The sequence below is a fragment of the Natrix helvetica genome (genome assembly GCF_964273705.1).
Source record: "Natrix helvetica genome assembly, chromosome: 1".
Classification (NCBI taxonomy): Eukaryota; Metazoa; Chordata; class Lepidosauria; order Squamata; family Natricidae; genus Natrix; species Natrix helvetica.
The window spans coordinates 38,616,363-38,760,541 of NC_138548.1; the positions used below are offsets into that span (position 1 = coordinate 38,616,363).

At 43.1% G+C, this 144,179-nt stretch overlaps 1 protein-coding gene across 3 annotated transcripts; it reads right to left on the minus strand.

Annotated features, from left to right (window-relative positions):
* Positions 1 to 33,583: 33,583 nt before the first annotated feature.
* LBHD2 (LBH domain containing 2) lies at positions 33,584 to 109,328 on the minus strand. 3 transcript variants are annotated; one of them, XM_081956775.1, is made up of 5 exons: positions 108,950 to 109,328; positions 51,847 to 51,952; positions 48,677 to 48,764; positions 39,776 to 39,971; positions 33,584 to 39,183 (listed from the first exon to the last, which is right to left on the minus strand). In XM_081956775.1, the coding sequence occupies exons 3-5, from the start codon at positions 48,761 to 48,763 to the stop codon at positions 39,116 to 39,118; spliced, it is 351 nt and encodes a 116-aa protein (XP_081812901.1). In that variant the 5' UTR covers position 48,764; positions 51,847 to 51,952; positions 108,950 to 109,328; the 3' UTR covers positions 33,584 to 39,115. The 3 variants fall into 3 exon arrangements, with proteins under 3 accessions (XP_081812901.1, XP_081812903.1, XP_081812902.1); XM_081956777.1 differs by lacking the exon at positions 108,950 to 109,328 and adding an exon at positions 103,737 to 103,761; XM_081956776.1 differs by lacking the exon at positions 108,950 to 109,328 and adding an exon at positions 103,216 to 103,240.
* Positions 109,329 to 144,179: the final 34,851 nt, after the last annotated feature.

Genomic DNA, 144,179 nt, shown 5'->3' on the forward strand with positions numbered 1-144,179 from the left:
GCGCTTTGCCTCCAAGCCACTTCGTCTTGATGACGTCGCCAACGTCGCTGCTGGGCGCGGCTGGACGGAGGTAACCAGAGTGGCGCCGAGGTGTCCGTGCGGAAGAGAGTGAGCGAGCGAGCGATGGAGGATCGGCGCCACTCGCTACCTCCGTCCGTCCGCGCATGGCAGCTACGGCGACGTCATCAAGCCCCTGCCACTTCTGGACGTCTATTGCAGTCACGAGGAGCGCGTAAAGTACAGCAGAGGCAGGAAGGTTATTGGCGCTTCCGAGAACCCTCCTGCCTCCGCCGGTTGCCCAGCTGGCACCGCCCTGCGCGCGCTCCTCCTCCTCCCTCCTCTTCCTCTTATATATATGAAACTCCCTTGTGGATATTATTATTATTATATTATTATTTCATGATGAGAGGTGAGGCTCTGCCTCCCTTGCCTCCAATGACCGCCCGTCACTGGTCCTAAGGTAGGTTCGTACCTGTGCTCGGTCAAATTCGGAGCGGGAGGATCTCCAACGACTCTCTAGGCGTCTCTTGTGGCGTTTCATCACCCTTAGCTCCTCGGTAAACCAAGGGGCCAGGGTGGTTCGTTGCCACAGGAGAGGCCGCAAAGGCGCCACTCGGTCTAGGGCCCCGGCAGTCGCACTATACCATGCGGCTACCAGGTCCTCTACCCGGGGGCGGGTCAGGTCTACAGGAGGTGGCCCAAGCTCCATCTGGAACTTATCTGGTTCCATCAGGCGCTTGGGGCGGAACCATCTAATGCCTTCCGGTTCCGCCTCCCCGCAGCGGGGGGTAGCACCAGGGAAGTCAAGTCGGAGAAGTGAGTGATCTGACCATGACAGGGTAAATAGACAAGGTCCTAGCATCTAGGTTGAATATAGGCAGGGACGTGCGGTCAGGGGAGGCAGGGGAGGCAGAGCCTCACCACTCTCATCATGAAAATAAAAAAAAGGGGGAAAGGGAAAAGGCGCTGAGGAGCCTTCTGCACACGTGGTCCGGGAATGTGTGCAGGAGGCTCCTCTAGCCTCAGCCTCCCTCCTGCACATGTGGTCCCATTCCCCACCTTCCTGAGTCAACATGAAGGGGACCGCGGAGCGTGAGCCGTGGTCCCGTGGAGCGCGCTCCATGGTCCCCTTCATGTTGACTCAGGAGTCAGGAAGGAGGGGAATGGGACCACGTGTGCAGGAGGCTGAGGCAGCTTAAGCCTCCTGCACACGTGGTCCCATTCCCTGCCTTCCTGAGTCAACATGAAGGGGACTGTGGCTCGCGCTGATGACGTCACCAGCCTCACCAGCCATAAACCTCATCCCACGTCACTGAATATAGGTAGTGTCCACTGTAGACTCTACCTAAAGTCAACTAAAACCTCAAATACCTAATAGAATGGAGTGACAGAAGGACTAAAAAAAATGTCAAGTTGATGACATAGAAACCCTTTCTACATTTGTCTACATGGAAAAATCTTTTTTTAAAAAACAAAGCAGGTCAGGGATTTGATTGCATGGTTGCAATTGCTAACTTGATATTTTCCATACATACAGACACAGCACTCAGCACGCATGCACACACAAATACAGAGGTATTCTTCATTTAACAACATAATTGGGACCAAGAATTGAGGTGTTAAGCAAAGTGGTCACTACGACAAATTACAGCTGTGCTTATGGTCGTACTTCAGCTATCCTTTGCTTTACAGACTTGCAAAGGTCACAAATGTGAGGATTTGTTGCAAAGTTACTTTTTCACTGCTGTTGTAATTGTCACTAAATGAGGCAGTTGCTAAATGAGGACTACCTGTACACACACGGAAACATGCACAGTGTGAACATTCCTAAAAGACAAAAAAACAGTTGCATCAGGTAGTAAATTTAGAAGAAGCATTAAGATGCTATTAGTTGTTTGTCTCAAATACCACAAAACCCATACACAACAATGTAGGGCACTGCTGTGAGGCCCTTTTTACTCTGTATCGCGGCACAATCAGATCCTTCTGATAAGTCATTCTATTCTATTCACATAAATACTGTGGCCAAAGTATTATTTTCATTTTCCCTCTGTCTGTTCATACACACCTAGTACAAAACAATTATGCTCAGCTTCGCAAAAATTATTTCATTTGTTTGCATCAGTTATGTCACAATAAAAACAGTGGTGAGATTCAATTTTTTTTACTACCGGTTCTGTGGGCGTGGGGTGGCTTGGTGGGCATGGCTTGGTGGACGTGGCAGGGGAAGGACAGTGCAAAATCCCCGTTCCCTCCCCAATCTTGGGTGAAGGATACTGCAAAATCTCCATTCCCTCCCCACTCCACTAACCTGCTTTCCAGCTCCGTTCTCCTGTGCAGGGTAACAGAAGAACACCAGCTGATCAGCTGGGACTCCAATCAGCTGGGACTCGGGAGGCTGCGAATAGAGGGCGGCAGAGACAGCCAGAAACGGTATTTTCCAGTTCTCCAAACTCCTCAAAATTTCCACTACCAGTTCGCCAGAACTGGTCAGAACTGGATGAATACCACCCCTGAATGTAAATAATGTACAGTATTTTTTGTGGGTTTTAAAAATACTATCTCCAAAATACCAGAGGCTTCTCCCTGGACACTCCAAAAATCCACTCTTTGCACTTTTCATGAGAAGTGACCACAGGGGCTAGCGAAAAAAAGTTAAAATGGTGGCTATGATGCACATAAAAACAGGAGGAATTTCAATCACACCATTGCAAACATCAACCTGACTTTTTTGATTATACCCTGAGGACAACTCTATTTTAATTTAATAACCTATATATAGGATTATTACAAGTATAAAAAACAGCCTAGGTAGAGGGAAAATAAGTAAGGCGAACAAGGTACTATGTCTTGTTTAACCTTATGAGAAGATGATGGGAAATATGACAGACTTTTGAAGTAACTAAGGGACCTACTCCAAAGGAAGTAGTGAGTTCCCCTTCTTTATGTTCAAATAGCCATCAGTCTGAGTTGCTATAATATGAATTTCTGCACTGAACAAGAGATTGGACTGGAGCTTTGAGATGATTTGGTGATTCTATGATCCTTAAGAAAACCAGCCCTTGCTACCATGACAGAAAAAGCTGTCAACTGAACCATTATCCTGACCCTCTTTGCTATCATTCTTGATTGTCTGCATTTTGCAGTGCAGGAAAGACTACATAAACCATAGTTTGGGATGAAGCATGGTCACCATCATGGAAAAATCAGATCAAATTGCCACGAAGGAAAAAGAAGTATTTCTGCAGAAAAAAAGTTAAAAACATCTTCAAGTATTATATAAAATTGTCCCATTCTTCATTTGTTTTCTATGTGTTAATGAAATTGGCATCTTGTTCATCTCTGGGGGAAAACAAACACAGGCCCTTAAGAATCAGCAGACCATGTTGCTGAAGGCTAGTCTTTTGATGCCTGAAGAAAACCATCAAATGGGGCTCCCCTCCAAAAGTTGGTGCCAACATTTCTAAAGAGGAGTCAGCAACATGGTGCATGCAGGGATCAATCCACCCGTTGCTCCCACAAAACATGGCCAAGATTTTCCCTATAAACGAAATGAAAATTAATCTATTTAAAATAGAAAATGGTTGATGCCATGGTCAAATCTCACAAACTGAATGATGAACCTTGATTGGAACATACAGATTAACTGAATTGGAAGTGACCTTTTAAGGTCTTCTAATTCAATCCCCTGTTCAGGCAGAAACCCCTATACCAGTGATGGCTAACCTTTTCTGGTCCGAGTGTCCGAATCCCCAAAATGCAATGCATGCATTCGCCCCCCTGTGCATGTGCATGTGCCCCACCCCCGTGCATGTGCGTGTGATCTCTCTTTCACACGCCGTGCCCCCCAGGCATGTGTGCACAACTTCCCTGCACACACCCCACTCTGTGCATGTGCCACAGAGACCCAAAGACCACTTGGCCAGCGAGAGGCATGTGTGAATGTGCAGCGGAGCTGAACTGGGGCAACGGCTTGCGTGCTATCAGAGAGGGTGCTTAGTGCCACCTCTGGAATGCATGCCATAGGTTCACCATCATGGCTCTATACCATTTCAGACAAATGATTGTCCAATCTCTTCTTTAAAGTCTTAAGTGTTGAAGTACCCACAACCTCTGGAGGCAAGCCATTCCACTGATTAATTGTTATAGCTGTCAGGAAATTTCTCCTTAGATCTAAGTTGCTTCTCTCCTTGATTAGTTTCTACCCGTTGCTTCTTGTCCTGTCCTCAGGTGCTTTCGAGAATAGTTTGACTCTCTTCTTTATGGAAGCTCCTTAGGTATTGGATATTGCTATCATGTCACCCCTAGTCCTTCTTTTCATCAAATGTGCATTATCATTTATATAGAAGGAGGTCTGTGTAAACTGCAGCTTCCCATCAGACACAACCACACTTTCTAGTGAGCCTTAAGGGTATCAGCTGTAATCACTGTAAGGCTAAAAATAGTTGCAAGCTAAGCTACCTACCACAGAGCAAATGTTTGTTGAATGGCCGCTGTGAAAAGAGTTGTTTCTGGGAGAAGACGGAAGGAAAATGAAAATAATATCCTTTGGTCACAGTATTCATGTGAATAGAATAGAATGACTTATCAGAAAGACCTATTGAATTTAATGAAAGGTCCCTGGCATGGGTACGTTGTGCCAGGATCAGGACCAGGGTAATTGGATGCATTAAAAAATAATGGCGTGCTCTGCTGAGCTAGTTTAATAGGGCACTGATGAGGGTGACATTTAGGGAAGTGATGAAAATGGATATTTAGCCTAAGATCATACAGAATATATCTCTGCAGGAGCCTACAGATAAACCTTTTACCTTTTTAGTGCCTAAAGGCAGTTATATGTGAAAGCTTTTGTGCCTTTTCTATTGTTGGATCCGTAAGATATCTTAAACCGCATAGGAAGCAGTATTTAACTTGCTTGATGAGAAACACTGTGGCTTAGTTCAGTTATACTCTATGATCCTGAGGGATTTCCCATAATCCAAGCTTTCTTGGTGAGTTGCTGAACTAGTCACTGGAAATACACTCTGCACAGAAGGAAAGAAGATGCCTCTTAGCCTTCAGGGCTAAATACTAGGTTTAGTTGTTAGAATCATAGACTCATAGGACTGGAAAGAATCTTGGAGGTCTTCTATTCAACCCCCTGCCCAAGGCAGGAGACCTTATTCATCCCAGTCAAATGGCTCTCCAAGCTTTTCATGAAGAGCTCCCACAACTCTAGGAGGTAAGCTGTTCTAATGATTGATTGTTCTTATTGTCCGGAAATTTCTCCTTTGTTCTCTCTTTATATCTCTTTTTCACCCACTACTTCTTATCCTGCCATCAGGTACTTTGGAGAATGTCAACTCCTTCTTCCCTATGTAAAGGTAAAAGTAAAGGTAAAGGTTCCCCTCACACATGTGCTAGTTGTTCCCAACTCTAGGGGGCAAAGCCAAAGAGCCAGCACTATCCAAAGACGTCTCCGTGGTCATGTGGCAGGCATGACTAAACACCAAAGGTGCACCGAACGCTGTTACCTTCCCACCAAATGTAGTCTCTATTTTTCTACTTGCATTTTTACATGCTTTCAAACTGCTAGGTTGGCAGAAGCTGGGACAAGTAACGGGAGCTAACTCCGTTATGTGGTGCTAGGGATTGAACCACTGAATTGCCTACCTTTCTGATTGGCAAGCTCAGAGTCTTAGCCACTGAGCCACTTCATCCCTGTTCCCTATGATAGCCCTTCAAATATTGGAAAGTGGCTATCATGTTACCCCTAATCCTTCTCTTCATTAGGCTAGACATATCTAGTTACCTTAACCGTTCCTCATACAGTTTAGCCACCACACCCTTTATCATCTTTGTTGCTCTACTTGCACATTTTCTAGAGCCTCAGCATCTTTACTGTATTGAACTGACCACAACTGGATGTAGCGTTCCATGTGTGACTTAATTAAGGCAGTATAAAGCCATTCTATCACTTCTTGTGATCATAATGCTATCCTCTGTTGATAAGTCATTTTGGCAGTTGCAGCACACTTCTGACTTGTACTTAAGTGACGGTCCACAAGGATACCAAGATCCCTCTCACAGGTACGATTGTTGAGCCAGGTGTCACCTATTCTATAGCTATTCATTTGGTTTTTCTTGCCTAAGTGTAGGACCTTGCTTTTCTTTCCATTAAATTGCATCTACAGTATTGATTGCATCTATCAAGATCCTTCTGAATCAAGGGTCTATCTTCCAAGAGACACACCTCTAGCATGGATAAGTAAAGTATTATATAAATAAATATTTCTTAGGTTTTTTTTTTTAAAAAAACCAACATTCCTATAGAGACATATAGTACAACAAACTGACATGTAATGAATCATTGAAATGTTGAGTACTTGCGATGAGTTTCCAACCAGTTAGATGTGTCAATATATAAAATGGAACTTTGAAGAACTGCTGACCTTGGAGTCTTCCTTGGTTGGGGGTATCAGTTGGATACTATACACACTTGATCTTAACCAAAAGGCCGAGAAGTGATTGGAACCCTGACAGATGGTCATATGCACATGATTGCAAGGGACAACTCTTGGGAGTGGTTTTATTCATGTAAGTATGTGAATACTTATTCAGAATTCATTCATTTCATTCATTCATTCATTCATTCATTCATTCATTCATTCATTCATTCATTCAATCATTTTGGAGGCAGCCTGACTCTATATTTTAAACAGATCATAGATTTCCAGAGCAGCACAAAAACCAAATCAATAATCAAAATCAACGTACACGGACTCAGTAGTCATTGTATTTCAAGGCCAGGCAGAACTACCAGTTTAAAAAAAGTGTTTGGGAGAACATGAGGGTGAGAACCATGCAGAACCTGGCGAGGGGGGTGTCAGGTGATAGTTCAGGAATTCTGGAATTAAAGTCCATACATCTTAAACTTGCTGAGCTTGCGAAACACAGTCCTACAGTAACAACCATTGTAAATGACAACAGTGAGTGGCTCTATTTCAGTGGTGTTGCTGTGATTTGTCAGCATGATATTCGTATAAATTGCAAACACATTCAGACTCAGCAATTAAAAGGTGGGGATCCCAAAATGGATCAGCTTTTATCTAGCATGCTCAGAAGGGAAAATGTTTAAAACAGCTTGTTTCGGTGGCAATTCACAACAGCTTTTGATGACAAGAATAAAGGAGAAGGAGACCTGGTGAAACAGAAGGGCTATTATTAGGTTTGGGGGGGGGGGGGAGAGAAGAAAGCTCTCCTTCCCATCCTCCCAAGTTTGTCCTTCTCCTGTTTTTAATTAAGACGAAACTGGCATGTTTCCAAGGGATGCCTTTAGTGTTTGATGGCTGTTACTACACATAGACCCACAGACACACAAACTCTCCTTGCAGCTCCAGTAGGCTCTTATGAAAGTAGTATGTGCCTTCCCCAACCCCCCCCCCCCTCCACACTCTTGCCTCTCACATGACGTGTTACAACCACCTCGGTGATCCATGGCTAACACATGCCATATGATAAATAAATAAATAAATGTTACAATATTAACCATGGAGGTTTTTTTTTAACCATCATATTTGCCCTTTACAAATAATTAATAATAATCCAGTATGATCCTTTTTCTGCTGCTAGACTGCTGGCTCTACCCAGGAACACTTTTTAAATTCAGGACTTGTGTGCTTCTGAATAGTAATGAAAATCAAATGAAAAGTGTACAGTCCAGGGGGAAGTTTATCTTTCTCTCCCAAGGCAGAGTTTCAGAAAACCTCTCTGTTGCTCTGATGTGGCCGGATCGTTCTATCCAGTTGCTAAGATTTTATTCTCAATGCTTTTCTTGTTTGTGCTGAGCTATTTATATGCAATCATCATCAAGCTCTTTACTCTGCTTCTTAACAGAAGAGGTTGGAAGAGAGCCTAGAACACGAAAAGCTGTTTTCAGTTTACTTCAGATAGTGTCAAAGATTTATGTGAGCTTGAATGAATCAACTCAATTCTGTTATTTTTCTGATGCTTCGGGGATTGGGAATCGGGAACATGGAGCTCCAAAGCATTTGAAAGAAACTGCTATGATGAAAAACGACAAGATCTGGATCAAGAGGGTCACATCATTGTATTGTATTGTATTGTATCATAATCCCCAATGTTGTACTTTGTCCCACAGAAGTCATGTAGTTCTTTTTATATCATATGTTTTGTCATTCCGTCCCCCAATAAAAGTTCATTTAATGACCGTCCAAAGTTACAATAGCATGGAAAAAGTGACTTATGACCATTTTCACACTTATGACCTTTATAGCAACCCCATGATCATGTGATCAAAATTCAGGTGTTTGGCAACTGACTCATTTATGATGGTTGTCCCAAGGCCATGTGATCACTTTTTACAACCTTTTGACAAGCAAAGTCAATGGGGAAGCCAGATTCAGTAACAATTGTGTTACTAACTAATGCAGTGATTCACTTAACAACTGTGAAAAGTTGTAAAATAGGGCAAAATTCACTTAACATATGTCCCACTTAACAGCAGAAATTTTGGCTCAGTTGTGGTCGACTACCTATATATGCCCATTCAGCCTGCTTCAATTTGTTAGTTTACTTTAATCAACAGAAAGCAAATCTTCAGCTTCCAGCATGGATTTTCTTTCATGGAATACTTGCAGTTGAGAGATTCATTTGAAAATTTAGAAACTGTCCAGAAAAAAAAGGGTGGGGGGGGGGCAAAGATAAATGGGGATCATAGAGAGTATAGGGTTTGAGGAGAAAAAAATGGCAGGGAGAAAACTATTAGTTTTTTTACATTGGTGTTTTGTCATTGATCAGATCAGTTAAAGGCTTAGAGGCTGCATTTATATCATAAAAAAGCTTAGTTGTAATCATCATTCAGTTTTAGGGATTAGTATATTTGTTGTTCACAAGGGATGCGGTGGCTCAGTGGCTAAGACACTGAGCTTGTCAATCAGAAAGGTCAGCAGTTTGGTGGTTCGAATCCCTAGCACTGCGTAATGGAGTGCGCTCTGGTTACTTGTCCCAGCTTCTGCTAACCTAGCAGTTCGAAAGCATGTAAAAATGCAAGTAGAAAAATGGGAACTACCTTGGTGGGAAGGTAACAGCTTTCCATGTGCCTTCGGCATTTAGTAATGCTGGCCACATGACCATGGAGACACCTTTGGACAGCGTTGGATCTTCAGATTTGAAACGGAGATGAGCACCGTCCCCTAGAGTCGGGAACGACTAGCACATATGTGCAAGGGGAATCTTTACTTCTACCTTATATTTGTTCAACACAAGTCTCAGTTATTGAATGAGTCCAAAAAATGGGTTAATTTAGTAATCAGGTTAAGTATGTTGTGAGAACAGAACTAGGGTAACATGATAACAATATTTCAATATCTGAGGGTTTGCCTTAAAGAATAGGGAGTCAATCTATTCTTCAAAGCACCAGAAGGCAGAACAAGAAGCAATGAGTGGAAACTAACCAAAGAGAGAAGCAACTTAAAACTAAGGTGAAAGTTCTTGACAGAACAAATTAATCGGTGGAATGACTTCCTTCCAGAAGTTGTGGGTGCTCCAATACTGGAAGTTTTGAAGAAGAGATTGGACAACCATTTGTCTGAACCATTTGTCCCCTGCTGGAGAAGGGGGCTGGACTAGAAGAGCTCCAAAGTCCCTTCCAACTCTGTTATTCAGTCTTCAAGTGTTTACCTTCTATAGCTGCTATGATAATGCCAAATACTTTTTTCTTTATATCAGGATAATTTTCTTGAATGATCTTTTAAATTCAGTTCCAAAAGGATGCTCTGGAACAGTGATGGCGAACCTTTTTTGGCTCGCGTGCCACAAGGGGGGGAGCGCAGGGGGGTCGTATGCAGGCATGCTGCACCCATAATGCAATGTGCGACCCCCCCAGTGCGCATGCGTGTACAATGCGCAACCCCCCCATTTTTACATACTTTTTTCGCCCTCCCCAGGCTCCAGAGGCTTTATAGGAGCCTGGGGAGGGTGAAAAGAGCCTCCCCCGCCCCCCCCGGAGGCCCTCCGGAGGCTTCAGGGACCGTCCGGAGGCTTCCCTGAAGCCTTCGGAACGCTTAAAACGACCCTCCGAGCAAATCAGAAGTGACTTCTGGTTTGCTCGGAGGGTCGTTTTAAGCGCTCCGAAGGCATCAGGGAAGCCTCCGGATGGTCCCTGAAGCCTCCGGAGGGCCTTCGGGGGGGGCGGGGAGGCTCTTTTTGCCCTCCCCAGGCTCCTATAAAGCCTCTGGAGCCTGAGGAGGGTGAAAAATGGCTTTTAAAAAGGTGAACATGAGCGCTGGCCAGCTGACAGGGCAGTGCCTTGCGTGCCCTGACAAATGGCTCCGCGTGCCACCTGTCGCACCTGTGCCATAGGTTCGCCATCACTGCTCTGGAATATGTAGGGTGCAAATATGATATCCTTCATCTTTTCCCATCATTATACATGAGTTGTGGAGAGGTGGTATGTTTACCATATTTTTTGGAGTATAAGACGCACCGGAGCATAAGACGCACCAAGATTTTGAAGAGGAAATTAAAAAAAAAAGTTTTTGCACTCTGCAGACCTCCCAAAAAGGGCCTGTTTTTCAAAACATTTTTTTTCCAAAAAAGGGCATGAATAGCCTTTAGGAGGCTTGTAGAGTGCTCCTGGGGACTGGGGGACAAAACTGAGCAAAAAACGGCCTGTTTTCCGTTCATTTCTGCTCTCTCCAGCCCTCAGGAGTTCTCTGAAAACCTCCTAAAAGCTATGCATGGCCATTTTGGGGGCAGGGTTTCTGGAGGCCAAAAATGCTGTACTCAGTGAATAAGATGCACCCAGATTTTCACCCTCTTTTTGAAGGAAAAAGGTGCGTCTTATACTCCAAAAAATACAGTACATTTGGTAAGGTGACCAACTTTTTTACAATGAAAAGGAGGACAAAATACGTTCTATTGTCCAAAATGCTAAGGTGACCAACTTTTTTACAATGAAAAGGAGGACAAATAAATTGGAAAAAAAATATCGTAAATAAAAGAAATATTTTATTCATTGCAACAATAATACACTAAAATATGATATATGCATAATAAAAACATTTGCAACATTTTATATTGTAATTATGCTTACATGCCTGTTAATTATTATTTAAATGAGTACTTTTCCATTGAATTAATATTTTTTGTCAATGTATCATCTTCTAACAATATATTGGAAATATCTGAAAAAGAAATATCCTTCATATTGAATTTTACGGCAAGTGCTGCAGCTAGAGTATCAACATTCAATCTTGATTTCTCACTTGTCGAAAAATCATTGGCAATTGAAAAAAACTCTTTCAACTGCTGCATTAGTTCCAGGGCAGCACAACGTAAATTGAACAAGTATAAATAAATGTTCACATGGAATATGTTCATTTTTGAAATGGCTGAAAATATCCACCCATCTTTTATCAATTTCAACATGTTGATTTTCCCATTGTATTAATTTTTCAGAATTTAAATATACATTCAGTCTTCTAATTTCTTCAAAGAGACAATTGTCGTCTATTTTAATGTCTAGCATTTCTTTAGATAAAAATTCAACACAAGATTCAATATCTGTTCAATATACGTGCGATGAAGTAAAAAAAATACCATTAAAAACTGTTTAATAAAATACATCACATAACGCGCAACAGATTAGCCTTCAAATATCAAAAAGGAGGACATGTAGGAGGACACTTTTCGAGGGAGGACAGAACTTACAAAAGAAGGACTGTCCTCCCTAAAGGAGGACAGTTGGTCACCTTACATTTGGGCAAGTTCCAAAGCACATTTTTGGAATAAAAATGTGATAGAATATATTTACCAGTCATAGTAAATATATTCTATTGAAAGCAAGAGATCATTTATTAGTTTTGACTACTTTGGGGTATGGTCAGATTGTTGAGCATATATAATAGTCTGTTTTGAAATTTAAAGGAAAACTTTGCAAAAAGTCTTTCTCCTTCTTTATAGGTTCATCTCACAGACCTCGATTTATGCCTGTTCTAGCTGAGTTTGACAGGCCCGCAGGTGCGGTTTCTCATTTATGTCATATTACAAAAACATCCAGCATTGGGGGTATTATTTTGATGCTCTGCCTTAAGTTCAGTATATCTTTCTTTTGCTAGCACTACAGAAAATCAATCCACATGGACAGGAAACTTTAGATGTTCCATTGCTAACACAGAAGAACAGAAACAAGTGGGGAGATCCAAAGAAGGGAATTTGCAGTGCAAATTACAAAGAAAAAAGTCTGTGGGAGGTTTTAAAATTTGACATGCATAGATCTATCAAATGGCTTTGCACGAGAGATCTAGCACTCCATTAATTAAAACAGAAGCGTGGGAGGGCAGGGGCACAATTTTTTTTGACAGTGCTACCAAACCATTGAATTGGATCTTAAATTTTATTTAGTTTCTAAAGATAGAGCATTTAGATTAAAGTGGTTGCACATTTGTTGGACTAGAAACAATCTATATACTAGTAAAACTCTCTTGTCTGTTTGTAACCTTCAGTTAGCCGAAACAGTGCACAAAATACTTTGAATCAAGGTACTCAAATTGTAAACTTAAAGAATGCATACAAAATCTGGGACCCATTAACACTGTGTAATTGAATTTTGTGATTTGTGATTGTGATTTTTGACACTCCTTGCCAGGGTCCCACCAGGAAAGTCAACGGGGAAGCCAACAGGAAATCGGAAATTGCTTCCATTCCCTCTGCCTTTTTGCCCACTCATGGTCATTTTGTTTAGGTAAAAACATATCTTTGAAAGGATAACTCATTGAGTCATGGGTTAATGTTCTTTTTCACTTAAATCTATTTAGGAATCCTAATACATACATGTTAGTATTGACCCGTGCCCTCACCCATTGAAATTTGCTGCTGAACTACCCATGGAGAAAAAATGCAATCAGGCAATGCCATTAAAGTAATACTTTCCAAACTGAATATGATGAATAAATAAATAAAAATAAATCCTGAGTATGAGTCAGTATATGTACCTTCTGTTTTGAGGATATCTGTTATGGGATAAAACAAGGATTTGATTGTACTTATGACATATTGATGAAAATGTGCCAAAATTGTGCAGCACTTTCTTTACCATTGGCAGGGAATGCTACATGTGGCATGTGTAAGTCTAAGGCATGTGTATGTGTAACTTAGTTTATATCAGGTTTTTACTATTTTATTAAAAATTATTGACGTATATTCCTTTTTCTTATCTTGTCCCCTTAATTTATTTGGCTTACTATTTCTAATTTCTTTATTGCATTCTGCGTAACTTTGATTACCCCAAAAGAGAATAATGTGATGGGTATGTATGTGCACATGTAATAGGATTCCTTTTCTGTGTTCAAATTTTCATTGTTTTTCTCAGCCATATTGGTTTCTTTGCTTTTTTCCCCCCCACCATGGAATTCTACTTATCATTGATTAAAAATACATGTTCAACTACACTCATGATTAGTTCCTCTTAAAATCAAGAAGCCCAGCATTAAATAGTGTTTCGTAATATTCTGTGCTATTTTCACTTACCCAGCTAAACTTATTTTATTGGTTAATATCTGAAAAGCCAAAGAAATCTGTATCGAGGCAATGATCAAGAATCCTCTTGTAGCTTCCTCCATATTCTGAGTGAGAAAATTATCAGCAAGATGAGTCTCAAATTATGTGGCAGGCAGATTTTGTCTCCAACAAGTGTCTGGATAATTAAAGTCTTTGGTACAAAGCACATCTTGCTTTTTTGAAAGGTCTTTAATTTTGGATTACTGTCTCACTGGAGACTGGCTACCCCTTGGATAGGGAATTAGACTAGATAACTAATAACTCATAGATTATATACCATATTTTTCAGAGTATAAGACACACCAAGATTTTGAAGAGGCAAATTAAAAAAAAAGTTTTTGCACTCTGCAGACCTCCCAGAAATGGCCCGTTTTTCATGAAAACAGGCCCACTTTTTGTTTAACAAAGGGCATGAATAGGCTTTAGGAGGCTTGTAGAATGTTCCTGGGGCATAAGGCCCCCCCCCCAAATGAGCAAAAAACGACTTGTGTTTCGCAAAAATGGGCCATTTTTTGTCAAAAATAGTGCATGCATAGCCCTTAAGAGGCTTATAGAGTGCTCCTGGTGGCTGGGGGGGGGGGATGTGAGCAAAAAACGGCCTGTTTTTCACCCATTTCTGCCTTCCCAGCTCCCAGGAGCACTCTGAAAGCCTTCTAAAGGCTATGCACGGCCATTTTGGTGAAGGGGGTGAGGTTTCTGGAGGCCAAAAATGCTGTATTCAATGTATCAGATTTTCACCCTCTTTTTTGAGAGAAAAGGTGTGTCTTATATTCCGAAAAATATGGTAACTATATCAAACATTTTCTTGTGGGCTGAGAAATTATTAATGTAAATACTAATGTTATTTACAATATTTATATCTTATTTATATCTTATTTATAATACAATATCTTCCTTCTAAAGAAGTCATCTTGTCCAACTGAGTGACAACACAAGCCATGTCTTGCCAATCCATCTGTGATTCCGCCTCTGGCTCTTGGAATTTGTTAGATTTGCTTTTTGGTTCTTGTTTGCTTGCTGTTTGATGTCAAAAATAAACTCTGTGAAAGCCTTTGGACTTTCGAGTCCAACATGGCTACCATTGAGATATCAAAATCTTCAGTTTAGAACAGGTTGACAAATAAGAAGCATGAGTCATTCACATTTTCTGTTTCCCATCCTCACTCCATGCAACAAAGAAAGCTACTTGCAGCTGTTACATGCTAATCCATGCGTCTATTTGAAAATAAATTATGGCAGAAGATGTTTTTCCCTCTGCTGATCAAATATGCTTATCCTGTAATTTTCTTTCAAATCTTTGTGGTTCACAGACATTCAAACCCTTCCTCAATTCTGAGAAGTACAGATATAATTGGTGGAAGTAAGATAGTGAAGAGATGTGTCTTGATTAGGTACACATTTTCATATTGCACCCTTAGCATTTGATCGGGTTAATCATAAGAAGTGGTTGCCACAGTGACATAACCTTGTCGGTTTTCCTTTGTGCTTTCAACTTAACTATCAGCATATTTCAGTGGCAGTTTGCCTGTGTTCCAAAAGGCTTAATTTTGAACTTCCACAATCTCTATCCAAAATTATCTAGTCTCACAGAAAAGGTAAGACTGGCAAAAAAAGAAAGGCTAAAGTGAGGATGGGACACAGTCAACAGAGAAGCTGAATTGACCACCATCTTTTCCTAAATCTGACTTTCTTAAAATTCCCATTGATGCTATAGTCCTATATTATCCTTGAAATTATTTCAGAGAATACATGGCAATATCAATAGCACTTAGACTTACATACCGCTTCACAGTGCTTCGCAGCCCTCTCTAAGCAGTTTACAGAGTCAGCATATTGGCCCCCAACAATCTGGGTCTTCATTTTACCCAATTCGGAAGGATGGAAGGCTGAGTCAACCTTGGGAAGGCTCAAACATAATGAAACTGCTAATTATATTTCATTAAAAGAATGTATGCTTATGACAAATAATACGCTCTCATTTGCTTTTCCCCTGCTCACTCACATTGTCAGAGACTGATATTGTCCAAACACTGAATGTGGATGATCTGAACCATAATTCACTGCACAGCACATGGAATTATAAACTAGACACATTGCCTGAATTTGCCTAGGGGGATTGATCCACATTTTAGCCTATGTTGAATCATATTACTGTATATGAATCCAATTATTGCAGTAAACTATGATTTATGCCTGTGCTATATGTAAATCAAAATATTGGTTAAAACAAACCATGATTTATTCAATTGTGTGAATGTCTCCTAGTAATGACTGGCTTTATACATCCTACAAACTCATTTTTTTCAGTTTGACTTACACAATATATGAATTCGATCAATTATCAGAAGCGTCCATGCTTAATCGAAGTGACAAATGATACCTGTAAAAATATCTGGTATATTCTGCCTTAATAAAATCCTGTTCAGAGCATCAACCAGCCACCAATGCAATCTTTGAAAATTGTATTGATTGGGAGTTATGGGAATTGAAATCCAACTCTGCTGGAAGGTACCAGATTGGAGAAGACTAGTATACATTAGTAAAATTTCAATCCAGGCAACTTACTCTCTCTATTGCTCTCCTTACTTTTGATCACTTTTATTTAGCCTAGTAGAATCCTTGAAACTTACTGTTCCCAGACTCCACTGGGTATGAAAGCAATAAAAAGTCTATTTCTATAATAATGGAAAGCCAGTTCAGGTTTCTCTCAGTCCTATTTTATCTTAAACAAAACCAATGTGGGTTATTTCTCATATTTGTTCAACCTCTACATTGTAATCTTTTCACCAAACCACTCTTTAACAGTTCTTTCATACCTTCTCAGCAGGTATCCTTTCAATTTCTTTACACAACTTGGTATTGAGTGAGTGAAGGGAGAGATAAGGATAAGGATTTGAAGATGGCTGCATATGAAAGCTGAATAAAACAGCAAAATGTACACACACAAAATCCCTCAAATATGATGGTGGCCAAACTAGTAAGTAGTAACTCCCCAGTGTTTGTGTACCAATCAACTAACAAGTTTAAGCCACAAAGGAGTTAAACATTCAAACTGGAGAAGCAAATACAGTATGACCTGAGAGGTATTGTGAAAATCTGGTGAGAAACCTGTGTATGTATGAACACAGTCATGTATCACTAGGGGAGACATGATAGCAGTGTTCCAATATCTCAGGGGTTGCCACAAAGAAGAGGGAGTCAAACTATTCTCCAAGGCACCTGAGGGTAGAACAAGAAGCAATGGGTGGAAACTAATCAAGGAGAGAAGCAACTTAGAACTGAGGAGAAATTTCCTGACAGTGAGAACAATTAAACAGTGGAACAGCTTGCCTCCAGAAGTTGTGAATGCCCCAACACTGGAAGTCTTTAAGAAGATGTTGGATAGCTATTTGTCTGAAATGGTATAGGGTTTCCTGCCTAGGCAGGGGGTTGGACTAGAAGATCTCCAAGGTCCCTTCCAACTCTACTATTGTATTGTATTGTATTGTATTGTATTGTATTGTATTATCAATTATTCTTTTGCTGCTTTAGAATGTTATCTGTTTGTTAGAAGAAAATACTTTTGACCTGTTTTTCAAGCCAGATCATGAAAATAAACACACTAGGCAACTTGCTTGAGGAGAAGGATGGTTTATTTGATGGTGTGGTGGATAGTATACCTCTCAAAGGGGACCATGAATTGAAAGGGGGAAAGTAAATCAGACTCCAAAGCAAAGTATTGCTCAAAGTTCCAATTTATTAAGAGAGACAGGTTGGCACATCCATCCACATCCATTCATCCACTTCTGGTCATGTGCGGAGGTGCAAAGACAAAGGATGACCTTGGCTTTTGAGAAGGAATTTTGTTATGGCTACATAGCATCTAACTCCTACAACCTCCCCCCCTCCCATTTTCCCACAATAGAAAATGCATAGCAGAATAATAAAAAGTATGGCAGGCCAAAGATCTAAAAGACAGATGGCTGCAGGCCTGACAAATATTTAATATTTGTGTCACTTGTTAATTTTTAATCCTTTGTGTGTTGAGGTGTTACAATTTTGGATAAGGGCTCTGGGCTCTGGCAGTTGTCTTTGTGTAGTCAGAAAATTTTCATGTCTTGAGGTGATTTTCTTTAGTTATGATTAAATTAGTCAGAGTTTACTGATTCCTTAATGGCAGACCCATTTTGTAAATTTCAGCCTATGTTTTAATACAGCATTAAAGACTTAAGTAGTCTTTTGTTTGATTGTCTGGGAGTTCCTTGAGGGGGTTGGGGAGCCTTATTTGTGGTACCTCAAGCTGACTGCCATGGAGTGGAATGAAAGATAGGAGTGGCATTTTTTGGGGGGGAGGGTTATCCCACACTATAGTTCCGAAAATAAAGATAGATCTGATATCTGATTATTTTAATGTGATTTCTCCTAATCTGCCCTTCCAGTTGTACAGAATATATTTATCAGAATTTTTAGACCATTCGGAATTTAAAAAAAAACAAACCCTGGCCAAACAAGAATTATTAGGTCTCGCAGGAAGCTTTGTCAAGATTTGGAAAAGACACTGCACTCTGAGTGCAAAAGATATGAGCCAAAATATTATGGGTAGATGACGTGCTATATAGACATTACTGTACCAGAAACTGTAGCATGTGTCACTTATACAGAAGTATATTTATGTTAATGATTGCCACTAAATCTGACTGAAAGGTCAGCGCCACTTGAGGTCCAGCCAGCCTACAACTATTACTGGCATTCATTTTCTTTTTTCTCCTCCCCCCCCTCCCCACGCCTTCTCTATGTAAATTTCCCATTAGAAACAAGCAGCTATTTCTGTACCATCAACACATCTCAGATGACTTTGCTCAATGCAGGGTATAATTATCCAAACTGTGAAAAAGGAGGAAAAACTGATACCAAAACTCCTGTGAAAATGCCCACAACAAAATGTGAAATGATATTTATAAGCACCACATGAAAAAGCAGGGTATTTGTTTTTAATGGTTTAGATATAGCCAGAAGATGTATAGAAAGAAGTCAGATTCATGAAGCAGCTATTTCTAGCATCTAGAATAGGGGTGTCAAACTTGCATCGTCACATCCTCATCACATGATGTATTGCAACTTTTTTCCCCATTCACTAAACCGGGCATGGCCAGTACATGACACATCTGGTCCGTGGGCCGCAGGTTTGACACCCCTGATCTACAACAATAATGTCCATAATGTCCATCAGTTTCCTCACTCCTGTATAATACAGATAATCTTCAACTTACAACCACAATTGAGCCTAAAATTTATGTTGTTAAGTGAGAAATTTGTTAAGAGACTTTTGACTTTCATTTTACAACTATTCTTGCCACATTTGTTAAGTGAATCACTGCAGTTGTTAAGTTAGTAACATGGTGGTTAAGTGAATCCTACTTCTGACTTTGCTTGTCAGGAGATCACAAAAGAGGATCACATGATCCCGGGACACTGCAACCGCCGTAAACATGAGTCAGTTGTCAAGCATTCAAATGTAAACCATGTGACCATGGGGATGCTACAATGGTCACAAGTGTGGAAAGCGGTCATAAGTCACTTTTTTCAGTGCCTTCGGACAATCACTAAGCAAACTATTGTAAGTCGAGGACTATCTGTACTCAATAGTGTCCTTCATGAAACATATATCAGAATAACCTTCCCCAATTCGGCACCTCCAAATCTGTAGACTACAGTCCACATGACTGTTAAAGCCTGCAGTCTACACCAGGGGTGCCCAACTGGCGGCCCGCGGGCAGGATGTGTCACGTGGAGGCCAAGCCCACCCCAGCTCGGTGAAGGGGAAAAAGGTTGCGTAATATCACATGATGGCAATGTGTCGCTGCAAGTTTGAAACCCATGGTCTCCATGAAGGGGCAATCTGCAGAGGAGTGGATAATCTGCATCTCCCCTAGAGCTTCAGATGGCTTTGGTTCAGTTATGGTGGCTTTCAGAGCCTTCAAGGGCATATATAAAAATTCGATAGCAATGTTAAACAACAGTGATGCAATTTCCCATTGATTTTTCATGAGAAAAAACTGATACGCTACACCTTGATAGTTTTTGAAAACTACAGGGAGGGAGCTATAAAAAAAAAGAGGAGAAAACAGGTTAGGGAGTTATAAAAATGATACTGTTAGTTCTAAAAAAATAGTATGACAAGCTCACTTATGACAACTCTCAGAATTAGTTCGACATCTCCTCTATATCTGAGGGCGAAATGGGCCCCAGAGTTATAATTGTAGCTCTATAGGATAAACCTGAATTCCTGGCGTATGTGTGTGTGTGTGTGTGTGTGTGTGTGTGTGTGTGTGTGTGAGTGGTATGTATTGTGTCACAACCCCTGGTATGCATACTGCTTCCCTTTTCTCTCTATCGGCTCACCCTAGGAGCCATCCAGGCAGAAAGCCATTTTTTAAATGTTGCCTTGTTACATTTGTGTTGCATTTGGGCTGATATATGCTGGTCTTGTTGTATTCGGGTCTTTTCCCATGTAAGATTGAGATTGTCTTGGCAATGTCTAGGCGAGGTCTCACTCGCCATCTTCAGGCTGGAGTTTTCAGCTTAAAGCCTGATTGGAGCTGCCAGCTTTCGATAAATCTTGGTGTGTGTGTGTGGAGTGCTGGCGTTGTTTCAGTAAGTGGATTGATTGGCTGTGTGGCTGTATCATGATTGGTAGATTGGTGCTGATTGGTGCTGGCTGTGTATCCGTTGTTGTTTTGTGTTGTAACGGCTGGGTGGTGGGTGGGGCTCATTTGTTGACTAGGGCTGGTTTCCAGATGTCTGGTAGGTGGGAGCAAGCACCAATCAGCACCAATCTACCAATCATGATACTACCAGACAGCCAATCAACCCACTTACTGAAACAAAGCCAGCACTCCACCCCCCCACACCAAGATTTATAGAAAGACGGCAGCTCCAACCAAGCTTTAAGCCGAAAACACCAGCCTGAAGATGGCGAGTGAGACCCAATCTCAATCTTACATGGGAAAAGACCCAAATACAACTAGACCAGCATACCTACATCCGTGAAAATCTACGAAAACATATATATGTATACACATATACATACACACACACATACATACATTCACATTTGCCATAGCTTCTTCCTGGGTCGTTTTTGACTTTCTAATTGAGTACTAACCAGATCAGGCATTGCTTATCTTTTCAAGATTAACTGGGGTCAGCTAGGTTTTCCTGACAGCAACTTAATATAAAAGGGAAATTATCTCTATATCAGTTTTAATTTTATTAGGCCAACTACTAAACCAGTATTTTTCATTCTTGGCAACTCTAAGATGTGTGGAAATCAAATCCCAGAATTCCAGAGCCAGTATGGAAATTTTGAGAGCCAAAGTCCCCACATTTTAAAATTGCCAAGTTTAGAAAATACCGTATCGAACTCTCTTGCCTTTGCCCTTCATGGTATTCACCACTTTGTCATCCCGCATTTTCTCTCTTCCGTCATCCTCATATTTGCCTTCCGTCATATTCATAGCTTTCCCTCTGTTGCTTGGGCTCACAGCTGGGCCGGAGGGCATCCTGCCATTTCATAAAGCTGCAGTTTCCTTCAGATGATATCGTAGTGATTAGAGCCTCACTTTCGCATAAATAGTAATTTACAATGGTGACTGTAGGCTGATCAAAAAGTGTTATTCAGGCATTTATTTCATTGCTCTCCTAATAATTAATAGTCAGGGGAAAGCAATATGTATGTATGTATGTATGTATGTATGTATGTATGTATGTATTTGTGTTACATATATATATGTTGTATTTGTACTGATAAATAAATAAAGGGAGACTAGTATAGATCTATTTCGAGCTAATTAGCTCTCATCAGCTAGCCATACCCTTACTGGGATTTGAACCTGGGCTGTATATATCTTAGGCAGGAGTCTTAGCCACTAAGCCACGGGCTCTCCTCCTTATCAGTTGAGCCAGGGAAATAGGTATGTATTTGTGTTACAACCCCCGGTATGCCTAAATATGGGAGGAAGGTCACTACTCCCTCTTTTGTTCACTGAATATATATATATTCAGTGAACAAAACACTTTTTGTTTGGCTTGTAAGGCCATTTACCACTTCCTAAGTGCTGATACGATATCATCTCTTTTTTTCCATTTCCTGCCCATTGCAAATGCATTTTACATTTATTTTTGACAGCTTTGATTCAAAACTGCTTCTATGTGACCTGAGCTACCTTAAGCTCTTCAGAGCAGAATGTCCCCATCATTGGGTTCTTTATTAGCAGCCTCACCTTCAGTTGACAGCAGTGTCTGCACATCCCTTCCTTTCAACAGCTGGTCATTGCCCTATGAAGCAATTTCATACTTGTCTGTCAGTCTATTCTGTTCTCTGCTGAGTGGCCACATAAAACTGTGGTTGATCCAACGACAATCTCTTAAGTCAGAGAGCCATCTTCAACCTAGACGTTCAGGCCCTATTCAATTTTCTACCTGCCAATGGCATCCTTTCTGTTTTGTACCAGTTTGGATGAAGTCTGCTCCCCATTCTTTCTTTCAACAATAATATGTGATGTGGATATATATCCAGAGGAACTTTTACAGTCTGGAAGCAATGTGAGAAAAAGCCTATGTAGCCACTTGGAACACTGGTGGGTTGCCAATTTTGTAACTACTGGTTTGGGGGAGGGGTGTGTGACGCTTCTGCGCATGTGCAGAAGCATCTAGGCAGGTGGGCGGAGCCTCCTACTGCCGCTACTACTGGTTCGCCCCAGGGATGTGCGGTCAGGGGAGGCAGGGGAGGCAGAGCCTTACCGCTCTCATCATGAAAATAAAAAAAAGGGAAAAGGGAAAAGGCGCTGAGGAGCCTTCTGCACACGTGGTCCGGGAATGGGACCACGTGTGCAGGAGGCTCCTCTAGCCTCAGCCTCCCTCCTGCACACATGGTTCCATTCCCCGCCTTCCTGAGTCAACATGAAGGGGACCGCGGAGCGTGCTCCTTGTCCCCTTCATGTTGACTCAGGAGTCAGGAAGGAGGGGAATGGGACCACGGGTACAGGAGGCTGAGGCAGCTTCAGCCTCCTGCACACGTGGTCCCATTCCCTGCCTTCCTGAGTCAATATGAAGGGGACCGCGACTCGCGCTGATGACATCACCAGCCTCACAAGCCATAAACCTCACTGCACGTCACTGGTTCGCCCAATCCGGGATGAACTGGGAGCAACCCACCTCTGACTTGCGGTAAAGAATAAGGGACATGTGAGATTTGTCCATTCCTTTTGAGCAAATGGAGTAGACTGAGATGAAGAAAGGAATGGAAGGAATAATGAATGATGCTGGGAGGGAATTTGAGTCACGTCATCTTATCAAGAGTCCTGAAAAGTTGTAGTCAGCACTACTGTGGAAGGTCTTGTTTGTATTGGATTCCTCCCCAGATAACTGGTTCAGCACATATATCAGAGTCTTTTAAAGTAAATTTGTCTGGTTTAAATTCACTTCCATCATTATGGTGGGAGTTGTATTGTATTTAGCTGTTGGCATTTCATCCTGTTTTTCGTATGAAGTTGTTTGTGTTTATTATTTTCTGTTTTAAAAATAGTGCTCAGTTAATGACAGTAATTGGGACTAGAATCATCACTAAACAACACAATTATAAAGTGCAATTGCACATGACTGCTCCACTTAGTGACAGCCGTTCCATGGGTCTCTAGCCATTGTGGCAAGGGTTGTAAAGCAAGGACTTCATGCGAACTTCCAACTTCCTGATGGCTTCCCCTTTTACTTTGTTTTGTGGGAAGCCAACAGGGAAGGTTGCAAATTGTGTTCATGTGATTGTGGGACACTGAGACAGTCAGGAATCTGGGTCATTTGCTGAACACCCAATGGGACAGCTTTGCCAGTCTGAACTTCAAGAGTGGTCAGAGTGACCACTCATTCAGCCCTGGTGGAAGTTTGAATGGTCAGTACATAAGTGTTGATTAAACAAGGACTACCAGTATTTTGTGCAGAAAATGCAGGAAATTTGCTTGTATTAAACAGTAGTATATACAATGACAATTAAAAAAACGTTTTGGTGTATGTTAATGATGAGCTGTTATCTTGTGGAATAGTAAAAAAAAGGATGCTAAATATTAATATCCTTTTTTAAAAAATACAGTAGAGATGTACTTATCAAGAAATCACCCAGTCATCATTCTCTAATGAGGTTTTGCCACCCTGTGACATTTTCATTCTTCAAGGAGTGATAATTCCAGAAGTGTGAACATTGCATTTGGATTCATTGGTATTATGTCATTGAAAACTGAGATTATTATTAGAGCTGTGCAGAAATTCAGGTTTGATGGGACAAAATGCAGACTGGAGTACACATGTGTGCAGGAAATGTGTCTTTTCAATAGAATAGAATAGAATAGAATAGAATAGAATAGAATAGAATAGAATAGGTTTATTGTCCAAGTGTGATTAGAATTTGTGTGATATACATGATGTATGCCAGCTGTAGAGGATGGTTGCATGAACCCAGGAAAAATGCAGCTGTTTTAAGTACTATATTGATGCCACACACACTCTGAATTTGCTCTTTAAATCTGGATATCTGCACAACACTAGTTTGAATTGCATGCACAAAATGGAGTCTCCCAGCATTAGGGCCCTCCCCCAAATGACATTTTGGAGGGGAGGGGTCTAATCAGAACTCACAATATTGTGCCCAACTGTAGTGGGCATGCTGGCTGGGGAATTCTGGGAACTAAAATGCAAACATCCTAAAGTTGCCAAGGTTGAAAAAGATTGGCTTAGCACATCATGGGAAGCCAAACCATTGTGATTTATTGGCTATGGCATAGAGTTTAGGGATTTCTGTGAATCTAGTCAACTCCAATTTGTTTCAGAGAATCATAATGTTGAAAGGGGCCAAGAAAAGTATGAACCCACTGTTTTTATTAGTCAGACTGGAGTCGCAGGTAATAAGTCTGCTTTTATGAACTTATTCTTACACAGCCTTTAATGACTCTCCCTAATTTGCAAATGATAAGGTTCCTTGTTACGTTATCTTGTCATTACAAGGATTACTCTGCAGTCTATTAATTTCACACCTTTCAAATGCCAAGCACAGAAACTTCTGCTCTGTCATTTTACTTCTGAGACAGATGTAGGGTGGGGAGAAGTATGTCACTTAAACAAATTAAGATATCTTCTTAAATTCCATGGAGATAAGGGCTTTTCCTGACCTTTTTGGCCTTCAAAGTAAGATATCAACTGCTAGAATCTTTGTAGGAATGAGAAGATGAGCCACAGAGCTCCTATAACTGGTTAGTGTCTGGTTGCCATTTGGAATGAGAGTAATAGTTGGATTTGATTTTGCCTATGCACCCTTTTGATATCATTCACCGTGGTCTTTAAAAACCAGCTTCAGGGCTTGAGATCTGTTTTGTGCTTCTTCTCCTTGGTTCCAGTTAGTGGACTGGTTCTCAGTCATCCAGGTCATGGTTGTCTAACTGGAACCCAAAGGTGCTTTTTCAAAAGGCAACTGGAGTTATGAAGATGCTTGGATGAGAAGCGAAACATCTTCAAGGAAAAACAAAGTCCAGTTCTGGTCGCCATGATGTAAAAAAGCTGTGGAGACTCTAGAAAGAGTGCAGAGAAGAGCAACAAAGATGATTAGGGGACTGGAGACTAAAACATATGAAGAACGGTTGCAGGAACTGAGTATGTCTAGCTTAAGAGAAAGAAGGACTAGGGGAGACATGATAGCAGTATTCCAATATCTCAGGGGTTGCCACAAAGAAGAGGGAGTCAAGCTATTCTCCAAGGCACCAGAGGGTAGAACAAGAAGCAATGGGTGGAAACTAATCAAGGAGAGAAGCAACTTAGAATTGAGGAGCAATTTCCTGACAGTTAGAACAATTAATCAGTGGGACAGCTTGCCTCCAGAAGTTGTGAATGCCTCAACACTGGAAGTCTTTAAGAAGATGTTGGATAGCCATTTGTCTGAAACGGTATAGGGTTTCCTGCCTAGGCAGGGGGCTGGACTAGAAGACCTCCAAGGTCCCTTCCAACTCTACTATTGTATTGTATTGTATTGTATTGTATTGTATTGTATTGTATTGTATTGATCTTTTGAAAAGCGCCTTTGGATTCCAGTTAGTGTTGATATTTATTTTATTTTATTTTATTTATTTATTATTTATTTTATTTCATCAAGCATGGGTTTTTTAACAGATATAAGTACAGGCATGTTTATGAATACATGAAATGAATACGAATACAAGGGAATATTAAGACAGGAATGGTAGACCCGCTGGTGCGCTTATGCATGCCCCTTAAAGACCTCTTAGGAATGGGGTGAGGTATTTGGTTGAGCCTATACCAGACTGTGACTGAGTGGCATATAATAAAAACAAACCATAAAATAATAACATTAAAAAAGAACTCTACTATTAGAAGCATCTATTGGTATCACTATTATTGGCTGGACAGACCAGCGATTTGTTGAGCCTGGTGGGTCTTCGCCCAAATAGACTCTTAGCTGGAAAGGTGAAGTAAAAAAAAAAAGGAGCCTTTATTTGTGTGCACAAGTAAAGTGAGGCCTCTTGCGATCAGCCTCAGTCAAGAAGAGGAGCAATTTCCTGCTCTCAAGTGCCACTTGCATGTGCTTTTACTTGAAAAAACAATAAGCAGACTTCATTCACTGATTTCAAGGGTTCGACACATCATTGACATTTTTATATCTTAATGCAGACTTGTATGCCCGTTAATGCTCATCTAAATATTCAGGAAATGTGTTTTTACAATTCTAATGAAATTTTGAATGCAAAAGTTCAAGTAAGACCCTCTCGTTCAATTCTTATTGGTGTGACTACTTACTTATTTTTCCTAATTTAAGGGATCAAGCAACTGGAAACAGGAAATCTCTGATCTGCTGATATCATTATTGACGCACGATGAGAGGGTTAGAGGCTACGGAGCATGGGCGACAAACTCACAATGTCATGTTGTCATTATGTGATGTATCACAACTTTTTTCCCCTTTGCTAAACTGGTGTGGGTGTGGCCAGTGTGTGATGCATCTGGCCCATGGGCCACAAGTTTGACACCTCTGTTATAGACAATGCAGTCACCTCAATAAGTTGCCAGTTCATGGAGATCCCCAACCCCATAGTTGATACTATGTTGTGAGAAACTTCCAAAAGGATATTAAGGATGAGGCCAGTCTCACCACAGGGGAAATGATGTTCCGTAGGCAGGTGCCACAGCAGAAATTTTCCATAGGCCAGGTTGCCATAGCAGATTCCAATAGATGTAACACATTCATGGACAACTTACCTCCTCTGCTGAAACTGATGGGCTGGGCGGATCTCATCAGGGATTGGATTAGGGTTAATGTTAACCCTCAAATAAACTGGATCCATGCTATGAAGGGCTTTAAAAATCAAAACAGCACCCTGAACCGAACCCAAATTGAATTGCATGGTAAACAATGCAGCTTGTGAAGCAAAGCTGTAATTAGGGGAACTCGTGACTGCTTGTGCCACCGCATTTTGCACCAACATCTCTCTTTTTGCTGCCATTAGTAGTTTCCCCAGACTTTTGCACTCCAGACCAGGTAGCCCTGCTATGCAATGGTGCCTTCTAAAAGGGCCCTTCTAGACAGGGGTGGATTCCGGCCGCCATTACTATACAATACAATACAATAGTAGAGTTGGAAGGGACCTTGGAGGTCTTCTAGTCCAACCCCCTGCCTAGGCAGGAAACCCTATACCGTTTCAGACAAATAGCTATCCAACATCTTCTTAAAGACTTCCAGTGTTGGGGCATTCACAACTCCTGGAGGCAAGCTGTTCCACTGATTAATTGTTCTAACTGTCAGGAAGTTTCTCCTCAGTTCTAAGTTGCTTCTCTCCTTGATTAGTTTCCACCCATTGCTTCTAGTTCTACACTCAGGTGCCCTGGAGAATAGTTTGACTCCCTCTTCTTTGTGGCAACCCCTGAGATATTGGAACACTGCTATCATGTCTCCCCTAGTCCTTCTTTCTCTTAAGCTAGACATACCTAGTTCCTGCAACCGTTCTTCATATGTTTTAGTCTCCAGTCCCCTAATCATCTTTTTGCATTACTACTGGTTTGGTGGTAAAAAAAATTGCTCCTCGCATGTGCGCATTTTCGTTTAAATGATCTACAAATGCGCACATTTAAAAACGAATAAAAATTACATTTTTTAAATGAAGATTGTTTTGCGCATGTGCAGAGCAGAAAATCAAGATGGCGCCGCCGATCATAGAACCGGTAGGGTCACGTGTCTGCCAGAGTTATTACCTATTCAGCAGAACCGGACCGAATAGGTAGGAACCCACCTCTGCTTCTAGAGTATGAAGCAGTTGGTTTCATAATCACTTGCAATTAGGTTCTGAAAAGCCTTGGCGAAGGTTACAGAACTTTATTGTTAGGCTGATTCCCTGCGAATTTTGCGAACTATAGGAAAATGGTCATCGATATTTCAAAAAAGCTTCATTATCCAGTGGCGTGAGAAATAGGGTCTCATGTTCAAAGTAGAAGTAGGGATTTTATAGCATCTTATATTATACTTACTTTTGCCAAACTACTTTAGCTTTGAATTAGGGTTACCAGCTCTCACCTGCAAAAATCCAGATAACAAAAGCTGGGGAGGGAGGTACAGTAAGAACTCCCGGTCCACCTCAGAACTACAACAATTTAAAAACAAAACAGTTTTGCTTCAATAAAGGAGAATATTTGTAGCTCAGGGTTGACATGAGGAATGCTTAGTGTTCTCTGAGCTTGTTTGTTTTCTTGCAGATGCTTCATTACCCAAACTAGGTAATATCATCAGTGCTAGTAAGGAGTGCCGTTTGCTATCAGATTGTATTCTGGTAGCTTGCCCTGTCAGTGGTGGTGGGAGGTGGCTTTAGAGATTCTTTGGTTGGGCCGTTTATTGTTGGCTCTTTTGGCAGTTTCTTGATTGTGGTATTGTTTGCTTGATTGTTGATCTGATGTTAACCTTAGGGTTAATTTATGCTAATCTGGGTGCTGATTGCTGGTGGAGAAGTGCTTCATCCTTTTTGTTCTTTTTGGAGCTGGGTGATAGTCTCTTTTGCTCCAGTTCCCAATGCACTCCTGCAAAACCAGAATATGTCAACTATCTCTTAGAACAACCATATTTTTTGGAGTATAATATGTACTTCCCCGCTTAAAAGTGGGTGAAAATTGTAGTGCATATTATACACCGAATGTTGCTGAAGCCCCCCATCCCGACCCCCTTTGGATGTTTTCGGCCTCTGTGTGTCACATTTTTGGCCTCTTCACACTCCATTTTTAGACCCGTTCCAGGCTGTGGGGATTGCCAGAGCACATTCCCACTGATCACCGCCTCCACACGTCAAGTTTTCAGCCTCCGCACACCCTGTTTTTGGCCTCCGTGCATAGCATTTTCGGCTGGTTCCAGGTGGCAGGGATCGGTAATGGCAATCCCCACTGCCTGGAACTGGCCAAAAGTGCAACACACGGAGGCTAAAAACAGGGTGTGCGGAGGCCGAAAACGCAACACACAGAGGTCAAAAATATGACGTGCGGAGGCGGCGATGGGCTATGGCAATCCCAGCAGCCTGGAACAGCTGATTGGCAGTATTCCAGGATGCCAATCCAACCACCAATCAGATGCTCATGCTGAATCAAGCTGCGATAACGTGCTGAAGCTGACCAGTCTGTTTGCTGTTTGCTGCAAGGATGCTAGCCAGATGAATACCAATGGATGCTGGGAGGCAGAGGCAGATTTTTTTTTTGTTGCGTCTTATACTCCGGGGCATCTTATATCTCCAAAAAGATGGTAGTTACTAATCTCCGATATAAGGCACAATTCGGGCTGATTCTGAATGGATGCCCTGATTTCATGTAGCAGTGCCCCAGATGGGTGCTGCTACTAAAAAGAAAATAAGATTGGGTTGCCCTCCATATTTGGAAAAGAGATGAAGTGCAAAATTTACCTCATTCACCTTGCTCCATAATCAATCATTTCTTTCATGTTGGTTAATCTATCCGATAAAAGTACTGGATAGTAAACCAAATGCTCTTTCAAAAGGCTTCTTTCTCAATAGGTTGCCTGCTTTGAACAGGAATAAAGCACAACAGGACCGGGCACCCACCCCGACATTTATTTAGGCATCACATTGATCTTAGACAGTAGGAAAACCTCTCTGGTCACATTTATTTCCATGATGTCCCAGAGATTGGCCAGTCAGCAACCCACAAGGTGTGCAACTGCTGAAAACTGGAGATAATAAAAAGAGTTTTTGGCTAGAGTGAAACATATATATTTGTCAGTAGCACAGTGAGTATATTTTTCCAGACTGCTCAATGTTGAAATCATATACAGAGTGTTAAATGTCATCATTAGATTGTTAGTATGAAATTAGCATGTAGATTTAGGTAATCCCCTTGAGAAATAGTTCATCCAATTCAAATGATAAGTGTAACACCAAGCCAACCACACTCAATGATGAAAAAAGCTAAACAGTGTCTGCCCTGGTTTGTTTTCAGATGGTAGAAAATCCTAGAGCTATAGGCTTGATCAGAAAGTTAGAAAAAGGCAGAGGGAACCAGCTCTGTACTATTGCTACATGATTTATCCATATAATCCTCTGGAATTGAGTTCAATTTGAGGATCTCTGTATTTTTTTTTTTTTGGCTTTAAAAAGTCTCTGGTTGAAAATAGGTCAGTAGCAGAAGAGATGATTTACACACAAAAGATCCCAGTTTCAACCCATAGAACCTACAGGAAGGACTGAGAAAGATTTCTGCCTGAAATTCCAGAGGAATAACTAGTCACTATACTGAAGCCATTTGTATACAGCCAAAATGGTGAACCTATGGCACGCATGCCCGAAGTGGCACATGGAGCCACGTTGCCTGGCATGTGTGGCATCACCCATTCCTCTTCCGGGTTTCTCGTGTGCATGTGCATGCGATGGTCAGCTGGCCTTTGTGCATGCAGCAGTGCTGGAAACCAGAAGAGCTGGTCTTCTGTTTTCCCATGTGAGCGTGCATGCCGACCAGCTGATCGGCGTGTGCAAATGTGTGGCAGAAAACGGAAGACTTACTGGTCAGCGCACATGCACGTGCTGGAAATGTTCATTTTACGGTGCGTGTGTGCCCCCTGGGCAGCTCCTCTTCCTGGTCGCAGCCCAGACGAGTGTGCGTGAAGTGCTCCCTTTTCAGCACTTGGTAATGAAAAAGTTCGCCATCACTGGTATACAGCAATCTTGTTTTTATTTTCTTTCCTTCCTTTAATTCCACTTTAGAAAAGTTTAAATGAGAACAGCAAGCACAATCAACTGGAACTCCACTATGTTTCCAAGTTGGCTGGAAAATAATCCTTGGATTTACAAAAAGTACAGTATTTCTTTAACTTGAGTTCAATTTTTTCCCTTCCATGTCAGCAGTTGATATTAAAAGTTTAACATATTCATGAATAACATCCCAATGTACTACATATGTCAAACAATACAGAAATAGCTGGTTGGTATTTTACATGATTCATAAATTAAATTATCAGTTCATTCATTCAAGGAAAAAAAAATGAAGCTGTTGCAATTCATTTGTTTTAAAAAAGAAAAGGTTAAAATGTGGCTTCCTTTCATAGGCTGTCAAAATTAATAGATTTCATGATACATTGGTACAAACTCAGAAATTACTGTGCTAATTCTGAAAGCTTTAAAAATAGATACATGTCCTTTATAATGGAAAGGGACGGAATCTTTCAATATATCTGAGATAATTCAAAAGATTAAGCTTTTGCCTTTCGATTTTTTTTTTTTAAATAGCCATTTGTACCTTTTAACTTTCAAATGTGGGTCTAGAGCAAAAGTTCTTAAAAGCCTCAGGGGCCAGCGCTAAGCAAATTGAGAAGATGGCTGAAATCTTTTTTGTGGCCTGACATTTCCTTCCAGGTTGGTTGTACTTTAGGGTCATCTGCATGGGGAGGATGGCAAAAGGATTAAAATAGTGCCCGTTTTCATGTCTCTGTTTCCTTTTTTCATGTGTGTTGAGAGGGTACTTGACATGATATTTGAAAAAAGGGCCAGGCTTTGTGCCATCACAATGGCTGTCCTTTTTTGACAACCCTATGATCCACCTGCTGCATTTTAAAATCAATGTGTGGGCCTTTTTCACAGGATGGGCCTTTTAACCTAACCCTAAAAGATAAAGGAGTCCCTGTGAAGTTTACTCCGCTATTTGTAGCCGACTTTAGGGGCTGGTCCTCATCTGTTTCTTTAAGCCATTGACCCAGAGCTGTCCGAAGATGTTTCAGCAGTCATGTAGTTAGCATGACATCATCACAAAGGGTGTAGCGAAACATGGAATGCTATTATCTTTCCACCAAAGTGGTATCTATTTATCTACTTGCATTTTACATGCTTTCCAACTGCTAGGTTGGCAGAAGCTGAGGCAAGTGACAGGAGCTCACTCTGTCACAAACCACCAGGGCACAGTTCTTCTCCAACATCTTTTAAGCCACTGAGCCGCACTTCTTTTGTTGTAACCCTAATGCTTTTTGTTTATTGTTTCTCCTTGGTTTTTTTGTGCGTGTGTGGGACTGCCAATGGTGTAAATATTTTTCGATTGTCAGTATTACTTTAATCACTGGCATTTATTATTTCTTAAATTAATTTTACAGTAGCTTTTGCAATCGCTTGAACCATTTTGAGAAGATTTATACCCTAACATAAGAATAAAGATCCTGAGCCTAGTTGCTGCTGAATCGCAATTCCCAGAATTCCTCATCAGTGGCTGTACAAGTTAATGCTCCTCCCATTCCTCCAACTCTGAAATAAATTCTATCAACTGCAGTGTTTCATTCCTTTTTCACTTCACTTTATGACCACCTGTGGTCATAAAACATATTAGGATGTTTTGGAATGTGCTATCTTTTAAAACTTCCTTCCTTCCTGAGATTCCCCCAAACTGCCTTCTTGTGCCTAGATAGTGTCATTTTTTTATGGCAGGGGTGCCAAACTTGGGAACTTTAAGACTTGTGGACTTCAACTCCCAGAATTCCCCAGCCAGCCGGCTGGGGAATTCTGGGAGTTGAAGTCCACAAGTCTTAAAGTTCCCAAGTTTGGACACCCCTGTTTTATGGCTACACTGCAGCATACATTACCTGAACCCTGGAAATAGAAAGTTAAGTGACACTCATTCTATATTAATCATATTATGTATGTGTGCCTTCTGTATTTGTGATGGAGTCCAGATCAGATTTTTGTTTTCAAATTGCTCTGCCTCATTCAGGAAGAATAATGCGGGGGAAGGGCAAACAATATAATTTCCACTTGCAATCTTCCTCTCATTTTCTAAAACTTCTGCTGTGTTCTTTCATTTAGAAACCCTACAGCAGGGGTGTCCAAACTTGGGAACTTTAAGACTTGTGGACTTCAACTCCCAGAATTCCCCAGCCAGCTGGCTGGGGAATCTGGGAGTTGAAGTCCACAAGTCTTAAAGTTCCCAAGTTTGGACACCCCTGCCCTACAGGAATACAATAAAGCATATAGAATTTAACATTTTATCTAGTCTGCTATTTTATCTAGTCTAACCAAAGTTGCTTTGGATATTGGAATGGATAGTATATAAATTTTAAAACAAACGAACAAACAAATACATTTTGTATGTAACAAGAGTCATTCCATGTTGAATAGAAAAGTAATGGCCTTCTCTTACCTCCCCATGATCTAATCTGAAAGGACATTTGTTTTTCGCTATTACAGCTAGGATCAAAGCCTGATTATTTTATAAAAAAAATAATCTATGTTGCCTGTAAATATTTTCCTCATCAGTCAAAAATGTTTTAGGAGAGGATCTGGTAGGCAGAATTTAATGAAAATAGCATATGCCTGATATTTAAGCTATCTACTTTCCATCACTGACCTTTACTACAGGAATGTTATAGGTTTCTTATATTTTCACCAATGAAGTTTTTGAGGATAGAGGAGGCTTTGCTTGTCAAATTGGAAACATATTTTAAAATAAATATTTGATATACTAGCTTACCAAATTAGGTCCATGTAGGTTTTAATTCATATAATTACATCTGCAAGACATAGCATTATAGGAGTTTATACATAGATGGCAATTTACAAAAAAATCAAAGTTTCAAAGGTGCAGAATCCAACAATATATATATTCCACAAAACCTTTATCGACATCTTGCTTTTAATAGTCTACAAAAATATGACCAACTATTCTGAGTGTTTCCCCCCCTTCCTACAAAGCATTTCATCCCAAACAAAGGAAATACAGAAACAATCAATTAAGTTTAGTAGGCAGGACAATACTGTTGTACACAGATAAAATAAGGTGATATATGTGGCTATGCACTATTGAATACATTTGTATTCCTGAAACAGTTTTCTCACTTTTCTTTCTCATTAATTTATAAAATTTACCTCTCTTAAAATTAAATGCTACTTAACAAAATGTAATTAAAACAGTTACATTTAGCATACGATCAGAAAAGTGAAGCTGGAGCAAACAAGCAGTCTATCTTGATCAGCAGCATGTTCCTACAGTAACCATGGAGGTGCTTATGATTAGTCCACAACCAAGACTTGAACACAATATTATCTTCTCATTTATGCTCTTAAGTAACTGGTACTGAAAATATGCCCTGCTTCAGATTCTGATGATTATATAGCCATCATGATTAATGACATTCATTGCCCTATTCTCCACAAATTTGTCTAATTCCATTTTTTAAAAAATCTGTCCAAGTTAAACATTGTTTCCAGATCTATGAGTCATGTAGTCTGTAGCTTAACTACGCACTGTACAAAGAAATGCTTCCTTCTGCTAAATGTCCCGCCATTCAGTTTCATTGCATCAGCCTATATCCTAGCATTCTGTATAAATTGTGTCACCTTGAAGACATTTAGAGCTGCACAATGCAATCTGAGCTTATAAACAATAGCATGAACGTGGGTTGGCTGGTGGCTTTGGAGATAAAAGGAGGCAGATGAAAAATGCTGGAGGATTGTCATCTAGCTCTTCATTTTAAGTTTAAAAAAAAAGTATCCTGAAATATATATTCAGCTCTTTATCAAGACTACATTAAATCCTGTTGAGAACCACCAGAATTAAGTTATACTCCTACATATGTTCACTTTTGAATAAAGCTTTGCTGGATTTTCTTGAAAATACAATGCTCACCAGATAATTTGAGCTGGCTAAGGATCAGATGGGAGCAGGTGGCACAGTGGTTAGAATGCAGTACTGCAGGCTAATTCTGCCGACTACCAGCAGTTTGATCTTGTCAGGCTCAAGGTTGACTCAGCCTTCCATCCTTCTGAAGTTGGTAAAATGAGGACCCAGATTGTTGGGGGGAATATGCTGACACTGTAAACCGCTTAGAGAGGGCTGTAAAGCACTACGTTAGTTATCATATTCTGCGCAATTTGTATTCAAAGCACCTAGCTGACTCTAAGAGAGAATTGCTAGATACCTGGATGGGGTTTATGACTTCTCAGTTTGGTTTTCTTTTTCACCAGAGCTGAGGTGGGCTAAATTTAAGTCGGTCAACAAAAAGATCATTTGGTGACAAGATTATGACTTCAAATTAAAATAATAAATAAAATCTATCACAACAGGACACATTCTATCCATTTTAATTATTTTATTTTATTTTTGTGCCTTCCAGTCAATGTTGCTCTTGGCAACTTCCTGGATAAGTCCCTGCAGTTTTCTTGGCAAGGTTGTTTTGGAAGTGGTAAGGCTGAGAGAAAGTGTCTGGCCTAAGGTCACTCAGATGCCTTTGTGCCTAAGGTGGAACCCTTGGTGTCTACTTTAACATGTTAACCATTAAACCAGGTTGACTCCTATATTGGAGATATAACCTCCCTAATGTAGCAACCCTACATGATGGAACCAGTACCAGCCACTATTATCCAAAATAATGAATTACCTTTTATACACAAACTGCATTATGTTCACTTTGTCTAAGAAAAAGTTGTATACTTCCACCTTATTGGTACTGTTGCACAACAGTTTTTAAATAATATTTGGTTACACATTAAATCCTGTTGAGATTTTGATATATATAGTGAAATTCAATTTTTTTTACTACTGGTTCTATGGGCGTGGCTTGGTGGGCATGGTAGAGGAAGGATGCTGCCAAATCTCCATTCCCACCCCACTTTGGGGCCAGCCAGAGGTGGTATTTGCTGGTTCTCCAAATTACTCAAAATATCCACTACCGGTTCTCCCATTTTGGGACCAAACCCAACCAATTTCATTCATTATGACAGAATTTGGAATTGTTCATCATTTTAGAAGTGAGACTGGTACATGATTTGAAGAGCAATCATAACAGCGGAAGTTTACAATCAAATTAAAATTCTCTTTTTCTTAAAAACAATAGATGTACATTTGTAGGACAGTTTTGTGGAATGGGGGAGAATATGTATCTGTTTTATTTTTTATTTTTCAAGCACTGTAAGTGGGGACAGATAGAAGAAGTAGGCTGAGTGAGTAAGTGGAGGAGAGTAACTGAAGATAAAGCTTCAGTTTTACTCCATAAACATAGAGCTCCCCTTATAAAATTTCACAAGTTTTAACTTAGCAGGAGGCAACTTTATCCCTCTAAAGAACAGACTACTATAAAATCTTTCCTGTTACACTGGAGAGAGCTGCAGAGAAGGAACATCTCAATTAGTTAACACGAATAAAGCCCAGAAAAGGAAGACACTTTTAATATCTGGCTACCATAGTCTATGCCAATCAAGTAGTATTCTAGTATTTCTTGTGGTATCTGTTTCCTGACCTGACCTATCAATCCTGAAAGCCCAAAGTTGTTTTTCCCTTCCTTTCTTATACTAAAGAGAGTTAAGGCAGAATTAGTTTAAGTTTCTTTCTAATATTTTATTCCTTTCAGGGACTAAATTCATGTTTTGCTAAATACCACATTCCTTCTCTGAGATCATCTCTGTAATTTCCTACACACACATATTTCTAGACCAATCCTTAATTTTGTATAAAAAGCTCCCTCTTTTAATAATGTGATTCACACCCACACAAATACACCACACAAGCATACATGCTCTACTCCTTCAATCACTACCTAGTATTTATGAGTGAAGCTTTTTGGAATCATATAGTACTGATTGCAGCAACATAGAGGAGAGGGGAGGATTTCTGTGAGGGGATCACCAACAAAGATTCCATATCTACAGAAAAAAATGTATGGCATCTGCTTTGCATGTCTTCCATCATGTTGATATTCCAGAAGTTGTGTCACCAAGGTGTGGGGTCCCAGGAAACTAGTGACATTCTAAGATTGCTCCCCTATTGTGGTTTATATTTGGACTCTCTCTGTACTTTGTGGCTTGCGTATTTTAATTTTTAATCATATTTTAATTTAATAATGGTTGTTGATAGTTTTATTATTATACTTTTATATCATTATTTTATTTGACTGTTGTGTGTCAGAGTCACTTCTGAGATAGGCAGTCATATGCATTTGGCCAATAAATGATTAAAATAAATAAAAATGTCACAATCTTGCAATGAAAGCCTGCTTCTTTTTGTGTGTGCCACAGGTGACACTTCAATTCCATGTTTGTGGATGCCATCTTGAATTTTTGGGCTTCCTTCCTATAGGTATCCATGTAATTTTTGTATGGAGAACGTTTTTCTCCACCTCAGGATTTTAGCTTTTTCCTAATGTTAAGCATGGCATATGGATAGCTGCTGTTTAGCTAGTTCCAATAAATAACAAATCTTGTTTGAAAGTAAAGTACAAATAGAATTTGGGAAATTATTAGAACTTTTTATGCCCGCACAGATTTCAATCTGTTAATCTAAGATTGGTAGACACTTTTAAAATAAAGCATGGACCCCCATCTAAAGAAAATGATTTTTTTTTAAAAAAACGAATACTTCTACAAATTTCCTTAGCTGGTGTACAAACACATTAAGGCAGATGCTCATATTATTATTATTATTTATATACTTCACGAGTGAAAATTTATTATTCCCACCCATCCCAATATTGTTTTAATAGGTTGATTTTTGATTACTACCATATGCACAAAAAATGTACTTCAGTGTATCATCTCCCTGGAGAGCTTTATTTCAACGTAATTACTTAACAGAAAGAAAACTTTCTTTGTGTTAAAATAGTGAAAACTCGTCCTAAGACATCAAAATGCAAGAATCAAGTCAAGTTGAGCTAATCTTGAAATTAACACCATACAAATATCACTTCGTTTTATCATATCTCTTTGTCATGACTTCGATCCAATTCTGGAGACTGTATTTTGGTGATCACATCAAAGTTAAAGCATTGAAAAATGCTCTTGGGAATAACTGCTATATCAGTTTTATCCTAGCCACTGCTACTGTGCGGTTCCACTTAAGACTCTCCCTGTGCAAAAGTCTACAATAGATTAAATAATCCAAATAAATCAGATAGTCTGAGTGGCATCATTAATTACATAGAAAATGCATCTTATGTCTGTCCTGGCCATTTCTCTCTAGTCTTTGATCCCAAATGACAGATAAAAATCTCAATACAATACAATAGTAGAGTTGGAAGGGACCTTGGAGGTCTTCTAGTCCAACCCCCTGCCTAGGCAGGAAACCCTATACCATTTCAGACAAAGTCTATAGCCTCTTCAGCAGAGTCTATATACAAATGGATTGGAAATGTCCTAAAATAGCGATGAAATAAGCAGTGTTCTCTTTTTCCCTTTCAAAACAGGTTCAGTTAAACCAGGCTAGCATTTGGGTCACAAATTGTTTGTGCAAACAATAGAAAAGGCTGCTGAAGTTACACAAAACTAACTCGGTTCACAAACAATAATGAACAGCTATTTCCATTCAAAATGTACACTGGTAAAGCCTTAAATGTTAACTCATTTTCTTTCAAATGCAGTGTTAATAAAAGTCTGGTTCACTTGAATTTGCACAGAAAAAGAGATAAGGGATAAGTAAAGATCCCTGCTGTGCATCACAAAAAGGCAGTCCTAAATTCTCCATTTAATCCAGATTTAAAAGTGAAACTTGCATTTCTATACAAAAAAAGGTACAAAGTTAGAAGGTGACATTATATTACATCTATTATCCATAATATCACAGTGCTAGTTTTAAATGGCTAAAACAAAAGAGGTTTAATTGATTTAATATATTCTATGGCAAACAAACCCTGTGTCTTGGTATCAATATCAGATAACTCTTTTATCTTTAAGAGACAATTTTACTTATAAGTGCTCATTGCAATTGATTTAATTTTTTTTGGTGTTTGATATGAATAGTTTTGCTTCTATTTTTCCTTTTGTGGCATTAATAAAAGGAACCAGGAAGAACTACCTAATGTGCTTCGCTTTTCCTCAAAGGAAATTGAAATGATATGAATCCCAGCCTGAAAAGAAGCAGTTCTAAAGCCCCTAAATTTCTTGCCATGTACTAACCTAATAATAGAACTAAAATTAAAACCTTCTATGGTTTTAAAATAGAGCATGTTGACAAGCCTTCGGAATGTGCCAGCTTTCCAATTAGGGTCCCACCACAGCTTCAATTTGTTGAATGAAGTTCCTTAGTCATCCTCAGTTCTGCTTTCACTGGATTTTGTACTATCTCCTATGTCTTGGTGTGGTGAAGCACCTGGAGAGAAACAATGGTTCCTGTGTTAGAGAAATTATGATTAACCTAGCTACAGTTTGTTAATGACGCATAATCTATGAAGTTATTTTATCTCAAAAATTATACTGAGTGATACAATATGTTTGAATAATTGTAAATGGAAGCTGAAATTTCTGATTAAGCTGGAGGAGGAAAGGGTGCACGATCTTAGAAGAGACCAGGATTGTCCCTATCATGGTGCTCTGGTCAAATGCTTGGCTTAAATTTATGTAATCCCTTGCCATTTAACGTTAACCGACTGATCTAATGGGATTTGAAGACCACAACTGCCTATGCTTGATATATTAGAACAGGGGTGTCAAACTTGTGGTGTCATGTGACTTTCCCCCCTTTCGCTAAACTGGGCATGGGTGTGGCAAGTGTATGGTGCATCTAGCCCATAGGCCACAAGTTTGACACCCCTGTATTAGCACACCCCAACAGAGGAATTAAAATACACCAGTTTAACATTTTTTTAAAAAATGATGGGTGGAACACATGGTGTGCTAGTACAGGCAATGTCACACGCTTTTTAACATGTTCCCCCAGTAAAAGTTAATTAAAATGTTCATACTTTCAAGATCCATCTGGTGTTGCTGAGCACAGGATCTCTGAGCAGTGAGAGCCTTCTTGTCTTCCATCGATTTCAGATCCTCTGGAGGCCAACGAAGCTCTCCACTTTCAACATCCCCCGTCTCAGATGGCTCTACCACAATGGATGGTAATCTCTTTGACAGTTTTGGATACTTTTCATGGGCATCCGGAAAAGCCTATGAAGTACAATGAAGAATTTAATTGGTTTCATCATGATGATCAGGTTGTAATGACATGTATAAAAAATAACTATAGGGACAAATGGATATTCTCTGTTTCAATGTTTTAAAATTCCATTAAAGATTATAAAAAGGAGAAACTATCCAATCCCATAGCAATAATTAGTACAATCTTGCAACACAAACTTTCATAAATCAGGAAAGCTAAGCTAAAGTTCTAGAGGAAATGGATGTATCCATATTACAAACTAGTAATTTTATTTTTCGTGGCATCCTGTTGACTATCAATTCTCCACTGGTAATAATGGTGGTGATAGCTGCTATGTCCTTCATAATCTGCTTTGGGCTTCTTGCAAACTTGCATTTTCCATTTTATGCACTAGAAGACAGAAAGGAATGCTACCGGAAGAATTCTTACTATGCAATTTATCTCAATTTATCTTCAAATTTCACCCTAAACTGGTTATCTTAACTACTCTGAACATTAAAACCAATTAAAGATAAGCAATATTTTGAAGGTGAATTCATGTAAAAGGTTGTTTTTTGTCAAACCAAGGAACTCTCCTTCCCTTTAGCCCAGGGAAGAACATGTTGGAATATTTGAAACTGACAGAATGGGAAGGTCAACAGACAGATGGATTTCTTGGTATCATCCCCAAAAGGCCTTCAATACCCATTGCCTCCTGCTGTGGCCTCTTAACTCAAATATTTGCCAGTCTGATACAATTCCATTGGGCAATAGAAATAAGAAATAGTGTAGCAATTTTTCCTGGCAATCTTAACCTCCCACCTTTTGTACTTTATTGACATTTCTATAAACAATGGCTAATGGTAATTTACTGTGACATATTGCTATTTAAGTTCTATCATTTTGATGGTTAATATTTGTGTAATACAAATATCCAATATTGAATCATCTGTCATGAGTGTAGCCGACAGCCTCAACTCAAACCAATGACAATTGTTGTGAAAGCTGCAAATAGGGCAAATAGTAAAGAGCATGGTTACTTTAGAACAGGATGGTTTTTTTAGAACAAGCTTTATCAGATCAATCTTCATATAAATGATTTGGTTTCAGTCTCCTTACAAGGAGGATTTCAAAGGCTAGATGCCAGGTAGAGAAAGAAACGGAACCAACTGCCAGTCAGAACAGATTCCATCAATTCTTGCAATAGAAGAGCACAGTTTCTAGGTATGTATGGATTTTCAATTAATTTCAAAAACCCCAAGGAAATGATTAGCTAACATTCCTAATGATGGGAAGTTGTCCATTCCTTAGCATGGATGGATTTAAAAAAAACACATTATTTTAAATTTACCAACTAATGTAGAAAATAATTCAGGATGGAGAAAATGAGAAATTGAGAGAACTATTCAGATTAGCCTGTTGTTATTTTTAAGGGTTGCATGATACCTCTATGTCCTCATATACTTAATGAGAAAAGTTGTAAAGACAATATATCTGTCGATATATATGTCCCATTGTTGGAAGTATTAGAAGATATTTCATAGATATTTAGATTTACTGGTAATTACTGAGTTTTTTTTAAAGAAAGCCTTAAGGAAATGTCAGAAAACTGTAATATCATTTGCAAAGCCTTCTGATTGTTTTCATCAAATGCATCTTCATTACTATCTCTTACTACTATAAGATATTTAGCATGCAATGGAAGAATATGTTTCCTGTAAGCCTCCTGAGATCTCCTAGTACTGTGATGGTGACCCTATGGCATGCACGCCACAGGTGGCACGTGAAGCCATATTTGCTGGCATAGCAGCCCTTAGCTCCAGCGTGTATGCACATGCTGGCCAGCTGATTTTTGGCCTTCTGGAGGACCGGAGAAGGCTGTTTTCACCCTCCCCAGGTTCTGGAGGTTTTCCTGACCTGGGGGGGGGGGGGTTGCACGCGCATAAGCAGGAGGGGAAGTGGTTGTGCACACATGCACAGGTGGGTGGACACACGAGCGTGCATGATAGCATGTGCACACACAATTTTTGCACATCTTTAGACAAAGGTTGGCCATCACTGTCCTAGTAGGTGTTGATGGAATTACCAGTAAATGTTCTGACATTTCCTTTAACAAAAATGAATATAGAAAAAAAGAATTCATGTAACATGTACGGAAACGTGGAATTGTTATCAATGCTATGATATACATTAATTAATATGATATTAATATAATTAATTAATATAATATGATATTGAGACAAACGGAGGAGGAGCTTCCGGAGGGAATGGCGGCCGATCTGTGAGCTCCGTATGATTGCGGAGGGGCCTCCCTGCTCGGAGGGGTGCTGCCGATCCTCGGTTTTATTCTGAGGATCGGGATTTGTCAGCGACCACCCCCGGCTCTGTCCTGGCTTGGACTGGTTGGGCAGGGTGATCGGGTGGTCGGCTGGTTGGGCAAGAGGCGCCGAGCGGAGAAGCGCGTGGAGACATGGAGGCTTGGAGACGCGCTGGCCGAGGAGCTGGTGAACAGCCGCGTTCTGTGGAATGGAGTCGGGTAGAACAAAAGGAAGCGGCTGGTGGAGGGTGGAGCTGAGCAAAGCAGACCGGAGGGAAGCAGGCCAGAGTGGCAAGCTTTGAAGATCAATGTCGGAGGTGAGGATTGCCCTGGCGGTGCGCACAGCTCAGGCGGCGAGGTTTTGGCAATGGCGGCAGCGGGGGAGGCAGTCGGAGACGCCGAGCGCCACACCCTCTGGTCGCCATGACCCCTGGTTCTCCAGGGGAGTTGCAAGAAGAAGAACGAGGCCCGGGGGGGCTAGAGAGAGTGCTGCCAACTCCAGGAGGCTTGGGAAAGCCTCAGGGAGCTATGGCGGTCTCGGATTTGAGAACAACAGCCCCCGGGAAGATGAGCTCCAGGACCCCCGAGGAGGCAGATGGCCATCTTTCCCTGGGCCTGGACATGGAGGAGAGACACCGGGGGGATTGGTGGTCATCTGCTGAAGGCTTGACTTTTTCCCTTCTACCCCTGTTGACAACTGCCTCCCTTGCCAAAACTTCGATTTCCATCAATTTTCTTTATTTTCTTTATTATCATGACTATGGCTCTCTCATTAACATCCTGCTTTAATCGGCTCCAATACTATCTTGAGCGCCTCCTTAGATAAATCTAGCCAGTCGGCTAGCCCACCAACTTACCCTTTCCATCTAGGGTAAGGACAATTTCACGACAAACTATGATTCCATCTTCAGCACTTGAAATAATCTTGCCCCGTGATATAACTGTATGATTTTTGTATGATTCTCACGTACACAAGGTCTGACCTACTGCTACTGCGAGAGTCCCCCCTCTCGCAGGTATGGCCTCCTGCCCTCTCGAGGGCCCACCTTGAGGACGGGTTCATTAACCCAGAGAGGTGGAGGAAGCGCACATTGAGGGGTTTTTTAATTAATAGCTTTTTAAAAATTATAAGGGGTTCCAGGGATGGGGGGGGGGGAACAGGTCAGGAGGGATGGGAGAGCCAGGCATCTAGGTGTGGTCGAAGGAGGAGGGAACGGAGTGGGGGAGGTGAGGGGAGATAGCATTCCTGTGCAGGGCTCTTTGATACCAACGGTCGTGGGGAGGGGCAGGTGCGAGGACAGATCAAGAGCGCGTAGTCGGTTGGGAGACCGGGGTTTTTGGTCATTCCCGGTCGTTTGTACCAACCCCTGCATACTAGGTGGTCAGGATCTACAGACCCAAGGCCTGAGACTGCTGTTATGCAACGCGAGGTCCGTTGTCAATAAGGCCCCCCTCATCCACGATCTAATTTTGGAGGGGGAGCCGGACCTCGCAGGAATAACCGAGACCTGGTTGGGCCACGAGGGAGGTCTACCCCTCGTGGAAATGTGCCCGCCAGGTTATCGAGCATTTCACCAGCCTCGGGCCCAGGGAAGGGGCGGTGGGGTAGCAGTGATTATCCGGGAAGACTTAGAGCCGAGAGAGTTCACCGTGCCACAGACATCCGGGTGTGAGTCCCTTGTCGTGAGATGGGGCCCAGGGAGGCAGTTGGGCCTGCTGATAGTATACCTGGCTCCTCGCTATACGTCAGCGGCCCTGCCTGAACTCCTTGAGCTGATCTCATCGGTGGCGGTTGAGACCCCCAAACTTTTAGTGATGGGGGATTTTAATCTGCTGTCGATGGGAGAAGCATCTGAGGGGGTTCGGGAGTTCATGGCTTCCATGACAGCCATGGACCTGACCCAGTTAATTCAGGGCCCTACTCACGAGGGAGGCCACACGCTGGACCTTGTCTTTGTCTCTGGCCAGTGGATGAGTGATCTGGGAATAGGGGATCCAGCCATTATTCCCCTGTCATGGTCGGATCACTCACTTCTCCGGCTGGACTTCCCGGGTGCTACCCCCCGCCGCGAGGAGGCGGAACTGGAAGGTATTAGATGGTTCCGCCCCAAGCGCCTGATGGAACCAGATAGGTTCCAGACGGAGCTTGGGCCACCTCCTGTGGACCTGACCCGCCCCCGAGTGGAGGACCTGGTAGACGCATGGAATAGTGCGACTACCGGGGCCCTAGACCGGGTGGCACCTTTGCGGCCTCTCCTGCGGCGATGAACCACCCTGGCCCCTTGGTTTACCGAGGAGCTAAGGGTGATGAAACGCCACAAGAGACGCCTAGAGAGTCGTTGGAGATCCTCCCGTTCCGAATCTGACCGAGCACAGGCACGAGCCTATTTGAGGACGTACCTCGTGGCATTAAGAGCGGCCAAACGTCAACATTGCGCCGCTCTTATTGCGTCCGCAGATAACCGCCCTGCCGCCCTGTTTCGGGTGACTCGCTCCCTCTTGTTTGAGAGACCGCGGGAAGCCCCTTTACAGGGCAGAGCAGAGGAGTTTGGGAAATATCTACAGGACAAAGTCGCTCAAATCCGGATGGGATGGGCCCCTTTCAGTGGTTCAGTAGAGACGCCCGTGGCGAGTCTTGAGGGACCGCTTTGGGAGGAGTTTGACTCGGTTGCCATCAAGGATTTGGACAGGTTGCGTGGACGTCTGCGACCCACCACATGTTTATTGGACCCGTGTCCCTCCTGGCTTGTACTGGCATCCTGGGAGGTTACGTGCGACTGGCTCCTGGGCCTAGTGAACGCCTCGTTGGGTGAGGGGTCTCTACCGGCCGCCTTGAAAGAGGCGGTGGTGAGGCCCCTGCTCAAGAAGCCTTCCCTAGACCCAACGGACCTAGTCAATTATCGTCCAGTCTCCAACCTTCCTTTCTTAGCGAAGGTTGTAGAGAGTGTGGTGGTACAGCAGTTCCCACGTCACCTGGAGGAAAATGATTATCTAGACCCGCGCCAGTCCGGCTTCCGACCCGGGCACAGCACGGAGACGGCCTTGGTCGCATTGGTTGATGATCTCTGGAGGGCCAGAGATAGGGGTTGTTCCTCTATCCTGGTCCTATTAGATCTCTCGGCGGCGTTCGATACCATCGACCATGGTATCCTGTTGCACCGGCTAGAGGGGTTGGGAGTCAGGGGCACCGTTTTACGGTGGTTTGGCTCCTACCTCTCTGACCGGACGCAACGTGTGTTGGCAGGGGAGCAGAGATTGACCCGGAGGCCACTCACATGTGGAGTGCCACAGGGATCGGTGCTCTCGCCTCTCCTGTTCAACACATACATGAAACCGCTGGGCGAGATCATCCGTGGTTTTGGGGTGGGATATCATCTGTATGCTGATGATACTCAGCTATACATTTCCACCCCGAACCACCCCAATGAGGCCGTCGAAATGATGTCCCGGTGTTTGGAGGCCGTACAGGTCTGGATGGATGGCAACCGACTAAAACTCAACCCTTCCAAGACGGAGTGGCTGTGGCTTCCGGCCTCCCGGTTCAACCAGGTGCTTCCATCTCTGGCCATCGGGGGCGTGCAACTAGCCCCCATGGAACAGGTGCGCAATTTGGGCGCCCTCCTAGATGCCCGGCTGTCCATGGATGACCATGTAACAGCCGTGGCAAGGGGGGCGTTCCATCAGGTCCGCCTGATGCGCCAATTGCGCCCCTTATTGGACCGGGATGCCCTACGCACAGTCACCCATGCGCTAGTGACGTCTCGCCTGGACTACTGCAATGCTCTCTACATGGGGCTTCCCTTGAGATGCACTCGGAGACTACAGTTGGTCCAGAACGCGGCCGCGCGGGTGATTATGGGGAGGACTAGATACTCCCCTGTAACACCTCTCCTGCGCGAGCTGCACTGGCTTCCTGTGGTCTACCGAGTGCGTTTCAAGGTTTTGATTATGATCTTTAAAGCGCTTCATGGCACAGGGCCTAGTTACATGCAGGATCGCATCCTGCCCCACACATCCCAACGACCAATTCGCTCACACAGAGAGGGACTTCTCCGGGTGCCGTCCGCCAAACAGTGTCGGAGGGTGACACCCAGGAGCAGAGCCTTCTCTGTGATGGGCCCAGCCCTGTGGAATGACCTCCCCCGTGACATCAGGATTACTTCCGATCTCCGCTCCTTCCGTGTACAGCTGAAGACCCACCTCTTTCAATTATCTGGCCTGGCTCAACCGTAATTTTTCTCACTCCTCCTGACTGTCTTTTTAAATTTCAATTTTAATTGTACATTGGGTTTTTTACAATTGGGGTATTTTAATGGTGATTTTTAACTGTCTAAATGTTGTAATTTGTTACCTCCTCCGTGCATGTGTGTCTTTGTATATATGTATGTTTATGTGTCTGTACACATGTTTTATGTTCTATATGCCCCATTGTACGCTGCCCCGAGTCCTGCCTGGAAAGGGAGCGGCTAATAAATTCAAATTTTATTATTATTATTATTATTATTATTATTATTATTATTATTATTATTATTATTATTATTATTATTATTATTATTATTATTATTATTATTATTATTTCTTATCAGTAGTAGTTGCCCAAGGCAGATCTCCCTATTTTCCATTAAAATGGCCAAATTGATCCCTTGGCATATCCTTCTTTCAACTTATTAATTGACTTTTATCCAATCCTCAGATAATTTTATCTTCATCATCTTATACATTGCATGAGATTGATGATTAGATAATACATCGACATACAGTAGAACTTGCAAAGAAAATTCACAAAACACAGCAAAATTCTCACATTATGGGTACTTCTAGATTGTACTTTTCTTATACAATCAACTCATCATGTTTGTATAATTACGCAGAGAGAAATCCAGATGTCGCTTTCATTTGTCAATTTTCTATATCTTCCCACACTTTTTCCATTAAATCATAAACATTGTGCAAAAAAGGAAAAGGTAAATTTGTTACATAAGCTATCCAATCTCAAATGTCCTGAGTGGGTACTTTAAAACTGTAGCCTGAAGTAGGCTTATGCACTTATGCAACAACTGAATCTGCCCAAGGCCATCCCTAAAGATATTTATAACGAAAAGCCATTTCTCCCAAAATAAGCTTTACTCTAAAATACAGTAATTGTGGCAAAGGGCTACATTATTATAAATAATTGTAAATATGAAATCTCAAATTGAAACACAATTGAGACAATGTATCCTAGTGTGTATTTTAATTACATTTACTCTTTTGTACAGTATTCTAATTGTTTTTCACAATGTTATTTTCTTATTTCAGTGCATTGTAAGGTACTCTGAAAATTTGGTTTTGAAGGGTGATATATAAACAAATTAGGAAAATACAGTGCAAAAGTGGATTGCCTTATTTTCATTAGACTGAACAAAAACAGGATGTCACCTCAGCAGCCTCTGAACTAAGTTGGAAAAATAACACTATGTTATGTTCATTATAGACTACCATTTCCATCATTATTACCTTACATAAGGCTACATAATGTGAAAACTTGTTTTAAATGTGGTACATGATGTAGTAGGTCTAATGTTTTCATCCAAAACTATATTCTGCTGGAAAAAACTGTCTTAGAACCTTAGAATGGATCCTGAATTTATGGGAACTTTTTCTAAGCTTCCAAATTACATATAAGAGAATGACATTTAGTCAAAAGGAGTTCAGTATTTCCATACTGAGAGCTACGTTTAATGTAGATAAAGAAGTATTTACCGCAATTGTCAAAAGTTTAAATCTGCCATTTTAAGGTTAGGAACACATCTCCTAAATAAGAAAATTATAATACACTGATCCTGCCCACATTTATGATACAGTCCCACCTGCCTTATATCAGCACCCTATCATCTACAGCCTTCCCCCAAAAAATGATGAAGTAGAGTTTACTGTAAGGTTACCCATCCCTTATTTAGAGAAATAAGTTATCAAAGGCAATCTTGTATGATTAGTATGTATCACCATTTTCCAGTGATTCTCCAAAGTCAATGTAAGCTATTCATGGGTTCTACATTCCAGATGTTCTCTATCTAACACCTTGATCTTGAATCTACTTTTTAAAATTTGTCACTTGATTCACTGATGTAAAACCTAATGGGTTTTGGTAAGCAACTTTGAAAGTACTCTATTTTGTGAAGCACTGTCGCCTTCTATTATATTCAAAAGGAATTTAGCTCCAAGCTTCACCAAAATGATAGTCGTAACAAAACCTAGCTCATAACCCTTCTTGCACTTCAGATTAAAATACACAGTGGACTTCAATTTTTATTTCTATGATCTTGTGGTGGTGGCTCACTCTAGCTTATTCTAAGAGGCTAAATTGTTCTGATAGACTTTGAAGATGTGACCTTGTCTGACTGTAGCTTTGCATTCAATTTGCATACATACACTTACCTGAGTGGAAGTGCCTCCTTCTTCCTCAGGTTGGCTCAGGGTAAATTCCTCCATCACAGGTTCACGTGTATTCATTACCTCTGTCATGCTGCAAAAATCAGAACAGGCTATTAAAAATGTGAAAGACTTAAGGTAGGTCAAATGTCTCATAACATATTTTAATTTTCTTATCCACAAGCCAGACAAAGAGCACTATGGCTTAATACATATTAATAAACCAAGCTTCTCTGCTTGAACATCTATTAGTAGCATAATTCATATTAGTTGGATTCTTTTAACCGTGTTCATGAATTTGCAGGAAAAAAACAGAACTATTTGCACCACAACTTTTAAGTTAAATCTTTCCACATCAACAGCGATTCTTCTCTCTTCCTTACTTCAAAAGGAAAAAACCCAGAACTATTTGCACTGCAACTTTCAAATTAAATCTTTCCATATTAATAGCGATTCTTCTCTCTTCCTTACTTCAAATCAAGTCAGAAAAATTAGTGAGACATTAAACCAAAGGCAATTCAGAAAAATTGGATGGTGATTCCCTATGACTCAATATATATTTTGTTCTTTTTCTGAGGTTGCAGAAATGAGGTTTACACAATTGATACAGAAGTGAAATATTATGATGAATGGATGAATGCTTATTGAACAGAAGGATTAGAGGGGACATGATAACTGTCTTTCAGTATTCGAGGATCTGTCACAGAGAAGAGGGGATTGACTTATTCTACAAAGCACCAGAGGGCAGGACGAGAAGTAAAGAGTGGAAGCTTCTTAAAGAGAGATCCAACTTAGAAGGAAGGAGAAATTTTCTGACAGTGAGAACAATTATTTGATGAAATAGCTTGCCCCCCAGAGTTGTGGGTGCTCCGTCACTAGAGGTTTTCAAATATAGACTGGACAACCATTTGGCTGGAATGGTACAAGGTCACCTGCCTTGAGCAGAGGGTTGGACTAGATTATTTTTGAGATCCCTTCCATCCGTATAAGTCTATGTTCTATATTCTGTGTTCTACTGCTTTAAATGTTCATTTAAAACTCTCAAGGACAAACTTCAAACCAGAACAAATCAAAATTACAGCCTACAATGAGCTGCTGCCTGCTTCAATCATTTGCAGTGAGGCTAGTCCCTGAAGAAAATAACTACTATAATTAGAAAGTTAACATACTCTGCCTGAGAAAATGTATAAAATGACATAACATATGTTGAAATGCCTCACCTTTGTAGCATGATGAAATTAGATCATTAGCCCGCTCCCCATAAATTGCTTGTAAAGAGAATGGATTTTGTGGCACCAGGTGACAGGGGAAATTGGACATTTGCATGAACTAAAAACCAGAAAGTATGTGGCAAGAGTCCATTGAAATGGATGAAATGTCCACTCTGATTCCACACTGCAGTGCTTTCTCAAGGAAAGAGTAGAGAGCAAGCGCAGATGACATTTGCAGAAGCAGTGAAGCTTAAGTATCTAAGCATCTTTTGAAAAAAATAGTGCAGAAATAAAATAACTATAAAAATGCACAGATGCTCTTCCATGCAGCTGAACAATATTAAATGCTTTAAGAGAATGTTGCCAGGTTGTTTTTTTTACAGTTAACAGCCAGTCACCAGGACAGAATGAGAATTGAAACTATTCTGATCTCTGTTCAATATCAATTCCATTAGAATTTGAGGGCTCTGTGTTGTGAAGCAACAAGAGGAAACAGAAAACCCAGTATGTTATGTTATAAGATGCCATGCATCTTATACAACCACGGTTTTGACAGTCCATAGAAATGTCTATCACAGTGCTGGTGAACCTTTTTGGCACCAAGTGCCCAAATCATGTATGCATGCTGCAGCAGCACCGAAAACCTGAAGACTAGCTGCTAGTTTTTGGGTTTCCAGCATGTGCATGGACACCGGCCAGCTGGTCTTTGCATGTGCCAGAGCACTGGAAACCCAAAGACCAGCTGGCCAGTGCACGCATGCCTGTTTTTTTGGGTGTTTTTGAGCCGTTGTTTGGGCCATAAATGACCCCAAAATGGTCTGAAAACGGCCTGGAAAATGGCCTGTTTGGGGGGCATTTTTCCTACTATTTTAAGGCCATTTTCCGGCGCTCCAGTGCCTGTGAAGATCATGCACGTCAGAAACCAAAAGCACAGCTGGCAATGAGGACTCTGCGTGCCACCTCTGGGTCACCTCTGGCATCACGGGTCTATCATGACTTTTGCTGTTCTGGCCCATTTACTGCTATTGTTGCTCTGGAGCTATGTTCCTGCTTGGAAAAGGTCTCACAACCATAACAATGAAGCTGTGATGATGAAGGAAGACAATGTAGCCCTTATTTTCAGAGTGAACTGTTCTTTAATCATGGCAGACTATGACTGCTTCTCTTCCTTTTTTTAGAACCAGTGATTTGAAAAGTTAGAGCTGTTGCCAGCTTGTTGATGCAAGGCATAAATAGCTATTCCATAGCCTCTTAATTAGGAGATATATTAGGAGACTTAAGACAATATATGCAGTCTTAAGGATTATAGAAACTAGATTGCTGTCATCTTGGAGTCTTGCCTTTTACTTTCACAGAAACCACTGACTATTTATAGTTATTCACTGAAGATTCAGCACAATTTGCCATGCAAACAGACATGCTAAATCATTGTTGCACAAATGACTATCGGACCCGGGCATCAAGTTCCCCCTTCAAACACATGGAAGCAACATATGATATAAACTGCCTTGAATGTACATTAAGTTTCCCATTCAAAAGCATCAGTCACCATATGTCCATCCACAGTGAACTACCAGGACTTGCCCAAAGAACCTAACCTGCTGAAGTATCTTTCATTCAGTAATATGTACTGGCTTGTTCAACCCAGATGCCAGCAATATATTGAACTCTCTTTAGGAATGGATTGAGATGCTTTCATTTTTTCCTGAACCTGTTTGCATACAGACAAAGACTAGCACAAGTGTCAATAGGCTCCTTTCTTTCCTAGAAACTACATTTGTAATGCACTCAGCATATAGTGCAGCCTACAGAGGGCCAAAACCTAGATCTAAATCTAAGGAACAAGCTTCTTTCATTCTCTTGACAAAAAGCAGGAATTGGCAGATGAGTACGTCATTAACAACTAAGCATCTGAGCTGGGGTAAATAAGGGGAAGAAAATGACATAAATGAAGATTACATTTACCTTCTAAGGACATGAATGGATCTGTCTCCTGAAAAATCTATGCGTGTTGCCAATGTTCGCTCTGGGAAGGAAGTGTTGTGCCAATTGCGTCAATCACGTAGAGCATCTGAAAAAGACAATATTGGAATGAATCAGAGGATGCAGTGGAAGTGATAAAGCCAGAAGAATTGGGCATAATGAACCTGAGATAAAGAGAGAACGGGAGGAAGCAGGCCGTTCCACACTGAAAATTCTACAAAATTCCAAAAGATAATTTAGGAGAATTTTGTATATATGGTAGATAAACCACTGCATTTGCTGGGATTACAAAGATGCTTGGCTTTCCTTCTACAACCAGTGAAATCTGCCACTGTTTCTCCTCTGAGGAATCCTTTTTTTAAAACAAAGTTTTTTATTTTATTTTAATTTCATACATATAACCACAAGTATACCATTTCATCTAAACAGAAATTATTTTGTATTGTCCATTATTATATCATTCCTTGACCCAGAACAGCTATCATTTGCTCTTCTGCTTTCCATACACCATATACCCTATTTCACCGCCATCCTATCTCCTCTCCCTCTCTCCTCCTCCTCCCTACCTCCTTTATTCCCTCTACCATCCTTCTCTTCTCTACCTCCCCTTCCTCTCTCCTTCTCCTCTCTCCTCTTTCCACTCCTTCTTTCTCTCCTACTTCTCCTCTCCCTTCTATTTTCCTATCTCCTGTCTTCTCTCTTCCTCCTTGTCTATACCTTTCCTTTTCACTCTCTCCGATTAATTTACATGGGGTATTTCAGCATCTGAGCATACTTCATTTAATATTTTCTGGTATTGATAATTTCATTCCAATAAACACCTTTCATATCTATAATTTTACATACATTCTCTCTTTAGTGGTATATGTATTTCAAAATTCCATTATTTGGTGTGTCCCCCCCCCCCCGCAAGCCTATTTTGGGGACAAAGTGTGAGCCAGATTCAAGTTTCCCGCTTAACTAATACTAATTTTACATAGCTATATATCGTTAAACACTACAAATTTGTAACTCTCTCATTAGCACTTCAGTTAATTATTCTCATTGGGTGTATTTTCCTATTCCTTATCTATTTTTACAATGTGCTTTCTTATTTAGTATTTACTCCTCTGAGGAATCTTACCCAAAATATAATATTCAACCCACTTTGGGGGGAAAAACCTGACTAAAGCTTGAAAGTATGTAGCTTTCACTGTTATTTCAACTCAGGATCAATAACGATGTATAATATGAAGTAAAATAGTTATATGAAGGATAATATGAAGTAAACCCAGAAGGTTTGCTGTTGTGGCCCAGCAGGAGCCGTTGGAGCTGCCACCAGACTCCAAGAGCGAGGGTCCCTATGAGTCAGTTCTGGAGGACCCTGGGCAGGGTTCTGACTCTAAGCAGGGATCGGAGAGTCTGGTTGGCCACCAGGAGGCGCGTGAGGCATGGAGCAGCGGTGAGAGCCAAAGGAGGGGGGCTCCGGATGCTATGCCTTGGAGCAGTGGGGAGGAGTCATGGGACAGTGACTCAGACATAAGCAGGGAGTTCTTAGATGCCCATTATCGCTGCGTCCACAGGCGCAAGGAGCAAGGGCGCAGTTACCGGCGGTAATTGCTCTCAGCTGCTGATAAGTAGACTACCCTTCAGTCTATAAAAGGATTGACTGAGCATACGCCCTTTGCAGAAGTCAACAAAGGAACTATTCAGAAAGTTCTGTCTTGGAAGCTTAGCATGCTAGACAGCTGCTATCGTGTCTCTGTGCTGGAGGATTCTGAGAGTCTTGTCGTGGTGGATTGCTGCCAAGGATCTGTCTCTCTGTCTGTGCAATAAATCCTGTTGAAGTAGTTTTGGTCCGGAGTGTGTTCTGTGTTGGCGAGGGAAGAAGGGGGGTCAGAACAGATTGACTTCTGCCCCAAACGAAACTCCATTAAGTTATAATGGAGCAACTCCAGGCTGAGAACGCTCATTTAGCTTTGCTGACAGCACAGGTTGCTCAACTTCATGCACCTGCTAACCCCCCCCCCCCCAGCAATGGAGGAAATGCCCAGTGGCTATACCGGACAAATTTGATGGAAATCAAAAACTGTTTGCTGAGTTCTTGGGCCAATGCCAGCTGTTTATCAGCTTGAGAGCAGAGGACTTTCCCACCAACCGGACGAAGGTGGGATTTATTATCAGCTTGCTCTCAGGCACAGCAGCGAGGTGGGCCACTCCCTTGCTTTCTCAGCCGAGCCCCCTGCTGGACTATTTCCAGGGTTTTTGTAACCATCTCAGGCTGATGTTTGAAGATCCCATTAAAGAGGAAACAGCCACCAGACTCCTTAAGGATTTGCAACAGGGGCGTGGTTCTTTGCAGGATTATGTCAGCGAATTCCAGCTGCTTAGTCAGGACTCTGCTTGGAATGAGCCAGCCCTCATGGACACTTTTCAGGATGGCCTGTCAGATGACCTGCAGGACGAGCTTGTGAGGGTGGACAGGCCTCCAACGTTCGACGCGTTGGTTCACTTGTGCCTCCGGATTGACAGCTGGCTGCAGAGGCGGAGGTCTCGCCGAGCGTCCTGGGAGGTTATTAGAGTGCCAGTCCCTCAGGAGACTACAGTTGCACGGGAGGAGCCCATGGAGTTGGGTGCCGCCAAACCCCGCTTGTCACCCACGGAGATGGACAGACGGCATGCAGAGGGGTTGTGTTTTTACTGTGGGGATCCTGGACACCTGGCTTTAGTTTGCCCCAAGAAGGGTAGGGGGGCTGCACGGTCTGCGGCCTTCCCTCCGCGACGGATCACCTTGTCGGGAAACGGGGTAAGCCCTATCTGAGGAAGACTTCGGGTCGGGCATAGGCCGGAACAGAGGTGGACGGGCCTCCACGGCACATGATTTTAGCAGCGCACATTCTCTTGTCGGGTAGTCCGCAGGGAATTCCGGCCCATGCCTTGGTCGATTCCGGGGCTACCACGAACTTTATGGATGCAGCGTTTGCTACTAAATATAATGTCCCTCTGTGTCTGGTGGACCCTCCAATGCGTGTTGAGACCATTGATGGTCGGGTGCTTCTGTGTGGGCCTATCAAGGCCGCCACGCAGCCTTTGCGCCTGATCCTCGGGGAGCATGAGGAAGCCATCCAATTTTACGTGGCTTTGGGCCTGCATTTCCCCGTGGTATTGGGCTTGACTTGGCTGCGGGTGCACGATCCTCAAATCTACTGGCCGCAGAACTTGATCACATTCCCGTCTTTGCAATGCGTCGACCACACCCGTCAGGTTTGTGCGGCCCAGGTGCCCAGTTCGCCCGAGGTGACTGTGCCGCCGGATTTAGCGGAGTTCGCGGATGTCTTTAGCGAACAGGAGGCGGATCAACTGCCGCCGTACTGGCCTTATGACTGTCCCATTGACCTAGTACCTGATGTGAAACTCTCGGCGGGACGTTTATATTCCATGTCTGAGCCGGAATTGGCCACATTGCAGGACTTTATTGACAAGAACCTCGCTTCGTCTTCACCCTTGTCTGCCCCAGTTTTGTTCGTAAAAAAGAAGACCAGGGATCTGAGACTTTGTTGCGATTACCGGTGCCTGAATGCCATCACGGTACGTAACCGTTATCCATTGCCCCTGATTCCTGAGTTGTCGGAGCGGCTCCAAGAGGCAATGGTGTTCACAAAACTGGACTTGCGTGGGGCTTACAACTTGGTCCGAGTCAGGGTGGGGGACGACTGGAAGACGGCCTTTGGCACCCGGTACGGACATTTCGAGTACACGGTCATGCCGTTCGGGTTGACCAATGCCCCGGCTGTCTTCCAACACTTCATGAATGACATCTTCCGGGACCTTTTGGATCAGTTTGTCATCATTTACCTGGATGACATCTTGATCTACTCCACGTCCCGGAGGGATCATAAACGTCATTTGCGTCTGGTCTTGCAGCGACTCCGAGAACACCACTTATTTGCCAAGCTGGAGAAGTGTCAGTTCTGGCAGACTACCATCGAGTTCCTGGGGCACCGCATCTCCCCTGACAGAATTGCGATGGAGCCAGGCAAAGTGGAGGCGTTACGTAGTTGGCAACCTCCTCGACGTATGAAGGATGTTCAGCGACTCCTCGGGTTTGCCTATTACTGGACCTTCATCCCCAGCTTTGCTTTCTTGACTGCGCTCCTCACTCGGCTCCTGCAAAAGAAAGTGCCGTTTCGCTGGGGGCCCACGGAACAACAGGCGTTTGTGGCCCTGAAGCGCGCTTTTACGAGGGAGCCGATCCTGAAGCACCCTGATCCCCATCGCCCCTTTGTAGTAGAGGCGGATGCGTCTGACATGCTGGACAGCTGCTATCGTGTCTCTGTGCCGGAGGGTTCTGAAAGTCTTATCGTGGTGGATTGCTGCCAAGGATCTGTCTGTCTGTCTGTGCAATAAATCCTGTTGAAGTAGTTTTGGTCCGGAGTGTGTTCTGTGTTGGCGAGGGAAGAAGGGGGGTCAGAACAGTTTACTATATTTACCTAAAAGAAAGACTTATTGCTTTGTCAAATATTTTTTATTTAATATGTATCTGGGGTGAGGAAGGTGGTAAAGATTTTATAAGCACTAGGTTGCCTTCTGAGTGAGGTATACTGGTAAATGCTGCCAATATACAATGCTACTGATTTTCTCAAATAACCTATTGCTTGCTCCTAAATTATAACTATCCAAATAAAGTTTATTGAAAGCTCAGTGGCTAAGACACTGAGCTTGGCAATCAGAAAGATCGGCAGTTCAGCGATTCGAATCCCTAGCGTCGCGTGATGGAGTGAGCTCCCATTACTTGTTCCAGCTTCTGCCAACCTAGCAGTTCGAAAGCATGTAAAAATGCAAGTAGAAAAATAGGAGCCATATTTGATGGGAAGGTAACAGCGTTCCTTGCGCCTTTGGTGTTTAGTCATGCCAACCACACGACCACAGAGACGTCTTTGGACAGTGTTGGCTCTTCAGCTTTGAAACTGAGATGAACACCACCCCTGATTCAGGAATAACTAGCATATATGTGCAAGGGGAACGTTTACTTTTAAGAGATGTTATGTGAAACCTATAAAAGATGGCATAGATATTTGCATATTCACTCATAGGAATCCCTGCGGATCTTACTCTGCTAGTCATTACTGACTAGAGGAGGTGGTGCTCATATCCATTTTGAGGCCATTGATTCAGTGCTGTCCAAAGAGATTTTCACGGTAATGTGGCCAGCATGACATTGCCGAGCACTGTTTCCTTCCAACCAAAGTGGTACCTATTTATCTATTTGTATTTGCATGCTTTCCAGCTGCTAGGTGGAAAGGAGCTTGGTGAAGATGGGTGCTCACCTCATCATGTGACACTTGTGTGTCAAACCCGGGCTGATAAGCCCAGCATTATAACCACTGGGCCATTGCACCGCCCATATTCACTAAGGAGATTGAGGGGGGGGGGGAACTCCTTCCTTCTTCAGATAGTATTCTAATAAAATAGAAGCTCTTTATCCACCAAATATTCCTGGTTCTTCTGTTTATGAAACTAAATTCTTTCAAACCTTCTTCAGTCTCTCCTAATAGAACCTGCCCAATCTAATTTGAGTTTGTTCTTCTGCACAAATTCACAAATCCACTTTGCCCAATTTCCAGTCTAAAACAAAAAGCAAAGAGCTCATCTCTTTTCTTACACTGGTTTTCTTTAAGAAGGTTGAAGAGTTTCACAGTCTATTGCAAACTTAGAGATGGAATTACAGTAAAAGGTGTGTTTTATTTTGGGCAATAAAGGATCCCCTCTCAATGTTTTCTCAAGGCTAGAGATTAATAAGAGTTTGTGTCGAGGTGCACAGATTTTATTTAAGACTTTCTCCTCATATTCTATGATCCTCCTGACAGACAAGGGAAAGAGGGAAGCCGAGAAGCATGATACTCAGAGGTTGTTGAAAAATCAACCTTATAGATGAAATCTTAACTGTTTATAACTTGGGACTTATGGACAGCCAATTAGAAGAGACTTACGAAAGATTGATTTTGAATATGGTAACTGCAGCAAGATTATTATATGCACAAGATAAAAAAATTCTGAAACTGGAGTGGTTTGTAAAGATTATGGAATTGGTGGAAGTGGCAAAATTGACCTGTTTGATCAGGGATAAGACAGCAAGTACTAGAAAAACTTGGAAACCTCTTATGAACTTTTTGCTGAAAATGGAAAAAATGAACTGATTTATGGATTTTCTGATTAAAAAGGACTGAATATGAGAAGAAGAGAATGCAATTTTAATGAGGGAGGAATGAGAATAAGTTTGTAAGTGCTGTAAAAAAGATTGGAAATTGCTTCTTAATATATCTTTCCTTTTTTTTCTATTTGTATCTCTTTCTATAAAACTTAATTCTCCACTGCATATTATTTCTTTTGCTTTTCTTTACATCGTTTTATAATTAGCTTTTATTTATCTGTGTTTTTTAAAATAAAAAATAAATTTAAAAAAGATAACCAGAGATCAATGGAACATAATTATGGCAAACAGAATTATAGAAGAAGGTAAGATCTTTAAAAAAATGTACAGTTGCCTTTCGATCATAAATGGTACCAAAGAACTAAAAGTCAACACTAGCAATTATTAAACAATTGATGACCCAAGTTAAATGGCAGTGCATAGAGTATTCTACTTTAACTTTACTTTAAATAATCTGGAAAATACAGGACAGGCTGCATTTGGTGTCTAAATATATCAAAGAAGATGGTAATGGATGTCCAAAAAGTTTTAGGAGATTCTTAACTTGGTGGATCCTTCCTTCCTTCCTTCCTTCCTTCCTTCCTTCCTTCCTTCCTTCCTTCCTTCCTTCCTTCCTTCCTTCCTTCCTTCCTTCCTTGCCTGCCAGAATAGAATAGAATAACAGAGTTGGAAGGTACCTTGGAGATCTTCTAGTCTAACCCTCTGCCTAGACAGGAAACCCTATACCATTTCAGACAAATGGTTAGCCAATATCTTCTTTAAAACATCCAGTGTTGGAGCAACTTCTGGAGGCAAGTTGTTCCACTGATTAAATGGCCGGCCTGCCCCCCCTTTTTTTTTTGCAGTGGAACATGGTTACAGACTCCAATGGATGTTTTTGTAATAGGGGACTTGAAGTATGTTGAAGGGAAAAGCGTCAGGCAAATAGATTTTGATTAAACACTCTGCCCATTAAACCATGGCTACCCTCCGCCTATCATGTTGCTTATTAATGACCATTAAATAAGTCACTGTGTACACACTCACTCACTCTCTCTCACACAAACACACTGGAATGTTTGTACTGGTAAAAGGACTTGAAAAGTTATGAAAGACAGCAAACATCAGGTTCCAATAGAAGGTCCAGTATTCTTCCCAACTCAAGGAATCTTTAACACAAATATTTTATGCCAGCTATAGCCATTTCCCTAGAGTTGAAAAAGGTGTCTTCACTGAAATGAATAGCAGTAGTGTGTAAGCTGTATGCCTTACAGTAACTTGGATCATAGCCACAGAGGTTTAACAAACCTTCTTAGTTAGGAATCATTTCAGTCATAATTTAGAATAGTAGATTAATCAGGCAATGATTTCATTCAAAAATAACAATTAAGAAAAAAATGTCCCTTATTTTTCAATATTCATTTTCTGAAAAGATCCTGGGTTATCACAATTAAAGAGATTCTAATGCTTCACAATTACCTCTGTATTTACAAGCCAACTCTGTTTTCATAGAATATAGAACATAAAATCATAAGCAGTATCATATTATTTGTTGTTATGGATCTGTATAAAACCTGGCTTTTATTCTGTTCCAGAATTCATCTGAAATCTCTAGGCAATTTTACCCTTTTATTCTTCCTGCTCTGTCCAATTTGCTTATATTTATGATAAAAATAGGCTGAGATATAATGTCCAAATGATGAATGATAAAATATATTGTTTAAAAAGAATAGCAAATCTGTTCTCTAAATCACTGTTCATGATACTAGCATCCATTTAAATGCTTGAACCAGGCTACTCTTACATTGTTCTTGAAGCAAAATTTTAGCCATTGCAAAAACAATTATTATAATATAGAGCAATCTATCCAGACAAGACTGTATAGTCCAGAGGATTTAATGTATGGATTTCCTTCCATCTTTCCTCCTTCCCTTCCTCCATTTTCTTCACCATCCTCCCTTCTTATATGAACCTAAAAGCCAAGTTTTATACAGATCTATAATAACAAATAATATGATACTCGTTTCATTGAAATAAAAGAGATTTAAATATAGAAAGCTGTCTTAATCAAAGTTAGATCTATTAATTAAGACTGTTTGCTTGGGATTTGTCTCCCATAGATGCCTACTTATCTGGAGCAAATGATTCTATGTTCTACATTCTATGAAAACAGAGTTGGCTTGCATTTTACCCAGATACTGTAATATCTAGTTCATATAAGTGATATGGTTCACTTGACAACATATTATTCTGTTTTCGTTTTTTTTAATTTGTATGTTCAGTTTTTCAAATTATATGTAGATTGTTCTTTCTCTATAGTGTTATGTATAGTTCAATCTGAGATCTTCTAATTTACCAATGAGAATGCTAATTGGAATTACAGAACTTGTTTGCAATATTTCCCCCCTGACTGAACCATTGGTCCAGATGAGTGAACAGGCTGGCTGAAAAACAGCATTTGAATTCCTGAATTCCCAAGACAACAGCTTGGATTCCAAATTAACCAGAACATTTTGAAGACTTCCTGTAATCACCCAAATCTATTTTCCAGATACAATATTTCTCCAATATAATATTTATACAATGGAACCAATGCAAAATTCTAAGCAAAAATATGGAGCTGTCCTGGAGTTTACATTCTTATAGCCATAAACAGCTGTCCATCTAATAACTGCATTTTACAATTTCCCTACAAGCATATCACTTGTAGATGAATTCTTTTTTTGATATATACAGATGAAAACTGTGCTGGATTCAAGTGTAATCCATTTATGTCAACTAGATTCTGCAACAAGCATAACTAAAAAGCAGCATCATTCTGTTGTTTTCTCCAGTGGTTAATTTTTAGTGCCATGGTGCTACTGTAGTTTTATAGCCCCATGAATTAATTCCTAAAATGATAGCTACCATCACATCATCTGGCATTGCATTTTATTTGTTTATTCCATGCTTTGCAACTATGAAGTTATTCCTGCTATCAGGATAGGAAGATCTATTCCAGAAAAGCTTTAACAGTAGATTCAGCTAACTGTATACAGTGGCTTTTTAATGGAGAATAAAATATATGATTACCTCCAGCATTACCCTGCCTGCCATAAGTTAGTCATTCATAATATCACTTGAAGTGCTGTTCTCAATTCAAGGAACATTTGATCCTTCAGTATCTGTGACAAATCATCACTAGTCTGACTCACAGTTTAGATGCCTCAAGCTAAAAATTCCTCTCTATAGAATGTTTATATAGCTTGGTATGATATCCTATCAATTGCTTTACTGAAAGGGAAGGTGACTTGTAGCATATCCCATTGAGAGGTTGTAACTTTGGAGCAATAACTGAAACTTGCACACTGATACTAGTAAATATTAAATATTGGTCAGATTATCCCAGAACCAACAAGGGAAACCACCATTACCACCACCACCAACAACAACAACAACAAGAACAACAACAAGAACAACAAGAGTAAGGTTCTACATTTAGGCAAGAAAAACTAAATACACAGGTACAGTATAGGTGGCACCTTGCTCAACAGTAGTAACTGTATGAAAGGGATCTTGGAGTCCTAGTGAACAACCATTTAAATGTGAGCCAGCAGTGTGCAGCAGCTGCCAAAAAAGCCAACACAGTTCTAGGCTGCATCAACAGAGGGATAGAATCAAGATCACATGAAGTGTTAATACCATTTTATAATGCCTTCGTAAGGCCACACTTGGAATACTGCATTCAGTTTTGGTCGCCACGATGTAAAAAAGATGTGGAGACTCTAGAAAGAGTGCAGAGAAGAGCAACAAAGATGATTAGGGGACTGGAGACTAAAACATATGAAGAACAGTTGCAGGAACTAGGTATGTCTAGCTTAAGAGAAAGAAGGACTAGGGGAGACATGATAGCAGTGTTCCAATATCTCAGGGGTTGCCACAAAGAAGAGGGAGTCAAGCTATTCTCCAAAGCACCTGAGGGTAGGACAAGAAGCAATGGGTGGAAACTAATCAAGGAGAGAAGCAACTTAGAACTGAGGAGAAATTTCCTGACAGTTAGAACAATTAATCAGTGGAACAGCTTCCCTCCAGAAGTTCTGAATGCCCCAACGCTCGAAATCTTTAAGAAGATGTTGGATATCCTGTTTTGTAGAACGTTTTTTTTAAAAAAGGAATGTAGTTCAGAGCCAGTCAAAAGGTTAATAGCAATAGCACTTAGACTTATATACCGCTTCACAGTGCTTTACAGCCCACTCTAAGCAGTTAACAGAGTCAGCACATGGCCCCCAACAATCTGGGTCCTCATTTTATCCACCGCGGAAGGTTGGAAGGCTGAGTCAACCTTGAGCCTGGTGAGATTCAAACTGCCAAGTTGCAGGGAGCCGGCAGTCAGTAGAAGTAGCCTGCTATTCTAACCACTCTTATCCTTGACATTCAGTATCCAGGTAAGATTAGAAAAGACTCCCATCTAAATACTTGAACAATCTTCACATGTACCATAACTTTTACTGTCTCAGGGTAGGGTGGAGGGAAATGCTAAAAATTTCAAACACATACAATTATGTGTCCACATAAACTAGGTTTCTTCACTTTTTTGCTTTCTAATAATAATTTATATGCTGCCTGACTAGCAGTGACTTTGTGTGATCTATTTTACTCTAAATAAATGGAAAGCTATTCTGGTGTCTTGTTCAATGGATTATGATAGACAGGAGGGAACATTTGATCCCTATTACAAGTCCCATTGTCTTACAATTAAAGCAAAGATAGATGATAGATAGCTAGAATTTAAACATTAAGCAATTTTAATGATAATTCTAAACAATATTTTAAAATATTAAAAACAAACTAAGATTCGCACCAGTAGAAATCAATCAACATTTTTCTTTTTGTCCAAATTTAATAAAAAAGTTGGAGCCTGAAGTGGGCTAAATTTCGATTATCAAAGCTTTTCTGATTTGGCTGTTACGGTTTAGAAAGAGAGGAAGAAAGGGAATTCTATGAACAAAAAAGCCACATATCTAGAATTTTTATGACTTTCTGAATGTGGATAACAGTCATATATAACAGCAGCAGTGACGTGCGGTGAGGTTTATGGCTGGTGAGGCTGGTGACGTCATCAGGAAGGCGGGGAATGGGACCACGTGTGCTGGAAGCTGAGGCTGCCTCAGCCTCCAGCACACGTGATCCCATTGCCCGCCTTCCTGAGTGTGCTCCGCCGGCTCGCACTCCGCAGTCCTTGAAAGCAACTGCCTCTGCTGGACTTTGCAGTCCAGCAGAGGCAGGAGGGTTCTCGTCGTTCCCCAGTTGCTTTCATGGCTTCGTCATCCGGGAGCGGCGACAACATTTCTGCCTCCGCAGCTCGCAGGCGCGGACGGACGGAGGTAGCCAGAGTGGCGCCAAGGCAGTCCGGCGGGCGAGCGACCGAGGACCTCCATCGCTCGCTCGCTCGCTCTTTCGTCTGCCTGGACCGTCGCTCTGGCTACATCCGTCTGTCCGCACCCGGGAGCTGCGGAGGCAGAAATGTTTTCGGCTCTCCCAGATGACGAAGCCACAAAAGCGACTGGGGAACGACGAGAACCTTCCTGCCAAGTCCAGCAGAGGCAGGAAGGTTCTCGTCATTCCCCAGTCGCTTTCATGGCTTCGTCATCCGGGAGCGCCAACAACATATCTGCCTCCGCAGCTCCCGGGCGTGGCCGGGCGGATGTATTTAATATTATTATTATATATATATATATATATATATATATATATATATATATATATATATATATATATATATATATATATATATATAATATTATATTATATTATATTATTTCATGAAGAGAGGTGAGGCTCTGCCTCCCTTGCCTCCCCTGACCACACGTCCCTGAACAGCAGTATTCAACCTTACTGTCTAGGAGCTCAAGACCAAAGAGAACAATGTTACCACAATTTCTTCCTATATCACATTTTTAGGTCAGGTAAAATATTTCAAGACATCCCTGCCATCTTCATGGTGGAATATGATTTCATAGAATAATACGGTTGAAAGAAGGCATTTAAACCATCAACTGCAATCTCACGGGGTGAGTAGAAATTCCATTTCATTACATCCAGGAAATGTCTATGAAGATTCTCAGTCATCCAGGTCCTGGTTACCCCAAACATGCTTTTTCAAGAGGCAACTGGACTTTCTGGTTTTTCTTTGAAGATGTTTCACTTCTCATCCAAGAAGCTTCTTCAGCTCTGGACTGGATGGTGGGGAATGGAAGGATTTATATACTCCTTGCAGACAGCTGGTCATTTGATTCTTTTAGCAAGTCGTTAAGGTCCCAGAGGGGGAGGGATATGACATCATCTATCTGCAAAGTACAACACAGTCCTTTCAAAAATTCAAGAAGGCTCCACACCCATTTGCACCACTCAGGTGACCCCGATGGATGACATAGATAAACTCCAGGTCTTTTAGTGTGCCTTAACGACACACTAAAATAATGCAAATGATCAGTTTTCTGCAAGGAGTAAAAATCCTTCTATTCCCCACCATCCAGTCAGAGCTGAAGAAGCTTCTTGGATGAGAAGTGAAACGTCTACAAAAAAGAGCCAGAAAGTCTAGTTGCCTCTTAAAAAAGCATCTTTGGTACATCCAGGAAAAGAAATTTCTGAAAAATTAGTTCCCCACGCTCAAGCAGGAGATCCTATACAACTTCAGACAAGTCTTTTCTTAAAAACCTCCAGTAATGAAGCGCCTAAACCTTCTGAAGGCAAGCTGTTAATTGTCTTCCCTGTTACGAAGTTTTCCCTAATTCCAGGTTCTTTCTCTCTGTGATTAGACTCCATCCATTGTTTCTTGCCTTGCCTTCTGATACTTTGGAAAATAAGTTGACTCCATCTTCTTTGTGGCAGCCCCTCAAATGGAATGCTGCTATCATGTCCCACCTAGTTCTTCTTTTCTATAAATTAGCCATACCCAGTGCCTGCAACTGTTTTTCATATATTTTAACAACTGTTCTTGCTATTGGGAATTCTTTTTCCAAGCAATCAAAATCTACCTTCCTTTAGCTTTATGATTCAATGTCCTGAAAGAAAAGGAACATTTAGGCTTCTTAATCCCAACCTCAATCTTCTTCATCCCATTGGAATATCTTTTCCTCTCTAATGCAATGGCTCTTAAGACACAACAACATTAATCTGACATTGCATCTAATAGTATGGCAGTTCTTACATACGTTGACGCAAAATATCCTGTGCAGTTGCACTCTCTTTACATTTTTGGCAAAAGCATTGTCTCTCTTTCCTAGTTGCCAGGTCAGGAAGACATGAAGAGTTGATGGGAGAGAGGGTGGGAGAGGGAAAGGGGGAGAGAGGGAGAGGGAGGGAGGGAGGGAGGGAGGGAGGGAGGAGAGAGAGAGAGAGAGAGAGAGAGAGAGAGAGAGAGAGAGAGAGAGAGAGAGAGAGAGAGAGATCATTTCTGCTTAATGATGGTACTTTTGGAAATTCACAATGGCATCAAGGAAAACATTAGTGGCTTTGTCATGTTACATGATCCACCAAAGAGAAATCATGCACTCATGTATGCAGATCTTTCTGAAAACCGCCTACTGCTTTTCGGATTTAAGTATTTTCTTTTTTCTTCCTCTCTCTCTCTCCACCCTCCCCTTCTCCTAAGCAACTGAAGAAAGCAAGATATGTCAGAGACTACAAATCAGACAATTCCATCCTGTTCTTTTTTTCCAGGAGCCACAGTTCCCTCTTCCCACCCACGCTCCACTGGAGCTCTTCGGCTGCTCCACAGGGTTAGAGCTGCTTTCCTCTTCACATATGTACAGATTAGCTACAAGGTTCTTTTCTTCTCAAAGGCAACGAAATAAACTGAGTCCAGAAGATACAGACATGGTCTGTGTGAAAGGTGGTTTAAGAGGGGGAGGGGAAAGGGTATGGAAAGGTGGTTTTTTAAAAAATAAAATAATTTCTGCAATGATTTTCAGCTCTTCTGGAGTCTGAAAATGCCTCCAGGCAATATCATATTTTCAGATGCAGAGAAAAACAGGAGAGGCTTTCTTTTTTTTATACTTCGTAAATACAAATCTAGCAACTATACACTTCATAAGGTAAAGGTAAGGGTTCCCCCACACATGTGTCTTAGTTGTTTCCTGCTCTAGGGGATGGTGCTCATCTCTGTTCCTAAGCTGAAGAGCCAGCGCTGTCTGAAGAGGTCTCCGTGTCTCCATGTGGCCGGCATGACTCAATGCCGAAGGAGCATGGAGCGCTGCTACCTTCCCACCAAAGTTTTGAAAAAGATTTGGAGACTCCAACACATCTGGACAGAAGGAGGTCAGGGAAAGCTGAAGAATATCTTTTTTAAGCTTGTATAAGAAACACCTGATTTTATATTTAGAACATCAATATTCAGTGTATATGGTACAGTAAAGAATGTGTCTTAACTTTCTTCTATTCTACATCCTTTCTTATATTAGAGTATAATCACATCCAAAAGAATACAGTGTACTTGATCAATGCAGAATCTACTGGATCTATTATTTCAAATGTTTTGAAAACTGGACTTCTGTCTATGCAGCCTAATACCATAGTTACTTTTTTAGTAGCCACATCAGACTCAACTTGTATTCAGTTTGTAATCAACTAAAACTTCAAGGTATATCTTTTTCTGTACTACTTCCAATCTTCTGTCTTATATTTGTGCATTTAATTTCTGATTCCTAAGATAAAACTTTATTTTTGTCTTTATTAATTTTTAATTTTGCTTTTTTCAAACCACTTCTCTCAAAATCATTCTCAGAATTTTCTTTTTTTAGTATATTAGCTATCATATCTAGTTTTAAGTCATCTGTAGTTTTGACAAGCATTCTTTCCATCTATTTATCTGACTAAGCAAAAATGTTGAAGAGAACTATGTCCAGAATTAAAACCTATAAAAGTCCAATTGACACCTCTCTCCAATTTGATGAGGAACTTTTGGTGAATACATGGTTTGATGGTTTTTTAACCATCTGTGGATACATCCAATATATTTTATCTAGTTCTTCCTTAACTAACTTACTAATTAAAATGCCATAAAACTTTTTGACAAAAGCTTTGCTGCAATTAAAATATATCAAGCTTATGGCATTCCTCCAATTTACTAAGGACATTACTCAAACAAAAAAGATGAAATAAGATTAGTATGGTGAAACTTGTTCTTGATAACTTAATGCTGAGCTTTTAGTAATCACAGCATTTTTGTCAAGATTCTTATAGATTGATCTCATTCCAAATACTGAAGTAAGAGTGATTGGTCTATAATTCTCTTGATATCTATAATTCTCTTGAATAAAATAGCATTCAGTTGTTTAGTTTACAAATTATTATCTGTTTTATAGAACAATTGTACTGCAAAAATATTTTCAGTTCACATTTTGCACATATTTTCATATTGAGATCTCTACAGAATACTTTTTTAAAAAATTATCCCATCTTTATTATTTTTTATAAATAACTCAATAAGTGAACATACTTAGTATTCCTTCCTCCTCCTTTTTTCCTCACAACAATAATCTGTGAGGTAGATTGGGATGAGAGTGACTGACCCAAAGTCACTCAGCCACCTTTCATGCCTAAAATGGGACTAGAACTCAGTGTCCTGATTTTTAGCCTGATACCCTAATCATTAGACAACTAGCTCTCTAAAAGAAGGACTCGTCCATCAGCATTATATATATGGTTCAAATAAAGAAAAGTTGAAGGAAGTTTTGCATCACTACTACTGATCTCATGAAAATATAATGAATACGGCAGCTATTGAACTTGTTATCTGAAATTAATGTAGAACAAAATAAAGAGAATATAATAACTTAAATGCGGGATTATTGATTCACTTGAGCTAGCAGCTGCTTTCTAAACATAGTTTGGAAAAGGATTAATTACTAAATTCCAAATGTAAAACTAGAGGCCATTGTCTACGTTGACTAATGTTAATGTGATTTGAAAGTTGACTAATATTAATGGGATCTGTAGTCCAAAATCAGCCAGGGGTCCAAAGCTGAGAAGTACTCAGTTATACAAATTCCTCCAAAACAAATATTATATTTGAATTGGGTGCAAGATGTCTAATATTAGTTGAGGGTAAAAATGTGAAAGGAACTGAGAAGAAGTGCATTGGCTGCAATCTTTTTTAGTGGACTTGCCTTCATAGCAAATTGGGAATGAATAAGCCTCTGTCCTGCTGTTTGCCTGGTTAAATGTACTCAAGTTATAACAACTGGACATGACTTTTCTAGGCTCTTCTTCATGTGTTAATATAAACACCTCCACTCCTTGAACCATCATAAACTTGTATAATTTGTGTTGCTCAAGAATAGAATTTTGTTCTGAAATTCTGATTTGTCTAAGGCAGCTTCTCGTATGAAAGGGAAGGGGGGACGTAATTTGTATGAAGTTGCATTACATTTTCTGTATTTTAAGAGCAATGTATTCATTGGTTGTGTTGCACATGCTTAACTTTTACCAACATAGTGGCTAAATTGGGATATGTTATGCTTGGCTTAGAGTGCGTTAGATTTGTATGCAAACTAAGCATATTTTTCTACGTTTCTGGGTGTGCTAACAATGTCACTTTCAGGATTAATTGTGTTTGTTATATGAATGCAGCCATTGAGTGCCATCCTTATGTAGCTTAAATAGTACAATATAGTATATCCAAGGAACTGGGATAAATATGAAATAAAAAGATGGAAAGATTCTCCATGTAAACCAAGAATACCTGATGAGCTCATAACACTTACTACTTGTTGGCATGAGGGAAATGGAATTGTCTTAGAAGAGGGCATAATAGGATGGTCAGCTGAAAAACAGCAAAGCTTTTGTATCTTTACAGCTATGGAAAAGAAGAAATTTGAGGCTGCTTTCTTTGGCATGATAGAGCTAAATCTGTTGTGGCCCACCAGCGGCCAGCAGAGCTGGCAGCAGATTCAGACAGTGAGGAGGTTGGGGAGGAACATGGGGCAGTCCTGGAGTCTGAGGAAGGCTCTGATGAGGGCTCTATGTCAGAGGCAGAGATGGGGCCAGACTTGTATGCCAGTTATCAGCTGTCTTCAGAGTCAGAAATCAGCAAGGAAGACGAACAGCTGGAGCCTGTTCCCAGTGTGCGCATGTGCAGAGTTGCCAGACGAAAGGAACAGCTAAAAAACAGGGGTTGTCTTGGGAGTAAGGCCACAGGTGGATGATGAATGGCCCCTCACAAAGGAAATAAAAGAGGAGCGAAAGGGGAGTGGAGTTTACAAGAGACAATTAGTTACTTTGCTTAATTGGTTCATGACTCTCTGAGACTCCTTGCCAAGTTTTGCAGATATCGCCTGTCAGCTCTCCAATCCAGATAATGTCTGTGACTATAAATCTTCCCTTGAAAGACTTTGCTGGATGTGAATGAGCAGAATTCATAGCAAATTAATAAAGGGTTTTTTTGGTCGGGACAAGGAGTTTGCTTCATCGCTTGGGCAGCCTAGGTCAGAACAAAATCATTGAACCCAACTACCTGGCTAGATGCTTGTTTTCCATCAACACTATAAATCTTTCTTCCATGTATTATTTATTTTCAGAGGAATTAGTCTTGCATTATGCTACAATGCTCTCTTCAGTGTCATTATAAAGTCTATGCTTGCCTGTCCCTTGGTAAATCTTTCTCTATGTTCGGGTTGTGCTGCATTTATCAAGTGCTAAGGGAGCTGATGACAGGGTACATCCTAGCACCTCCATCTTCTTCTTCCCCTTCTTTGGACAGAGCTTCAGTTTTGAATGTTCTCAATCCACCAAGCAGGAAAGCATGCTAACTGTTCTTTATTGAGCAACTACGACCAAATGTCTGTACATGCTTTCCCCTAACAGAAGGATGTGTGGGCAAATCTTTCAGAACACGAACAAGACCAGACAATTATCAAGAATGGAGAACAGACTAAGTGAGAGATTCTAATATGTCTGTCTCCCTCCCTCTCAGGGAAAATTCCACAAATAATATTAATTTCATATGGTACAGTGACAGAAATAATTTACAGCACAAGTGATTTATCTGATTTATACTGTGCCTTTCAAGACACTTTACAAAACTTGAAAAACAAAATTTGAATATAAAAAGGTTAACAATAAAGATTAAAATTAATACTAAAATAAGCACAAAAACATTTAACAATTAAAAAAGGCTGGTAAAGGAGATGCAGCTTTGCACATTTTCTGTAAGAGAATATTAAGTGCATTACTTACTCCTTAGTGCAGGGGTGTCCAAACTTGGGAACTTTAAGACTTGTGGACTTCAACTCCCAGAATTCTGGGAGTCCACAAGTTTTAAAGTTCCCAAGTTTGGACACCCCTGCCTCAGTGTATCTCCCTCCCTCCCTCTCTCTCCCTCTCTCCCTCCCTCCCTCCCTCCATGTGTGTGTGTGTGTGTGTGTGTGTGTGTGTGTTTGCCCTAAAGTATGTCTCTGTTTGCATGCATATTGGTGCAGGAAATTACATTAAGGTATTACTCCTAAGAAAGTATATACAAGAGCTGTGGTGGTGCACTGATTGGAATACAGTATTGCAGGCTAATTCTGTCAATTGCCAGATTTCAATCCTGACCAGCTCAAGGTTGACTCAGCCCTCCATACTTTCAAAGTTGGTAAAATGAGGATCCAGATTGTTGGGAGGCAAATATACTGACTTTGTATACCACTTAGAGAATGTCGTAAAGCACTGTGAAGTGGTATATTATAGATTGTGCTATTCCTATTGCTATTATAGATTGCTAAGGCAATCTTACATATCTGAAGTAAATCTGAAGTAAGCTTTATTGTTTCTACTGCAGCTTTATTTCAAATAATAGAATATGTGACTACAAATCAAAGTCTTATAGCAAGTGATCTCCAAATACACTGTAGCAAGCCTCTGATGCATTTGATTTGCAATGATGTTTTCCTAAACTAAGCAAAATTGATGAGTTAATTTAATAATCCATACTTAAGTTGCCAATGGTAATTTCTTAAAACAGGTTTAGCAAATTAAAGGTAAGTTACCTTTATCTTTGTTCCAGATAAATTGGTGATATATATTTCTAAATGTTCTCAATTTTTTTCTGATGAATAATTAAGTTGCCTTTTGGAAAGTAAGTCCTGCTTACAATAATACAATAATAATGTATTATTATTATTATTATTATTATTATTATTATTATTATTATTATTATTATTATTATTCCTGTGTCATATCCGTCATCGGACGTTGGCGATCATGTTGGTGATCCTATTTTTATCAACAGCCGCACAAAAAAATGCTGCTGAGTTTTGTCCAATCATGTATTGGTAAAAAAAAAAAAAAAGCACATGCACCTTCCTTTAGAAATAATTTTACAGAGACTTTCAAAGCCCTTTAACACTGTCACTCTTTGAAAATGCTTAGGAATACAGAACATTTGTGGAATAATAGAAAAAGTATTTTTCGATTTGGTAATAAAAACTAGGAAACAAAGAGAATGATGAATAAATAGTACAGCTGTATAATGCTTTGGATTCAATTTCAAATATGTGATTTGCAACACACAAAATATTATTCTCCCCTCTCCCCTCCTTTTTATGTATGCCTTTGAGATGGTATTGATTCCTGGTGACTGTGTGGACAAGTTCCTGCAGTTTTCCTGGCACAATCTCAAAAGTAGTTTGCCATTGCCTTTGTTCTGATCTAGGCTTCCTTAAAAAGCATGAAGCAGAGCCTTGGTCCCAACAAAATCTCTTTTATTTACACGACTGTGAATTCCTTTCATTCACAGTCAGCAAGGCTTGGCAAACAGTCTTTCAGGGGAATATTTATCAACACAAACCTTATCTTGCTTGGAGAACTGCCAGATAACTAGTTTCCAAACAGAGGGCAAGGCAACACTTGGCACAGAGCCTCTTATAGTAACAAACAGAACTTTCCAGTCTTGAAATGACAGAAAGAACGAATTGCTTCTGCAAAAGCCCACTGCCCGTTCTCTCCTCTTTTGTTTCTTATGGGAGGGGCCCAGGGCCGGATTTAGATGAAAAGAGGCCCTAGGCTATTCCACTTATGGGGCCCTTTCACCTCCCATTTTTAAGTTTGTAAATTACATGAGAGATAATAAAATACATCATTACTGTGATATATATCAATATATTAAATGAAACATGTTGTAATTGGTACTAACCTTTATAAAAAATGTGGCACGGATAATAAATAAAAATAAAAGGCCCCTCTTGATCATGAGGCCCTAGGCTGAAGCCTAGTTAGCCTATAGGAAAATCCGGCCCTGGAGGGGCCAATCACCTCCAAGGTCTGGCTTTACTCCCAAGTTGACCCTGCTTTCTTAGTTCTTGCATTCTGGCAGCTCTGCGCATGTGCAACTGGGACAAGCTCCAGCTGTTCCTCTGCCTCACTGCTGTCTAGTTCCCTCTCTGCCCCCAACGCAGAGCTCTTGTCTGAGCTTTCTTCAGCCCCTAGGACTGGGCCTTGTTCCTCCCCAATCTCCTCACTGTCTGACTCTTCTGCCAGCTTTACTGGCTGCTGGCGGGCCACAACAGCCTTCTTCAAAGGTCACTCTACTGACTTTGTACATACGGTGGAACTAGAACTCATTGTCTCCTGGCTTCTAGTCTTGTGCCTTAACCATTATATCAACCTGATTCTCTACTACCGATATTTAATTCTCGATTACCCTACTCTTCTGTATGCTCTTTAACTTGTAAATGTTGCACCCAAAATAAGAGTGGAGGGGATGAGGAAATTTGTTTTTAGTTGTTAGATTTATATTCTGTTTGCTCTCCAAAGGAGCATCGCTACCAGTGAGCACAGTGGCAGCCTAATGTTCTTACATACTGAATTATTAAGTCTGTTATGACAAAAAAGAACAGCAAAGTTTCTAAGTTTGATCACTAAACTGGGAAAATAGGCATTAAAGAGACATATGTGATTCAAGAGAAGCAAGTTTAAAATATGTGTTTATCTAAATAATTTATATAGCTACTTGTAGCTCTGGGTGGCTGACACAATTAAAATAACAACAAAACCAATATATAAATACAGATAAGCAACCAAAAACAAAACTTTTAAAATCCAATTAAAACCTATTAAAATCTGTACAGATAATTCTCGCTTAACTACCTTAATTATGGCTGGAATTTCCATCACTAAGCGAACTGGTCATTAGGTAAAACATTATGCAATCACCTCATTTAGTGACAGCAATTCTAGTAGTCCTGGTTGTGTTTCCTAATTAATGGGACCCATAACAAGCCTCTTCTGCCTGACAGGATGGGATGGGTACATGTAACCAGGAAGAGGTGGTCCCTCAAATAACTGAGTCTCATGCCATGTAGAGCTGTATATATATCATCATCCAGCACTTTGAAGTGAACTTGGAAGCAAAAGTGCACTTATCCAGAACTGCCTGCATCATTATATTTTTTCATCAGTTGCAGCTTCCATGTTTTCTTTATGTACAACACATTAAAGTAATCCATGTAAGAGATAATCCAAGCATGAGCCACTGAGACTAGAGCCTCTCAAAAGACGAATGGGTGCAACTGGCACACAATCTGAAGTTGTGCAAAGGACCTCCTATCTGTACCTCAAGCAGAAGTCATGAGCCCAACAGGACCTTCAGGTTGTGCATAGGGTCTGTTGGTAGTAGTGTCACCCCATCTAGCACCAAATATGGTAAGTTCAAAGAATCTGAAGGCCCCTAAACCCAAAGCCAACCAGTTTGCGCGGGTTGAACTGAAGCCTATTGGGGAGGGGATGTAGGAAAGGATAGACTTACTTTCACAGATAAACTAATAGCGTCTAATATCTAATTGTTGTCTAGTTGTTAAGGCATGAATTAGGGCTGGGAAAACCTGAGTGCCAGTACTCCTTCAAGCATAGAAGTCAGCAGAATGACTTTGGGCCATGACTTTGGTGATAATATAAATTGGATGAATGGACGAATGAATGAACGAACAAACAAATGAATGAATGAAGTGAATGGCTCAACAAAAATGGCAATCTATTCTACAGCTACTCAAAAAAGGGAAAAGCTAAATGAAGTATCATTAGCAAATGAATAAAAAATAAAGTTAATAGCATTATATCCTTAAATAACGCCAAGAAACCATCACACTTGGAAAACTGTGCACTATTCGAAGTGCACATGCAAAGAAGAGACTTCTTAAGGGTTTTTTACAGGGGCTTTTAAACCAAATTTTAAGGGGGGAAGGGGTGGGTCGATTCGGATGGCTCAGACAGGCTTGGGGGGGAGTCTGCCAGGGCACAGGCCAGCGCTAACTAATGGGCGCAGGTTGGGAGGGCTAGGAAGGGTTGGGATTCCGGGGGAGACATTAAACCATTCCATTGGGGAGTTCACCATCTCTACTGTTTGTGGGAGAGGCAGATATGGTGGGGGCCGAGGGCCAAATTATGTTCGGAGGACGCGGGTTTGCTGTTTGAGAGCAATCGTGCGTTCTGACCCTCATCGCCCTTCTTGCACCCCCGGGTGCTCGGGATTACAGGACCCTGGTCTCCGGCTGGTGTCGCTTAACGCCAGGTCTGTGGTACATAAGGCTCCCCTCATTTATGACCTCATACAGGAGGGTAGAGCGGACCTGGCGTGCATTATGGAGACCTGGTTGGGCCATGAGGGGGGTGTGCCCCTTAGCGAACTTTGCCCACCAGGCTTCCGGGCGTTTCACCAGCCAAGAGCCCAGGGCAGGGGCGGGGGGTGGGGTAGCGGTGGTTATTAGGGAAAGTCTCAGACCTCATGAGGTCACTGTGCCTCAGATAGGCGGGTGTGAGTCCCTCTTTGTGAAGTGGAGCCTTGGAGCTCAGGTGGGCCTTTTTGTTACATACCTGTCTCCCTGCTATGTTTCATCGGCCCTGCCGGAGCTGCTGAATGTATTAGCTGGATTGGCAGTTGATTTCCCCAGGCTCATGGTCCTGGGGGATTTCAATCTGCCCTCCATTGGCGAGACATCCGAGTCAGCTCGGGAGTTCATGGCTTCCATGACAGCTATGGACCTAACTCAGTTAATTCAAGACCCCACCCATAATGGGGGACACACGCTCGACCTGATTTTTGTCTCTGGGCAGGGGATGAATGATCTAGATTTAGGGGATATTTCTATTCAACCCTTGTCATGGTCTGATCATTTCCTCATCAGGCTTGACTTCCATACCACTACCCCTCGCCACAGGGAGGGGGAACCGACTAGATGGTTCTGCCCCAGGCACCTGATGGACCCAGAAAGGTTCCTGATGGAGCTTGGGACTTTTCCTGAATCCCTTGCTCACAACTCGACCGAAGCCCTAGTGGGAGCTTGGAATAGGGCTGCCGCTGGGGCTTTGGATTGTGTTGTGCCTTTGCGGCCTCTGACCCGGTGTCGATCCCGGGTGGCTCCCTGGTTTACCGGGGAGCTCTGGGAGATGAAACGCCGGAAAAGACGCCTAGAGAGTGGCTGGAGGGCCAGCCGGTCCGAATCTGATTGAACACTAGTAAGAATTTATATTAAATCCTACTTAGTGGCGATAGAAGCGGCGAAACGGCAATATTTCTCCGCTCTTATCGCGTCCGCAGATAACCGCCCAGCCGCCCTGTTTAGGGTGACCCGCTCCTTACTTAACCAAGGAACTGGGGAAGATCCCTTGCAGGGTAGGGCTGAAGAATTTGTTCAGTATCTGCAGGATAAAATCGCTCAGATCCGGACAGGCTTGGACTCTGACTGGGTAGATTTGGGCAAGCCGACAGGGATGAATCTTGAGGAGACAATCTGGGATGGGTTTGACCCTGTGACTCCCGAAGGCATGGACAGGATTATGGGGAGACTCAGTGCTGCCACTTGTGTGCTGGACCCGTGTCCCTCGTGGTTAGTTTCGGCTTCCCGGGAGGTGACACGAGGCTGGCTCCAGGCGATTACCAATGCTTCATTGAGAGAGGGGTTCTTTCCCACCGCCTTGAAGGAGGCGGTGGTGAGGCTCCTCGTAAAGAAGCCTTCCCTGGACCCAGCTTCTTTAGCCAACTATCGTCCGGTCTCCAACCTTCGCTTTGTAGCGAAGGTTGTCGAGAGTGTGGTAGCATGTCAGTTTCCCCAGTACCTGGATGAAGCTTCTACCTGGATCCGTTTCAGTCGGGTTTCAGGCCCGGGTACAGCACGGAGACAGCATTGGTTGCGTTGGTCGATGATCTCTGGCGGGCCCGGGACAGGGGCTGTTCCTCTGTCCTGGTCCTATTAGACCTCTTAGCGGCTTTCGATACCATCGACCATGGTATCCTACTGCGACGACTCTGGTTGGGAGTGGGGGGCACCGTTTTACGGTGGTTCTCCTCCTACCTGTCGGATCAGTCACAGTTTGTGTTGACTGGAGGGCAGAGATCGACCCCCAGGTGCGTCACTTGTGGGGTGCCCCAGGGGTCGGTTCTCTCACCCCTCCTGTTCAACATATACATGAAATCACTGGGTGAGATCATCCGTGGTTTTGGGGTACGGTATCATCAATAAGCTGATGATACCCAACTTTTCATCTCTACCCCAAACCACTCAAACGATGCCCTCGACGTGATGTCCCGATGCCTGGAGGCTGTGCGGATCTGGATGCGGAGGAACAGACTCAAGCTCAATCCCTCCAAGACTGAGTGGCTGTGGTTCCCGTCATCCCGATTTGTACATCTTGTTCCATCTTTGACGATAGGGGGAGAAATTTTAGCCCCCTCAGAGAAGGCTCGCAATCTGGGAGTCCTCCTGGATACGCAGCTTAGTTTAGAAGAACACCTGACGGCCATGACCAGGGGGGCCTTTTACCAGGTTCGCCTGGTACGCCAGTTGCGCCCCTTCCTGGATCGGGATGCACAGTCACTCATGCCCTCGTCCTTTCTCGCCTGGACTACTGCAATGCTCTCTACATGGGGCTGCCCTTGAAGAGCACCCGGAGGCTTCAGCTGGTCCAGAATGTGGCCGCGCGGGTTGTCATGGGGGTACCTAGGTGCTCCCATGTCACACCCCTTTTAGACGGCCTGCACTGGTTGCCGGTTGTTTTCTGGGTGTGATTCAAGGTATTAATTATGACCTTTAAAGCTCTCCATGGCTTAGGCCCAGGGTACCTGCGAGACCACCTACTGCCACCAATAGCCTCCCACCGTCCAGTACGATCCCACAGAGTTGGCCTCCTCAAGGTGCCGTCGGCCAAGCAGTGTCGGCTGGTGACCCCCAGGGGGAGAGCCTTCTCTGTGGGAGTGCCTTCCCTCTGGAATGAGCTGCCCCCGGACCTCCGGTCCTTCCGACGCACCCTAAAAAGTTGGCTTTTCCAGCAAGCCGGCCTGGCCTGTTAATGTTAATGTTAATGTTAATTTATTTTAAATGTATTGTTTCTTTTTTAAAAAATCGGTTTGGTCTTTTTGGAAATGGGTTTAATCTTTTTTTTTTAACTTTTGTGATGTGTGTTTTTAATGTTGTATGCCGCCCTGAGTCCTTTTGGAGAAGGGCGGCATATAAATCCAAATAAACCTAAACCTAAACCTATTCTATTGACTGTGATGGGCTGGCTGCTAAAGCAAGGTCATGGCACACACTTGAAAGTAAATCAGGAAGACTGTAATTGGGGTGTGTGTATGTGTCTGTCTGGCAAGAACAAAGAATACTTATCAACAGGAAATATGCATGTGTAAAGCTTGCAGCAATTATGGGTAGTTAGAAAGTTGATAAAAGTAACAAGAATTAGACAACTTGCAGACCTCAGCTAAAAGTTAGGAATAGAGAAGGCCTGCAGCAAATGAAATGTGTTTTAGATAACTCCTGGAGCACTCATTAGCCAAGGCTTAGGAATGGGACAGCTATAGACCAATAGAACAAATTGTAGAATTATTGCTAAAATGTTCATTAGAGGATATTTCTTATTATTTCACCTTGTCCCACCTTCTCCTTTAGTGAAAATGTAGAAAGCTTTCTTAATCCTTTGTTCTTGGCCTTTTGACCAGGAATCCTTTTTCCTTGGAGTACTCCAATAAAAAGCAATCAGAAAATGTGCACCTCGTGTCTGGCATCCATCATTGGCTTCGGCACCAGGCTCAGACCCGATTTGGGGACAACAACTGCATATTAAAGGGATACAGTAGATAGAACTGGAAAGGTATAGCAAATAATAGCAGCAATAATCAAAGGATTAGAACAACTCCCTGGTCAGAAAATGTTAGAAACTTTGGAGAATTTTACCTGTAAACAAATAATGGAATATGTGACAGATATATAAAATATACTGCATATGAAGAAAGTAGTTAAGGAATAGTTTTTCTAGTTTTCTCATACTATTAAAAACCTAGAGTCAATTAATGAATTTGAATGGGAAAAGTCTATGTTGTGTGTGTGATGGGCCTGATTCAATAGTGCTCTGCCGATATTCTCAAGCTCATAACCTGGCTAGACTAGCTAGGTCAACTTTGAGGGCTAAAAAAAAAGCATCTGAAAAGACTGTTCATTAACTGGGCTGCCCTCCTTCTTAAAAATATTCTGCATTTGGGTCAAGTCAGTATATATCATGCCACACTGACACAAGGAGCTGTTGTGAAGGTTCCAAGAGTTGTCCTAATTAATTTACGAGCCCCGGGACGAAATTCAAAGTAAAACCATTCGTTTATTAGGACTAACATCTTGGTATGGATGTCTGTGTAGCTGAAACTAAATCACATTTAATGGCGTCTGAACTTTACCTCTGTGCCCCCTCCCCTCTGGCTGAGGTTATCAATCACATTCTCCAACAGGATGTTATGGCAGGATTCTGGACATGCGCATTCACATCCCAGTACAGAAATATGAGACTTTTACTCTGGGCAAAAGTATGCATGGAATTTCCCTCCCCTTCTCAAGGTAATAGTAGTCATGGAAACGCCTTAGGCATTGACATCCGGCTCCCCTCACTTCCTGAAAGTGACCTGCATAAAACAAAGCAATTTGAGTACAGGTGTATAACTTAGGGATGTGTCCCTCCCCCAGGCTTGCTTGGATTTTCTGGATGGAATTTTGCTATAAGGCAATCAGCCTGGATATTTCTACTTTTCACCCAAGATGCTTCTGATGAGGGGTAGCCCTTCCACTTGATTAAGTATTGGAGTTGTCTCCTGTACCACCTTGAATCAAGGATACGCTGAACTTCATAATGGGTTTGGCTCCCTATGACCATAGAGCTCGGGGGCTCCTGGGGTAGTGGTCTCAGAATGGATCCAATCATGGGTTTTAAGAGGCTGCTATGGAATGCTGGATGTATCTTCCCCAACAATCGAGGCAGTTTCAATTGCACTGTGACTGGGTTGATGATCTTTACTATGGGGAATGGTCCCATAAACTTTGGCCCCAGTTTCTTGCTAGGCAGTTTTAATCTCAAATATTTTGTGGAGAGATAAACCTTCTCTCCCACCCGGAATGGCCGTTGCGGAGCCCGGTGTTTGTCTGCCTGTTTCTTATAGGTTTGTGCCACTTTAGCCAGTGCCTTTTTGACATTTTCCCAGGTCACTTTCAGCATCGATATCCAATCAGCCAAGCTGACTGAGGAGGGGGGATCCCTTGGATACTCAGGCATTGGGATGAAGTCCATACTGCTCACTATTTTGAATGGCGTGAGTCCTGTGCTACTGTGGACAGCATTATTGTACGTGACCTCAGCAAAAGATAAAAGGTCTGCCCAATTGGATTGCTGATAGTTCGCATAACACCTCAGGTACTGCTCTATCATGGCATTCAGTCTCTCTGCTGCCCCATTGGTGCTCGGATGAAAAGCTGAACTAAGACCCTGAGATGATCCAATGGACCGCAGGAACTCCCTCCAGAACTTAGCCGTGAACTGGACCCATCTGTCTGAGATAATTCTTCGAGGTACTCCATGCAGTTGGTAGATATGCTTCACGAACAGTTTAGCCAGCTTGTGAACTGAAGGTAGTCCGCTACAGGGTATGAAGTGTGCCTGTTTGGAAAATAGGTCTATTACAGTCCAAATCACTGTGTTTCCCCCACTTTTTGGCAAGTCTACTATAAAGTCCATTGCGATCTCCTCCCATGACCTCGTTGGCTCTGCTACTGTTTGCAGTAGTCCAGGAGGTTTTCCTGGTCGTCTCTTCATTGTGGTGCAAGTGGTACAACTTTTCACGTAACTATCTACATCTTTCTTCATGCCAGGCCACCAGAATTGCCTAAGGGCTAAGTGTAAAGTCTTTAGGAACCCAAAGTGGCCTGCTGGTTTGGCATCATGACTCCTCTGGAGAACTAGGGTATGTAGGGATTCTGGGATGTAGAGTTTTGTCCCCTTCTATGCAAGGTCATCTCTCTTTGTCAAGATGTGTTGGTTGGTTTGGAACCACGGGTCTGCTAGCAGTTCAGTTTTGAGCCTCGTGGTTAGGTCGCTTGCAAGTTGGTCTTGCCAGTCATGGCGTTGCCATCTGGTGGTCACTTGGACAGTGGTTTGGGCAGCGGGAATAATGGCGTCCACTACATGCTCCCATTCACATTTGTACTGAGGCATGCAGGAGAGGGCGTCAGCTAGAAGGTTCCTCCCACCTGGAATGTGCTTTAAGACAAAATCAAAACGTTGAAGTATTGAGCCCATCGGACTTGTTTGGATGATAGCTTCCGTGGGGTCCTAAGCGCCTCCAGATTTTTGTGGTCGGTCCAAACTTCGAATGGTTTCTGGCTCCCTTCCAACAGGTGTCTCCAGGTTAGCAGTGCCCATCTCACTGTGAAAGCTTCCTTTTCCCATGCGGCCCATCGTCTCTCTGTGCCTGTGAGCTTGCGGGAGGTGTAGGTGCAGGGTTGTAAGCTTCCTTGGTTGTTTCTTTGGAGTAGCACTGCTCCCACTGCCACATCGCTGGCGTCTGCCTGGATCACGAAAGGTTGCTCGGGGTCAGGATACTTCAGCACTGGCTCCTTTGCATACATTTCTTTTAGTGTCTCAAATGCCTCTTGGCAGGTTAGGTCCCATGGTAGGGGTTGTCCCGGACGAGGTTTCATTCCTGGGCTCCCTGTCTTCAGGAGACCTGTCAGGGGTTTGGCAAACTTCGCAAAGGAGGGGATCAATTGCCTGTAGAAATTCACGAACCCTAGGAAGCTTTGTAGCTGTCTGCGTGTGCGAGGGGGATGCCAGCTTAGGGCGGCTTGCACCTGATATGGCTGGTTATCTCTTTCACCTCTTTCACTCCATCTGGGGCTTTGGAGTAGGGCAAGGGAATTTCCATCAGTACTTATCTTCTCTTGCTTCTGCTTCTGAGTTTTGCTGCATACCTCCAGCTGCAATCAGGCTTTCTTCCAATAATCCACCTTCTGCCATGGTTGCCTGATTTTCCCTCCAAGCACTCCAAATATTTGGGAGTGACTGGAGAGCTCAGGATTCAGGAAGCCCGGAAATCTTGATAGATGTTTTAAAGTGAGTTTCAGCTATCTGTGAAGGTTCCAAGAATTGTCCTAATTAATTTACGAACCCCGGGACGAAATTCAAAGTAAAACCATTCGTTTATTAGGACTAACATCTTGGCACAGACTTCTGTGTAGCTGAAACTAAATCACATTTAATGGTGTCTGACCTTTACCCCTGTGCCCCCTCCCCTCTGGCTGAGGTCATCAATCACATTCTCCAACAGGATGTTATGGCAGGGTTCTGGACATGCACATTCACATCCCAGTACAGAAATATGAGACTTTTACTCTGGCCAAAAGTATGCATGGAATTTCCCTCTACTTCTCAAGGTGATAGTAGTCATGGAAACGCCTTAGGCGTTGACATCTGTCACTTTAAAAAAAATACTTCACATCATGGTGATAGTAATGATACATGTGTAGCTTGAAATGCAATTCAATATGAAAAAAACATTTTGAGTAACTTGACAAATAATGCCCAAAGTGGAATGGTGCTTTTAGCATTGACAAAAAGAAAAGTGAATAGGAGTACCATTAATTCAGGATTAAAATGTAGTGAGGGAGACAGATGGATTACAGGGCAATCGACTGAAATGAATGGCACATTTCTCAAACAGTGCAATTTGTTGTGAATTGTGTTCACAAAATTAGAGCCAATGGTCTGTTTAAATTCCCCAAAGACTGTGTTCCAGGAGATTTTTTTGCCAGCACAATAGAAAGGATATTATTTTTATTCATTTTGCTTCCCTCTTGCAGGAGCCTGTCTTATCTTCCTATAAATAGATTCCAGATGTGAAGAGAAATGGGAAATCAGCAAAATACACTTTCCTTCTAGTTCAACAGGTAGAAACTTATTGATGGATCAAAGCACCTTTCATCAACAGAGGGACCTACTGGATACAACCCATAGGTATACAATTTTAATAAACACTCTCTGATTTGTGTAGCTTACTTCAAAATATGTGTATTTCAGATTGTAGAATTAGTACCATGAACAGCATGTAAGAAGATGACCTGTTACAGCTAGTGTCTTACAGGAAGAAATATAAAATTCTACCAAGGAGAAATGAAAGCTGAATTTCTAGAGCAATTAAGAGTTGCAGCAACCTGAAACCATAGGAAGTGCAATGCAACACATTTAGAGCTGGGAAAGGGAAGGAAATTGTTACAGAAAGAGAATATGCAAACACATTTTTATTTTAAGAAACTAAGAAAGAGAGCACAAACTGTCATTAAGAGTTTACAGCTTGATATACAGTACTAATTAATGATAAGACTGAAACTTATCCTGCTTTTCATTTGGCATGGGAAACACTGGAAACATCCTGGAAAAAGGCAAGAAGCACTGATAACTATAAGGATGGTCTTTTATTTTTACTTTAGAAGAAATAAAAAATAGCTGATGTCCATTAGGGCCACAGATCACAGAGGATGCTTAATTGTTTTTCCTTGAGGCCATTCCCCACACCTTTTAAAAATCATCATATCATAATGCCAATCAGTAGAAATAATGAAGCCTTCATTTATATATCATCTCTTTATAGATAATGATCAGAATAATACTTATTTCTGTTGTTTATCTATTGTTGCTTTTTTTTTGCAATTACATATAGTGTAATTGCCCAGGCTAGAGGAAAAGCTATACTAGACCTAATTCTTACTAACACAGAAGAAGTGATAGAGGGAGTTGAAGTTGCCAGAACCTTGGGCGAGAGTGACCACATCATATTGGAATTCAATATAATGCAAATATAAGCAACAGAATGTAACCCAACCAGTGTCTTAAACTTTAAAAGAGCGGATTTTAACAAACTCAGAGTCCAAGAAAAATTCCACGGATAAAAATCCTAAAGAGGAAAACAACTCAAGAAGCATGAGAAACTCTGAGAAATATCATAAAAGCCCAGTCCAACAATACCACTGAAAAAGAAAAACAAGAAATCTTAGAAGAAATGAGCATGGTTGCACAGATAGCTCTCTGGCAAATTGAAAGACAAAAAGAATAAGTACAAAAAATGGAAAGAGGAAGAATATCAGCAGATAGTGGAATCTGCAAAGATGAAATCAGGAAAACAAAGGCTCAAAATGAACAAAGACTTGCAATAAAAGTCAAAGAAAATAAACACTTTTTTTCAACGTATGAATAACAAGAAAAGAGTCAAGGAAACAGTCGATCCACTAAAGAGAGAAAATGGCAAAAATGTAACAGGCAATAGAGAGAAAGCAGAGCTGTTTAAATCATTCTTTGGATCAGTCTTCACCCAAAAAGAAACTATAGCCCAACGTACCAAAGACAGACTAGAAATAGTACCTGTAAAAGACAGACTAGAAATAAAAAGTAAAATAAGCAAAAAAATGTATGAGAACACCAGTCTGACCTTGATAAATATAAATCATTGGGACCTGATTGATTACATCCCTGAATTCTGAAAGAGCTGACAGATGTTATCTCAGAACCATTGTACCATATCTTTAAAAATACTGGACCACTAGGGAAATACTAGAGGATTAGAAAAGAGCTGATGTGGTTCCCATTTTTTATGTTTCCCCCTTTCTAACTTCTGTTTCTATTCTCTAAGCATTGATGAAATAGGTGCCATATCAAAAAATGCTCACTTTCTTCTTTGTTCTTAATAGTAAGCATTAGTCTATCCATTTCAACTTATTTTCCAATGGACCAGAAGGCAAGACAAGAAACAATAGATAGAAACTAATTAAGGAGAGAAGCAACCTGGAATTAAGGGAAAACTTCCTAACAGTGAGGACAATTAACCAGTGGAAATGACCATTGTCTTATCTGAAGGGTCATTTTCAGGGCGCTGCGAAGGAGAGTCCGAGCAAGGGTTAAACACAGCCAATCTGCCCAGAACTGAATTGAAACTTTAAACCACGCCTCTGGTGCTGATTATCTTCAGATTTTTTCAATGAAGACGTGGAACTGTTGCGCGCTGAGAAGTCCAACAATGGAAACAAGTCAATAAGAAACCAAACAACAGGAACTGTAGATCTCCAACAGACACCAGCGGACCAGACCCCAGGGTGGGGTGGACTCTCCTTCGCAGCGCCCTGAAAACGACCCTTCAGGTAAGACAATGGTCATTTTCCAGGGCGCTGCTCTGGAGAGTCCAAGCAAGGGACATGCCCAAGCTAATTGTCACTAGGGCAGGAAGCAGAAGTATTCAGGGTCTCTCCGCTGGTATGAATGCCCTGAAGAACTCACCTCCCGAATGCCCCTTCCGCTGATGCAAAGCTGTCCAACTTATAATTTCAGACAAATGGGGACAATGAAGTCCAGGTAACCGCCCTGCAAATTTCCTCAATCGGTGCCTGGGTCGCCCAGGCTGCTGTAGTGGCGGTGCTCCTAGTCGAATATGCTGTAATGTGGTGAGGTACAGGTTTGGACTGGAGGACATGAGCAAGGGGGATGCAGGCCCTTAGCCACCCTCTGATCGTAGAGGAGTACACTTTCTTGCCCTGGGAAGCCGGCTGGAATGATATGAAGAGTGATTCAGATCATCGAAACCCCGTTGTGCGCTTGATGTACCTGTGAAGCGTCCTGCACACATCCAACAAGTGCCAGCGTTTCTCCCTCGGATGTCTAGGATGTGGACAAAAGTCCGGGAGAACTACCTCCTGGGCACGGTGGAACCAGGAATTGATTTTGGGGATGAACGACGGGTCCAGCCTGAGAACAACCCTGTCTTGCCGAATCAAGCATAAGTCCTCTCTGACGGACAAGGCAGCCAGCCACGAGATGCGTCGAGCTGAGGTGATGGCGACCAAAAAGGCTGTCTTAAATGTCAGATGTTTGAGACTGGCAGTTTTGATAGGTTCGAATGTGGGGCCGATATGGGCACGTAAAACTGCATTAAGATCCCAGGATGGATATCTGTGAACTACTGGGGGTCTCAGGTTGGTTGCGCCCCTGAGAAAACTGTGGATGGTAGGATTCCGGCTGAGCGAGGAATGTCCATCAGGAGCCAGGATGGTTGAAATAGCTGCTACCTGATGCCATAGAGTGTTAGGCGCCAGGCCCTTGTCCAAACCATCTTGCAGGAAGTCCAAGATGACAGGAACCGAGGCTGAAGAGGCTGGATGTCCGCAAGCAGCGCACCAGCTGGCGAAGGCTCTCCAGGTAGCGTCATAGATCCGGGTCATGGATGGACACCTGGACGCTTGAATGGTGCAGATCACCTTGGCCGAGAAACTGCCACTGCTCAGGAGGTCCCTTTCAAGTGCCAGACGGCTAGTTGCAGCCACTGGGGCTCTGGATGTTGAAGTGCTCCCTGGCTGAGAGAGATATCCTGTGGAGGAATCTGCCACGGTGGTTCGACAGAGAGGCTCACCATGTCCGCAAACCAGGTTCTCCTGGGCCAGAACAGTGCCACCAGCAGTACCTCCACTTCCTCTGTCAAGATCTTCCGTATGACTCTGGGAAGTAGAGGTAATGGCGGAAAGGCGTACAGAAGTCCCCGTGGCCAGGGGTAGTGCAGTGCATTGACCCCTTCGGCCCGTGGGTTGTGGAACCTCGTGTAAAACCTTGAGAGGTGCATGTTGGATGCGGTGGCGAACAGGTCTACTTGCGGACGTGCAAATCTCTGGGACAATTGTCGAAACAGGCACGGATGCAGGCACCACTCTGAGTGGTCAATCATGGCCCTGTCAGCCAGTTCCGCTTGGGTGTTGGTCGTGCCCGAGATGTGTTCCACCTGGAGGGACAGGAGGTGTTTTTCCACCCACCGTCCTAGGACTTCGGCCTCTGCCATCAAGGATCTGGAACGAGTGCCCCCTTGGTTGATGTGCGCCTTTGTCACAACATTGTCCATCAGTATCTGCACATGGCGCCCTTGAATGCTGGCCTGGAACTGGCGGAGGGCCAACCTGACTGCCCTCAGTTCCAGCCAATTGATGCTGTGAGCAGCCTCCAAGGGGGACTCATTGCCCTGCGCCAGTTGACTGTGACAATGAGCTCCCCAGCCGTAAAGGCTGGTATCCGTTGTGATGGTGAGATGGACGGGTTCCCTGAAGGGGGACCCCATTCTCAGGGCAGGGGACAACCACCACTTGAGGGAACGCCATACCTCCAAGGAGACCAGGATTAGCCTTGTCGAGCTGCTTTCGTTGGCCCTTTGGTAAGGAAGCAGGAGCCACTGGAGCGGACGGGAGTGGAGTCTTGCCCACGGCATGATGGACAGGCACAATATCATTTTGCCTAGAAGCTGAGACAGCTGAACCACCTTGGCCAGTGGCGACCGCTGTACGTGCGCGACCCTCTCCCTGGGGCTCGTCACCCTTTCTGGAGATAGGAAGACCCGGCAGGAGACGGTGTCGATTATGGCCCCTAGATGTTGTAGTCTGGTTGTCGGCAGCAGCTGACTTTTCTCCAGGTTTATGGAGAACCCATGATCCTGAAGCACCTGGATGGTGTATTCCAGGTCTCTGGTTGCCTGTAGGTGGGATGACGACTGGATGAGGACCTCGTCCAGGTAGCAGTGCAGTCTTATTGGATGAGACCTGAGGAAGGCCACCACGGCCACGAGGATCTTTGTAAATGTCCTGTGGGCTGACGATAGGCCAAATGGCATGGCCCGGTACTGATAGTGGTGGCCTGCGTAAGTGAATCTCAGGTACCGGCGGTGGGTCTTGTGGATGGGTACGTGGAGGTAGGCCTCCTTGAGGTCTATGGATGCCAATATATCCCCCGGCCTGATGCATTCCAGGATGGACTGGAGGGATTGCATTTTGAACCTTCGATAGGTCACATGATAGTTTAATCTTTTTAGGTCCAATATCCCCCTCCACCCCCTGGAATTTTTGGGAACCAGGAACAGGATTGAATAAAACCTCTTTCCTTCCTGACCCATCGGAACTGTCTCTATGGCCCTGATATCCCTGAGATGTTTGATCTCCTGTTCCATGAGAGACCACTTGACTGGACAAGAAGGAATGGGGCACCTGATGAAGTGGCAGGGGGGAGAGAAAGGAACTCCAAGGTGAGGCCCATGTGGATCGTTTGCAGGACCCACTGGTCTGACGTGATCTACTCCCATGTTGTGTGAAATAATTGGAGACGCCCTCCTATGGGAGTTGACCATTGATGGTCATTTGTATCTCCTGAAGGGGCGTGAACCAGACCCCCCCAGAAGGGATGTTTGGAGTAGTGTTGCTGGCGACCTCTGTCGCGAAAGAACTGACGGTCCTGGGACCGCTCGGCTTGCTGGGGGTATGCCTGATGAAAGGGAGCGGAGTTAGTGGAAGGCTCAGTGTTCCAAAATGGCTGCCTCCTGTAGGAGTTGGAGCCCTTCCAATCGGTCTTTTTATTAACCGAAAGCATCACCTTCTTCTTGTCTCTGTTTTCCACTAGGACAGGGTCCAGGACCTCCCCAAAAAGCTTGTCCCCTTTAAAGGGGGCTGTGACAAGCTTTCACTTGGAACGCATATCCATGTTCCAGTGTCTCAGCCACAGGAGGCGTCAACAGGGCGAGGCCCAGACACGGGCCTGGGGAGCAGATGCTGAGGCGCCAAAGGACCCATGGGGGCTGGTCCTTCCTCCAGGTCTGAAGGGCAAGTGAAGAGGTCGGCCTGGTCGGTCATTGAGGGGCCAGGAGAAACCGCCATGGCAAAGGAAGCAGTAGGAGAAAATTCCTGACCCTCCTCCTCACTGTCAGACATGGGGCCTCCCTGAGCAGGAGGGATCTCCCTGAAGGGCCCCTCGGGGGACACTGTTGGGGAGGTGTGGGCATGCTGTTGGGCCTTGGAGAACTGCTTTTCTAAGGCCTTCTGGTGTCATAGAGCGTCCCTATCCGGGCTGGATCCCTGTTTAGGCCCGGGCCTGGAATAGGGCTTGCTACCTCTGATGGCCTCCCTGGCAGCTTTGCCTGCCTGCCTTAGGGGGGCCCTGGAAGGGACACCCAACTGCTCCGTGCTCTTAGAGGCCTGATCCGCCATGGCAACCAACTGACCTAACTGGGACAGGTAGGGGGGTGTACCACCACTCACCACCTCCACAATAGCCCATCGCAGAACAACAGTGCTCCTGAAAAGGCACAGAGAGCTGCAGGGCTGGATCCAGTCAATCAGGAACTTTGGCGCGAGCGATAACAGTTCCCAGCACCTGCAGGAGAGATCAGGGAGCGACTGGGGGGGGGGGCACGATTCCTTGCCACGTCTCTGCCGAGAATTTAGGGCCAAGGTCGCCGGTCAGGCCAGACAAGGGTGACTCCAAGCGGCTCCTGCACTGAGTCAGGCTGCAGGCTGCTGCGGCATGCGGTTGTGGGCGAAAGTGAAACTCGACGGCATCCAAAATGGCAGCTGGAACTCTCCGCCGCTTTTCGCGCCCAAATTTGACTGCCGGCAATGGAAGGGAGCCCTGCGAGGCCGTGCCGCACTCCAGCTTCAAGAAAGCAAGGACGGCAACAACGGGCTCACAGAGGGGAATCGCCCCCAGTAGGGGTGTTTCGGTGGTGCTGGCGTCGGCACTCCGACCCATGCACCTCCCTCAACAGCTGCCTGTGGTCCCGAGGAGCCAGGGCAGAATCCCGGACACCAGGAGAACCGAGCGTGAGGAACAGCCAATTTAATAAAGAAATATATTTCTCAGCAGCCTGCTCTTGTTTAAATCCTTTTATTCTTTTTCTAAGCTCAATGGAGAGTCCAAGCAATCTATCCAGAATTGAAGAGAAACTCAAAGCGCGTCCACTGGGCTAGATGAATTGAAAAAAACTGAAGATAATCAGCACCAGAGGCATGGTTTAAAGTTTCAATTCAGTTCTGGGCAGATTGGCTGTGTTTAACCCTTGCTTGGACTATCCAGAGCAGCGCCCTGGAAAACAGCTTTGCCTTCAGAAGTTGTAGGTGCTTCATCACTGGAGGTTTTTAAGAAAAGACTGAACAGCTACCTATCTGAAATGGTACAGGGTCTCCTGTTTGAGCAGGGGATTGGAATAAAAGACCTCCAAGGTCTATTCTGATTGAAGATCCCGACTGCTTACTATATAAAGAGATGCAATCTTCCTACGAAGACACACAACGTATCCAAACATGTAACTAAATTTAATGATTCATTCACACTGGCTGCAGGAGTCACTTGGTTGTGAGATGGGCAACATATACATTTAATAAATAATAAGAAGCAGAAATACTTCAGAGCATGAACTGCTTGTTCTTTTCTAATCAATCAAATCTGTCAATGGGTGATTTATAAGAAATCTGATGTAGCAATAAAGCCAACATTTTTACAATATTGAAGAATTAAAATATTAAAATTTAATCCAGATTAAAATGTTTGTTGTTGCCCCATGTTAAAACTGACAAATCACATTCAACTATGTTTGCTTAAAGAACCCTGCACAGATTTAGCACCAATAATATGAGGTCTACTGAATAACACAGAACTAAAACCCTATACAAAGAAGCCTCACTAGTTGCTAAGGCAACAGGACAAAGTTTTTATCTGTCATTTGGGATAATGGCTCATATCTTCCACTGAAATTATAGTAACAGGATTTTTCTGTTGATTTCTCTTGATTTATTTAAAAAATTCTTTATTCTGTATACATTTTTAAAAAATTCCTCCTATTTACATATTGTCAGCATCAGAATTCATGGTAAAAGTAAAAGCATAAAACAATACAGGGAAAACATGATAACAACCCAATAAATGATAAAAAATCAAATGTGATCATTTGATCACATCATATCCTGAGGTAGGATTCAGTGAAATTGCCTAGGTAAGGAACACAACCATATATCCAAGTTGCTTAAAGTTTTGAAACAAGGTCAAATCTGTATAGGGGAAAAAATCAATATGCCACTGTTTAAAAACTGAAAATAGCTTCTTTGCTCACTTTGCCACTTTATCCTTGATGGAGGCACAGATAACTGGAGAAGGCAATATCCGTGAGCATGATGATATTTTAAAACCCAAGAAATTGGTTTTGCAGTTAAGCCTCATGGAGGTAAGTGGATCCTAATAGCAATAGCACTTAGACTTACATATATATCACTTCATAGTCCTCTCTAAGTGGTTTACAGAGTCAGTACATTGCCCCAAACAATCTGGAACTTCATTTTACCAAACTCAGAAGGATGAAAGGGTGATTCAATCTTGAGCAGGTCAGAATCGAACTGCCCAACTTCTGGCAGTCAGCAGTTAGCAGAATTAACCTACAATACTGCATTCTAACCACTGCACCACCACAGATCCTAAGGTGTGCAGAGTTTTAAAAGTCAGAAGGCGGTAACACAAATGGGGTCTGTTAAGGTTGCAATCCTATAGTTGTTTATTTAAACCTAAGTCCCACTTATCCCCTTAGGTTTCTATGGCAAGTGTCTTTTGTAAAAAGGGTGATAATTTACTTATCTGTTAGGATTCAATATTTTAATGCTGTAAGCTGCCCAGAGTCGTATATTCAAGATGGGTGGCAAATAAATTTTATAAATAAATAAACAAACTCATAGCCTTTAGAACAGCAAAGCTGGCTGGGGAATTCTGGGAGTTGAAGTCCAGTCATCTTCAAGTTGCCAAGGCTGACAAACACTGCAGAAAAATTACCTGCATGACCTCAGGCAAATCTGTAATTGTCCAGCTCAGGATTTCACCCAGCATTCTCAATCCAAAGCTAACTGTAGAACAGTAAACTGTGGGCTGGTTTCCAACAGGAAGAAGCAAAAGATGAGAAAGTCTGATAAGCTATACTTACACAAAATTGTTACATTTGTAAAATTCTATTTCCCTCACTCTAGATCTCATTGTGCCAATTTCCTAAGGATCTTAACCTAAAAGCGAATCTGCAGGAAGAACATAAGCTAAGCACTGGACAGATCACGAGAAGAGATTTCATATAGGTTACAGAATAAATAAATGCTGAAGTAGAGACAGTTATGGCACAGTCTTGGTGCGTATTTTCATTTGCAGAGATTCTTCAGTGTCGGTCAATATACCACACAATATGGGTAGCTAAGAAACTCCTGGTGTAGTAGACTGAATTTGTATTCATGATCTTACCATTAACATTTCGTAGACAGCAACTTGGCTACTATAAGGGAAAAAATGCAGAATTGCACTCATTCACATGGGACTGCATCACTGTATGTGTGATATACTCAAATTATCCCCTCTTCTCACATACGCACTACCTTTCCTTCAGCAGAAGTAAAGTGGCTAACTGCAATAAATAAAAATACTCCAAATCTATTAGATTCCAATGAACGAAAATTATGAAGGATGTTTTTTTTTTTTACACTTAAAAATAATGAGTTTAGAAACAGGTGGATTTCGGTCCAGTAAAAAAGAAAAAAATCTCCCTCCCCTGTGGCTCCTGAGGAGGGCCACTCAAAAGCTATTATTATGAGTCAGGCAGATTCATATTTGAGTAGGTGGTACATTAGGTATTCTGATGTCAGGTTTTAAATCATAATCTGTACTTTGAATTATACAGAAATCAAATTAATCGTGGCTAGGTCAGCGTATGTTTCTTCTCAATTGAAAAATACCTTTTCATCTTTAACAAAAATAATAAAGATTTGTTTCACGCTGAGCCTAAAATCGTATTCTTCCTATGTTGATCAAATGTTTGAACTGAAAACTGATTTAAAGTTATCCAACAAGCCTGATCATTCTAAAGGATACCAAAAAGCTCTATACTTTGGCCTGGTTCAAAGACCACAAGAAGCTACCATTTCTTATTCTCTGAACATCCCTGTTGTGGGCTGCCAGCAGCCAACAGAGTTGGTGGCAGACTCAGACAGTGAGGAGGTTGGGGAGGAACATGGGCCAGTCCTGAAGTCTGGGGAAGGCTCTGATGAGGGCTCTGCATAGGAGGCAGAGAGGGGGCCAAGGCCATCCAACAGTTATCAGTTGCCTTTTGAGTCGGATATCAGTGGGGCAGAATAGCAACTGGAGCCTGTTCCAATGTAAGCATGTGCAGAGCTGCCAGGAGAAGGGAATAGCTAAGGAACCATGGCCGATTCAGGAGGAAAGCCACAGGTGAACAGTGAATGACCCCTCCCATAGGGAATAAAGAGGAGCGAAAGGAGAGGGGAGTTTGCAGGAGACAATTAGTTCAATTCATTAAAGTGAAGATCTGTTCCTGACTTCTTGCCAAGTATTGTCTGCTACAGAGTGGCATTTGGAAGATATCGGCCTGGCAGCTCTCCAAGCCTGATAAAGGTCTGTAGTTGTGAAATCTCTTGAAAGACTGTTGGCCGGAATTTTGCTGGAGAGGAATTCACTTTAAATTAAATAAAAGGGGTTTTATTGGGACAAGGCGTCGGCTTCGTGCTTTTGGGAAGCCTAGGTCAGAACAATCCCTTCTTTCTTAGTACAAGCAAAGGAGAATTATATTTCTTTGTTTGTGAAGTGGTTTGCTTCATTTATGGTAATTTAATAAAAACTATCAGAAAGTGGTATGACAAAACCAAGTTCATTAACTACAACTATATTATTAACTATAACATGGGAACTACTGTTTTCAGCCCATTTCTGATGACCACCTTGCCATGGGACTAAACAATAATATGTGTTGAATCTTCCATGAACTTTTTAAAAAGTTTGAATTTTAACATTCAGATGGTTGCAAAAATTTTAACATTCATTGGTTGCAAAAAAATAAAGCTATGAAGATGCAATGTATTTATTTATCATATTTATACACCACCTATCTCACTGTCTAAGTGACTCTAAGCAGTTTACAAATATAAAGTTATAATTTTGTGATAGCAAAACAAAAAACAGGGAAGTCTGGAAATTGATTCATGGCAATTGGACTGCCTTTTCTTCTTGTGTATATCTATTTTGCTGCTTATCCAAGTACCATATTTTTCAAAGTATAAGACGCACTGGAGTATAAGACGCACCAAGGTTTTGAAGAGGCAAATTAAAAATAAAAGGTTTTGCACTCTGCAAAACTCCCCAAAACGGCCTGTTTTCTGTGAAAATAGGCCCTTTTTTTTCAAAAAAGGGCATGAATAGCTCTTAATAATTAATAATAATAATAATTTGAATTTATTAGCCGCTTCCTTTCCAGGCAGGACTCGGGGCGGCGTACAATGGAGCATATAGAACATAAAACATGTGTACAAACACATAAACATACATATATACAAAGACACACATGCACGGAGGAGGTAACAAATTACAACATTTAGACAGTTAAAAATCACCATTAAAATACCCCAATTGTAAGAAACCCAATGTACAATTAAAATTTAAAATTTAAAAAGACAGTCAGGAGGAGTAAGAAAAATTACGGTTGAGCCAGGCCAGATAATTGAAAGAGGTGGGTCTTCAGCTGTACACGGAAGGAGCGGAGATCGGAAGTAATCCTGATGTCACGGGGGAGGTCATTCCACAGGGCTGGGCCCATCACAGAGAAGGCTCTGGTCCTGGGTGTCGCCCCCCGACACTGTTTGGCGGACGGCACCCGGAGAAGTCCCTCTCTGTGTGAGCGAATTGGTCGTAGGGATGTGTGGGGCAGGATGCGATCCTGCATGTAACTAGGCCCTGTGCCATGAAGTGCTTTAAAGATCATAATCAAAACCTTGAAACGCACTCGGTAGACCACAGGAAGCCAGTGCAGCTCGCACAGGAGAGGTGTTACAGGGGAGTATCTAGTCCTCCCCATAATCACCCGCGCGGCTGCGTTCTGGACCAACTGTAGTCTCCGAGTGCATCTCAAGGGAAGCCCCATGTAGAGAGCATTGCAGTAGTCCAGGCGAGACGTCACTAGCGCATGGGTGACTGTGCGTAGGGCATCCCGGTCCAATAAGGGGCGCAATTGGCGCATCAGGCGGACCTGATGGAACGCCCCCCTTGCCACGGCTGTTACATGGTCATCCATGGACAGCCGGGCATCTAGGAGGGCGCCCAAATTGCGCACCTGTTCCATGGGGGCTAGTTGCACGCCCCCGATGGCCAGAGATGGAAGCACCTGGTTGAACCGGGAGGCCGGAAGCCACAGCCACTCCGTCTTGGAAGGGTTGAGTTTTAGTCGGTTGCCATCCATCCAGACCCGTACGGCCTCCAAACACCGGGACATCATTTCGACGGCCTCATTGGGGTGGTTCGGGGTGGAAATGTATAGCTGAGTATCATCAGCATACAGATGATATCCCACCCCAAAACCACGGATGATCTCGCCCAGCGGTTTCATGTATGTGTTGAACAGGAGAGGCGAGAGCACCGATCCCTGTGGCACTCCACATGTGAGTGGCCTCCGGGTCGATCTCTGCTCCCCTGCCAACACACGTTGCGTCCGGTCAGAGAGGTAGGAGCCAAACCACCGTAAAACGGTGCCCCTGACTCCCAGCCCCTCTAGCCGGTGCAACAGGATACCATGGTCGATGGTATCGAACGCCGCCGAGAGATCTAATAGGACCAGGATAGAGGAACAACCCCTATCTCTGGCCCTCCAGAGATCATCAACCAATGCGACCAAGGCCGTCTCCGTGCTGTGCCCGGGTCGGAAGCCGGACTGGCGCGGGTCTAGATAATCATTTTCCTCCAGGTGACGTGGGAACTGCTGTGCCACCACACTCTCTACAACCTTCGCTAGAAAAGGAAGGTTGGAGACTGGACGGTAATTGACTAGGTCCGTTGGGTCCAGGGAAGGCTTCTTGAGCAGGGGCCTCACCACCGCTTCTTTCAAGGCGGCCGGTAGAGACCCCTCACCCAACGAGGCGTTCACTAGGCCCAGGAGCCAGTCGCGCGTAACCTCCCAGGATGCCAGTACAAGCCAGGAGGGACACGGGTCCAATAAACATGTGGTGGGTCGCAGACGTCCACGCAACCTGTCCAAATCCTCGATGGCAACCGAGTCAAACTCCTCCCAAAGCGGTCCCTCAAGACTCGCCACGGGCGTCTCTGCTGAACCATTGAAAGGGGCCCATCCCATCCGGATTTGAGCGACTTTGTCCTGTAGATATTTCCCAAACTCCTCTGCTCTGCCCTGTAAAGGGGCTTCCCGCGGTCTCTCAAACAAGAGGGAGCGAGTCACCCGAAACAGGGCGGCAGGGCGGTTATCTGCGGACGCAATAAGAGCGGTGCAATGTTGATGTTTGGCCGCTCTTAATGCCACGAGGTACGTCCTCAAATAGGCTCGTGCCTGTGCTCGGTCAAATTCGGAATGGGAGGATCTCCAACGACTCTCTAGGCGTCTCTTGTGGCGTTTCATCACCCTTAGCTCCTCGGTAAACCAAGGGGCCAGGGTGGTTCGTCGCCGCAGGAGAGGCCGCAAAGGCGCCACCCAGTCTAGGGCCCCGGTAGTCGCACTATTCCATGCGTCTACCAGGTCCTCCACTCGGGGGCGGGTCAGGTCCACAGGAGGTGGCCCAAGCTCCGTCTGGAACCTATCTGGTTCCGTCAGGCGCTTGGGGCGGAACCATCTAATACCTTCCAGTTCCGCCTCCTCGCGGCGGGGGGTAGCACCCGGGAAGTCCAGCCGGAGAAGTGAGTGATCCGACCATGACAGGGGAATAATGGCTGGATCCCCTATTCCCAGATCACTCATCCACTGGCCAGAGACAAAGACAAGGTCCAGCGTGTGGCCTCCCTCGTGAGTAGGGCCCTGAATTAACTGGGTCAGGTCCATGGCTGTCATGGAAGCCATGAACTCCCGAACCCCCTCAGACGCTTCTCCCATCGACAGCAGATTAAAATCCCCCATCACTAAGAGTTTGGGGGTCTCAACCGCCACCGATGAGATCAGCTCAAGGAGTTCAGGCAGGGCCGCTGACGTATAGCGAGGAGCCAGGTATACTATCAGCAGGCCCAACTGCCTCCCTGGGCCCCATCTCACGACAAGGGACTCACACCCGGATGTCTGTGGCACGGTGAACTCTCTCGGCTCTAGGTCCTCCTGGATAATCACTGCTACCCCGCCGCCCCTTCCCTGGGCCCGAGGCTGGTGAAATGCTCGATAACCTGGCGGGCACATTTCCACGAGGGGTAAACCTCCCTCGTGGCCCAACCAAGTCTCGGTTATTCCTTAGGAGGCTTGTAGAGTGCTCCTGGGGGGGGGGGGCAAAAACGAGCAAAAAAGGCCTATTTTTTTGCTTTAAAAAGGGTATGGATAGCCTTTAGGAAGCTTACAGAGTGCTCCTGGGGGCTGGGGGGGAGGCAAAATTGAGCAAAAAACAGCCCGTTTTTTGCTCGTTTTTGCCCTCCCCAGCCCCCAGGAGCTCTCTGAAAGCTTCCTACAAGCTATGCAGGGCTATTCTGGTGAATGGAGTGGGGTTTCGGGAGGCCAAAAATGCTGTATTCAGTGTACCCAGATTTTCAGCCTCTTTTTTGAGGGAAAAAGGTACGTCTTATACTCCAAAAATACGGTAGTTTCCTAACTCAACTACCAGACAATTCTACCTGGATGACTGAAATCTCCATTGACAAAAACAGGGAACCTTTTCAGTGGAGACAAAATCCAGGTTCCATTTCACACATATTGTATACAGGGTAGTATTTGAATTATGAACACAATTGAGCCCAACATTTCTGTTGTTAAGTGAAACATTTGTTCAGTGAACTTTCCCCCATTTTACGATCTTTCTTGTCCCAGTTGTTAAATGAATCACTGCAGTTGTTAAGTCAATAACACGGTTGTTAAGTGAATCTGGCTTCCCTATTGACCTTGCCAGAAGGTCACAGAAAAGCGATCATATGGCCCCAGGACACTGCAACCGTTATAAATACGAGTCAGTTGCCAAGCATTGGAATTTTGATCAAGTGACCATGGGGATGCTGAAATGGTCGTAAGTGTGAAAAACAGTCTTAAGTTTCAGTGATGATGTAACTTCAAACAATCACTAAATGAACTGTTGTGAGTGGAGGACTACCTGTACCCAAAACATTGATTTTTAATCCTGTGTGGTTGAATAGTGTTTGGACAATGCCTGAGGAAGCCAAGCAGCTTGTTAAAAAAGATTTCTAATAATCAGAGATGAGTTTTCAGTGCTGAACAGCCCCTTGCTGTGAAATATACAAAATAGTAAAAAGGTAAAATAAATTATGCAAAGTATCAGAAGCCAAGGTAATTACTGTTCTTCAAGGGATGGAGGGAGATTAATTCTGAGTGCAGGCTTCAGAAATGATTTAAATTATTCACCTCTCTCCATAATGTAATTCTTAAGGCAGCTGCACCTTTTTACACATGGAAGTTGGGGGAAAAAAGAATCTGCTTTAATTAGAGGTGCTGTACTCATGTGATTTTAGTCCTAACTAAGTGCAAACAAATTTGAAAACGTTTTCTTGGCTCATTATTCTCACATGGAAATTATCGATCCACCTGATTAGCAATAGTATGGTATAGTGCAGTGTTGGCTAACCTTTTTGCCATTGCGTGCCAAAAGTCAGGAGAGCATGTACCCACATCCATAATTCTATGCGCCTGCCCCTGTGCATGGGCGTGCGTCCCGCCCGTGCTCCCCCCCTTTTGACACGTGATGGCATGGTGGACCAATTTTTCGCCTTCCCTAGGCTCCAGACCCTTTCTAGGATCCCGGAGAGGGTGAAAACGGCCTTCCCCACCCCCCAGAGGCCCTCTGACCGTTTGCCAACTTCCGGTCGGACCAGAAGGCACCTGTGGAGGATGAAAACAGCCTCTCCCTCCCCCCCCCAGAGGCCCACTAGAGGCCCAAAATAACCTGTTTCCCAACAGTGGGCCCAGAAGGCCCAAAAATCAGCTGGCCAGCACATGTATGCACGTTGGAGCTGAGCTCCCGAACCCACCAATATAGCTCCGTGTGTGCCACCTGTGACATGCATGCCATAGGTTCGCCATGATAGGTATAGTGATTAGGATGTTAGATTTAGGATCTGGGAGTTTCAAATTCAAGTCCTTCCCCAGTCATTGAAACTCATATTGTGGTCATAGCACAATTACTCTTTCTCAATCCAATCTGTCCTAGAAGGTGGGGGGAGAGATTGTGTACCGGGGGGGGGAGGGAGGGATTCATAACAAGTGTTATATATGTTGCCTTGAGCTGCTGGAAGAAGGCAGGATATAAATTTCATAAGTCATATCATCCAACATATATCACTCTCAGCTAAATAAGGGCATATTTTAATTCATTTCATAAATGTAAGTACTATCATACTCATAGCATAATTCCCAGTGTATCTCAAGCAAAAGGCTTTGGGGTGATACTGTGTGTCAAAATAGTTACTGCAGTATTAAACAAGACAGATGTCTATAATGATATAAAAAATATGGCTAATGCATATAGATAAAGCTTCCTAAGTTTATGTAAAAAATAAAATGTTGAATGTACTTTAAATTGCCCATTGTATATATAAGAAAAGAGGAAGATGGGAGAACCAAATCCGAAACTTCCAGTTGGGCAGCTTAACCTATTTAAGGCCAATTCTGGGATGCTATGAGGATGTTAAGAGCTGTGGTGGCGCAGTGGTTGGAATGCAGTACTGCAGGCTACTTCTGCTGACTGCTGGCTGACTGCAATTTGGCAGATCGAATCTCACCACGGTCCAGGTTCACTCAGCCTTCCATCCTTCTGAGATGGGTAAAATGAGGACCCAGATTGTTGGGGAAAATATGCTGACTCTGTAAACCGAGGGCTGTGAAGCAGTATATAAGTCTAAGTGCTATTACTATTCTTGCCCTAAGCAGGTGATTAGACTGGAAGACTTTGAAAATTCCATGCCACCCTATTATCCAATGAAGTTTTCTAAATTATAATATTAATTTTAAGCATCTACATACATCCTCCCCCGACCCCAAGTATAGGGATAATAATAAGTTGCCTTTAATGCTGGCAAATTAAAAAGAATACATCTGTGCCATGAGGAATGAAGACCTACAGTAAGGACTTCTAAACTAAATGTAATAATCAATAAATGATAAGATAGATGACAGTGAAAAGAGTGTGTATGTTATAAACAAATCTGTTTCAGTGATAGAAGTTTGCATTTGGAAGGTTTCTTTGAAGTTCAAGAAAACTACTAAAGCTAGACCTATGGTCTGAGTATGATATTTTCCCGTAAATCATGGCATTATGATTTAAATCACACATTTATCATTTCAAGCTCAGTTATCTTTTAAAAAAACTATAAAGAAGTTTATGTTTATGTGCTGTTTCAAATATCCAAAAACAGTGGGACGAAAAGAAATAACTTAGCCAGCATGGCTCACTGATACCACCTACAGCTATATGAAAAACGAATCATCTGCCTCCAGTCTAAGAAACAAGAGATCTCAGCTGCCAACAGAAGGGTGGGGAAAAAACTCTTATTTTTTAAACCCACAACCCTAAGTTTCTGACCACAAAGGGAAATGCTGACTTCCCCCCCCCCCCCAAAAAAAGAGGAAGAAACAAAAATATACTCATTGTCAACATTCTTATGATGCCTTTGCTGACTATCAGTCTCCAAGGTTTCACAGGAAAGTATTTACACCTTAAATTCAATATGTACATTGTCAGTTTTTCAGGGCACAGCAGATTAATTATTTCTATAAATGTAAATGTAGGTGTGACATTGTCAACCTGATTGGAAAATGTAAAAAAACAAACAAACCTGGCTTTTTCACACCAGCAAGTTAACTGCAAAGAAAATATTGCTGTCTTGAAGTGGCATCTCTGCAGATTTGGGGGGGGGGAGAGGGAATAATCCCCCATATGTATGCTATGTGTAATAGATTCCCTAATGTTCTACCTCAAACCATGGGTTATGCCAAGTTATCTCCAATGTAACTCTCATTTGAGAGTGGGAAAAAGATGTGCCATCTGATATACAGTACATGCATGTGGAAGCGAAGGAAGAGTACAGCAGTGTGCGGTGGCAGCCAAAAAAGCCAATGCAGTCCTAAATTGCATTATAAGAGGGATACGATCAAGATCAAGTGAGGTACTATTACCATTCTATAAAGCCTTAGTAAGACCACACCTAGAGTACTGCATCCAGTTTTGGTCACCACACTATAAAAAAGATGTTGAGACTCTAGAAAAAGTGCAGAGAAGAGCAACCAGGATGATTAGGGGACTGGAGACTGAAACGTATGAAGAATGGTTACAGGAACTGGGCATGGCTAGTCTAGTGAAGAGAAGGACCAGGGGAGCCATGATAGCAGTGGTCCAATATTTGAGGGGCTGCCACAGAGAGGAAGAGGTCAAGCTATTTTCCAAGACACCCGAAGGCCAGACAAGGAATAATGGATGGAAACTGAGCAGGAGAGATTCAACCTAGAAAGAAGGAGAAATGTTCTGACAGTGAGAACAATCAACCAAAGGAACAGCTTGTCTTTGGAAGTTGTGTAAGCTTCTTCACTGGAGGCTTTCAAGAAGAGACTAGATTGCCATTTGTTGGGGATGGTGTGGTCTCCTGCTTGGGCAAGGGGTTAGACTAGATGACCTACAAGGTCCCTTCCAACTCTGTTAATCTGAGTAAAATATATGTTTATAATTACTGCATGTACAGTTGTTTTTCCATGTCACATACTTTCAAGAGGATGAAACAACACTGCATAAACTAGTCATCATAAATCCATTGGTAATCAATAACGGACATCAGTTCCCTCAACTCTCTGAGAGAGAGAGTCCTGTTCAGAAAGGCAAGGGTATGAAAGAGATGGACTTTCTGAGGAAGTTACGTTAGAGCAAACAAAGACAAAGCAAAATATGCAAGAAAAATAAAGAAATGAGTTTTGCAAATCTCTAGCTTTTAAAAATATTCAGAAGTCCTCTTTTAAATCCTGCTGTGGCACCTGAGATCATATGAATTCTGAATTATTTATTTCTTACCAAGGATTGTTAATGCCAATCTCTTTGCTCAATATATATATACTCCCTCTACTTATTATTGACTCTGTAGCCTAAAGAATATGGCAAGTATAATTTGCATCTTTGTTCTTTCATATATTATGAATATAAAATCTAAAAGAAAAGCACCCTTTACAAGAGATCATTACACAGAGATATGCCCACCCACTCTTATTGTCTTCACAAGGCTAAAGGACAGGTGGATACACTATTTACAATGCCTCCAAGCAGATGAAGCTAGAATGTACATAACTCCTACAGTTTTCTGAGTTCCATTCTAACTCTTCCAGGAAGCAGAAAGCAGTTCTAAACCCTGAAGATATGAAATGAAGATCAGGCAAATCAGATGTAATATTTTTAAATATGCATACATATGCCATTTGCATAGAACGCCACGGCAAAGTTCTAAGTTACTGTTGACAAGCAAATTTGCTGATAAAAATGGAAGCTGAAAATTCTAGCTTGTCGCTCTTCTCCAGAAATAATAATTTATAGTTTGTTATGTAAAAGAAGCAACAATTTAGGATCTGAGACCAAATATAATACTTAACTTCTGGCTTTTTATGTCAGCAGGTCCTCATCGGCTCATAACCTTTTTTATTTGCTCTGGAAATCCATAAACATAGTTACTCAGTACAAATGTAAAGTAAAGCTATATTAGCTGTGGCTTCTGCGGTTTTCTGTGCCACAGAGTGAAAGAAAATGAGGAACCGGGACATTTTTTGAATTTTTTGAATTCCTAAACTGGGTTTTGTTCATCTGAATGCAACCATTAAAACAAACTGTATGCAATCCCCCCACCTCCAAACAATACCTATTCATTTTTTTTATCAGAATTGCCTGACAATTGTTTTTGGGTGCACAATCATTACTAGATTTAGGTTTGCAACTCTGCCGTGTGTGAAAGGATTTTGTAGATAAAATCATTTTCTTTGACCTTTGATCTTCTTCTATAAAATGGGGACAGTCATTTTCTGACTGGACTGTAGAGCTAAGGCATATGAAAAAAAAAGCTAAAGATAGTAATTCATCTATACCATGGATGAAATATGAATAATGGCAATGTACAGACATGCAATTTTTAAAGATATTCATATGAAGAGCTCCTTTTAAAAAAAAAAAAGAAAGAAAAATTAAGCTAGATCAATGTACTACTTATATATGCTTTGTGTAAGAGAACCTGTATCCTGCTTTCTTCCTCTTTTTTCCACAATGGCCTCTACCCCATTTGTTCAAGCTGCCTTGTATCCCAGGGTAATCTAATGCATATTAGAAGATTGACACACTAAGTTCATTTTAATTTGTTGCCCTGCATGCAATGCAGAATGGCAGTTCTAGTTTCTGACTGAAAAGGCAATATGCTAGTAGATTTATATCATCATCATCATCTTGATTGGTTGACTCAGCTTTCCATCCTTCCGAGGTCGGTAAAATGTGGACCCAAATTGTTGGGGACAACATGTAAACCACTTAGAGAGGGCTATAAAGCACTCTGAAGCGGTATATAAATCTAAGTGCTATTGTTATTCTCATCTTTATCGTCACCATCCACTTTAACTTTGTTAAACCTTCGCTTCCACACCATTTCATAAGATAAATTATTACCAGCTAGAAAACACTTTGCTTAAGCAGAGGGAAACACCTGCTGCTTTAATTACAGAGGGGGGGGGGAGCTACTGGGAAAAGTGAAATAACCGGATCCTAGAAGTTCTGATTCTACTCTAGAAAGGAAGTCTCTGCCTTCTTGAATGGGAAGAGCTGGCTATAAAGGGGGCTCAGCTCACAAACGGACAGACCAAGACTAACAACCCTCCATGCTCTTTCGAGGCTTCTCCTCTGTCCCACCCTCCTTTCTGCCACCAGTCTGTGCATGACCAGGTTTAAAACGTTTTAGCGCAGGAACTCCCTGCCTTCAAGATTGTCCTCCCGCAGCTGTCTTTTCCTTCCCTTCCCCTAATTCTGCATCAAGCGGGGTCCTGCGCTTGCCGCTTTCCTACCTACCTACCTTCGCCCGTCAGGGAAAGAAAGAGCGAGAGAACTATATGGTAAAAACACCTGGGCGGAGAGGATTTGGTCTCCCACTAGCCATTGAGCCGGAACAGCTGCATAAGAAGCGAACCTCTCTCTCTCCCCCTCTCTCTCCTCTCCCCTCTGTCTCTTTCCTCTCTGTCTCTGTCTCTCTCCCCCTCTCCCCTATCCTTTCCTCCCCCCTCTCCCTCTCCTCCCCCTCTCTTATTCTCCCCCTCTCCCCTTCTCTACCCTCTCCCCCTGTCCTTCCTTCCTCTCTCTCTCCCTCTCTCCCTTCCTCTCCCTCTCCCTCTCCCTCCCTCCCTCTCCCTCCACACACAGAAGCAGGACACTGTGACCCTGCTTTTGCCACCACACCCTGTGACCTCTGAGCGCCCCAGAGCCACTCTTGGCCTCCCCTCCTCTTGAGCCCCCAAGAGAAAAAATCAGTCCGACCCTTCCCGTCTTCTTTGGTCCCTGCAGCGTTTCCCTCCAGACTCTCAACTCTTTCCCTTCGCGAGCCTTTCTCCTTGCCGCCTCCGTGGAAAGCGTCCGGCAGCCCCGTGTACCTTCCACGCTCCCTTCTTTCTGCCTCCGAGCTCAGACCCATCCTGTTAGATATTAGCATATATCGAGATAAGTCTTCCCTCAGGTCCGCTCCTACAGCGGGAAACAGGTATTCATCTGATTGGTCAATGGGCGTGCCTCATCCCTATAAAAGGGGAACCCTCCGACCACAGGTTAAGCTGGATCACTACTACTACTAATAAAATGAGCTGTTGAGTTACTTCGTGTCCGCAGTCTGTCTCTCGTTGCCCAGATCTAACATTGGCGACGAAGGTGGGATTGAGAGACAGATAGGACGAAGAGCGCACTTCAAGAATCTCCGGATTTGATCCAGCCCAGGAATTCGGCAGAAATTCCGGCAGCCATCTCAGATCACCGCAGCGCGGCAAATTCAAACTGAGAAAATGGCGATGCATGCTCCCCCCGCTCCTTTCGACCCAGCAACCGACGAATGGGAAGCCTTCATGATTCGCTTCGAGTGTTTCCTCGAAGCAAATGAGTACACGGGGATCACCGATGCAAGAAAGAAAAATATCTTCCTCGGCTACTGCGGAAAGGAAGTCTTCAATACGGCCAGAGACCTCACCGCGCCTACTCCAATACAAGCAGTACCGTGGGCGACGCTGAAACAAGCCTTGGAAACACATTACGCGCCAAAACCGTCCCGCCATGTCAGCCGCAAAGAATTCAACACGAGGACTCAAATGGCGGGAGAATCCATTAACCAATTTGTTGCAGCTCTACGAAGAATAGCAGCCCACTGTGAATACAGGGATTTGGAAGAGCATATCTTAGAGCAATTCATCTGTGGGGTAAGAGACATTTCGTTGCAAAAGAAACTGTTAGCCAACCCGAATCTAACCCTACAGTCAGCATTGAACAAAGCAAGAGCGTCGGAATCAGCGGAGAAATCAGCAGTGACCATACAAAGAAGGGTCAACGAAACCCAGCCGGCACCGAGACAAACCAGAGTCCACTACGAAGACGCAAGCCCCGACTACGTGGATCCCGAGTTCGAGGACAGTCACCTAATGCAGAGCAGTCACTGGAGGCCTGGGGGGAAACCCGGATCCCGCTTGCCGCCCTGCGCAAGCTGCGGAGGGAATCACCCCAGGTCTACTTGCAGGTTCAGGAACGTTGTTTGTTCGCACTGCAACAAACTTGGGCACATCGCACGAGTGTGCCGGAGCGGAGTCCCTGCCTCACGGCAGCCACCCATGTACCGCCAACAGAAGCCCAACCCAGGGGCTTGGCGAAATCAAAAAGGGCGCCCAGAGAGAAATCCACAAGTGTTTACCCAGAGAGAAACTCCCCAAAGAGCTGAACGAGCGTATTCCCAGAGAGATTACTCACAAGAAAGTGAGCGAGCGTATCCCCAGAGAGAATTCACACAGAGAGCCGAAAGAGCGTTCTACCAAGACGCTCAACGAGAGTATTTTCAGGATATAGACGATGAGATAGAGTTGACCCAGAGAGAGGAGTTGCGAACGTATCTCACCACGATACATCAGGTCCGCCCTAAGCGGCCCAAAAGGCTGAAAGTCACAGTCCTCTTGGAGGGCTCACCCTGCGAGCTGGAGGTTGACACAGGATCAACCCTGACGATCATTTCATGGGCATCCATGAAACAGGCCATTCCCGGCCTCAGAAAGAGCCAACTGCGCGCTCCTGACGTCCTGCTACGAGACTACCAGGGGAACCAAGTCCCCATCGTGGGCCAAGGCACATTCCACATCCAGTTTAAGGACATCGAAGCCCAGCTGCCCGTGACCATCTCCAGCGCGCCATTGCAGAACCTCCTGGGGCTTGATTGGTTTGAAGCCCTGGGATTAGAAGTCACCGGAATCAACGCCGTGAGAAACAGCAGCGCTGAAAAGATCTTTAAGGAGTTCGAGGATGTGTTCAGCTCCGGTCTTGGTAAGTATGTGGGCAAACCAATATCGTTCAATTTAGATCCAAATGTGGCGCCAATCCGACTTAAACCGAGACGAGTGCCTTTTGCACTCCGCCCAAAAATAGATAAAGAGATAGATAAGTTAGTGGAACAAGGAATCCTTGAGCCGGTAGATCACGCGCGTTGGGAGACACCTATCGTGACCCCAGTTAAGTCAGACGGATCAGTCCGCTTGTGCGCAGACTATAAATGCACAATTAATGTCGCGCTACAACAGAGCGCATATCCGGTGCCCGTAGTACAGCACCTATTGCACTCATTGGGGCCAGGAAAGGTTTTCGCTAAGTTAGATATGGCACAAGCTTACCAGCAACTGCCAGTAGATAGCGCCACAGCGGAGGCCCAGACTATAGTGACGCACAGAGGAGCGTTTAAATGCAACCGGCTACAATTCGGCGTAAGTATTGCTCCAGGATTGTTCCAGAGCGTCATGGAACGACTGTTGCAAGGGATACCGGGAGTCGTCCCATATTTTGACGATATCTTGGTGTCCGCTGCAAACGAGGAGCAACTAAACAAAAGAGTCAGATCTGTTTTGGCCAGAATCAGAGAGAAGGGCCTCCGCCTTAAAAAAGAAAAATGCCAAATTAACGTGCCTAGTGTAGAATTCCTGGGTTATAGAATTGATGGTCAGGGAATTCACCCCACTGAAAAGAAAATTAAGGCAATCCAGGACGCCCCCACACCACGAAATCAAACCGAGTTGCAGGCCTTCCTCGGACTACTTAATTTCTACAGCGTTTTTCTGAGACAGAAGGCGACCGTTGCTGAGCCACTACACCGTCTACTCCAGAGGAACGCACCATGGAGATGGGGACGAGCCGAAGCTGCAGCATTCGCCGGGGTAAAGCGCCTGCTCACCACTGACTCACTACTTGTGCAATACAGTCAAACCCTCCCGCTGGTATTGACCTGCGACGCATCGCCTTTCGGGGTTGGAGCAGTCCTCAGCCACAGGATGCCCGACGGGAAAGAAGCACCCATTGCTTTCTACTCCAGAACTCTTTCATCGGCCGAAAGGAACTACAGCCAAATGGACAGAGAAGCATTGGCTGCCGTTGCAGGTGTGAAACGTTTCCATGAATACCTCTACGGCCGCGATTTTGAACTCATTACTGATCACAAACCGCTGTTAGGACTTTTGGCGGGAAATCGCCCCACTCCGGTCTCCCTTTCTCCACGTATGACCAGGTGGACTGTTTTCCTGGCTGCGTACTCTTACAAGTTAATTCATCGACCGGGCTCCACTCTAGGGCACGCAGATGCGCTCAGCCGTTGCCCATTACCAGACATTTTGCCAGACCCCACTCCAGAAGTACCGGTATTGCTCATTGACTGTTTGGATTCGGGACCGGTTTCTTCTTACGATGTCGCAAGGTTCTCCTCGAAGGACAATTTAATAAAACAAGTGCAAACTTGGGTATGGAGGGGGTGGCCGAAGGGAAATGTGGGCCCGGAATTCAAAATGTTTTGGTCTAAACGGGACGAACTCTCCGTGTTACAGGGATGTTTGTTGTGGGGGGATCGAGTTGTTATTCCTTTTGCTCTACGAAAAAAGGTATTGAATGCTTTACATATGGGTCATCCGGGGATCGTGAGAATGAAAGCGTTAGCGAGAAGTTATGTGTGGTGGCCCAATATGGACAAAGAAATAGAGGAGTGGGTGGCCACTTGCGACCCATGCCAGGAGTCGAGACCAGCACCCCCGGAAGCGCCCGCCACAGAATGGGAGAAACCCAAGGCACCCTGGTCACGCATTCATATTGATTTTGCAGGACCATTCCAGGGTCAAACCTTCCTCATAGTTGTAGATGCTTATTCTAAATGGTTAGATGTAGTCCTAATGACATCAACCACGGCAGAGGCAGTTATAAAGGTTCTTAGGCGGCTTTTCGCCACCCATGGTCTACCAGATCTGTTAGTATCGGACAACGGGCCCCAATTCACGGCCATGCAGTTCGAAACATTTTTAGCAGGGTTGGGAATCAGACACGCCCTCATCGCGCCATTCCATCCAGCGTCCAATGGTCAGGCAGAAAGAATGGTGGGGTTCGCGAAAGAGGCCCTCGCCAGGATGGGCCCGGGGGATTGGCAAACACGCATTGACCATTACCTCCTCATTCAACACATTACCCCGAGCGCAACGACGGGTAGAAGCCCCGCTGAACTACTAATGGGTCGCCGCCTACGGTCTCACCTGGACAGGCTCCACCCGAATTATTCTACCTCGGCTCCCCCAGACTCTACAAGTAAGGTCAGATCTTTTAGAGAAGGAGACACTGTTTATGCTCAAAATTACACAGGGGGGACATTGTGGATACCGGCGAGGGTCATTGGCATCATGGGCCCTCGATCGTATTTGTTAGAGCTTGAAGATGGGCGGAATTGGAGAAGGCACATCGATCAGCTTCGAGGTCGCCTAGCACAATCCAACTTACGGGATGAGGGCGAAAGTTTCCTGTCCACAGAAAGACAACCGCAGGGAAACTTCATCCCAGGAAACGACGACACCGGCGAGCTAAGCGGGGGACAGGACATCACGCACGCAGCTGAGCAACCCCCCGTCATCACAGCCGCTGAGCAACCCCCCGTCATCGCAGCCGAACAAGATACCAGGGAAAAGAGCATCGAAAACGCAAGACCTCCAGAAACAGAAAAAGCACCCGATCCTGCAACCACTTCAAACCAACAGGAAACCAGTCCTGCAAGTACTTCAACGCAACCTGAACTCCGACGTTCCTCCCGAGCAAGACAAACACCCACCTACCTAAAGGACTATGTCACCTACCGCAACGTCCCATCTAGGAGGGGAGGGGTGTTAGATATTAGCATATATCGAGATAAGTCTTCCCTCAGGTCCGCTCCTACAGCGGGAAACAGGTATTCATCTGATTGGTCAATGGGCGTGCCTCATCCCTATAAAAGGGGAACCCTCCGACCACAGGTTAAGCTGGATCACTACTACTACTAATAAAATGAGCTGTTGAGTTACTTCGTGTCCGCAGTCTGTCTCTCGTTGCCCAGATCTAACACATCCCGCCCGTCGCTTGCTCGGCCACTGTCAGGACTTCCTTCCCTGCTTCGCTTCCCAGCACCTAAATGCGAGGAGCCTCCCTCCTCCTCCACCTCTGGCTGACTGTTAGGGCATCCCCGGCTCCCCTTCCTTCGGACGTCCCGCCGGTGGGTCCTTTATCCGACCGTTCGCATGCCGCGGACCGGTGCAAATCCTCTGGAAAACGCGGGCGGCGCCTCGGCACTTACCTGCTGCCGCCAGGAGCCGCGGCGGCGCTTCTTCTCTGTCCGCCGAGTCGGCTTAAGGGCTGGGAGAGGGTTTCGGGCAGGCACCGAGCGCTCGGGTGCCCATGCACCGAGCCGAGCCGCTCGCCAAAGGGAGCCTGAGCAGCAGCGGCACCGCACGTGTCAGGCCGGGGCTGCTACTGGCATCTCCGTTCCTGCTTCTGCCTCCCCGGTCCTTCGTTGACATGCAAAGCAGCTCGGCGACTTTCAGGGAAAAGGAGAGGAGGAGGAAATGCGGCGGCGGGGAGGGGGAAGAGGCGACCGAGTGGCAAATCCCACCCCGTCTTCACTAGGGAGCGCTGCCCTGCCTTGGATTCTTGGGTTGCGCCTCCTTTAAGGACTTCAGGTTCCAGGGTCCCCTTGATTCTGTTAGCTTGCCCCTGGGTGTCATCGTGTCCCGTCCCGTCCCCCCCTCCCCCCCCGGTGGGTGTGCTTTAAGTTTTGACCCGCACTTTGGAAGGTGGGTGGGGCTTGCCAAGTTTACAAACTCCATAGCCACGCCTCCAAAAGGACTTTCTTCTGCTAGATGTCTCCCAGAATGTGAAATGAACCCTCTGGCTTGGAGTAAGTAAAGCATTCCTGAGTAGGTTTTCTAATCTAAACAACTATATATGGAAGTGGTTTGCCATTGCTTCCCCGACCCCCCACCCCTCCCCTCCCGCAGGTAGTCCTCGACTTACAACTGTTTGTTTAATGACCACTTGAAGTTACAGCGGCACTGAAAAAAGTGACCTATGCCCGTTTTTCACCCTTATGACCGTTGCAGCATCCCCCAAGGTCATATGATCAAAATTCAGATGCTCAGCAACTGGTTCATATTTATGACGGTTGCATTATCCCGGGATCATGGGATTCCTCTTTGAAAACCTTCTGAAAAGTTTCACTTAACAACCGTGTGACTAATTTAACAACTGCAGTGTTTCACTTCACAAATATGGCAAGAAAAGTCTTAAAATGGGGCAAAACTCACCTAACAGGTTTCTCACTTAGCAACATAATTTTTGGCCTCCATTGTGGTTGTAAGTTGAGGGCTACCTGTATTGTAGAGGTCTTAGGCCAGTGATGGCATGCAGAGCCCTCTCTCTCTCTGTGGGCATGCAAGTCTGCCGCTCCAGCTCAGCATCACTGTGCATGTGTGTGCGCCTTCCGCTAGCCAACTGGTTTTCGGGTCTCTGCCATGCATGCGTGGAGGGTGGGGCACATGCATGGGGTGCATACATGCACGGAGGTGGGGTGAAAGCGGGGGTGCACACACACGTGGGGGTAGGGGGCATGCATGGTGGCGCCACACGCATTGCAATTTGGGGATTCGCACACAAGCGTGTGCTTTGGGCACTCAGTCCAGAAAAGGTTAGCCATCACAGGTTATCCTGGTGGCTTTTGCAAGAGGTCCACTAAGATCAATCCTAGTCATCTAAATGCTGCTACTTGCTGCTGATGTGACCCGAAGGATATTCTGTTTAACTCTGAAACCCATGAACCAGCGTTTCACATGCTTGACAACTGAGTCATATTTATGACGGTTGCAGTGTCCAGGGGTCATGTGATCATCTTTTCCAGGCTTCTGACAAGTAGAGTCAATGGGGAAGCCAGATTCACTTAACAACCACGTTAGTTACCTAACACCTGCAGTGATTCGCTTAACGGTGGCAAGAAAGGTCATAAAATTTGGCCAAACTCATTTAACAACTGTTTCACTTAGCAACAGAAATTTTGAGCTTAATTGAGGTCGCAAGTTAAAGACTACCTGTATGTAAAAATGAAATTGCCTGGAAATTACAGACTTATATGTTAGGTTGGAAATCCAAATAAATATTCAACAAGAAGGCACTAGCAAAGAATAGGAGTTGTAGTTCTTCAGATCCAAAGCTGAAAAGATGCTTTGGAGTACACATAGATTCTCATGTTAATGCTCTACTTCTCTACACTTCTTTAAGAAAGCTATGCCTTTTCTTGGACTTATATGATAGAAACTAGGAGACTGTGAGTTCTAGTCCTGCTTTACACATTAAAGCTGATTGGGTAACTTTGTACCAGTCATTCTCTTTCAATCCATGACATCAGGCTCAGGTGACAAGCCAATTAGTCAATTTCTGTTTCATCTAATGGATCAACAATGGCCCCACCCCGAAAAGTAGACCCTGAACTTGCAAGTAAACATTAGGAAGGGGGGGGGGGGAAATGTAACGTTTCTCAGAGCAGTCAGCTCAATAAACGATTTAGTATATTGGATGCACACTAGTACTTTGTTTATTTCATTTTACAGCATTCCTTCAATACGTAAGATACCTGGTTCAAATCCCATTAGCCCACTTTCTGTTTTAAAAACAAATATTTACCTTCCATTTTCTAGAAAGTAAAGTTTGCTTAGATCGGGGGTGTCCAAACTTGGGAACTTTAAGACTTGTGGACTTCAACTCCCAGAATTCCCCAGCCAGCCGGCTGGGGAATTCTGGAAGTTGAAGTCCACAAGTCTTAAAGTTCCCAAATTTGGACCTCCTGGCTTAGAGCAACAACTAAAGATTAACTATTTTCTTCTTCTTTCTCCCCAAATCTGCAAAATATTTAACATTTATAGGAGCTGTTCAGTTGGCCATGACTTGAATGAAAGTCAAAAGAGGAGAGAGCAACATTGAATCTCAACAGTGAAATCATTCCACAGCCTCGGAAACCTTACAGTTGAGCCTACTATGCCTCCAATGTAGAAGCATATTTTAAAGTCTATATCAGGGGCCTACGTACACAGAATAGTTGCATTAAGACATATATTAATCAAAAAGTATTTTGTAAAAAGAAGAACTAGAAGTATTAGTAATAAAGTATTAGTACTATTAGCAATAGTTATGAATTAGGTTGGAGCCAGACTTAAAGCCACAGAATTCATTTTGAATTCTGGGTGATTCCTAGCATGTTTAGTCAGAAATAACGTCTGTGAAATTCAGCTCTCCTTCTGATATCTGAACAGAAGGGAACACATATAAGTCATCCCTTTCCCTACCAATGAGAACCATGCTCTACAAAAGATCCCCCTGAGGTGAATCTGAGCATAGTCTTCTCTAGTCCAGGGTTTTTCGTGATAAGGGACCCAATCCTATGGTCTCTCTTACGCCAAAGTTACTTGGAGAGAAATCTCTCTCTCAAAGTCCAGTCTGGTACCGTGTTTCTGCAAAAATAAGACAGGGTCTTATTTTCTTTTGACCCCCCCCCCCCCGAAATATGTGACCGGCCTTATTTTTGGGGCAGTCTTATTATTTTTAAGATGCAGGAGGTGGCGAGCATGGTCACCTCACGGCTGCTGCTGTGTTGCGCCTTGATGGGCCTGCTGCTCTTTTTGGGGTGGCCATTAGACAGAAGGAGCGTGGTGGCTAGGGTTGCAGGAGCAGCCATTAGGTAAGGGCATGTGAGGGGCATGGGGCATGTTCCCCCTCCCTCTCCCCCCCTCCGGCCTCGCCTCAAACGTTGTTTGCGTGGCAGTCAACCAGAGGAAATGGCGGGGACTGGCTGCGCATGCAGTTAAATATTTAAAGGGAAGCTTATTTTCGGGGTAGGGCTTATTTTAGCACATGCGCTCAAAAGCCCGATTGGGCTTATTATCCAGGGAGGCCTTATTTGGGGAAAAATAGGGTATATATCTCTTCAATTCTACAGAAGAAATAACTCACAGTGAACATGTTGGTTTCCTTCTGAGGAAACATGCTGATGATTGCATGAGAAACAAAGTTGTGTTCTAACCTTAGTGTTCTGGTACTGAAAATAAACAATATAATGTCTCTGAGAATATTCTGATTTCTTTCCTTCGTAATTTGTCCTATCCCCATCTTGAGATTCACAAAGTTTCCAGAGGAAGACTCAGGAATTAAAAAAAAAAAGAATCAGACAAAACAAAACCTTCAGCATTTTGCATTAAATTAAAAAAATCTAGTATAATAATCCTTTTAAAAATAAATACATGTAATTGCCTATAAATTCTATTGTGTGGATATTGTGTGGCATTATATATGCACAAATTCTATTTTGTGTGTATTGTAGCATATACTTTCCTCACTATTTACATTTGGGAAAAGAAAACTCAGGAGAAATTAAGCCATATAAACATTTTATCACACATCAGCATGATAGCTGGCTAAGGGGAACCAATATAAGAAAAACTATACTGTTGTATGGTTATCTTCTGTTTGTACAAGTAACTGTACAAACAGATACAGTAACAAGTGATCTTTTGCTAGACTCATGATCCTTCTCAATTTATCACAGACTCCTTATATAATCCCCCCCCCCACAGCATCCTACTTTTATGTTCCTCCCGATTTATACAATTCTCACTTTCATAGCAATAGCAATAACACTTAGACTTATATACTGCCTTACAGTGCTTTACAGCCCTCTCTAAGCGGTTTACAGAATCAGCATATTACCCCCAACAATCTGGATCCTCATTTTACCCACCTCGGAAGGATGGAAGACTGAGTCAACCTTGAGCCTGGTGAGATTTGAACTGCTAAATTGCAGGCAGCTGGCAGGCAGCAGAAGTAGCCTGTAGTACTGCACTCTGACCACTGTGCCACCGAGGCTCATAAAATGTTCATGCTTAATAATACATATAGATATGTATGGATCAGTAGTGGGTTCCGGACCACATTGCAACCGATATGGTGCAACGGGGCCAGGCGTCCACCACATGCATGAGCGCAGCTCACGTATGCTCCATGCGCATGCATGGAAGACCCGAACAGCTCAAATACCGGTAAGAAGCGCGGGCGGGCAGGTGGGCCCACCGGAGCACCGTACTGGAACAGTACCTGGTGCTCCTGGCAGACACCGGTACGCCTGTACCGGGGTGTGCCGGTCGTAACCCATCACTGGTATGGATGCAGAATTAAAATAGCTCTCATCAAAGTGAAGCATTTGAAAACAAGTGGCCAATGTGATTGTACAATCTGCAGCTCAGATTGCTACATGTTAATACAGAACTTTAGAATTAAATTTCCAGTGTTAGAAACATGCAATATATCTTTGAAAAAGAAATGTTCAAGAGAGCTTAGATATTTAAGACACTTGGAGGGTTTTTAAAGAGACTCAGAAGGATCTAACTGATTTCGTAGACAACCACGACATTTTATCCAAATGTTATTGGCTGACACTTCATTGCCACCTCAATTAACAGCTATAGCAGATTTGCCTGCAAAATATTATTTTCTGTCTACCCACTTCCTTGCAGAGAATTATAGTATCTGTATATTTCAAAGGCAGCAAAACAATCCTATTATTGTGAAACAATATCCCACACCTTCTACCTATATTTGTGATGGCGAACCTATGGCACAAATACCAGAGGGGGCACGCAGCACCCTCTCTGTGGGCACGCGAGTCATTGCCTTAGTTCAGTTCCACCATGCATGTGCACGTGCCTCCTGCCAGCCAGCTGGTCACCGGGTCTCTGCCACGCATGTGTGTGGGGCAGGGCACATGCGCGGAGCCACACACGCATGTGTGTGGGGCATGCTGGGGGTGCGTGCATGCAGGGGTTAATGCACAAGTGGGGAGGCCATGCATGCTTGCACAGGGGTCACGCACACATTGCATTTTGGGGATTTGGGGACGCATACGTGCATTCACACGCCCATATGTGCGCTTTGGCCCTTGGTCCGGAAAAGGTTAGCCATCATTGATCTAGATGCAAGCATGGAAGAAGTCAGTCTCGCAAAGCACAAGGCTACATTAAGATTTGCAAGAATTACCAGCTGAAAGGTTTACTGAGTTCAACAAATCATTAGTAACAAAATAGGTTGGAAAAAAGTGGTGAGATGGCTCAGTGGTTAAAGATGCAGTGTGTATCAGCTGGAAAACTGACAGCCAGGGTTTGAGTGCTGCATGACCATATGAGCTCCTGTTACTTGCTCCAGGTCCTGCCCACCTAGCAATTCAAAGCATGAAAATGTGAGTAGATAAATAAGCACCACTTAGGTGGGAAATTAACAACATTCCATGAGCTTTGGCCACATGAAATGTCTTCGGGCAACACTGGCTCCCTCAGCTAAGAAACAGAGATGAGCACCATGGGCTCCATGAGTTGGACCTTTACCTGAATTAGGTTGGAAAAGCTTAACAGAAAATCTTTGGAACCATTTCTCTATAGTAAAAAAGCAATTTCAGAGATGGCTGTCCAATTACATCCTCTCTTAAAAAGAAAGAAAACTCCCTTAAGAGTTCAGTTTAGACCATACATTTTGGTTAGCTATGGTACAGTGGTGGGTTCTGGATCCCGTTCCAGCCGGTATGGTTGGAACGGGCCCATCGTCGCCCACATGAATGCACCCAGCGCATGCACACAAGCACATGATGAATGCATGGTTCATTCCTGTCAGTGACGCTTCCGCAAGCCTCTGCAATGCTTCATCTGCTCAGCGGAGCGTCCCACAGGTGCTGTACATGCCATGTGCATGCGCTGAAGCCTTAAAAGACAGGTAAGGAGCTCGGGAGGGCGGGTTGGGCCTCTGGAGCACCGTACTGGAACGGTATCCGGTGCTCCGGGCAGGCTCCGGTACGCCCGTACTGGAGCATACCGCCTGCAACCCACTACTGCTATAGTATGTTTAAGTACAGTTTGTTAAATGAATCACATGTCCATTTTCAAATAACACAAAAGCCCCATCCACATAGCTGCTGCCTTTATTTCCCACTCCCTTGCAACTAAAAGCAATATTTTCATGCTGCCATGCTGCACCTGGGAGCTATTATAACTTTTCCCTCCTTGAGTCAGCCAGGGTTGCTTCCAGTTTCTTTTCATGGTGAATAAAAAACAGTTTTAAAGCAGCAATCAGTTGGTATTCTAGTAAAGCCTCAAAATTTGGTGGGGTAGTAGCAAAAGTGCAGGAAGGAATCCCAAGGTTAAAAAGGTTAAACAAGATGGGGGTTCCAGCTAATCAGAAATTGCCTCCTGCTACAGAAACACATGATAAAACCATCTTTTGCAGTATTTCCTTTGGAGCAGAGCTGGCGTGATAGTGAATTGGGTTGGTTTCTCAATCTCATGGAAGCCACAAGTTATCATGAAAGAGGAAGGGAGGAGAAATACCAATCTTGGATTGGCCCAGTCCCATGGGTGGAATGGCTTACGTAAAAACCCAAACTAAGGCTTAGAAACCTACTCAAAACCTAATTCCAAAACTCTTTACAGACTATCATTTCAGATTTCTGGCAAGAATTCTTTGACCCTTTCCTAGTACCCCATTGCAGGAAAGCAGGAAGAGGGGAAAAAATTAAAATTATGAAACAAAGGAAGGAAAAGAGGAGTAATATAAAAAATGATGGCCCCTGCCAATGCTGTCATGAAGTTTCTGTTAAGATTCCCCCCGCTCTCTCTCACACGCACACACTATACTGTTTCTGTTTTACAGCCAGAGTTAAGAGTCTGGACTATGTTACATGGTAACCATGTTAACTTAACCATATTATTTAACCACATCAGTGGTGGGTTGCAGGTGGTACGCCCCAATACGGGTGTACCAGAGCCTGCCCGGAGCACCGGGTACCGCTCCGCTCCAGTGCTCTGGAGGGCCCACCCGCCCGCCCGTGCTCCTTACTGGTCTATAAAGTCTTCGGTGCTTCTGCACACGTGCATGGCACATACAATGCCTGCGTGATGCTCCGCCGAGCAGCTGGAGCATCGCGGAGGCTCATGGAGGCGTCTCTGGACAGCAAGACACATGAGTGCCTGCACGCATCCATGTGGATGGGATCCGGAACCCACCGCTGAACCACATTAAAATACCTTTGACAAATTAATAAATAATAAACAAATATTATGGTTAGCGCAACCTTGGTTTACTCAGCATTGGTTCATGTAAGAGATTGAATCATAAACTAACCATACAAAGTGGATTTGCACAATATACTAGCCTAAAATATGACTATGGTTCAGAAGAAGACAGGCTAGGTGACATAGAAGATACTGGCTGGATCCACTGAGCACACACTAAACCATAACATGATTTATCTGAATTATGGCTTAACATGTTGTGTGATTCTAGCCACTGTGGTTTAGTTTTCGATTTCTGATCATCACAGGGTTGTAGAGTACAATCAGTTGAGTTATGTGAATGTAAATTATACATGTTATATTTCCAGAGCCCTTTCCATTTCTAGATAGCAAAGTACAGTCTGGAAGTACCCTATTACAGATCTGTACCAATATCAGCGGGATCAAGTAGTAAAGGCTAATGTATATCTTGCAGTGTGCCTTCTGTTGATCTCTCTGAATCCCATGTCCTTTATGTACTGTTGGAAGAAATGTCCATCTAGGTTCAGTTCCAAGTGGGGGAAAAGACACTGGATTCATGGACATTTCTTGGAAAGAAGGTTTATTGATGAACAGGATAGCATGGCTTGAGATCCTAGGCAAAAAAGGGAAGAGATACTGAGAGTGCCTGGGTTTTATGCTCACTCTGGGCTTTTTGAATTTGAGCTTGTATTCTGATTGGTTGTCAGACTTCCATGGGGCCATGCAGGGCTAATTTTGTAGGTTATCTTTTGAGTCCCAAGCTTGATTGAGCATTGCTGGGTGATGCAATCTTCTCAAGTGCCATGGGGTGAGTTCTGTTGCTAGATGGGCAGAGGCAGTGATGGGTTCCTACCGGTTCGGCCGAACTGGTAGTAGTTTGGCACCCCGGCAGCAACACCCCTGAACCAGCTATGGTGTCGCCATCTTGTTTTTTTGCTTCTGCGCATGCACAGAACATTTTTTATTGTACTAAGCATGTGCGCACATGAAGCACCCACGAGTGAACTGGCAGTAGTGACTGCTGGAACCCACCCTAGGGTAGAGAGCTAACCTTTGTTAGATCTTGGGTGAGGGCATTTGCTTATGAATAGACCTATCTATCTCTTTATCTCTTTATTTATTTTATTTATTTCAAGATTTATAGACCGCCCCCTCTCCCCGAAGGGACTTGGGGCGGTGTACAGGCATCTCATTAAAAACAGATACAAAAGATAAATACCCACTACTCTTAAGTGTGGACATCTGCTGTGGGCTATTGAGGAGGGTGAGGGTATTAAGAATGAGTCTGCTTCCTGCCTAAAAAAAATGTTTCTCCATTTCTCATCCAAGAAAATATAATATTCTGCCTTTTGAATATTTCATTTTTCTAGGAGAGGGGTGGGTGCTAACGTCCTACAGTACTAACTGTGCTGCAAGCCTTTAACCACATCAAGAGGGGCTATCATTGGAGACTTTAGGTGTGCTAGGCAGGTCCAGGATAATTTTCTTCCCAGTAAACTTGCAAATAGATCTACTGTATTTAAGCTACAACAGTATTCAGTCAATATAGGGTAGCAAACTGTGGTGAAAAAAAAAAGAATTCTGTCTCCGTCTCATAGTTATTCATATTTATCTTGATGATGAATGAGGACCGAATGCTCTGGTATTTTTAACTGGCTGACTAGAGTGACTTTAATGGGGCAACTTCCTGCTGTTGCTTGGCTTCCTGTGGCAGGAAAACATTCTAGCAAAACCGCCCTACCATTAAAATGCATCCATTTCTAGGAAGCTCAAATCTTACGGTTGAAGGAAACCAAAGATACTAAATTACTTATTAATGAGCACTCTGAAATAAGTGGAGGTATTTACCTGTCAGAAGGCAGCTGATGGGCTTCTTTAGACAAGTGTTTGCTTGAGCCATTTTCTGGTCTCAAATCCACACCTGAATTCCAAGGGGGGGGGGAAACCATGTCAGAATACAAAAGTCATGAATACATCACATTATGTAGACCTACAGGGTGTAATGGATGGAGTCACTGAAGCAGTAGGTGTGAGCTTAAAATGGACTCCAGAGGATGGTAGAGGACAGGAAGTCCTGGAGGAACATTGTCCATAAGGTCGCGATGGGTCGGACACGACTTCTCAACTAATAACAACAACAAGGTGAAAGATACATCCTTTAAGTTAATAATGTTTTTTACATCAGCAACAAGTGCTGTCTTTGTGTTTTATCAAGGCTGAGATGTAATTTTTTTCCTGCAGTCTTAATCAAAATAAAGGCTTAGGAGAGGTATGATTCACTGCATATCTAGCCTGCTTTATTTTCTTTAACGGAACTCAAAGCAAATTGACTGGGTTCCCATAATTTGCTTATCCGTAGTTAGCTCAGAAGGAGGCAATCCAAATAGGTCTGCCTGGAACATTTATACAGAAAGAATGAAAATACCTCAAGTATTTTACAGATCCAGGGGCAAGGGTTCATCCATCTCATTCCAACAGCCGGAGGCTTAATTTCATCTGTCATGAATCTGGCCTCGTATATGATGAAGAAGGTTGTTGAAAGCCCACTTCACAATATGCCCATTAGCCCCTAAGTGTCACAAGACTTCCTGATTTCTTTTATTTTCACGCAACACACTAAGTTTAATCATAAGTCACCAATAAAAGAGAATATTTGTAGCTCAGGGTTAAAATGAGGGGTCCTTGGTGCTCTCTGAGTTTGGTTGGTTTTTTGAAGAAGTTTCATTACCCAAGCGAGGTAACCTTATCGGTGCTAATCCTAATCATAAATCAGGCCAGGGGTGGATTCCTGCCAGCATTACTACTGGTAATTACTACTACTGGCCTGGAAATGTTTGCATGCACCTGCGCATTCGCGCTTAAAAAGGTCTGTGCATGTGCACACCATTTAAAAAGGGGAAAAATTACATTTTTTTCAATGAAGATTGTTCTGCGCATGTGCAGAACAAAAAATAAAGATGGCGGCGCCCAGGATAGAACCAGTATGGTCACATGTCCGACTGAGTTACTACCTATTCAGCCAAACTGGTCCAAATTGGCAGGAACCCACCTCTGAATCAGGCTGCCTTACAATGCGTCTGTTTGTTAGTCCTGTGTAAATATAACTAACAGATTTGAGTGACACCAACAAATCAACTTCATTAACATTTTTGATCCCGCTAAAGGGTAGCTGGAAGCAATTGGTTTTATATCACACATATTGGTTGAACTCAATCACATTGTAGTGCACCATGTGACAAAAAGCATTAGGAGATTGTGTTCTGTTAGCGTTAACAGAAATAAAAAACCCTAAGTTACATTCAGTTCCTACAGTTAGTATGAAAGGTGTAATTTTTTTTCAGTTGTACAAAAGTATTCTGACAAAAAATTGAAGATCAACATAGGAAAATTCAAAACAGAGAAAAGGAAGGCTTTTGTATGTGTTAGTGTGTTAATTTGTGGGAGATTGTGCTACCAGTACTTGCTAGCTTTGGTGATATTTTCTGAATCCTTAAATACCAGCTGCAACAAAGCACCAGTGGAAGAAACCTGTCACCTTCCCTCAGGGGTGGGTTCCTGCCAGTTCTAACCTTTTCTATAGAAGAAATTCCACAAACCTACTGTGCCATTTAGAACCAGTTCCAGCTCCATCCCCCCACCCGTCCACACCACGCTTGCCCCGCCCACCGCTCACTGATTGGCTGGCTCACCAAACACCCCGTCCACCTCTAAGAGTCCTATCTAAACCTTAAAATCTTAAAGCTGTCAAGTTTGAACATCCCTGGGGGGGGTTCTAAAGGGTTAGGGGTGCAAGGGTCTTGTAACTTGACAGCTTTAAGACTTGCACACTTCAATGCCAGAGTTCCTGAGCCAACATGACAGGAGGAGGAATTCTGGGAGTTGAAGTCCACAAGTCTTAAAGCTGTCAGGTTTGAAGACCCATGGGTTTTTTTTTTCTAAAGGGGTTCAAGGGTCTTGTAACTTGACAGCTTTAAGACTTGCGTGCTTCAAATGCCAGTTTCTGAGCCAACATTTTGGTTGCTAAACAAGAGCGTTGTTAAGTGAGTTTCACCACATTTTTCAAGTTGGCCACACCCACCCAGTCACATGACTGCCAAGCCACTCCCACTCAGTCACATGGCTGGCAAGCCACTCCCACAAAGCAAGCCACACCTACAGAAGAGGTTCTAAAAATTTTGAAACCCACCATTGCTTTCCCTTCAGTCCTTGTGATCTTCCCAGATGCACCTGAGTGACCAATGTGAGGCATTCTGACAATCTACCCTTGGCTTAATCTATCAAGGCTTCTTACTTTTATATACTCTTCAGCAGGAATTTGTTTATGCACTGTTGTAACTTTGAAGTGACCGTTCAAAGTTATGACAGCATATAAGTGACATATGATCATTTTTCATCCTTACCACCCTTGCAGCATCCCCATGGTCACATGATCAAAATTCAGATGCTCAGCGACTGGTTCATATTCATGACAGTTGCAGTGTCCCACGATCATATGATTACTTTTTATGACCTTTCTCCTTAAACCTATTTTCTACCACAGACTGTAGACTTCATGGTTTCCATCATCATCATCATCACCACCACCACCACCACCACCACCACCACAACAACAACAACAACATGCTTTACAGCCACGAAGTGACATCGACAGGTTGCACCTGCCAAGAAACATAAGGGGCAGGGGGCAATTGCAAATCCATCAAATGGTAGAAGAAGAAAAACAAAGTTTGAATGATTATGTGAACCAAAGTAGAGAAAAATTGCTGCAGGCTGTGAAAATGGCGAACAGCATAAAAACAACAGAAACAAAGGCAGAATAGAAGGAAAAACAGCTGGATGACAGATTAAATAGATGGAAAACCAAAGCTTTGCATGGACAGCACTTGAAAAACATTGAAGGAAAATGTGATGACAACTTGACATGGACATGGCTTAAGATGGGAACTATCAAGAAAGAAACGGAAGGTTTAATACTGGCTGCTCAAGAACAAGCACTACAAACTAATGCTATGAAAGCGAAGATACAAAAATCCACTGACAACCCAAACTATTGACATTGCAATAACAAAGTTGAAACTGTTTCACATTTAATATGTGAATGCAGCAAAATTGCACAAACTGGTTACAAAGCTAAACATGACCGAGTTGCTAAATTAATCCACTGGTCATTATGTAAAAAATGTGATTTACCTGTATCCAGAAAGTCATGGGAATTTAAAGTGTAAAAAGTTATCGAAAATGAGAAGGTGAAGATCTTGTAGGACTTTTGAATACAAACAGATCATCATTTGGAGCACAACAGCCAGATATCATGGTTGTAGAGGGTCGAAGGGTACAGTTTATTGATATCACTGTTCCTGGAGATGCCAGAGTCGAAGAAAAAAAACTAGTTAATATAATGAAATATCACAACCTGGCCATCGAAACTACAGGGCTATGGATGAAGCGTGTAACAGTAATACCCATTGTCATCGGGGCACTTGGCACCATGTCCAAGAATTTAATACAATGCAATAGCAGAGTTGGAAGGGACCTTGGAGGTCTTCTAGTCCAACCCCCTGCCTAGGCAGGAAAGCCTATACTGTTTCAGACAAATGGCTATCCAACATCTTCTTAAAGACTTCCAGTGTTGGGGCATTCACAACTTCTGGAGGCAAGCTGTTCCACTGATTAATTGTTCTAACTGTCAGGAAATTTCTCCTCAATTCTAAGTTGCTTCTCTCCTTGATTAGTTTCCACCCATTGCTTCTTGTTCTACCCTCAGGTGCCTTGGAGTAGATTTTACAAGATACATCCACAAATTGCAGCATCCTACAATAACACCAGTGGAACTGCAAAAAACTGCGCTACTCAGAACATCTTATATTTTAAGAAGGTACTTGGTTGATACCTAGGACGCTGGCAGCAAACCGTATCAACCATTAGCACCAGTCACTGGTATTTGTAATGCATTTTTGAATGTTCAATTGGCTGAGTTTCATGTTTAATGAATAAAGTATATAATAACAATAACAATAACAATAATACTCCGCCGTTGCCAGCCCCAAGCCCGGATGAGAAAGGAGGAGGGTTGGGGTCATGTTGGCAACCTGGCCCCATAGAAACTCGGCAACACATACAATATGGTGAAAGAAACAACTAATCGGCACACTGAGTGCTATTCCAAGAGCACTGGAATTACATTTAAAACAGTTAAAACTTGACAAAATCACCATCAGTCAAATGCCAAAAGCTGCACTGCTTGGATCCGCACGTATATTACGAAAATACATTACGACGTCCTAGGACCCTGGGTGGGGCCCAACTAGTAATCAATGCCAAATCCGGTGAAACAACTGGCCGCTGTGATACAATTGAAATAATAATAATAATAATAATAATAATAATAATAATAATAATAATAATAATAATAATAATAATAATAATAATAATAATAATAATCTGAATACAAGAAAGAAGTAATTGAGAAGCGAGCTGAAAATTGGAAAAGCAAAGCTATGCATGGCCAATACTTGAAAAGTATTGAAGGCAAAGCTGACCAAAAGCTAATTTGAACTGGTTAAGATCAGGAGTACTGAAAAAAGAAACAGAAGGCTTTATTTTGGCCGCTCAAGAACAAGCCTTAGCCACAAATTACATGAAGGCAAAATTCAGCATGTTACCACCAATAGCAAATGTCGCCTCTGTAATGAGAAAGATGAGACAGTTGACCATTTGATCAGTAGATGCAGCAAAATTTCCCAAACTGACTACCTATAACACCATGACCGAGTTGCTAAGATTATTCACTGGCAATTGTGCCAGTATTTTGGATTTGAATATAGCAAAAAACACTAGGAACATCAGGTTGAGAAGGTTCTAGAGAATGAAAAAGTCAAGATCTTGTGGGATTTCAGAATTCAGACTGACAGGCACTTGGCCTACAACACACCTGACATAACAATAGTTGAATAGAAAAAAGTTTGGTTCATTGACATTGCAATACCTGGTGATGCGCGAATTGAAGATAAGCAACAAGAAAAAAAATCACAAAGGACCGGGACTTGCAAATTGAAGTTGAGCGACTGTGGACAAAGAAATTGAGTGTTGTCCCAATTATAACTGGAGCCGTTGGAGCAATAACTAAAAGGCTACCTTGCTATTTGGAAATTCTAAATTTATCAGACTTGAACATTCTGACTCTACAAAAAAACACCCTACTTGGGACAGCTTATATCCTCCGACGTTACCTTAACAGTTCCTAGGTCCTTGGTTAGGACTCGAGCTGTTGAACTACCAACCAGCCCCAAAGGCTGTGAATCTCACCAAAGGTTAACCAAATACTACTACTACTACTACTACTACTACTACTACTACTACTACTACTACTACTAATAATAATAATAATAATAATAATAATACCAGGTGATAGCAGGGTCGAGGAGAAGGAACATGAAAAAGTCGCGAAATACCAGGACTTAAAAATTGAAATTCAATGATTATGGCACAAACCAGCAGTGGTAATTCCAATGGTAATCGGCACACTGGGTGCTATTTCAAAATCACTGGAATTACATTTAAAACAGTTAAAACTTGACAAAATCACCATCAGTCAAATGCAAAAAGCTGCACTGCTTGGATCTGCACGTATATTACGAAAATACGTTACGACGTCCTAGGCCCCTGGGTGGGGCCCGACTAGTAATCAATGCCAAACCCGGCAAATCAACTGGCCACTGTGATACATTCGTATAATAATAATAATAATAATAATAATAATAATAATAATAATAATAATAATAATAATAATAATAATAATAATAATAATAATAATAGAAACTACATCCATTAACAGTCTCAGGCTCCATTCTGAGAGCTGCTCAGAGTTTGATATAAGATGGGCAGCTATTAAAATAAATTGAACAAATTTGCAAGTTTTCCTGACTTAAAAGTTTCTCTTTTTAGAACAGACTTATTTGCTTAGGATTTGCTCTGAGAACTCTTTAAGATTTGGCACTGCTTCTGGGTTCTTACTTCTGAGTCAGAAGAGGAGAGCAAGAGAGGAGAGACCTTATCTCTAACAACAAACCAGTGTGAACTTTTTAGTTGTTTAGAGTTCTTCAAGCAATCTGTACTGCTCTGATTGCCAGCCTATTTCTTTGCAGGGGAAGGTGGTAGAAGCTCAGAAAAATAAGTGCGAAACCGTACTTATCCTAACAGCTTGTGATTCAATGCTGGCAAATACTTGGGGCCTACTGACCTTTTCATCAGCATACAAACACTGGGAGAAATATACACTTACCCACACATATACAGTTCACCCACATGCATATACATGCACAGTATGAATAGAGGATCTTAGCTGTCCAAGGTTTTAGAAAAATCAAGAATTTAAATGTTTCTTGGACTCTAATATGTGTAATGGAGTGGAAGGAAATGGTTGGAGTTGTTAGATTGGGTAATGGATAGGCAACACAGGCTTAATGGTAACAACAGCTCTTTATTAAGTACAACAAGTGAGAACAATCCAGTGAAGGTTGAGTCTGATAACAGCCCTTTTATAGGGAGCTGTCAGACCCTTCGACCAATAGGATTAAACCTCTGTTCCCGCCGGAACAGAGGACCTTGGTGGAAACCACTATAGTTAGAACAAGTATCTAACACCCCTCCCCTCTTGGATGGAATAATCCTACTTGTTACGTAGTCACGCAGGTAGGTGGGCTTTTGGGTAGCTCTGCCAGACCTGCGTAGTTCAGTAGGAGGGGTTTCCTTGGATAGATCGGACGGACCTGTTTGCTCCGCAGCTCTGCTTGGTGGAAGCTCCTGGAACCTTTCACAGGCCGCGGCTGGAGCTTCTAGAGCCGGTTCGCTCGGAGCTCACTGCTGGCCTGCAACATAACCAGATAGATTTCCCGGTACCCTCAGGCTTGAGCTGGCCGTGGAAGGAGTGAGTGTTTGTTCCGTTGCAGAGTGACGGGCAACATCACTGGACGAGACAGGCCCAGTCTCAAGGCAGTCAATGAGGAGGACTGGTGTCTCAGGGGTAGGGTCAGCGAGAAGTTCAGGCAGAAGGCAGTGGCTTAAAGCATCAGTGTCAGGTTCCGTCAGGCCTTCGGTGGCTGAGGATGGTGCTGACGCCGAACGGGGAAGCGTTGCAGGTCAGCACCAATGGCAGGGTCTGCCTGTATTGTACCAGAAAGGAGCCCGCCGACAGGAGTCGTTTTACCACGGCAAATGTGGCAGCCTCAGCTCTGCCCCAGGACCACTTCATGTTCTTAGTTAGGAGACGATGTAAGGGCTCAGCAACGGTGGCTTTTTGTTTAAGGAAGATGCTGTAGAAATTAATGAGCCCTAGGAACGCCTGCAGCTTGGTTTGATTGCGAGGTTTTGGGGGCGTCCTGGATTGCCTGAATTTTTTTGGTGGTCGGGTGAATCCCAGAGTCGTTGATTAGGTGCCCTAAGAATTCAGCCTTTGGCACATTAATTTGGCATTTTTCTTTCTTGAGACGGAGGCCTTTGTCTCTAATTCTAGCCAAAACAGTTCGTACACGTTTGAAAAGTTGCGCCTCATTTGCAGCCGATACCAAGATGTCATCGGAATATGGGACGACTCCTGGGATCCCCTGCAAATGCCGTTCCATGACGCTTTGGAACAGTCCGGGGCGATACTAATGCCGAATTGCAGGTGGTGACTTTTGAATGCACCCCTGTGCATCACAATGGTTTGGGCCTCTGCCGTAAGTGCCATCTACAGGCAACTGTTGGTATGCCTGTGCCATGTACAATTTTGCAAAACATTTTCCGGGGCCTAAAAAATGAAGTAGGTGCTGTACAATGGGTACAGGGTAAGCACTTTGTTGTAGCGCTTTATTTATTGTGCACTTGTAGTCCACGCAGATGTGGACAGACCCGTCAGATTTGACAGGTGTCACAATAGGAGTCTCCCAGCGTGCGTGATCGACTGGTTCTAGGATTCCCTGGCCTACGAGCTTGTCAATTTCCCTGTCAATTTTGGGGCGGAGAGCAAAAGGTACTCTCCTGGGTTTTAGCCTTATTGGGGCTATGTTGGGGTGCAAACTAAAGGAAATTGGAGTCCCCACATACTTACCAAGACCGGTGCCGAAGACGTCCTCGAACTCCTTAAAGATGACTTATGTGCCGTCACCTTCCAAGGCATTGATACTGGTCACTTCTAGGCCCAGGGCTTGGAACCAATCTAGCCCCAGGAGGCTCTGCATGTTGCCGCTGACCACTGTTACTGGGAGTTGGCCACTGAACTGCTTGAATTTCACCTGGAAGGTGCCTTGGCCCATGATGTGGATCCGGTTTCCCTGGTAATCGCGTAGGCGGATGTCAGGGGTCCGTAGATGCTGTTTCTTCAGGCTCAGGATAGCCTGCTGTAGGGTAGTCCATGGCATGATGGTCAGTGATGACCTGGTGTAGATCTCCATCTCGCATGGAGCGTCCTCGATGAGGACTGTGACCTTCAGCTTTTTTGGCCGCTTGGTGCGGACTTGACCGATAGACGTATGGTAGGTGACTCTATTGTCCCCCTCTGAGTGCTGTGGTGGCTTCTGCCAGGCCCCTTAGTTGGGCCTCGTTTGGCGATTTGGTGCACTTCTAGGCTGCCAGGTAGTGGCAGGGAATTTGCTCCGCCACACCTTGACGATGTGCCCCTTTCATTCACAGCACTGGCAGGTTGCGTCGCGGAAATGGCATGCCGATCTGGCATGGTCACCTCCGCAGCTAGTGCAAGGCCAGAGACGCAGTTTGAATTTGCGCGCCGGCTGGGTGCGGCTACTTCACATGCGGCAGCTGTCACCTTCCTCACCTTCTGAGCTCTCGGGCTCTGCAGCCTCGCAATATACGCTGTACCCTTTTGCGTGTCTTGTGGAGTGCTTTGGCGCTGCAGAATCTCAGTAGATTTGACGGCTGATTCGGACGCCCTGGCTTCATCCAAGACGATCTGCAGAGTGAGGTTAGATTTAGCGAGTAACCTCCTCTGTAGGTTAATGTCCTGTATGCCGCAAATTATGTGGTCCAGAATCAGCTCCTCCAGGTCTCGGAACTCGCAGTACGCTGCGGCCTTTCAAAGCGCCGCAACATACTCATTGATCGATTCGCCCTCTTTCTGGTTCCTGATGTTAAATTCATGCCAGCAAACGTGCTTGGACAGCTTGGGGGCATAGTGGGTCCTCAGCGTCTGCTGGAGCACAGATCAGGTGACTGATTGTAGCAGTGTTGGCTCAGAGAGGTCTTTCACTGTCTCGAACACTTCCGGGCCACAGTATCTGAGGAACATGTTCTTGCAGCCTTCAGAAAGGCCCATGAGGTTGTTTGCCTTGAGGAAGCAGTCACCAAGTCCCAGTGCTCAGTGACTGGGTCATACAGAATCGGTGGGGCATGCATGGCCATTTTGTGTTCTGAGGGCGTTTTGAGTTTGCCACTCAAAAATGGTTGCTCAAAACTGCGCTGAGCTCCGGGCTGGATGTACTTGCCGGATTGCTACACTCTTTCTGGTTCGCCTAGTTGCCTTCCAATCCTACCTTTGTCGCTAGTGTTAGATTGGGTAATGGATAGGCACACACAGGCTTAACGGTAACAACAGCTCTTTATTAAGTACAACAAGTGAGAACAATTCAGCGAAGGTTGAGTCTGACAGCAGCTCTTTTATAGGGAGCTGTCAGACCCTTTGACCAATAGGATTAAAACTCTGTTTCCGCCAGAACAGAGGACCTTGGTGGGAACCACTATAGTTAGAACAAGTATCTAACAGGAGTAGGTAGAAGGGCTGAGAATATGACTGCACTTCCACAGGAAAACAATTCCGTTGCGCTTGCAGAAAATCAGCCTGACAGGAACAAAATAATCTGAATCATTGTTCCTTAAATGTCCCTTTCCAATGTAATGTCTTCTAGAATGAAATACCACCCAAAGCCCAGAACGATAAATAAGAAAAAACTGTACACACTAAATTATTTTGAATGCATAAATTATCCATTCATAATCTGGAAGCCTTCAGATATATTTTGACAATTTGCACTACTCTTAGCTGGTATGGTAATGGCTAAACTGGATGGAGTTAAAACAAATCTCTTGTCCAAATATATCTGAAGGTTATAAGTAAGGGATGGCTTATCATTTTTGTTTTGTTTGATTGATTTTAATAGCTTATCGTTTTTATTTATTTTTGCATCACATACTCTATTAGGGAGGTAATCTTGAAAAACTGAGAATTGGTTTCTTTTCAATCTTCTTTCTCACTTCATCTTTTTGTATATCTATAAAAAAACAAAGAATTTCTAAAAATCTGAGTAGCGTTTTATTTTATCTGCAGAGTACTGTTCAGCTTGTACTTATGCAGCTATACTAAACTCTTCTATATTCAATATTTGTAAAACATTGGATTAAGAATTCATTTCTATAAAAAATGACAACAGCAACATATTTTTCTCCTAATCATTCTGCTTTGCTCAGACTGTTATGGCTACAGATGCTATGCAAAATGACATAGGAGATCTGGTCGAAGATGGCTGCCAATCACAGAAAATCAGCTAAACAATAAGAGCAGAACATTTTATCACAGATAAAATGCAATCAGGAAGCAGGAGAAAAATCACAGCAATTTACATGTTTCACTTCACATCTAAAAAGCAAGTTGGATGGGAATTGGTACCAGGACTTTCCTAAGAAAGAAATTATTAATATGGGCAGACTTAAAATGCAAAAGGCAGTGTTAAAACCACAATTTAAGCCATTTAAAAACTCAATTGAAGAGATGTATCTTGACTACATTTCCAAAAGCAAAGACCTGCTAGTCTCCAGAAGAACTGATTGAAGAGATGATTAGGGGATTGGAGGCTAAAACATATGATGAATGGTAGGAAGTATTCAACATGGCTCATTTGAGAGTGGGAAAAAATGTGACATCTGATATACAGTACCTGCACGTGGAAGTGAAGGAAAAGTACAGCAGTGTGCAGTAGCAGCCAAAAAAGTCAACACAATCCTAAATTGCATTATCAGAGGGATACAATCAAGATCAACTAAGGTACTAATACCACTCTATAAAGCCTTAGTAAAACCATATCTAGAGAACTGCATCCAGTTTTGGTCACCATGCTATAAAAAAGATGTTGAGACTCTAGAAATAGTGCAGAGAAGAGCAACCATGGTGATTAGGGGACTGGAGACTAAAACATACAATGAACAGTAAAACATATGATGAACAGTTACAGGAAGGAACTGGGCATGGCTAGTCTAGTGAAGAGAAGGACCAGGAGAGACATGGTAGCAGTGTTCCAATATATGAGGGACTGCCATAGAGAGAAAGGGGGCAAGCTATTTTCCAAAGTACCCAAAGGCCACACAAGGAATAATGGATGGAAACTGAACAAGGAGAGATTTAACCTAGAAATAAGGAGACATTTTCTGACAGTGAGAACAATCAACCAATGGAACAGCTTGCCTTCAGAAGTTGTGGGAGCTTCATCACTAGAAGTTTTCAAGAAGAGACTGGATTGCCGTTTGTCAAAATGGTGTAGGGTCTCCTGCATGGGCGGTGTGTGTGGACTAAATGACCCATGGGGTCCCTTTCAACTCTGTTAATCTCTTAAACTGGCTGTTTCTCAGATCTTGGGCTCAGGAGATTAGGGAGCCTGTGAGATATTGTTTAGGATTGTTAAAGGTTGTCCTAGGCCAGTGGTGGGCAACCTTTTTTTTCAACTGAGCCAAATCTCGCCAAAACCATGATTGAAATTTATTTTGAGAGCCACATTTTTAAAACCGAAAATACATAGGATGGTACACTGTTTTTAGTTTCAATAAACTCTGGCATTTGAAGCACGCAAGTCTTAAAGCTGTCAAGTTACAAGATCCTTGCACCCCTAACCCTTTAGAAAAAAAAAACCCAGGGGTCTTCAAACCTGACAGCTTGAAGACTTGTGGACTTCAACTCCCAGAATTCTGAGAATTGAAGTCCACCAAGGGCATCAATCATATTAGCCCAGGGAGCTGCAAAATTGGCTCTTAAGACTGGTGGACTTCAATTCCCAGAATTCTGAGAATTGAAGTCCACCAGTCTTAAAACAGCCAACTTTGCAGACCCCTGTGTTAGCCCAAAGCCTGGTGCTGGGCCTTGCTCCCCCATTGGTGGAGCCCCAAGAAGCGAGGAGGGAGAAAAAGAGACGGAGGCCAAGGAGCTTCCCCCCCCCAGCAAAAATCTAACCGGGGAGCCAGGCAGTAGCAAATTAGCCAATCATGCGAGGAAAGCGAGGTCTGACCGGGTGGGCAGCGAAACTCCAGGGCTCTCTGTTCTAATTCCCCGTGAAAACTGTTGCCTCTGAAGCATTTGCTCTACTGTTTGAACCTTTAAGCGTCCCTTTCCCTTTTTTCTTTTCAACCCACAATGATTAGGGAGGATCCTGAAGTCGGGCGGGGACGAGAAGCGAGGAGGCAGAAAAAGAAACGGGGTTTTTTCTGCCTCCTCGCTTCTCGTCCCCGCCTGACTTCAGGATCCTCCCTAATCATTGTGGGTTGAAAAGAAAAAAGGGAAAGGGACGCTTGTTTTGAAGTGCCCGAGAGGAGGGAGGGGAGCGGGCGCTTCAAAACAAGCGCCCCTTTCCCTTATTTTCTTTTCGATCCACAATGATTAGGGAGGATAATAATCCGGCACACAGAAGAGCCGCATTAAAATGTGTAAAGAGCCGCTTGTGGCTCGCGAGCCGCGGCTTGCCGACCACTGTCCTAGGCTATCATTTGTTCATTTTATTCCTGTTTATTCTTATTTTTAATTTTCATTTTGTATTATTATATTGACACTTTTTAACTGTGTCTGCTGCCCAGAGTTATTTTTGTGAGGTTAGTGGTCATCTAAACATAAAAGCAGAGAGAACTAATTCCATTTGGTAGTTCGGTGGGTTCTGTGAAACTCTGTGACTCTGATGTGGCCACACCAGGATCTGCCTCTCCTACAGTTTTCATGATGTCTAAAGGATTTGTTGCTCTCTTTTTTTTTAAAGTCAAAATGGACCCCCAGAGCTGCTTACAAAGATCAGTATACAACAGTACCTGTCCTCAAGTTTACAATCTGGGCTATCGGTAGGGAATGGTTAAAAAGTCAAGTTGGATGGTATGATGAACTTCTCCCTGTTTTTTTTTTTTAAAGCGGAGGGCTTTTTAAAATCTATGATGCACATAAAAAAACAAATGGAACTTACACCTTGCATCTGTCCTATTAACTGCTTTGACCATAATCTACAAACTTCCTTGCTTTTACATCTCTGGAGATTCTTAGTCATCCGGGCCATGCTTGTCCCAAAGGTGCTTTTTCAAGAGGCAACTGGGCTTTTCTCCTTTTTTCTTTGAAGATATATTTTTTTCTCATCCAAGAAGCTTCTTCAGCTCTAGTGCAGCAGCCCTCAACCTTTTGGGTACCAGGGACTGATTCCGTGCTGTCTTCATGGACTATGGACCGTGAGGGGGCATGGTTTGGCATGTTGCCTGCATCCCACGGATGGGACTTCATTTGTTTGTGTGGTGTAATACCAGTTTCAGCGAACCAGTATTTCCAACGATCAGCTGTGACGCATGATTTATATTAGCTAGGATTTCCTGCTTTCTAGCTAATCTAAATTGCGTGGCACAGCGGATTTCCTCCCCCCCCCCAAGCCGATGTTCTACTTACCTTTCAGGTGTGCTTGGTAGCAGGCTCTGCCCACCCACCTGGACATCATCACATCCATTTTTGATGCTCTGCGCATGCGTGGAAGGTCCTGCGCATGTGCGGAGGTGGCACGTGTTCACATTTGCGAACCGGTAGTGAAGGTAAGTAGATTTCACCCTGGTTGGGGACCCCTGGTCTCATGCTTTTTCGAAGTTTTGCAAGAAAGATCTGATTCTTCTAACAAAACTAATTTGCTGGTTAGGTTTTAGCACAGGAAAATAATAGTTCAGCAGACAATACATCCCACCAGTCACCAGGAGGGGTTTAAAATGATTTGCCGCTAAGCCAAGAACAGATGCAAGCTTTCCCTCTTTGTCTGCAGTTTAATACCTCCATAACTGACTGCCTTGGATACAATTTCCATCCTGCCTTCGCTTCTTAAATGGAGCTTTAACATTCTCCATTCCCTTGTTATATTCTCTACACAAAAGAAGATTGGTAATGCTTCCAATGCCATTAGAAAGGAATGGAAATACATTGCTAGACCGTAATTCAGCTTGTTCTCCTAAACAGGGGTGAAGCAGGGTCTGATTTCTTTCAGGACAAAGTTCATAATATCAGCTTGAAAATAATTCTGTTAACTTTAGATGCTTTTAATAATAGGAGAGTGCCCCATAATTTTCATCCCAAAGACATAAAAGAGAAATGTGTTTTTCCCGTCTTGCTTTCTGCAGGATGAACAAAATTTTTGAACCAGAAGGACACACTTTAAAATTATTTTTATTTTCAGCTTCCAAGTGCAAAGAGGCAGAGGCATTGGCAGGGAAGTCAAGAAAGTTGGCCAGCAAAATGGCAGCTGTGACTGCATGATTGAAGCCTGGCCCTTTTTTAAAATTTGGGTATAAAGACAACATACAGACCCTAAAACCAAAGTAGGATTTTAATTGCACAATCACAATGCCAATGTCTCCGCTTCCCCAAAACACACATGCCCATGAAAAAATAGTATGATAGTAATGTCAGTATCCAGTTTGATCTAAAGTTTTTGGGTCTCCCCGCTTTTTTTAAAAAAAGGAATAGGTATGTTTAGCCTTTGGATAGATAATACACTATTTCCTGTGTTTCATGTTTAAACAAATTATGGTGATTTTGTTATTTAGCAGGGCCACTGCGAAGCTGCAGACATTAGACCTTGAGACACAAGTTCTCATTTTCATTCCCTCTCTATACTGCACTAATGAAATCTATTAAAGGAGACAAGATTATATATGTTGGCTGAAGTCTTCGCTGTCCATTGGTTCTCTCTGCAATCTCCATGAGAACAGATGAGAATTAGTGATACATATCTGTATTTGACTAATATGCAAACTAGCCAACCATCTCTTAACTGAACATATGTTCCCAGCCTGTGCTTATGACAGATTGTATCATGTTGAAAAAAATTGGAAATCACCGAATAGACATGTCAACTACAGGGAACTTCTAGGCATATTGAAAGCTATGCATGATCAGATACAGTGGTGAAACCTGAAGCTGAATGAAGGTCCACCTATTCAAGGCCACCCAATTTTTACTATATATTTTACTTACATTTTGTTTTTCCTGTTACGTGTTTTTTCTTGTTGCTTCTTGTTGCTTTACAGGCCTCTCTAAGTGGTTTGCAAAGTGAGCATAGTGTCCCCAACAATCTGGGACATCACTTTACCAACCTTGAAAGGTTGGAAGGCTGAGTTAACCTTGAGCCGGTCATGATCGAACTCCTGGCAGTGATCTAAGTCGGCCTGCAAACCTGCATTCTAACCACTGTGCCACCATGGTTAGCAGATATATATTTCTTGATAATTCTTTCTCTTCTCTGAATGGAAAAGCAGGAATGTTGCCTGGATACACCCAACATACATTTCATAAACAACAGGAAGAAATGTTGCTTCTACTTTCCTTTGGAGAGAAACAACTTAGCTTAGCTGAAAACATACCAAAAAAGAGAAAAAATCCTTTACGGCTAATCCAATTTAATTATAGGGGGGAAATAATTCCTTTTGCTTTTTAAATGAATCATAGAAATCCATAGAAAGTGTTACAAATTCATTTACAGGAATTTAATTTGGTGGATATATGGTGGCCTTTAAATGCATTTCAATGGGAATGTTCCCCCCCCCCCAATTCCATATCAGACTTGTCTTCAACTTGAAATGGATCCCAGTAATCTGCTTTGTTCAGGGTGATCTGATAACTAAAGACAACAAGCAATGTCTTCTGCTTCTGATGCTCTAAAAACACATCTCCTCAAAATATGGCACTTTGTGGAATGTCCATATTTGATCATTCTAGCTCCTCGACTCTTGCTCTGTTAAGGGCTATAATCAACCAAGTTGTCAAATTTTTGGAAAAGGTGGCAAAGCTAAAATGCTGGTTTTGGGGAGATTGGTGGCTATACAATTTTGATAAACAAACAAACACAAATAAATAACCCAGTACCATCCCAACATTCAACTGATCATACAACATCTTGAGATCTGTTACTGAATGACATAAAAGTATAATCAATAAATTCAGGAAAATATAATTTGCAGTGGAAAAATTCAATTATTTTCCCCCTGGGTGAAGCTATGGAAATGTAGATGTTTCTGTTGTATCTCATCACCTTATTTATCACCTTCTCTGTTCCTCCAACTCATGTACCAAAATAAAGGGATTTATTGTCAGTGGAAAATGGGCATCAGACGAGACACTGAGCCAGTTCTACATTTGATATACCTGTCAGATGGTACGGATAGCACCAGAAGGATAATACCGTATATCCATTAGATCAGGGGTGTCCAAACTTGGGAACTTTAAGACTTGTGGACTTCAACTCCCAGAATTCCCCAGCCAGCTATGTTTGGACACCCCTGCATTAGATAAATTAACTGCATTAGAATGATGTGTCTTTTTCCCAGCACCTGGATGAAAAAGGGAGACATGAATTGGCTTTCCTTCTGCATTTTCTCTGGCAAGAGCTAGGGAGAATCATATGGCTTTCTTTCCAGAAGCCAACCTCCAATTCCTAAGACCTTCTTTTCACAGGCATTTATTTGTTTCAGTAGTGATAACTGCAAGCAATAATACACGTAAAAACAGGATGGAGTCAACGCATAGACAGAGCTAGCAAATCCTCTTTCCCTTTTGTTCTGAAATAAGATGAGGGTTTTTTTTTAAACTTGCTTTTTTTAATCTGTGTTGAGCTATTAACCCACATGGCTGAAGACTTTGGTTTTCATGCAATTCTCTTCTCAAAATAATGGGACATTATACCAGTTGGGGCAAGGTGACAGCAGGATTAATTGGCGATCCAAAGAAGTCATGCGGTTTCTGGATCGGACGTTTTGTATCATTGCTCTGTAAGAAGGGTTTTCCAATCCAAGTTGCAATCGAATATTATCCAGGGGGAAATGAAAGGCATTGAAATTCCAATCAATAAACAGCAGATCATGGACCAGAGAGTAGACAGTTGATCTGTTCACAAGTCTTCCGTATATTGAAGAGATACATTCCTATGAAAATAATGGGCACTGTCTCTAACTTGCACTTACCTGTGTAAATCAATATGTAAAAATGCATTTTCTCCTGTTAGACACTGTACCTTAAGTGGTTAGAGGAGTGTGGTAGTTCAGGAGGTTAGAACGCTGGACTGACGATCAGCAGCCTTGCGTTTGAGATCCATTGCTGTCACTGGGCAGTGTGAGCTCCTGTCACATGATCCAGCTTCTGCCAACACAGCGGTTCAAAAGTGGTGACTGCAAGTAGATAAATGGATAACCCAGAGATGTGAAAGGAGCCCCCAACTGGGTATGCCTGAGCAACGGTCATGTCACCAGCAAATCCTTTCACTATGGAAGCACTTGAGTGTTCTGACTCAGAACTATTAGTATATCTGCAATAGATGGTTGATATAGAATCAAATGAGGGAAAGTTATCATGTGTTAAACCATGGTTTTCTAACCTTGGCTTGTTGAATGAATTGGCTGGCTTCACAGACTGTAAACCAGTGTTTCTCAACCTCAGTAACTTTCAGATGTGTTGACTTCACTTAACAGAGTTCTCCCGCCAGGATATTGAAGTCCACACATCTTAAAGTTCCTGACACTGAGAAACACTGCTGTAAACAATAGATTGCAAGCCACAGATACAATCTATTTGCAATCTACAGATATATTGCAAGCCACAGCGCAAAAAAGGTACCTCCAGAATGATGTAGATGTAGATTAAGATTTTGAGACAGGGACATCAGCAGGGATAGATTAATACAAAGATGACTATTTGATCAAAGTCCTGTTTCTTTTTACATGCATAACAACATAAAAAAGATGCAGGACTTCAATTGCATGGTAGCAACATGCATATTTATTTTTGTGACCCACTGCCACAGAAGCCCCAGTTTTGGGGGCTCTGCAGGAACCCCCTATTCCTCCTCAATGTTAGAACTTTCCTCAGAAAGTAGCAAAATCTGTCTTTTGTAGGGGAAATAAATAACTCATCCCAATTAATCTGAATTCTGGAATGCTATACAGGAAACTCAGATTTTCACACTTATCTAGCACGAAAGGGCTACAGTATTAAATGCCCATAACTTTTTTCTTAGGCTCTAATGATATTTGCAGGAAATTAAAAACATTCTAAGTGCACCTTACGATTGCTACATCACATAGAATTTGAGCTTTTCTTTAAAGCAACCACAATTCTGTTTTGTATAGAGACAGACGTAATGAGCTTTGCTATGAAATTAGGAGATAGGCTGAAGGATTGGGGGCAAAACGAATGGATCAATTATTTTCTTTGTGAAAGAATTGGAATTGGAAATTGAACATCATGGTGGAAAGCAGAGATCAATTCTTCCAACTTGCAAAATTAAAATCATCTATAGGTGGAAAAAAGGATACTTTGGAAATAGGACCATTTTAGATGCTTTAAAATTCTATACTTGAATTTTCTTTTTCATTATGGCAACTTCCCTTCAGACTCTTGGTTTAGCATATTAAAATGTAGGCTGATAAAAACAATTTATATAATTCCAAAGCCTGCTTTTTAAAATGTGTGGCTTTCTAGCTGGTTCTAATATAGATATTTACAAAGAAGCTAAAATTGCCTGGCATCTGTATAATCCAATAAACCAACCAGAATTGAACAGTTGCTGCCATTTACATTTTCAAAGGAGTAACAGGCAGTGCAACCCGATGGTTTTATTTTATTACCCAGTCACTTATTCAGCGGATTAGTTATAATAATAACAATAATAACTGTCAAATTTTATTGCACTATTAGACTTTCCCTTTGTTAGTTGAAAATGGACTTATAGCATAAGTTTTTGCAGTGCTGAATATATCTAGCAATGCCTTTCTCTGTGGCTAAAATATTTCTATTATGCTTTCTTGTAAGTACTGTAAACTCATTCATTTAATGTTCTGCCCTTTCCAATGTTAATTAAAAGTTACTTGAGTACTGTTTCTGTCCAAATTATTACTTAATACAATAATACAATAATACAATAGTAGAGTTGGAAGGGACCTTGGAGGCCTTCTAGTCCAACCCCCTGCATGGGCAGGAAACCCTATACCGTTTCAGACAGATGGCTATCCAACATCTTTTTAAAGACTTCCAGTGTTGGGGCATTCACAACTTCTGGAGGCAAGCTGTCCCACTGATTAATTGTTTTAACTGTCAGGAAATTTCTCCTCAGTTCTAAGTTGCTTCTCTCCTTGATTAGTTTCCACCCATTGCTTCTTCTCCTGCCTTCAGGTGCTTTGGAGAATAGTTTGACTCCCTCTTCTTTGTGGCAACCCCTGAGAGGAGGTTGGAACAATGCTATCACATCTCCCCTAGTCCTTCTTTCTCTTAAGCTAGACATACCCAGTTCCTGCAACCGTTCTTCATATGTTTTAGTCTCCAGTCCCCTAATCATCTTTGTTGCTCTTCTCTGCACTCTTTCTAGAGTCTCCACATCTTTTTTACATCGTGGCGACCAGAACTGAATGCAGTATTCCAAGTGTGGCCTTACCAAGGCATTATAAAGTGGTATTAACACTTCACGTGATCTTGATTCTATCCCTTCCTGCTGACTTTGGCTAGGGAAGTTCTATCTCAGTGTGCCAACTGAATTCTTTGCTCTTCAATGCCTGCTTATGTTCAAGGAATGCATTTTATTGTTATTTTCATTTCTAAGAGTAATAAAATATTGAGGAGCCATTTTTAAATGAATGAAAAAACAGCAGATAATTAGTACATTAATAAACACCTCTCTCCTCCAGCAGAAAAAAAAAATCTGAGAATTCATCGCTTATTCACCCAAGCAAGAACAACAAGAAACAATAAAAAGAATAGAATTCTGCACAAAGAAACCTTTTGGCTAGGCAGAATAAATACTAAACATGCCAAAGCTATAATCACGCTTTACAGAAAAGGTAAACAAATAACTGCAACAACAGAAATCTTAAAAATGCAAAATAACCTAGGAAAATCCTATAGCAGTACAGATTGTCCTCGACATATGACCACAATTGAGCCAACATTTTCTGTTGCTAAATGAAACATTTGTTAAGTGAGTTTTGCCCCCCCGCTTTATGATTTTTCTTGCCACAGCTGTTAAGTACATCACTGCAGTTGTTCAGTTAGTAATCCAGTTGTTAAGTGAATCTGGCTTCCCAATTGATTTTGCTTGTCAGAAGGTCGCCAAAGGTGATCACATGATCTGGGGCATAGCAGCTGTCAGTTGCCAATTGTCTGAATTTTGATGACATCACCATGGAGATGCTGCAATGGTCATAAGTGTGAAAAATGGTCATAAGTTACTCTTTTCACTGCCGTTGTAACTTTTAACAGTCACTGAATGAATTGTTGTAAGTTGAGGACTACCAGTAATGTGACAACAGGGTCACTGGGAAATTCTATTAACCATGGATAGAAACTGGGGGGGGGGGGGAGAAGAGAAAATATCCAATTTTGTCTGAGAATCCAAATGCTAGCTTAAATTCAAATGTGCGCTGTAGAAAAAGGTAAGCAAACTTTCTGATCTGAATTGCTCATATCAATGTAATTGATATGGTGGAATGTCACTAGCAGATGTATTAATTTAAAGCAGATTAAAATGATATACTTTTAATGTTATTGGTAACTTGCCAAGCCTTTAATTTATTTTTTCTTTTGGTTCATTGAAAATTACGATACGGTAAAACCTTCCAAAATCTCTAAGTCTGCAGTTAAGACTTCTAGAGACTATTTCTGTGATCCAAGGACCTCGGCCTGTACAGATTGCTAGCTCATTTTTTCTATGTCATTGGCTGGGGAATTCTGGGATTTGAAGTCCACACTATGTAAAATTGTCAAAGCTCGTGAACACTGCTATTTCTGAATTCTGTCCAATCAAAGGACCCTGGGCGGCGGCGGCTGCAGCAATGGTGGCGGAGGAGGAGGAGGAGGAGGAGGAGGAGGAGGAGGAGGAGGAGGAGGAGGAGAAGAAGAAGAAGAAGAAGAAGAAGAAGAAGAAGAAGAAGAAGAAGAAGAAGAAGAAGAAGAAGAAGAAGAAGAAGAAGAAGAAGAAGAAGAAGAAGAAGAAGAAGAAGAAGAAGAAGAAGAAGCAGCAGCTCCCTTTTCCTTTATATTATCCTGACTCAAATCTTTGCATGCCACCTCTTCACACCCTAAGAATATGTATATTCTGGGACTATGTCCAGACCAAAGACTTATGTTCTGGTTCTGTCCCTGAACAAAATGTAGGTTTTGGACAGCCTAAAATTTTTCTGTGGGAAGAATTGTGCATAGTACTTTTACATATCCACATTAAAGATCTTCAAAGTAGTAGGAATAACATTACTACTACTAGAAGTTGAGTCATGGCAACCATACTTCTTTTCTTGTTGGTTCAAAACATTTCACTGCTTATTCAAGTAGCTTCTTCCGTCTCTTGGATAAGCAGGGAAACATTTTGAATCAACAAGAAAAAAAAGTTCAGTTGCCATGACTCAACTTCCAGGCAGATCTATCTGGATTACTGAGAATTTTCGTCAACATTTAGAGTAAATCATTTCTTCAAGTAAATGAAAACCAAAAAACAAAAACCAGCAGAGTTGCTTCTATAGGCATTCTTTGCTTCCAATTTTAAATATTTCCAATAAAAGATAGAAGCATAGGAAACTATTCCTAAATATTTAATTACTATAACCTAACTTCTGTCACAGTCCCACTGCTCTCTATAGCACTGTAGCTTATTTAGAAAAATCTTTGACTTTCTTAAACGTATAAAATGTCCTTCCCCTAAATAATAAGAGACAAGGGCTTAAAGATCTTTTCTTTTTGTTCAGTCAATATCATTGAGGAAACTATAACATCATCTACATCCAGTGACGTGCGGTGACGTTTATGACTGGTGAGGCTGGTGACGTCATCAAACCACGTGGTTGCTCCGATCGCAGGGGCGCAGCCCAAACGGAGAAGTTTCTTCAGCTCCAGCCTCAATCAGCGCAGCCGCGGTCCCCTTCATCTTGCCTCAGGAAGGAGGGGAATGGGACCATGTGTGCAGGGGAAGGGGATCGCGGCTCTGCTAATCTAAGGCTGTGCGCTGAGGAGCCACCTGCACACGTAGTCCCATTCCCCTTGCAAGGATCCCGGGCTCGCCCGATGTAAAAAATGCCTACGTACCGTGTTTCCCCGAAAATACAACCTGTCCCGCGCTCACTGACCTAGCGGTATCCTGAAAGCGCCAAGTTACAGGAGCCGGGGGTGGGGGGAGCGCCCACGTTGCTTGCCGCCTTCAGTATACCGCTAGGTTGGGGAGTGCCTGCTGCCGCCGCCCGCTGCCGCCCCGCGCCGCCGCCGCCGCCCTATGCCGCCCCGCGCCGCCGCCGCCGCCCTATGCCGCCCCGCGCCGCTGCCGCCTGCTGCCGCCCCGCGCCGCCGCCGCCGCCTGCTGCCGCCCCGCGCCGCCGCCGCCTGCTGCCGCCCTGCGCCGCCGCCGCCTGCTGCCGCCCTGCGCCGCCGCCACCTGCTGCCGCCGCCGCCCCGCACTGCCTGCCGCGCCACCGCCGCCCCGCGCCGCCGCCGCCCTATGCCGCCCCGCGCCGCCGCCGCCTGCTGCCGCCCCGCGCCGCCGCCGCCTGCTGCCGCCGCCGCCCCACACTGCCTGCCGCGCCACCGCCACCCCGTGCCGCCCCGCCGCCGCTGCCCCGTTCCGCTCCGTGCATAACATCCAAACTCCAAAACTTCCAGCATCGGCCGCTCTAGGAGTGCTCTCTATGGTGGGCCGGCTGCTGCCGGACAGAGAGTTTTCCGGACAGAGTCTTCCAGCAGCCGGCCCACCATAGAGAGCACTCCTAGAGCGGCCAATGCTGAAAGTTTTGGAGTTTGGAAGTTATGCGCGGAGTGGCAGCGGGCGGCGGCGGCGTGGGGCGGCAGCGGGCGGCGGCGGCGCGGGGCGGCAGCGGGCGGCGGCGGCGCGGGGCGGCAGCGGGCGGCGGCGGCGCGGGGCGGCAGCGGGCGGCGGCGGCGCGGGGCGGCAGCGGGCGGCGGCGGCGCGGGGCGGCAGCGGGCGGCGGCGGCGCGGGGCGGCAGCGGGCGGCGGCGGCGCGGGGCGGCAGCGGGCGGCGGCGGCGCGGGGCGGCAGTGGGCGGCGGCGGCGCGGGGCGGCAGCGGGCGGCGGCAGCAGGCACTCCCCAACCTAGCGGTATTCCGAAGGCGGCAAGCAACGTGAGCGCTCCCCCCACCCCCGGCTCCTGTAACTTGGCGCTTTCAGGATAACGCTAGGTCAGTGAGTGCGGGACAGATTGTATTTTCGGGGAAACATGGTACCTAGGCATTTTTTGCATCGGGCGAGCCCGGGATCCTTGCAAGGGGAATGGGACCACGTGTGCAGGAGGCTCCTCAGCGCACAGCCTCAGATTAGCAGAGCCACGATCCCCTTCCCCTACACACGTGGTCCCATTCCCCTCCTTCCTGAGGCAAGATGAAGGGGACCGCGGCTGCGCTGATTGAGGCTGGAGCTGAGGAGCCTCCTGCACACGTGGTCCCATTCCCCTTGCAAGGATCGCCCGATGTAAAAAATGGTGAGATCGGCACACTTGGGGCTGCTGCTGAGATGTCCAGGGAGGCTAAACCAAGCCGCGCGCCTCTCCCAGCCACTTTCACGGCTTCCTGGAGTAATTCTTTTTTATTTTCATGATGAGAGTGGTGAGGCTCCGCCTCCCCTGCCTCCCCTGACTGCACGTCCCTGTCTACATCAGTGGTGGGTTTCAAATTTTTTTAGAACCTCTTCTGTAGGTGTGGCCTGCTTTGTGGGAGTGGCTTGCCAGCCATGTGACCAGGTGGGAGTGGCTTGCTGTTCGTGTGACCGGGTGGGAGTGGCTTGATGGCCATGTGACCACGTGGGTGTGACCAACCTGTAAAATGTGGTGAAACTCACTTAACAACACTCTTGCTTAGCAACCAAAATGTTGGCTCAGAAACTCTGGCATTTGATGCACGCAAGTCTTAAAGTTGTCAAGTTACAAGACCCTTGCACCCCTAACCCTTTAGAAAAAAAACCCAGAGGTGTTCAAATTTGACAGCTTTAAGACTTGTGGACTTCAACTCCCAGAATTCCTCCTCTCGCTCTTCATCTTGATGATGTGCGGACGGGCAGGGGGAGGGAGCTGGAACAGGTTCTAAACGGCACTGTAGATTTGTGGAACCTCTTCTATAGAAAAGGTTAGAACTGGCAGGAACCCACCCCTGATCTACATATAGGAGTGCTACTGTGGATTGGTCAAGAAGTTTGTGGGAGTGGACAGGATGGAACTTGTTTTGTTAAGGTTTGAACCATTAAATTAATATAAACATCACACACTATAGGGCCATGATGGCACACAGCCCTCTCTGTGTGCACGCAAGCCTTTGCCCCAGCGCATATACGTGCACCTCCCGCCAACGTATGAGTGAGTCGCATGCGGAAGATACGCACGCATGTGCAGGATGCAGGCTGTGCATGGGGTTGTGCACAAATGCATGGGGGGTGGCAGGGCACACACGGGGGGGTCACATGCACAGGGGCAGGGTGTGCGGGGTGTGTGTGTGCATTGCATTATAGGTGGCACGCTTTTGGCACTCACCACCGAAAAGATTAGCCATCACTGATATAGGGACTCAGCATAGGAAAGGGACTCAAATGCAGTCATCCTTCAGTCAGTTCGGCAACATTGACTTTAATACAAGAGAAGAAGATGATCATAATGGGGGAAAGAAGGAGCTTCCTGACCATTCCCTTCCCCATTATGATGTTTTTCCTTTTTCACTCAAGCGTGTGATTGGATCTCCTTATCTTACCACTCAATATTGTAACATAGCTGCTTAGTAACCGGAAGAGAATTTGGCTCTCTCATGCTGGTGATGAATGTTAAGAATAGAACAAAAAAATGAATGTAAAAAGTTGTTTCTCTAACATCCTTCCTCTTCCTTCCTGGGCCCTTCAGCTGAAAATGATAAATGAACATAGAATTTAGATGGGGAAAAAAATCTTTCTATGATGGCCGTTTTCTGTTTGTAACTCCCCTATTGAGAACGCTGATCTGGGATATTACAACAAAAACCCGGGAGAACTCAATGTTTAATTCTATATCTGGGTGGTCAGTTATATGGCTATTGCCTGTTGGCTTGAGTCTTTTCAATATTTCTTTTGTTTGCCTCTCTTCACTAAGGAGCTGGACAATTTTAGCTTAATTGATTGTCATTAGAGGTTGGCCCAAGGTCATCCAGTCTCAGCACAAATAGGA

Coding starts and splice junctions, on each gene's coding strand:
- LBHD2 (XM_081956775.1), bottom strand. CDS start 48,763: ATGACAGAGGTAATGAATACACGTGAACCTGTGATGGAGGAATTTACC. Junction 39,972..48,676: donor AAGGAGGCACTTCCACTCAG/GTAAGTGTATGT, acceptor TGTACTTCATAG/GCTTTTCCGGATGCCCATGA. Junction 39,184..39,775: donor ACACCAGATGGATCTTGAAA/GTATGAACATTT, acceptor GTTTCTCTCCAG/GTGCTTCACCACACCAAGAC.